Below are 144,179 nucleotides of genomic sequence, written 5' to 3'. Positions count from 1 at the left end.
TAGATGTGTCATTGGGGAGTCTTAGTGGGGATCTGGAGAAAGAGAGAGAAACCAGCCCTGGACTGGCTGTGATCTCTTTGTGCTCTTAAGGGAAATTGTACATTATTGTGTGTGTGTAGTTGTCATCCTCCCAGTGTGTATGTTCCCCACTGTTGCCAGTGGTGAGGATTAAGATTCCTTTATCAGAGGCCAGTGTTGGGGCGTCACTCTAGGTAAGGTAGAAAATGTTAATATTGTCATTAAGAGGTGGGGTATAAAGCAGAATCATAGATAACTATATATATATATATATATATATATATATATATATATATATATATATAAATATATATAAATATATATATATATGTATAGGTTTTGTATTGAAATATACGTCTATGAACTATTCGAACTGTAGATGTTCGAATAGTTCATATGTGTGCAAGCTACATAATAAAACGGTATATTTTAGAATGTACTGTGCATTCGCAAATGTAACATTTGATTATGTAGAGGGATCGCAGTACAGTGCAGTTAGGGAAATACATAACTTTCCTCACTGTAGTGCAATCTCGGAGTTGGAATATTTAGTTAGGAGGGTGTGGGGGGCATGGGGGTGTTAAGTGCAGGGTTTAGGGAGTTATGGCAAGGATGGCATTGTTAATGCCGTAAAATGCCGTTGTCAACATTTTCAGCATTAACAGCTGATTTTTGACACTAGGGCCGTTTGGTTATGTGCACTTTCGGAGAAACAATTCGCTGTTAAGTACCGTTTTTATTCTAAACTTTGACATTTTAATAGTAAACTATATATATATATATATATATATATATATATATATATATATATATATGTGTGTGTGTGTGTGTGTGTGTGTGTGTGTGTGTGTGTGTGTGTGTGCAGACAAGGGTGGTGTTATAGTAATTTGGGATACTGGAGACTATCACAAAGAATCAAAACAACTGAATGATTCTATGTCTTATTGTAAGTTGCCACATGACCAATGTTTGGAATTTAAGTAATTTTTGATTATCTCTGCGGTGGTGGTGCTGTGGTAGCGTTGTCGCCTCACAGTTACACGTTGCCCGTTCGATTCTCAGTTAGAGCGTCTTCTGTGTAGTGACATGCGTGAATGGACGTTCCTTCGTTGCAGGTTGTGTGTTAGGCCCGGCAAGCCAGTACGTAAAAATCTACTGCCAATCATTAGCGGACCGGAGTTCCACTGTGGCGACCCCTAACCGGGAAAAGCTGAAAGACACAAACAAAGAAATTGATAGATTTTTGATTGAGGCTAAAAATTAAGGGGATACCTGAGTTCAGCAGCTGACTGTGGAAGATCCCAAGCTGCAGTGGTTTTATATCCTACCCCAAATCCACAAGTTGATAACTAATCCACCGAGAAGACCTATAGTCTTGGGGAGATGCTCTTTAATTGAAGCTTTATCTATGTATCTTGAAACCAAGATTTAAACCACTTTTAAAGTTTGTGAGGGCATGGATCAATGATACTAATGATCTCCTTGTTTCAATGAAGGAAATCCAGGTCCCTCCAACCTCTTATTTGTGTACATTGGATGTACAATAATTGTACACTAGTATTCCTCATCAGAGTGGAATGCTTGCCATTAGGCATTGGTTATTTTATTTGCAGATGTACTCTGAGACTGAGTCTGGATTTTTGTTAAAATTACTTGGTATTGTATTGGAACACAACATGTCTGGTATAAGGCTGATTGTTTTTTTACAAATTAAGGGTATGGCAATGGGTGCTACTTTTGCCCCCATATAAACAGATTTATTTATGGGATATTTACAGTTAAATTTGATTCACAATGTTGAAAATCTTTATATGAAATATTTCAATATGTGGCGGTGTTTCCTTAATGACTGTTGGTGTATCTGGTGTGGTACCTTAGGGCTGTGGAGAATGTTTGTGGAATATCTTAATGCTAACCACTTTAGTATAGTTTTTGTTGGTAAGACAGATTTGTTTAACATAGACTTCTTGGATGCTAATGTGAAGAAACTTATAGATATAAGCATGGCCACAAGTCTTTATCGAAAACCTTTCAGCAAAAATTCCCTATTACATGCCAAAAGTTGCCATCCTGATCATGTTACTGAGAACATTCCCTCTGGACAATTTTTATGCTTAAAGCATATATGCAGTTCTGATGAGGTGTTTAAAATGGAGGCTTTTAAAATGGAGAAGAGGTGTGAAAAAAGGGGATATAGGAGAAGTTTAATATAAAGGCTTATGATGTAGCCATTAGTCAGTCAAGGGAAGTATTGCTGGAGGGTAAGGATGAAGTGGCTTTTGATGGCCAAAGCATAAGTACATCCAGGTTTATAACCACCTTTGGGACTAACATTTTCAAGGTGAAAGAGGTTATTAATAAACATTTACATCTTTTGAAAACTGATCCATTTTTGATCAATGTCTAGATTTTCACCACCATTATAGTTGCCAAAAGGGAAAAACTTTGGGTAAATATTTTTTAGGTTTTAAAAGGAGTATTGTTGGTTGTCATTTAAATAAACAATATGGACATGAAAAGCCACATGGAAGCACATTTTGTGGTAATTGTACTTGTTGCTAAATAGTTTCTAAAACAAAATCATTCACTTCAGTCAATACTCCAAAGGTTTACAACATCAGAAATTTGATAACTTGTAAGAGTGAGTGGGTAGTATATATGGCAGTTTTCCAATGTGGAGCATTCTATGTTGGCCAGACATCTAGACCTTTTAAGCAGGGAACTGCAGTTCATATTAGTGATATTAACTATAGACACTCAAGGAGCACTAAACAAAGCTTGAACATTCTACTACCCATTTTATTTTTGTTGGCATCAATATGGTAGTGGATGAGGATTTATCTAACATTTCTAGACATAAAGTTTTATCACAAAAAAGAAAGAATGTGGATCATCAATTTGGGTGCATTATATAAGCCTGGACTTAATCATTTTCTCTGATTCTGATGCTTGATGATCTTTCTATGATACATGATATTTGTATGTGAGTGTGAGTTTATGCATATGTATTCCATACTTATGTATGGTTTATTAAAAATATAATAAGAGTGTAATATTTTATGTTTGCTATAGATGGATAAGTATTATCATCAAGTGCTGATATATTTAATTGTCTTTTCCTACTGCTGTGTCTTTTTCAGATCTACTTCACATGACTGAAAACTCAAAATACTGAAATTCATTTTACTGAGACCACAATACCTAAATTTCAAAATACTGAAAACTCATTTGACTGAGTCTCATTATACTGAAAGCTTACAATACTGAATTTCAAAATACCGAATTTTAACCATATATATGACATGTGTTTCCCTTCAACTGTGACTTGCTTATGATAAAAAATATTACTGGAGCTTAAAGTGCAGACTGTAAGAATACCGACAATAGCATAGAAAGTTGTTGTTGTGTCTTTCGGCTTTTCCCTGTTAGGGGTCGCCACAGCGGAACTCTGGTCCGCTAATGATTGGCAGTAGATTTTTAAGTGCCAAGTTGCCGGCCCTGATGCACAACCTTCAACGAAGGTACGCCCATTCACGCATGTCTCCACACAGAAGACGCTCTAGCTGAGAATCGAACAGAACGTCTTACTGTGAGGCGACAACACTACCGCAGCACCACCACCGCAGTTCAACAATAGCATAGAAAGTAGTATTTCTAAATGTGGATATGTCTCTTTTTATTTTCATGGGAAGTATCTAAAGTAATATAGCAGACATTTTGTGCACTCCTGGCAGTAGTAGTAGTGTGTACAGTACTGTAAAGTAAGTAAAAGGTATCTGCCCTTTTCCCCTCATTAGTACAATCCTGGAGTTATTATATATAGTTAAGGGTGGTTGAGGGGGTGTGGGGGCATTGTCCCCAACCTAGTGTGGTGTTATATCATCTGGTTTCTGTTAAGAAGTTAAGTAAGTAGTTTTTAAGTTTGGAAAGAGTTAGTCATTGGTGTTGTAAGTGTGCATGTCTACGGCTTAAAATTCGGTATTTTGAAATTCAGCATTGTAAGCTTTCAGTATAATGAGACTCAGTCAAATGAGTTTTCAGTATTTTGAAATTTAGGTATTGAGGTCTCAGTAAAATGAATTTCAGTATTTTGATTTTTCAGTCATGTGAAGTAGATCTGTGTGTGTGTGTGTGTGTGTGTGTGTGTGTGTGTGTATATATATATATATATATATATATATATATATGCGTGTGTGTGTATATGTGTGTGTGTTTGTATAGATATCTATATATCTAGCTATACATATATTTATATATCTACATCTCTCTCTCTCTCTCTCTCTATATATATATATATATATATATATATATGTATCTATATCAATATATATGTATATGTATATATATATATATATATATGGATTCACTTTAGAAGCTTGAAATATCGAAATTCAGTATTTCGAGCCCATAAAGTGAAATCCTGAAAAGAATGAAAACTCAGAAGCGCGAAATTCAAAATCTCGCATACCGGAGATTTTGAATTAGCACTTCTGCTGTACACAAACACACACCTTCCTCCCCACACACAAACACAAGCTCTGTCCTACATAAAAGTAGGAGGGCAAGCCCCCCTGCACCCCCCATGTGGGGGGCTGCGCACCCCACACCCCCCTTACTTACATATTCTAATTCCGAGGTCGCACTGCATACAAAACCACACAAAACACCACCATACAAGCTACATTCTCCTCGCACATACACATCACAGCATCAAAACACAGTAACACACACCACAGCCCCTACCCAAAACCCTTAACACATAAACACTTACTTGAATCCATAACCACAGCAAAACACCAGAAGTGCTAATTCAAAATCTCCGGTTTGCGGGGTTTTGAATTTCACACTTCTGAGTTTTTGTTCTTTTCAGGATTCCACTTTATGGGCATGAAATACTGAATTTCGATATTTCAGTATTTTTGAGCTTCCAAAGTGAATCTATATCCATATATATATATATATATATATATATATATATATATATATATATATATATATATATATATATATATATATATCAGTAAAGGGGTATGGAAGGTAAAGCCTCTTTTGAGGACACTTGCTTAGTGGGTTTTTTTGGTCTTTAATCTTTTCACATTTGCTTACACTTTGTTCTGTTGTATTTGTGGTTTTGGTGTTTGGAATCCTGTACATGCTTTAAATGCCAAAGTTTTACTTTACAGTGCTCTTGCTGCTTATAGTCAAGCAACATTTGACAGAGTGTGTATCCATGTAACAGTGAATGTGGGTGCTGTACAGCTGCTAATGGATATAATTTGCTACTGTTTGTTTGGTGCTTTTAGTATTATTTTGATGTGGAGGTTATGAAGCAGGCTACATGCATTGAAAACAGAGAGAATATTATGTTTTAAATAAGGTCATCTAAGGATGTTCATATATTCAGAGCAAAGGAAACCAGGGGAAGGAAATGATTACTGATTTTTTATTTTGATGTCTGTAGCACAAGATGTTTTACTAATGTGGTATGAAGCAGGAGAATCACTCCCAGAGGGCAAGTATTGAATTGTCTTATAGGTTCATAGATTAGTACTAAGCTAACTGCCATTGCGAGCCATTTTAGGCCTAGACAATTATCCCTTGTTAGACTCAAACCCTGCACCTTGTGTTTGTAAGACAAACACCTTAACCATCAGGCCACCCTCCCAACCTAAGAATCAAACCTTGTTCCATGTGTCTATGAGGTAAACACTGTAACCATTTTGCTAACCCCCAACCCTTAAATGAAGATGGAAGAGATTCAAACCCTGTACCCTTGCCTCAGGAAGCAGCACATTATCAAATAGGAGTTTTAATCCTCAGAGCTAACTGCCAGGGTTATTGAATCTGTAGATTATGCTTCATCACCACTGTGAAAGTAAAACTCCAGCAGAGCTTGAAAGTTCTAGCATTTCCCTGCTGTATCATTCCCTTCCTCTTAATAGCTGAATATGCATTGCACATTAAAGAATAATTAAGCAAAAGTATGACTATGACCACAATGGAATTACAGAATGGATTTGTCCCAGGCATGACACTGTGGTGGGCGAAGAGGAAGGTTTTAAGTGCAATGGAAAAAGGTGATTGGCAATCTTTCTGGTTGTTTCCTCCATAGAATGGTATAGGCATTATTGGAATTCATCAGCAACCACATACATGACTTTCTTTTTGCTTCAGATCAAAACAATAAATTTGTCAAATACCACAAATACCTATATCACATAGTACTTCCAGCCATCAGGGAAGGTTATGAAAATGTATGTAGGTTTTTATGCACATCTGGAAGATGTAACCACTATAGGCAACAATAACCACATGAACAAATGATAGACAATCAATCACATAGTATAGATTTCTGAGGTAATTGTCTAGTGCTATCTCCAGATTTAGTATTTATGAATCAGATAACAGCATAATAAACTTAGTATGCATTTACAACAGCAGATAGAAATTTTAAGTCATAATTGTTATACATCAAATTTTCCATTAACTCAGTGGTGTTGCAGCTTAGCTTATTGATACTGCTGAGTCCTGAGCAGTACAGTGAATTCTGCTAATGTAACCCTTTTCAGGGGTACCTTACACTGCTGCCTACAGGCTAAAGGGAAATGTGGTGATTTAAGGGGTACAGTTGCACATAAAGAATGGCTATATACTTTCTGCATAACTTACATCTCTTGATTCTGTCAGATGTTTCCTAGCAGCAAGTCAAGAGGGTAAGCAGCAAGAAGCAGTTTTCTTTCCACAGCAACTGATGTGCACAGACTATGATCCTGCGGAAAGTCCACAACTGGAACAGTCATCAAACATGTTCTTGTATCTACATATACATCTAGGATATGTCAATATGACATTGCAAGTCATTTAAGTAGCAAGGTGATAGAGCAAGAAAAACTTATATTACTGATGGCTGAAACCGCACTCTCCAAAGCTAAGAATACAGCATCCATGGGACCAGATGACATCCCGGGCTGTGTACTACATGAACTACAAAATGAACTGGCACCTCACCTAAGTGTCATGTTTAATCATAGCCTCACCTCAGGCTTCGTGCCCACTGAGTAGCATACAGCTACAGTTATCCCGCTCCACAAGGGGGGATCCACCTTAAATCCCAGGAACAACTGTCTCATTAGTCTGATGAGCTTGATCTGCAAAGGCATGGAACACATTATCATGGAACTTATAAACAAAGACATTGGCAAGCTTATTTTCCAGTCATCTGTAATTTGCCTTTATCTCCATACTGCTGTGTACCCTCTGGAGCCATTTTCCCCCTATCTCCCTACCACCTTGATCATATCTGCTGTGACTTTATCTGAACCTGCTGCATTCCCTGAATTCATTTCCTTTGTGCTGTTCTTACTACTTTTATGGTGGGCAGCTTTTGACAGGTATACATCTATCTATATATCAATATCTATATATCTGTCTATATATTGGTCTACTATGACTCACTGAAATAACACTTCAATTCCTAGATGGCTGACTCCACTTCACTGAAATGGCTTTAAACCAAAAGCACGGACTGCCAAAATCCTTTCACAGGAAAAGGAACCACTTGGCCAACAGGGTGAACTTTGCTCTTTCTCCAGTGTAGTATGGTCTCAGAATTGGTATATTTAAGTAGGGTGTGTGTGGGTGCAAAACCCCCACTTGGGTGGGTTTATTTTTGGTCCATTGAGGTTTTTTCCATGGTGGCCAAGCCATTCCTTTCACAAGGAAAGGATTTTGGCAGTCCATGCTTTCAGTTTAAAGCCATTTCAGTGAAGTGGAGTTGGCCAGCTAGGAATCAGTGAAGCATCATTTTGGTGAGTCAAAGTAGACCCCTACATATATATATATATATATATATATATATACACAAATAAAAATATATGCACAAATACTAATTTACAGTCTTCACTTCTCTCTAAATTAGAAACTACCTGTAAAAAAATAGCCAGATTCACTGCTAATCTGCCTTATAAATCTCACCACTGCCATACCCTGAGGACACTCAGCTTGCTAGAGCTTTCCAACCAACTCTTATTTACCCAACATCTCATCATCCACTCTATCCTGAACAAGGCCACCTCCTGCCCTAGTATCTCTACACTAATCTCCCTCTACACCCCCCCCCCTCAATATCTCAGAAGCTCTGACCAATGCCTACTACCGATACACAAACCTAAAAAATCAATTGGACAGAATCTTTGTAGTTATTCTCCTGCTACCCAATAGAACAAATTTCCCTTGGCCCTTATAAATAATTCCAATGAACCTAAATTCAAGATAATTCTTAAACAACATCTAAATAGCACCTGGTCATGTCTCTGTGACCATTCCACCTGAACCCCACCCCTACTCCATAACTACATTCTCCCTATTCCACTCCTCTCCCCTCCTCAGCTCCCTGTATTTATTATCTTCATACAGCCCCAACACAACGTTTGCTGTCTCCTCCTCCCTTTTCCCTGCTGTTACCTTTTATCCTCACCTTGTGTGTCTTTCTTCTTATTTTACTATAAGTGATTTTTCCTAATAACAGTTATCTTTTTTTATATTTAATTTTGTAATGGTTTATTGCCACACTTTTGTAATGTACTTTTCTTTATCATGGTAATTTTCTTGTATTGTACTGTGGAGCCTTTCTTCCCGGGCTGCCCCTGAAAAAGAGCTTTTGCCCAGTCAGACTATTCCAGTCAACAAATGTGAAATAAATAAATAATTAAAAAAAAAATATATATATATATATATATATATATATATATATATATATGTGTGTGTGTGTGCCTTAATCTAATGGCTAATATTTTTGATAATACAGGGAGTTCTAAAATTTTATGTTTCAATGACTGATATAGGAATTCATATTTTTTATCTAATAATCCATTAAACTCCTCTTTAATCTTTCCTGTCTACACCTTACTTGTTTAATTCCCATAATAAAATGTAATGCGTCAGTTGACTAGCTGATCTGCAACTCCAACCTTTTTTGTAAAAAAAAATCTGTCTGGTGTATTTGCTTATCTTTATCTTTAAGTTGTACATAAAAGTGATCATATTCCATTACTGAATTCCTATTATCATTCCCTAGCATAGAAATGCTACTTTCCATTAATTCCTTACAGTAACTAAATTAAGTCTCTTGCCTTAGAAAACATATAGGGAAGTGTTAATGTCACTTCAAACAAGGTGGGAACAATGTATGCAAACAACTTTCTTTTTTTTTAAAAAGTTTTTATTAAATTTTAGCATATTTAATAATCAATGGCAAAAACCCCTGCAATATAGAATTTAAATAACAATAAAAAGAACAAGAAACAATCAACAACTAAAGAATTTACAAAGGCATCTACTAGATACAAATTACAAAGTTCTTTTATATACATCAACTATTCTTGAATATTTGGTAACTGTAGATAGTTCTTTTAGCTTAGACTACAGGTTATAAGATGAAGTAATTCTGATGGATCTTGTTTTAATTGTCATTAATTCCAAATGACATAGTTCAGTTATAACGTTCTTAAATTCTCTAAAAGAAGGTGAAGTCTCAGTCTTCCTAGTTGGTTATAACCTTCCTGGCAACAGTCAAAATGGACCATAAAAAAAGGATATTTTATTTTTTAACACAATCAGGAATCCATGTATTAAATAGAATCAAAAATGTAGATAAAACAAATTTATCAGAAAATAAAGCCTGTAAAAAATTAGTAATATTGTACCAGTAGGATTTAGGAGCTACACAGTCAAAAAACCTATATGACAATCCACCTTAGTCTACAAATTACATCTCCAACATGAAACTTTTTTCTTACTAATTAGCTCTATAGTGTGATGTAAAAAATACCTGCACATAAATTTCTAGAACAGCCTCCATTTAGGAGATGAGGTAGTCAGTTTAGATGATTCCAGAATTATTCTTTTATCATTGTTCATAGGTTCAAAGGTTCATAGGTAGGTACTAGGCTATCTGCCCGATTATAAGCCTAGCCGGAATATGTTGGCTTTTGCCATCTCCTTAGATTAGCTCCCTGTGCCTCTGTCCAGCAGAGCCATTGAAGTGATCCCTGGGGTAAACTTTCTGTTTCCCATCCACTCGTTAATGTTTCTCTTGAAGAGGGTTGGTGAAGAGCTCTGCCTAATGTACATTGGAATCTTGTTCCAGAGCATGGGAAGTCTCTGAGACAGGAATCTGTCCCTCCAGCACGTCCTATTTATTGTTGTGGTGAGGTTTAGATTCCTGGAGCGTATGGCTCGAGGGGATATGGTTTTCTTTAGGTGGAGCATGTCCATCAATTCTGGGTTGGACATGGCCTTGTATGTCAGGTAGAGATCACCTCTGAGTAGGCGGTACGCAACCGAGTACAGCTGGAGTTTCTTCAAGTTGAGCTGCATAGGGCATCTGCTTGAGGCCAGTGATCCTCTTGGTGAGGTACTTCTGTGGTCTTTCCAGGTGTTGCAGGTGTCTTGTAAGGTCCATCCCAAATGGGGCATTGTACTCTATGATGGGTCTGATGAGTGATGCGTAGAGGGGCCCAATGACCTCTTTCGATCTGAATGCAAACCCTTTTGTGATTAGGTGGGCCACATAGAAGGAGTTTCTAACCACTCTGGCAATGTGATCATCAAAGGAGAGGTTACTATCTACTTGGGACCCCAGATCCCTTATTACATCTTCCGTATTTAGGGGGCTACCACCTATGTGATAGTTTGTGGGTACTTTGTTTTTTCCAAAGGGGATGACTATGCACTTTTTGACATTTAGCTTGAGGCCTTGGTTTTGACACCAGGTATCTGTCTCAGTGAGACCCTTTTGGAGGATGTCTGTGTCAGCCAGAGAGTCAATTATAGCCCCTAGTTTGCAGTCGTCTGCAAACTTGGTCAGCCATAGTCCTCCTGTACTTGCCTGTACCTCTGAAAAGTATCTGCTGAACAGGAGGGGTCCTAGAATTGAGCCCTGGGGAATGCCAGTTTAGAGTCAGACCTAGCTCCAAAACTCTTACCATGTGGGTTCTGTCCATGAGCCAGATGGCAACCCATCTTGTGACATAGGGGTTTATGTTCAGGCTGGTGAGCTTGTCTATAATACCTGACTCGGGAATGGTGTTGAAGGCCTTTGTGGGGTCTAGGTAGGCTGTGTGGACCACCTTTCCCTCGTCTATAGCCTTGGTAACTGTCTCAAAGAAGTCCACCAGGTTTAGGAGGCATGATCTGCCCTTAACAAAACCGAACTGGGTAGGGTCCAGTGTTTGGAGGTTCCCAATGTCTCTGTTAATGAGATCCATGATGATGTGCTCCATAGCTTTGCAGACCAAGCTAGTCAGGCTTATAGGGCGATAGTTCCCGGGGTTCATTGTGGCTGCACCTTTGTGGAGCAGAATATCCATTGCTGTGTGCCACTCTGTGGGCACATAGCCTGTGGAGTGGCTGAGTTTAAACAGTGTGTTTAGGTGAGGGGTTTGTTCATCTTTGAGCTCGTGTAGGACGCAGCGTGGGACACTGTCTGGTCCCATTGATGCATTGTTTTTGGCTTCAGAAAGGGCTGTTTAACCTGAGTGTTTGTGATTTCAGGGGCACTACATTCTTCTAGTATAGTTATGGGCCGTTTTGGGGTTGAGAGGGGGGTAAAGTTTGCACTAAACCTGTCAGCCAGGATGTTGGCTATATCGGCCGGTTCACTGTATTTTGTGCCATTCTGCCCTAACTCTGAGCAGATCTGAGAATTGCCACTTAGATTCTTGACATAGCTAAAGAATGCCTTGTGGTTATCTTTGGGGTCCATGGCAATTTTTCTTTCAAAGCTAGCCTTGGATGATTTTATGAGGGAACATAGTTTATTGCTGATACTGATCAGGGATGTCTTCCCTTCTTGGGATTTTACTCTTTTCTGTACTAGTTTCCTCCTTCTATTGAATAGCTTGTTTTGCTGTGGTGGTGGTGCTGTGGTAGCGTTGTCGCCTCACAGTAAGACGTTCTATTCGATTCTCAGCTAGAGCATCTTCTGTGTGGAGACATGCATGAATGGGAGTACTTTCATTGAAGGTTGTGTGTCAGGGCTGGCAACTTGGCACATAAAAATCTACTGCCAATCTATAGCAGACCGGAGTTCCGCTGTGGCGACCCCTAACCGGGAAAAGCCAAAAGACATAAACAAACATTGTATAGCTTGTTTATGGCAGGGGTCCACTAGACTGGTTTCCTTTTCTTGGAGGAGTGAGTCTTGGTTTTGTTTGGGATAGCACGATCCATGCATTCTTGTAGGTGCCCATAGAGTGTATTAGTAAAGGATTTTGCAGCTTCGACAGCGCTATCCTTTAGCATGGGGGCTTTGAAACTTCCCACCTCGGTCTTAAGTAATATGAAGTTTGCTTTTGAAAAGTTTTTCACGGTGGTTTCTTTGACCGGGGGTGGTGGTGGAATGTGGATATCCAGGGTGATTAGTTTATGGTCAGATCTAACCAACGAGGGGTTGACGTCCGGTAAGGAACACCAGTCACCCATGTTGGTGATGACCAGGTCCAATATGTTGTCACCTCTGGTGGGGGTGTTGACCAGTGGATCCAGGGCGTTTCAGTTTATAAATTCTAGGAAATGTTGGGCAAGGGAGTTTGTACTTGAGTAGTTCTCCCAGTTAATGTTTGGGTAATTGAAATCACCCAATATCAGGGTGTTTGGTAGGACCTTTATGTTTCTCAGTGTTTCCAGGAATGATGAGTTGGGGTCCTGGGACATGGTGGGTGATCTGTAGCAAGCTATAATTTGAATAGCAGTTTTGCCCATTGTTAGTTGCACGTGGATGATCTCTGAAGCATCGTGCTGTGCCACTAACCTGGAGGTGTGGGTATCCTTGATGAATATGGATACTCCCCCGCCTTTTGCCTTTCGGTCTGGGTTTTGTGGCTAAAATGTATGGTATGAGTTGTAGCCTGGTAGTGCTGGGGTGCTCTCTGAAGCCTTAAACCAGGTTTCTGTTACTGCACATATATCGATTTTCTCCACACTGAGGAGTGCCTCGAGTGTGTGCATTTTGAGGTTTAGACTTCTGGCATTGAGTAGCATTACCTTCAGTTTTTGTTACTTGTGCTATTTACCGCAGTGGGATTGTCTTTTGAGCCTTGCCTAAAAAAGGCACTATGGGGGTAGCAAGAGCCTTGGCCAGTATTTGAAAACCTAAGGGTGACAGGTGCAAGCCGTCTCTAGCAAAGCAGCATGGCATGTTGAGCATGTCATCCCAGGCTGACAGACACTGAATCCCCTTTGAATGACACCATAAGCTTAGCCAATTGTTGAAATTGATAATTTTTTCTCTATACCGTGGTATCATTCTTGGTGAGGGCAGGATGCTACTTAGGGTCAGGGTCATACCGGCTTGGGCTACATGATCAAAGAGCTGCTCCATGTCTCTTTTCATGTAGTCCAGGGAGGTACGGCTCAGGTCATTCACACCAACATGGACAATGACAGAGTCATATTTGTACTTGTTCTGGAGTGACCTGTGTGCTTGTGTTATGTGGTGGATCTTGGCACCCGACAGACAGCTAACAGTAGCCTTCTCCTTGTTCAGCCTAGTGAGTGGGACGTCACTGTGCATGACTATAGAGATACCTATTGCTAGTGTGTTGGATATGCTATTTTGCCTTAAGGGCTGTGATTGCGTGGCACACTGGTTTTGTGAAGTATGTGTTTCATGGTTTGTGTTGGGGGGTGGAGGTCATTAGGTGGGTTGTTATTAATTAAAGAGAAGCAATACCATTAATTCCACAAATCATTTTTTTGTTTCATTTCTAATTATTGTATATATTTTTGAGAGCTTACCAATATTAGGTAAATTCTGCTGTATAAGAATCGTCATAAGGTTTAATAACTTAGGAACATAAATTCTTGTACTTCATGACATTAAGGCAATTTTTCTAACCGCAAACTGTCTAACAATTGTATTTCCAGCCACATATCATCACTTAGGTCATATTTAGCAATTAAATAATCTACTGAGTTCAGTTTATCATTAGTAAGCAATTGAAACCAATAAATGAGATTATTTTCTTTAAATAACATCATCTTTGAAAGATTTTAAGAAGGGATATTATTCTGTGTAAAAGCAAAAGAAAAAAGAGAAAATATCCAAGCTTTATAAGCTGGATTTCTATAGATAAAATTCCTAAATGTCTTTAATAGAAGTGACATGTAGTGGTAGGTATGTATATGAGACTTATTGGTTGTAAAATAATCTTTTAACACCCAAATAAATGAATTGTTTATATTAACATATTATTAGAATTAGATATGTTAGCAGTGTTAAAACAAATAATTTCTTGAAACATTTTCCGTATGGCTTAATAATACTTATTAGCAAATAGAGACATATTTTTTTTATTACAGAAGAGATAAAGTACAGTAAGATGCTGTCTGGTTCGATTCTCAGCTAGAGCATCTTCTGTGTGGAGACATGCGTGAATGGGCGTACCTTCGTTGAAGGTTGTGTGTCAGGGCTGGTAACTCAGCACGTAAAAATCAACTACCAATCATTAGCGGACCGGAGTTCCGCTGTTGCGACCCCTAACCGGGAAAAGCCGAAAGACACAACAACATTACAGAAGAGATAGAGTACAATTCTAAGTCTGGTAAACTAATTTCCCCATTAGACCATTCTCTTATATGATGTGGTAGTGCTACTCTAGATTTATTAGGAAATAAAAAAAACTTTTAAATCAGTGAATTGAATTCCTGTATGCATGATTTAGGGTGGTAAGGACAAAGACTATACAATGTACAATATCTTTGTTAAAATAATCATTTTAATGATAGAAATATTCTCTTCCATTGTGAAAAAGAGCTTATTTCATTTGTTTATGAGATTTTTAATTGTGATTAAACTATTATTATAATTATAGTCTATTATATAGTTAATATTATTAGCTAATATTATTCCTAAATATGTTAATTTTCTCAATTGAACAATATATTTGATAAACCTCTCATTCAAATTATTAATATTAGAATAGAAAGGAAATATTTTTGTTTTACCATCATTAAAGATTACATCAGATTTCTTTTGAAAATTTTCCATAGATTCAAAGATAGCAGAGAGGGAACCATTATTTCCTTTAATAGTAAGAAGGATGTCATCTGCAAACAGTTTGATTTTAGAAGTTACATCAGGACTTAATTTTATACCCTCAATTTCTGAATTCAGTCTTATAAAATTAGCTAATGGTTCCATAACAAGTGTGAAAAGCAAAGGAGATAGAGGGCAGCCTTCCTTAGTTCCTTTATGCATTTGAATGTTTTGAGAGGTGTAAGTACCTATCTTAATATAGGCCTGACATCTGTTATAAAGATGGTTGATAAGTTGTATACATTTAGTAAAAAAAAAATGAGATCTTCTAAAATAAAAAAAAGATAATCCCAATTAACAGAATCAAAAGCACAATTTATATCCAGGCTGACTAGAATCAAATTATCTTTTGATTTATTAACAAAATCAATTATGGTTAGTACTCTTTTATTATTATCATATGTATTCCTATTTAAAATAAATCCTGTTTGATCCTCATCAACCAAAGATGGAAGAAACTTCTTCAACCTATTAGCATGGATAGATATGGACATTTTATAGTCAACATTTAAAATATAAATTGGCCAATATGAAGAACATTTAGTAGGATCCTTACCAGCTTTCAGTATGGGAGAGATAAGAGAATTCTTTCATAAAGGAGGGAGATTGACCAAATCTTTACATAAAGAAAAAAAAAGCTATATGTAATAATGTCATATCTTCTTTAGGCAGTATTTTATAAATTTCAGGAATAATTCCATCATTACCTGGGTCCTTACTTCATTTTAAAGCATTAATTTGATGCAGAATTTCAAACATTGAGATTGGTTTGTCAAGTGTTTCAACGTGTGTATCAGATAACCTATTTTTTCTATATTTTTTAGTAAATGATCTAACTACTTCCTTAGAATCTAATAATATAGATTCCTGATTAACTTTTTAAAGTGGTCTCTGAATTCCATTAATATATCCCCTATTTTAGTATTTTTTTTATTTTTAGGTGAGCAAATCTCTTTAATATGACTAAGTTTACCAAACCTCTTAGTCTTGACTGCTAAGTTACTCAAGTACTTAAGATTAACAGAAAATTTTATAAATATAAACATCTCTAAATTAATCATAGTCTTGTGGTTTAAACTTTCTAAATATTTGCTATTTAAGGCATTAACATTTTCTATTGTATTGATTTACCATTTTGATTGAGTAGTTTTAATTTATCAAGTTTCACTTGTATGTCACTCAATTTAGTATCCCTTTGTTTTTTCTTATTGGCATGTCAACTAGTAACTCTTCCATACAAATAACCTTTTAATGCATTTCATACATATATATCAGAAGTCTCATTGACACTATTAGACTTAATAAAAAGTTGAATTTCTGATGTAAGAAAATCTTTAAAATCTTCTAAGTTGGTTATATATAGCTGCAATTCTTTTAAACTGGACACAATTATTTGGACTAATTAGTATTTCAAAAGAACTAGCACTATGATTTGAAAAGGGAGCTGAAATTACTTTAACCTTGCTCAAACTGTTAATCAATTCATTTGAAGCATATACTCTATCAAATCTGAAATATGTACCATGCCTGTGAGAAAAATGTGTGAAGAAAGAGAATCTGGGTCAGAAAAGTTATTAATGTCTCTGATATGAAATGCATCAGCAAAATCCTTCAGGATTTTGGCTAAAGGTAAAATTCTCCTTTTACCAGAAGTATTGGAATCTTTGTCTGTTAAAATGCAATTAAAATATCCTGCAAGAATAATATTTCCTTTAAATATTTGAACAATTTTATTTAGATGCTGTTTCACAGTGTTAACCCTAATTCCTGGAATCCAATAAATATTAATTAGAATGTATATTTTCCTGTTAAGCTGCAAAGTAACCAAACAAAATGTACCTTTATCATCCTTATACATATCAATAACTTTAGTAATAGGTAAAGAATTATTCCACAATATTACTCCTGTCTTGTTTTGAAAACTGTGAGAACCAGATAACACAGAATAACATCTAGCATTAAGTTTATCTATGTCTTCAGACAAAAGGTGTATTTCTTGTAAAAAAAAAACAAAAAAACTTGGAATTGAATAGTTTCTAATATTTATAGGTTCATAGGTAGGTACTAGGCTATTGGCCCTAAGGCCTATATAAGCCTAGCCAAACAGTACCCTGGCTTTCTCCACCCAAGAAAATTATTTTCCTGTGCCCCTGTCGAGCAGAGCCACAGAAGTGATCCCTGGGGAGAATTTCCTATCTCCCATCCAATCATCAAGATGTTTCTTGAAGAGTGCTAATGAGGAGCTTTGTTTGATATAGATTGGTAGTTTGTTCCGGGTTTATATCAGCATTCCGAAAGACAAAAATGCTGAATACCAGTTGGCCGACATGTAAATGTCAAACTACGACATTGCCGAACAGCCAAATCACCGATTTCTTCCTAATGGAAAGAAAGCAGTTGTCCGTTTCCTTACACCTGCCCTTTCCCTGACTTTAGTGCAGTGTTGAAGTTAGAATAATTAGTTAGGGGTGTGTGTGTTTGGCCAACCAATTTCTTTCCCTTGGAAAGAAATCGGTGATTTGGCTGTTCGGCAATGTCGTAGTTCGACATTTACGTGTCGACCAACTGGTATTCGGCATTTTCGTCTTTCAAAATGCTGATATAGACCTGTTTGTTCCATAGTATGGGAAGTCTCTGGAACAGGAATCTCTCCCTCCAGCATGTTCTGTTTATTGTGGTGACAAGGTTTAGGTCCCTAGAGCATGTAGCTCAGAGGGATTGGGATTTCTTTAAGTGGAGCATGTCCAACAGCTCTGGGTTTGACATAGCTTTGTATGTTAGGCAGAGATCATCTCTAAGTAGGCGATATCCGATGGAGTAAAGCTGGAGTTTTTTGAGATGGACCGCGTAGGGCATCTGTTTGAGGCAAGTAATCCACTTTGTGAGGTATTTCTGTGGCCTTTCCAGTTGTTGTAGATGTCTTGTGAGGTACATACCAAGCATCATATGATATCTGAAGAACCAGCAAGAGCTGCGAAAGCATTTATGTTGTTTTAAAATAAAAGATTATTCATTGTATGCAGAGAGCCTGGTGTCATCTTATCATTGTACTTTTTTGGACTGCTTTACTCTGGTTTCTTTGTTTGGTGAGACGTTTACACAGCACAGGTCAGGTGATCAGCAAATGACTATATAAAGCATTGGGTTTTCTTAACATGCATCTTGATAAAGCCTGGTATTAACCAGGCGAAAGCGCTCGATTTTATTTGGATTGCTGTTCGTTTTTTCATCTTTGTCATGTCTATTAAAGACAGTTTTCAGTATACTTTATGAGCCATATAAATAACACTATCAAAACTGTCAACAGAAAAATAGGCTCCTTATATAGGATCAAACCTTTCCTAACTCCTATAGCTAGAACCACAATTGCTCACTCCCACTTAATCTCAACGCTTCTGTACGCCTCACCCATATATACTAACCTAAAGAAAAATAATCTTACCAAACTAACAAATTCCTATAATAACATCACCAGATTTGCCACTGGCAATCCCTTTAGAACCCACCACTGTCTGAATCTAAGGCAACTAGGCTGGGTTGAACTTCAAAACCAATTGATAGTATCCCAACTCACCACTGCCCACAAGATCTTCTACCAACCCAACAGCACTCCTATACTTTACAATCTCATCCTCCCTTGCAAAAATCTGAATTGCCTGCACTCTTCTAAGAAACTGCTTGCTTGCATATGCAAGTCTAACAACCTGGCTGGAGACTCTCTTTTTTCTAACACAGTGGGAAAAAACTGGAACCTACTGCCCAATGAACTAACATTACTTTCTTCCTTGCCTCTCTTTAAACATAACCTCAAAACACACTGGTTATGCCCCTGCAGCAACCCTGACTAATCATTTGCTTTTTACTAATTATAGCTCCTTTTACTTCTTATTCCTCCTATTCTTACTTAAATTACTAACACTCGTAATGGATTGTTACATGCTAATTACTTAAATTACTAACACTCGTAATGGATTGTTACATGCTAATTACTTAAATTACTAACACTCGTAATGGATTGTTACATGCTAATTACTTAAATTACTAACACTCGTAATGGATTGTTACATGCTAATTCCTTAAATTACTAACACTCGTAATGGATTGTTACATGCTAATTCCTTAAATTACTAACACTCGTAATGGATTGTTACATGCTAATTCCTTAAATTACTAACACTCGTAATGGATTGTTACATGCTAATTCCTTGTAAGATAGACTAACTGATGCTCCTAAATTAATATGCTGATAAACTCTCTCTAGTATAAGTATTAAACTTATTAGAGTAATTTCCTACTCTATATTATTATTACTTGTTGTGCAGCATACTTTTTATTTCTAGGTAGTATTTTTTGTTGTACTTTTATTATAATCCTTTCTGCTAATTTTTAATTTTTAAGTTCTATAATTGCCGAAGCTTTTCTCCCCGGGCCTCTACTGAAAATGGAAATATATCCAGTTAGACTAGCCCTGTTAACAAATGTAAAATAAAATAAAAATAAATAAATAAAAACCTCGCAAATGCGGGTTTTATAGCAGGGAAATGAAAGAGATAGAAATTAGCCCAAAATGGCTAATAAGCTACTAATTTCTGAGCTAAAACTACTCCTCCAGGGACAGATAGGCTGCTCAAAGCTCCCTTTCTCACAGTGAACAGAGAAACTCCCTTCTATCCAAGTAAGGTATGGGCAAACACAGAAACTTGTAACATAGCCCTGAATTCAGCACTAACCTGAAAACTGGACTATACTAGCTTAGAAAGGCTGCAAAACAAATATATTTTTTTTGGTTTTTTTTCAGAAAATAGTAATAATAAGTAGTAATAAGTAAACATGAAGTTAGACAACCAATTAGAGCCAAGGAGGCAGCTAAATATGTCATTCAGCTGAAAAAGAAAAAAAGACCAAGTATTTTAACTTTCCGTGAGAAACCTAATACTCTTGAGCCACCAGAGAAAACTTCAAACTTGAGAAAGCTTGAGTGAGTTAGGAAACCATGGAGGATACAGACTTCTATACTAAAGACTAAAGAGGAGAGCAACCACAGACCTTTACATTCAGCTGCAAAGAGCTTTAATATGTGACACTACACCACAGCCCTTTCAGTGCAACCATGCCACTCCTATCAAAAAGCCACCTAAGAAACCTCCTGTACAATCTGAAAAAAAAAAGATAAAGAAAGATGCACCATTCAGTTAACATAAAGCACAGTGCAAAAAGCATACCAGTCAACTCACAGGAAGCACACCAGAGGATATAAACGAGCACAGTTTCAAACGTACTTGTATGCAATCAAGTCACTAAGTCATAGCACACTCAAAGCACACAAACAAACCCATACCTCTTAACTACAGACCCATCACAAACAAGACGTATATCATACTGGACAACCCAGACTGTGCTACAAACACCAAAGGCACATCATAAACAATTGAGAAAGAAATAAAACACACACACACACACACACACACACACACACACACACACGCACACGCACATGCACACACACACACACACACACACACACACACACACACACACACACACACACACACACACACACACACACACACACACTGATCTAGGAAATAGCCAGCCATACATAAATCTGATTAGACTGAGCTCTTAAACCACTAATTACATGAATATAACAGCAAAGCAACCAATATAAAATGAGCTATGAAAGCAATGTAATAAACAAATTGTAATCACTATTTGTAAATATAGGAAAGAGAAAAAGAGACATTAAAATATTAACATTGTTGACAAAGCTAAATATTTAAAGATGTGGTTATTACCTCTTAGAAAGAGCATCCGCAGTTCCCATTTCCTTTTCAGAAGTATATAAAGATCATGTATGTATTAACTTTTTCAGCTAGTAAATAACAAAATGACACTTTTACTGCTAGAAAAGAGAAAAAAAAATACACTTTTACTGTAAGAAAAGAAAAAAAAATATGTTAACTGAGAAGTCATTTATCTTTCAATTTCTTCTTGTCATTGACTTCCATTTGTTGTTTTCTGCAACCCTCTTCAAAGACATGCCAGCCCAATACATATTCTTCGTTTTGTCCAAGATTTTATTTGATCTTATGTATGTCACAGCTGAGTCCAGGTCCTCAAGTATTTTAAATTCATCAGCAAGAAATATTTCAGTCTGGCAGGAAATAACAGATGAACCTTTAGTTGTTTTTTTTTAAGTGCTTTAATTAAGGGCAAAAAGCATTTCCTTTAAGAAATAACAGTAGCTGAGTAATCATTGTCAAAACTATTGTCATTTACTTTAATTGGTGACTTACATCAAGCAATTTTAAGGACTAGTTCTTTATCTTGAAATGAAAAAAATCTTATTATTACTGACTTAGAGGAAGGGTTATTCTTAGATGGAGATGAAGCTAGAGATCTGTGCTCCCTTTCAGTTCCATATGATAAAGCCTCTAGAAGGTCTAAAACATTAGGTAACCAAGAAGTCAGGAAATTCAACATATTATTAACTTCTATATTGTCTGGAAGTCCAAAGATCCGTATAGTATTCTTACAAGACCTGTTTTCCAGATCTGCTAGATTATTCTGCAACAAAGTATTTTGTTTCAATAAAAATTCAACATTATTTAATCCTTCATGTAGCCTTTCGTCTATGTCATTAAGTGAGATCTAGGATTTCTGCAGTTGTAAGTCCTCGTGACTCTGGTCCATCTGTTTTGAACGCTTCTCCTTAAAAATTATCCAATTTAGTGTCCATTCTCTATAATTTCAATGACAACTCCTGCATATTTGGTAGAAGAGACTGAAATTCTTTTTTGAACAAGGAATCCTGAGAATTAGCCTTGTAAAAACTCATCTTTTAGTCAGGATGATGAGTAGAATTTGTCAAGTAGTTATTTGACAAAAAAATGTCTAGTAAACATATACAATTTTTTGATATAATCCAAAGTGGCACTTAGAAGTATCATGTTCTATATAAAAATTTGATTAGGATTGTTTAAAAACAAAATTTTCTGTCAGAAATCTTTTAAGTGGCAGAGCTAAAGAAAACAGCTGTTAACCAGACCTCATCCTGGCCACACCCCTCTGCAAACAATTTTCTAATACTGTAACTGAGTGGAAATAGAAACTTCCAAAAATATTTAATCAATGTCACATTACTGAAGTACCTCTTAACTGAAACTTTGGAAAGTTAGAGTAATTCATGTTAGAATAAGAAAAATTAAGGGATTTACCCATTTTATAAACTTGCTGAATTTCTTAATGTTTCCTAGCAGATCTCTGTCTAGATGAAAGCAATAAATAGAATACATAAAATAAGAAACCTTAAAGATCAAATTAGAAAAACCTGCAATCCACTAAAATTATTCTTTTTCATCATAACATCTGTTGGAGTTCTGGGCTCACATAGAGGCCACCCATACCTACCTAATCTTATTTGAAGATTACTAGAAATATATCTGATGGAACACACATAGAAGTGGTTAAAAGATATCTCAGTTTTGGTCTTTTGATCTTGATTAAATATTTATAATCATATTCTTGTATGTATATATAAAGTGTCCTGCTAAGATTTTTTTTCATATAAGATGATATTTGTGAAGGAGGCAATATATGGTAACAAATTTCTTAAACTTCAATTTTCCATTTATCATTAAGAACTTGTGTGTGTGTATCTTTCGGCTTTTCCCAGTTAGGGGCCGCTACAGCGGAACTCTGGTCCGCTCATGATTGGCAGTGGATTTTTACATTGCCGAGTTGCCAGCCCGATGCCCAACCTTCAAAGAAGGCATGCCCATTCACGCTCGCACCTACCTGCATGTCTTTAGTGTCACTCGACCGTGGGGAGGACATGCAGACTCCACACAGAAGGCATTTATCATTAAGAACTTATTTATATTAATTCTGAGAACAGATCTGCTCATAAATAAAAACATACTCGAAACATTTACTCAAGATAATAATTGATGATTTAGGAACGGAAAGTAAAATATCTTGTATGTGGCTAGAAATAATACATTAGACCCGCAATAACATTTTGTTAAATTTCCTCTCAACATTGAAATTATTTGTTCCATTGGAGATGTAAAAAGACATCTTTGTCTATTGCTACAGTTAAGCTCACATCCATGGCAAATATAAGGATACAATCTCATAGCACTTTACATGTTATAATAAATGGTTTTCAATATGGTAATAAAAGGGATCATGAAAATGAAGTTTATGTAGGACAGCCAGTAGGGACAAAATAGTTTATCGTAGTCTTTTTGTACATCTAAAACAACTAGAAAGTGCTGGAATTTTAATTCCATTAGCTATATTTTATACAGTTCTTATGAGATTTCAGGAATGATTGCTTTGAATAAAAGCATGCTGATTGAGACCATTTATTAATTCTGTTACACTAAAGTATAATTAACATTTTGTAATTTACATTAAGCAGCTAAATAAGCTGATAGTTATTAATATAGTGCTTATTATTGACAGGTTTAGGTAGCATGGACATTATGGCATTCTTTCAAAAGAAATAGGAATAAAGTAATTAGCAAACTCCATAAATGAGAAAAGCATTTTCAAGGATCTTCTAACCTTTGCTTGTTAAAAATGATAAATTTCAGTAGATAGCCTATCAATACCACCTAGCGTGTCTGGCTTTGGCAGATGGAAACTATTTATGGCCAGATATATCACAAGGGAACCTAGGCAGCTGCCTAGGGGCTAGGGTTAGCTGGGGGTGGGGGAGTTACCCAGCCATAAAACATAAAAAAAAATACAACCCCCCCCCCCGATTGCCATTCCACTTAGCTGTTCTGTGTGACAGCACCTGTCTCATCCCAATTACAGTTCTGCTAAGCTGCTCAATGTGCAACAGCTTCTGTCTATTTTGGCTCGATGCATTTGTGCCAGTGAGAATTCCTGGAGCTCAAATCAGTGTAGTCTTTTAACCCAGGTACTGAATAACATTCTAACATTGTAGTAAAGTGCTGTCTTTTTTTGTCACTGTCATTCTAGTAAAGTGCTGTCTTTTTGCTGTTACCACACTTGTAAATAGTAATGATGCCAAAGGAGTTTTATGTGTGTGGTGTGTATGAATGTGGTGTTTGCGTGTGTCCATGCACATGTTTTCCCTCACCCTTTGCATTTGAGAACAGACAACTTACTTTTACTTTTATCTGCTTACTTTTACCTACATGGATTCTTTACTGCTTTACCTTCAAGGATGTAAAGTAGGTCACCAGAGTTTCTTAGCTTCTCTTGTACAGAAAATACAGTAAATTTCTCCAATTGAACTGGACCCAGATTATATAGGGATACATCCCCCATACCAAACTTCTTAAATAATAATAGGCAGTATTGGTAACCATAGCATATTCTATTGAACTGGCACATTATACTGAAGTGGCATAATATATTGATGATAATATGTGTATGTTAATAGATGGGGGTATTAGATTTTGGACCACTTATAGGCTGTCATACTCTTAAATTAGGATGTTATACTAAAGACAGTTGCAGTAATCAAGCCAAGAGAATACCAAGTCATGCACAGCCATGGTGATATTGGAAGTGCTCATTCCAAGTTATGTTCTTAAATCATAGTATGATGACTTTATATCTAGCAGCTGGTCCTTAATTTTAGCCTGCCATCCACGATAACACCAAACTACTCACTTGACTAAGAAATTCAAGTGTGTGAAGCCTATCTCTCCATATATAATACATGCTTGTGGTTGGTTTGTGGCTCAATGTTGGGAGTTCCCTGTGAACAGACATGGCCACCATATTAGGTGTGTAAAGATTCAGGCAGTTAATAGGCAACTGTGACTAGGTGTATTCTGGGCCTTCAGCAAGGGAGATGACAGCAGGTATGTGGTCCTGAGGAAAAGAGAGTTAAAACTGTATGTCATGTAAGTGTAGGCTAAGTAGCAGTGATAGAAAGGGTTGCTGTCTTGAATGAGTTCTCCTGAAGGAATTCTGTGTATGGAGAGCATGATCCTGATGTTGATTTTGGAGATAAGAAGGTAGAGAGACAGGATTAAACCATAAACACTACTCTCCTTCTCTCCAGACAAGTAAGAGGTAAAATCTTTCATGTATGGTACCAGAGATTCCACAGGAAGTCTGAAGTTGGTCCAGTAGGATACCATGTTCAGCCACATCAGATACTGAGAAAAAGGCAGGTAAGGATGACTAAACAGAGAAGAGCTCTCCGCTGTCTCTGAGTTTTTACTCATATCTCTTGTTTGGTATTTGTATAATTTGTGGCTTTCTACTGAAGTATTTTGGACTGTAGTCAATAAATGAAAAAAAAAACTGAGTTTCAAACTTCATACCCTTCAGAAAATGCATGCTAATATAGAACCTGTTATACTCACAACTTTCTAAGTATCTAAGAGCAATCTTTAAAATATGTTCCAGATTTTGGGTGTTTGTCTCTGATTGTGGAGCTAAGAGGTTAAGAAACAGTATGGTGCACTGGGTTGCACCGTATGCTTCACATAGCAGTGAGCCAAGTATACTTCTAGTTAATCATTTGTGTATTTCTTCATTTAATCATATGCAAATGTCTGAGGTGTACTCAGTCATACAAGGGGCTGTAATTGATGGTCGTGTGTGTGTGGTGTGTGTGTGTGTGTGTGTGTGTGTGTGTGTGTGTGTGTGTGTGTGTGTGTGTGTGTGTGTTTGTGCATAAATACTTATTCCCTGCATCTCACATTAGTTATTGTGTGAAGGAAGTTTTTAGCAAACAGTAACATCACCATATGCACCGTGTACTTTTACTTTTGACAATATGTTTATTGTCTTTGAGTAACCTGGAGAGCATGAAGTCTACAAGTTTAATGTTAATATTTTAATTATGTATACATTTTTAATTTAGTTTGTGCTTTGCTAGCACATAAGTGGTAAATGCACTGTGTTGGGGATACAGCCGTCTGTCTGGTACTTAGTGCAGATGAGGAGGCTATGGGCTATAACTGAACTGCTGCTCTAATGTTGTGCTTGATTCACTCCATTTTTGTTTGTCTGCTGTCTGATTCTGACCAAGTCACTTCAAGACACAGTGCTCCTGGGTTAACCTAAAAAGGGTGCATACATTGGATGGTCCCACTGTGTTAGCAAATGCATTACACATTTGTCATTTCAACTCCTACACTCATCACACAGAAGCTAATTAGCACTTTAATGTATGATATTTTTCTATGAATCTCAGTGTGTCTCTTGTAGTTTAATGGGCTGTCAGATGCACTTTCAATAAACATGAGTTTCAAGGGAAGAGAAATTTACTGTTGTTCATGCTTAATCTGTTGACAATGCAAGACTGCTTTGCCTAGTAAATATCTAACGTGAAAGTTTTAAATTAAATCGAAATCTCTGTGATTATTGAAAAAGTGCAAAAAAGAAATATAGTATGAACCATGGCAGATCCGAACAGTGCTTTTTAGTAACTAGGGAGAGACAACCAAGTAATCCTTTTGACTGTGGGGGAGGGGGGTGTCCCATTACCCTGCCTAGGGCTCCAAGGTTCTATATTACAAGACCGAAGCTTTACTTAATCAAATAAGTAAAGCTCAAACTTATAATATTGAAACCGTAAATTGTCAAACAGCAGATTTAACCCAGGGAAACACTTCCCTTGGCCCATTTCTCCAATTTGGAGCGATCTCGGTGTTGGTATATTTAGGTAGGGGGGTGTGGGGGGCAAAGACCTCCCTTGATTTCGGATGTAAAGTTTTTTTTTTTTTTTTTGATTCGGCCAAGGGAAGTGTTTCCCTTGGTTGAATTGGCCGTTTGACAATTTTAGCTTCCGATGTTAACAAGATCATGCTTTAGTTATTTGATTAACTAAAGCTTCGATCTTGTAATATAGACGCGGGCTCCAATTGACCATAATCGGGCTCTGATACTATTATATGTATCTTCAATTGTAAAGAGCTGCATTGCCCTAACCTTAATTTCTGAGTTCAACAGAGAGCTTAATATTCTTCAAGAAGAATCCCAATAAACTCATTAAATGACAGATTATTCCCTATTTGATTTAACTGTCTCTAAATAAGTCTAAATTATTTTCTGAATAGAGGACTTTCATGAGAAATGTCATCATATAATTAATTTGTAGAGCCCTTCGGAGTTTTAATTTTGCTCTGTTAACTAAAATGTAATATCTTTGAAGAGATGAAACAGTAATGCAGCTACATTTATCACTGTATTGATTACATTTAATTTATATGATTTCATTTAATCTAAGTTTTGAAATTTCTGTGATTCATAAATTTTCAGGGTCTTCACAATTTTCAAAATGCAGTGTGAGATGCAAGCAAGCAAGCCAAAATTGCAAATTATTCTTCATTCAATTCCTTTTTTTTTTTTTACCAGAGACCCATATAAGTAAACATGCCCTGGCATTCAATGAACTCCATGAGGCTGCATGGCGTTTACATGTTTGAGTGATGGTGAGAGGCAAGCAGCAGCAGCGTGTAACGCATATTAATCCCATGTGGCATGTCTCAACTAAGTTTTTTGGCTAACAACAGTGTTGCCAGTCAGGAAACTGTGTAAGCAAAAGTGGACATCAATTCTGTTTAAAGCAGAGCACCTACAGTCTGTGGATTTCAGCGGAATGCCACAGTGATCACCAGGGCTTCACAGATAGCTCTCAATCTGTTAGTGCAACACATTTGCACAAAGGTCAACATAATGTGGGATATTTAACTAGAAATAGGGACATATTTGCCATAGATGTCACATAGAAATGTGGTAGAATGAAACCCAAACATACTTCTCAACCTCTTAGAGCAGGAAATCTGGACAAAAGCCATAAATAATGGGGGGGGGGGGCAAAGGCCTAGAAATAGGGACAGATGTTTAATATTGCTCTTCCAATCTTGGAAAGTTGATAGAATAATAGGTTGTACAATAGCATGAACTTTCTGAAGAGCATGAAGTTGGAAACTCAAATGTCTGTCATTAGTTTCTGACTTCAACTCCCCAATGACATGCTAATTATTTGCCAGAAAACCAAAATGTTTTGAGGAAAAGATCAAAAATATGACACTTCACAAATCAAGACAGTTGAGAGGTATGAACTCAAATGTATATAATATTGACTCATATCAGTCCAGAGATCATCCCAGTGATATGGTAGAAAGCCACAAATTTGATAGGAAAACATATGGACATCCTGAAAATATCTGGACGTTTGAGATATCTGAATGTGAAGTGTATGGTCCAAACACAGTACAGGACAGTGTACCTACAGTGCAGAGTATTGTGATATCCCATTCCTGCCATTCTGTACTGAAGCTGTGTTAATGATCTTTAATGGGACATGGATTGCCATGTAAAATGTTCACTCAGGGGAAGTGTGTGTGTTGAATAGGGACACACAGATGAATTGTAGGAATGGACACAAGGAAAGAGGACAGGTGACACTCCCTAATCTACAACAGAGGAGGGCATGTTAATGGAAGGTGGTTGTAACAACTACACCAATCACATATATGTATGGTACAGTAGGGACTGTACAGTGAAAATGTGTTTTATGTGACTGTCACACAAGGTAACATAACAGTGGGGTAGATGTTTGTGCAAGATAAACATCCTTACATCAATAATGCAGAGGAAATCTATCAGGGATCTGACATCCAATTGGGTAGGGTGCATATTGTGAAGCTGTGCAAACTGATCTGCCTGAATATGAGTGTACTCTCAGCAGAGGTCTTCAGCAAGGTGGACACAGGTAAAAGCTCATGGAAAACATTAGAAGAACAAACCACAATCATGGACAATATCAGCGTAATGCCACCAGTAATCCCATACCTCTGACATAACATATGTGATGTAGAGTGATAAGAGGTGAGTCTGCACACACACACTTGAACAACTATTATGATGCATCCACATTCTATGATGGTAACCATGCACTCTGTCCTGGCACTGTCACATCTGCTTGGGATGTTAGGAGGGACACTGCTATACCTCTATGTGACAGTATGGGCAATACAGGCTAGTTGCCTTGTGTGCATGGCATATATATATGGCACAATCCACACTGTCACAAATGATATACATGCCATTAATGTTGTCAAACACCTATGTATGTAGTGTGTGCATAAGCAGAACAGGTATAGCACACATGCATCTGGTGTAACAACGTGATTGGTGTTCCGCACCATTAGACAGTCATGTATATTGCACAGAAAGAATACTTAGGTATGGCCAATAAGCTGTGTGACAGCTCAGTGTGACAAAGGTGTTACACTTTAGTTACACATCACTAGAAGATGGGTAGGGAGGTACATGAAGAAGGGTGTACTGTACACAGTGATTGGTGTGATGAAGGCTGGGAACCATGAAGGTATTATGGCCTCTGATGTGCATGTCCTTCACATACCCAGTAGTTGTGTTACATTCAAGGAAGTAGTCAGCACCATGACCATATGCTGGTGGATGTACTGCTTACCATCTACCCCAGGACATGGGTCACATACCTACTGGTCTGATTATAAGATGTGATGTCCACATTATAATTGGGTGGTGTGTTTGTTTCTTGAATTAACAAGTCCATCCGTGTTTCTTGTCAATGCAAGGGTTGCTATGGCTGTGGCAGCAGTTTTTGGTATTTGTTGATACTGTCTGTATTATACTAATATCACATTTGGAGTCAATGATTCCCACAATCTGTAGTCCTTCAGGTAGCTGTTTGGACACAGCATGTGTATGTCATCTGTGATGTCCATCACTTAACTAATTGGCAGGAAAAGGCCTAGCAGACAACACTGATGTATGGACCTGATCACTGGACCTGAGATATAGGTCACATCACACATTTCAACATAGTGAGATGTCACATATGTGATACACTGGTCTACCCATTTGGTGATATAGCTGTTTATGGCCACACATGACATTGTTCATTGAATACTTCACTGTGAATTTGTGTCAAATGCCTTGACCTGGTCAAGTTCCACAAGATGATGCTGTTGTCATCATGCATGTCCTTAATGACCTATTTGAGGACATTTATCAGATGTAACAGACTTAATGTAGCATTAACAACTCACACAAGTCTGAGCACACAGCCGGAATATGTAGAAGAGGTCCATGATGACATGTTGGTCTACCTCACAGTTGAGGAGAGTCAGGATGTCTATATACATGCATACATCAGGTGCTGTCCCCCCAACTCAGGTGGATGCAAGTTGATGTACACCCTTGTATGGGATCATAGCCCATGTGGAGGGTGTATTAAAATGCGTATTCAACCATTTCAGGAAGGTGCATGTGCTGAGTCATGCCATAGGTGATCTGTGATGTTGTCACAGCCCACATAATCCATGTGATAGACCTGGATGAAGGTAAGGCAGTGCATACTGCCTATTGTTATCAAGCTTAGGGTTTTGATACAATCCCCCATGCAGGTATCATTGAGAAACTCTCCCAGCTGGGGGTTAACCTTATGTCAGTTGATGGGTAAACACCTGGAGCACCAACAGAACACATACTTACTATGAAAGTTGGTGAATCAATCTGTACCAGTAGAGCTGTCACCACTGGCATACCCCAAGGATATGTGTTTTGGCCCTTCACTGTTTGGACTCTATTTTGTGATAGTTCAGACTAAAGTATATGGCCTTTGGCTTAACAGTTTTACTGATTCTTGCATATTGTGTGCAATCAATGAGTTCACCAATGATTATATCATAGTACAGGAGAAGGTAACACAGACAACTGAATAGTGACAACGGCACATGATCTACAAATAATTGCAGGAATGTGTATTTATTATGTTGCCCATCTGAAAAGTGGAATTCCATGTAAATCACAGCATTGAAAACAGTCCTGCTAAGCAGAAATCCTGTGATGCAAGCACAGTGGAAACACATGTAGATAGCAATCTGAACTTTGACCACCAAGTGTTCACACAGGTATTGGAAGCCTTTGTTGTACAGATTGTAACTCATGCCATCATATTGAGATCTTAGGATTGTATGACAACACTGTAGTCAACTCTCATCAGAAAACTAACAAAGTATAATGTTGTCTTTTGTATATACCTCACCAGACACATGCGGCAGTTGGAGAGACCACAGGGCTTTCTCAGCAAGATAACACAGGGCCTACAAACCATGTCATGATGTATGTGGATAGATTAAAAGCCATGTCACTGTAATCTTTCTTAGATAGGATGAGGTGACTTCTGCCTAGCCTATAGACCTGTCTCTGACCCAGCACTAGTGGGAGTACTGCATATCCAAAAATCAGATATAGCTGACATCAGCAGTGTCTGTTGAGTAAAATATGGTAATAACAGTGTCCCACATGCTGATGTAAAATGATATCTGTAATGTCAAGCAAGAGCTCTCACCCACACACCACACACACACACACACACACACACACACACACACACACACACACACACACACACACACACACACACACACACACACTCTTGGAGTGTCTCAGAGAGTCTGTTGAGGAGAATATAACAGTGTCTCTCACATGCTGGTATAAAATGCTCTCTGTAACATCAAGCTAGAGTTCACACACACACACACACACACACACACACACACACACACACACACACACACACACACACACACACACACTAGTTGACTGCAGTGAAAATAAAACCCCTATCTAACTACATAGACTGCAAAACACAGTACTTTACACAAGCATCGTGGTGACATCAGCAGTGTCTGTTTTATTTTATTTTTATTTTTATTTATTTTTTTTATCATTTGTTGAATGGGAAAGTCCGACTAGGTTCCACAGAGCCTGTTTTCAGCGGAGGCCCGGGGAGAAATGCTCAGTCTGTTGAGGAGTATATAACAGTGACCTACAGGCTGGTGTAAAACACACACACACAGTTGATTACAGTGAGAACAGCACCCCTACCTAAGTGCACAGACTGCAGAACACAGTTCTTTAAGAAAGCACCACAGCACAAGTCTGACTTTAACAAGAGTGCAGGTGAACTTATAGTAGATGACATTAGCAGGTCATGTGGGAGACATGATGTTGGGAGACCTGCATAGCTTCATAGGTATATAGGAGGCTACTAGCCTCATGGTCCTAGGGTGTTTAGAAGCCTAGCTGTGTAAAAACACATTCACCCTTATTGAGCATAGTTATATGGTTGTTGTCAGCAGAGCGATTTTGAGAGCAGCACCAACTGACCCTTTCCATGAGGGACAGAGGTGCCACTCCAAAGGTGACTTTACAATCACTCAACCAGTAGTGAAGGCTGTGCTTGAGCATGGTCATTGAGGAGCACTGATTCACATGCAGTGGGAGCCTATTACATAAGAGTGTGAATAGCTGGTGGATATATCTGTCTCCCCAGCATGTTCTGTTTATGTCACACATTAGGTTGAGAACCCTGGGGCAAGTTATTCTTGTCCAATCTGATTTGCAGATGTCCAACATTTCCAGTAGGGTAGGGTCTGAGATTGTCCTGTGGGCCAAGCATAGGTCACCTCTCAGCAGCCTGCATGATACTGAGTACAGTGACAGGTCTTTCAGTCTTTCCTTGTATGTCATGTTTGGTGGCCATAAATTTACCCAGGCACAAACCTGTGTTTTCTCAAATTGTTACAGGTGTCTTGTGAGGTACAGACAGAAGGGAGTATTATACTTAATTAGTGGTCTGATAAGTATAGTGTACAGCAGAGGTATGACCACCCTGGTCTTGGATGTGATGTCCATATGCATGATGTGTGCAATGCAGAATGTGCATGTCACCACTATGGACACATAGTGATGAAAGTGTAGCTTGCTATCAACATGTGTCCCTAAGTCTCTATATGAGTGTGTCCAGTTACCAGTCATCTGCAATCTTGGTAAACCACCATCTACCATTGCCTGCACTCCAGGGAAGTAGTTTGCAAACAGTTGAGAGTCCAGCACAGATCCTTGTGGTATTCTAATGGTAAGTGGCTAGACGTGGATTCAGTCACCAACTTTGAGAGTGTGTGTTATGTTGGTGAGGCAGTTGGCTATCCATCTACTACTGTATGCCTTAATTCCCACATGGGAGATATTCGTCTATGACAGATGAATGGGGAATAGTGTCAAAGGCCTTGGATAACTCCACATAGGTGATATGTCCTGTTATCCCTCATCTAGGTCTTTGGGGTCAATATCAAAGAAGTCCACAAAATTCAATAAGCAAGATCTACCCTTGACAAAAACAAAATGTATCAGAGCAAGTGTGTTGAAGTCCACATATGTCCCTGAGGATATGGTCCATGCTGAGTCCTTTCCTAGCCTTGCAGATAAGGGATTTGAGGTGTATGGGTCAATAGTTGTAGTTCTGCATGTTACCTGATTGATGTGCATTGCATATCACACAACATTTGATATTCCATTTTGTAGAATGATTGATATATGTGTGAAAAAATACTGAGACACCAGGGCTGCAGTGCTTGGGGTGGGATGGGGTGGCAACACCTGGCTGTATTGTAAATATGTGACATACTGTGAGAAAGGGCCTTTAATTTATAATGGTTTATATGTAATGCCATGTCATAGACAAGAAATGGACAGTAAACAACAATAATACATAATATTTAGTGTTCCATAGCACTGGGAGCAGTGAGTTTGTGTGACAGTTAGCCAAGTATATAAGCATGCAAGATACACGTCTGAGTGTAGCTAAGCAATGCGCAAATAAAAGCTGCATTAATAAAGTCTGACAGTTAGTATTGAATTTATGAAACACACCTGCTGCTTAACTGACTCAGTGGCAACACGTGTTACTGCATTGATGTATTCCTTTGGGGGGACAGATTGTACTGGGATCAAATCCAGGTATATATAATTCTTTTAAATAATTTTAATTACAGATTGATATTGCAATGACATGATTTGTTTATAGCAGATGTGTTGCTATGTGTTGGCATAATGCAGCAGGGTTAAGTGGCATTGTGCAGAGGTAACTGCAGCTGTTTGTCACTGCTCTTTGTTGCTGCACTTTGGTGCTCAATGTACACCTCTATGCAAACATGGAGCCCAAAAATTGAAGGGAGCCGTTGTTTTTCCAATAACTTATATGTGTTGTGTGTGATTCTATTTTTGTCCAGCTTAAAGTGGTGAAATGGAGAGCAAGCAGGGAGAAGAACAAAGGGAAAGCAGGACAAGAATGTGCAGGAGGGATGTAGGAAAGAATCATAGATATCCATTTCTTTAACACTGTAAACTGAACATGTATGTAAAATATCAATTGAATTTGGACTGTCACCTCCAGAGACAGGGATGACCAAAACACAATCATGTTATATAGCCAGTTGGACTGAATCATGTGTGTCACGAAGACACTTGTGCAAAATGGAGAGCTGTGTATTGGACATTTTTTTGTGGGACAGGTGCCCATTTATTTTTTATTTCAGAGAGAGAGGAATGTTGGGGAAGGGATTTAGGTATGTCTAGGTCAGGTAAGTTGGGTAGGTGAGGAAACAATTGCAGTCAGACAAGGCAAACAGGACAACAGACAGAGGCAGTGATGGACACAAACGTTTGGCGGATACCATGATTGGGGTGAGGGTGGGGACACCCCGAGCCAACAGTCATCAAGCTGGGAGACAGTGAGAATTGAGTCCTCACCCACTGAACTGTCATCACTGTCACCAATCTTCGCTGGTGGCTGGAGTGCCTAACATCTCCTCCTCATCCTAGTACTATGTAAAATGACAGAGAGAGCAGTCTGTCCAGCTGGCATAGGCATGCACCAATGGTGTGGTGCATGACCCTACACAACATATCTCCCAACTCCCTGCAGGTGATGAAATCACCACCTCCACCACTACTTCTGGAGGGTACCACTGGATCAGCCTCCAGGGCAGGACTACCTGTGGGTGCATGTAGTACAAGGATAGCAGAGGCAGTGCTGTCAGGTTGGCTCCCAGACATGTTGGGCATTGGTGCTGGAGCCAGTGGAGCAGGGGCAGGTGGGTCCAGTGGGGCTGGCCTACCCCTTTGTGTCATGGAGCATCATGGATACATTTTGAAAACACATAAAAAAATAAAATAAAATAAAATAAAAATTAGTTTTACAATAAACTAAAAGAAAATAAAAAAATCCATAAAAGAAAATAAAATAAAATACAAATAATGAAACAAAACTTATTTGTATAAATAATATAAAATAAAATTAAATTAAAATAAAAAGAGAGATAAGGGTTGGGGTGAGAGAAAAAAAGAGATAAGATTAGTACCTTTGTATGTGACATACAATGCATTAATGCAATTATTTAACTCTATTATCCTGTTACATTTAAGAGTATACCTCCTAACAGATGCACACTATACTACAGATTGCAGCAAGTAATCCTTGAAATGTGCATATATTGCACATATGCATGGTAGAGGTTTCAATTTAATGACAATATTATTGAAGGATTAAGAAACAAACAAATTATTGAAGGATTAACAGTATTGTACAATTGTGAAGTGTGGTATTTGAATCCACAACCTATATCCAGGGTCTAATATTGCCCTCTTAGAATTGGTTTATGCTACAGACTAATGTATACATACTTTCTTTTATAGTTGGGTTATGCATGCTCAGTTTGATACAACTCTATAAAAATGCCAGATAAACTTTATTTAACTTTGAATGCTACAATAACATTATTCTTCTACTGCATACGTACCACATACTTCCCTCATCCTTGCCAATCTAGCCACATAGGGTCAGAAATTACAGCTAGGGAAAAAACAGCAGAACACCATTATGCATACCAGTCTTGCCTATATTCAGCTTTCTAAGTCTTACAACTACTCTCTGTAGTTGATACATATACATGTGTGGAATGTCCTCAGTCCTAGATTCCTCAATCCAGCTTTGTAAGTCTTACAAGTACTCCCTGTAGTTGATATTTATACAGGTGCAGGATGTCCTCATTCCTAAATTCCTCAATTCAATGATCAAGAGTATCCCTCTTCCTCCTACATAGGTCATTGAAATAATGCCTATGTTGCTCTCTAGAACACAGGGTACCTGTGGCACTAGATACAGCCTGGGCTAAACTATCCCAGGCCTCAGACTTGTACTGGGAGCCAAAATAGTCCTTCTGCAGAAGCCTTTGGCAGTGGTTCTTAACTAGGAGTCCAGTGAATATCCTGTACTGCTGGACACCCCACCTCTGTGCCCTAAACCTGGCACCTTCCCCACAAATGCCTGTGATGTCTATCAGTGGATATAGATCATTAGAAACTGATACTTTCCCACCAATTCCAGTTATCACATTTACTGGAGTGCACAGACTGCTTGGTACTGCTGCTTCCTGCTCACGATTATGCAAATGCTTTGCTCGGGAGTGCGCACCCTCAAGCAACTTATTTGCATGATGGTAAGCTGAGAACAGCAATTTCAAGCAATGAGGAATTAAATTATTCCAATTGCAATTGCAAGGTTATTGGATGTAGAGGCAGTTGTGTATGTGTCTTAGGCAAGTATGAAGGCCATACAAGTCCAGATAGCAACATTATACTTACAGGAATATTGTACACATTATACCCACAGTCATACATCTGATAATAAATGTGAAAATACATAGATAAAAAAATAAATAACTGACACAATATTAGTGTTTCATCCTTCATACATATAATTAATATCAGGTCCACTGTCTAAAATGTTATAAGTCAAAGTAACTATAATGGAAAGAGAAACAACAGTAAAAGTCTATGGAATATCCTGTATTAAAACTCAGGATCATATATATGTCAGTCCTACACTTACACCTGTTGCCACAAGAAAGTTGCAATAACACTTGTCTATGTTTAAGTTCATTTCTACAAACTGCAATGTCACAAGAGAAAAAAAGTTTGAGTACCCTGTACTAAACTCAGGACATCTCTCCTGCAGCCCTACACTTACTGCTGCCACAGGAGGAGTTCCATGATATTCCCTATTTTAATGATTATTCCTAAAATCTTACTGTTAACTGCTGCTCAATGACGCTTAGTGGGTTTGTGCGATGCCCAATAGCATTAATGGAATGTATCCAGTTTCTATTTTTGGCTGTCTGTGTCCTGTCTGCATCCTGGAGGGTCCTGTTGTCCAGTTTGCACAATGCAGCACTTCACATAAACAAAGATAAGCACAGCCAAACCTGCCATTCTTTTCCTCCATTACCACGATTACACTATGTGCCACATCACACAAACACTGCCTTTCCAAAAAAAAAAAATAAATTACACAAATACAGAAAAGGAGAAAAAGAAAAGTGGGCAAGTATTTGAAGTGGGAAAATCAATATGTGACATACACACAAGTAAAGGATGGCTCACATGAGATGTCTTCATAGCTATGGGTTTAAACTCTCACTCCAATGCACCTTCAGAACACAAGATGGGTGCCTTATCCCTCTTTGGCACACAGACAGCTTTGCAGCAAAGAACTGAACTCATTCTGCATACAACCAACTGCAACACAATCTACAGTAATATCAAACCATACAACTGTTATTTGATTTGCACATTTATTTTTGGATGTAGTGCACTTAGTGATCACCCAACCTTTATGATTATTGCTTGCAAATATATAGCTCTGTCTTACCTTTCTGTGTTTGTTGGTCATTCTTTAGTTGTCTGACCAGTACTCTGAGACGTGCAGTGTGCAAGCCATTCTATATCATTGATCCTAAAATGTGTGAAGATATAAGCTAGGAATAATATCAGTTGCCAACAGGGCAGGTTGAATGTTAAGGAACACAACCTGTGAATTGTGTGCTGCTTACTTACATTTCCAGCCATAAATCTAACACTTTGCCAATCTAACCTGACATACCTAATGGAAGTAAAGCAGCCTGCAGTGCTGTTGTGTTTTCCTTCTCACAACCAGTAACCATTCACAGTTGCAATCCATTAAAAACAAACATTAAGGGAATCTCTGCACTATGTTTACATCTTCTAATCAGATCCAAATATTTGGGATTCGGCAATTCTAATGAGTTCACGCCTGATTTGCATCTTCACTGTGCTAACAGCCCTGAATCTGCACTATATAAAAAGGCAACCATGTAGCTAGGCAAACTGATGGTGAAGAGACTTGTTTATTTTTGGAAGACTACATATAAACTATTTATTTGGGATATATCCGCACAGAGGATTACTGAACTTCAGACGGTATGCTTGCATTTTGTCAGCTACACACTGCATATGCTAGAATGTAGTTAAAAAAATCTGAAGCAAAGTCTTTTACACTTTTATCTGTATGCATTAGTTAGAAGTGCACTGATGGCATGGACATGTTTGTCAAGACATTTTACAGGTACACGATTGTCAATACTTGAAAATGGAATGGTCTTTGATAATATGTACAAAAGTTTCAGAGACTGCTCCTTTCACAGCACTTTTAGCATTTCAAAGATGGTTTGTTAGCAAAATGTGCAATTTGCCTGTTCTTTTTTGAGGAGGACAAATCTGAATTACAGTTTTGGCATAAACAAGGTGTGACAAAGGGAGATACTGCCAGCACAGCTATCTGGAATTTTGTAAATAATTATATGTCATTTGTGAATATCAACATGATTCAGATAAGATACTTGTGTTACAAATGCATTAGAACTGTATGTCAGGTGTATATCAAACTGCTGGTACAGAAGTGTGTGTTGAAAAGGTTTTTGCAAAGTGCTTAAAATGTAACCACAGCATGCCCTACTGAAACAGAACAGAAGTGTACCTGCACTATTGTAACTGTTTAGATGTATGTATTGTAACAGTAGAAACTGGAATACGGGAGGTAAACTTCAGAAAAATAGCTGAAATTAAATTACTTTATGGCCATGCAATAAAAAGATGTTACATTTCAGTTTCAGTGCAGAAGGAGACATAATGTCTATACTAGAGACATTTTCTGTATTGTCTTGGAAGTGTTTTATTGTTTTATGACTTCCAGGATCTGCAATGATCTGAAGAAAATCCCTTTTGTATGTATCTTCACAGGTAGATGCTACATACTGCTAGCTTTCAGCAGTAGGGGGGTTACCTGGGATAGAGTGAGATGACAAGAAAAGATGTCATTCTGCAAGCTATCCCAGAAGTAACATTTGAGATATTAATTTAAGAACTCTCTGAGGGAGACTGAGAGTTCTGTATTCTGCCTTTGACTTGACAACATCAGCTAGAGTATCTGTTCACCACATTTGCCTTGCTGCTCTAATTAAGTAAATATACTAGGGTATAGTAATTCTCTTAGATATAGTCATGACTATAGTAAAGCTTAATTTAGATATTTTCTTTATTTATTTGAGACTGTCCTTCAATTTTTTTTTATTTCCTATGATTTTGAACTCTGATATCACTGTAAATATATACTGAGTATTTTCTTGTTCTTTTATTATTTATTATTAAATATATTTAAAACTTTCATTGTGGCAGATCTGTCTAGAAATATTTAAGTTCTGAGAGTACTTACATATTTATTTGGTGATACTGTGGGCCACTCCTAATAGCCTTGCTCTTGGTCAAACTACCATTTGTATTGATAGTAACATTACACAGTAAGATTGGACACCCTTTGTTAAGGGCCTTAAAATAGCTGATAAGGAGCTGGCTGGTGGCAGTAATAACTACTTTATAGTCTGAGCAGAAGGGGGCATAGCTAGTAAATCTGTGCCAGCCTTTCCCAGGTGTGTGTGCATATAAATCAAATCTGCAAGAGTGTGTCAGCTACTTGAGCAGGGACATGAAGCACTGGTTGGGCAAAGAGAGTGTTGGATGTCTTGGCTTGGCCACTTAGCTGTGATCTCAATTCTATAGCTGTGCCAGTGGGGAGTCTTTTTGGCAATCTGGAGAAAGAGGGAGAAACCAGTCCCAGTCTGACTGTGGCCTCAGTGTCCTGAAATTGCACTTGATGCAGGGAGCTGCATCTGTAAATACTGTTTGTACCTGTCATCCTCCCAGTGTACATCCCACACTGATGCTAGTCATGAGGATTGAGGCTCCTTGATTACTCGTCCAGTGGTGGTGGTGGGGTATCACATTTATTATCTGGCAGTTGTGGGATCACCACATCACATATTAAGATTCAATGGTGTTGATATCGAATCCCTGTATCCTGTAAACAGTGGTCACTGAAGACAGTGTTTGCACTCTCAATCAGCCATACAGTGAACATTCAGAGTTTCACATCACTTTACTTTTATTTATTTGTTTTGTTAGCTTAGTTAGTCAGGGAGTGCTGGCAAGAATGTGAGCAGAGGAGTATGGCAAGCTGACAAGGAGCCAGTTGTGCCAGGCCAAAGGACTGGTGAATGCCAACCTGACGAAAGCACAAATGATTGCAGCCTTAGTCACAGCTGCATCATACACCAGCAACCAGGAGGACAACCAGACTAGCCTTGGGGATGTACAGCTCTCAGAAAATGGATAGTTCAACTTTCCACAAGATGACTTAAAAATCTGTCTGGAGTTAAAGAGACTTGAACTGGAGCCCAAACATTTCCAAATAGAATCAGTAGGGAGACTGCAGTGTTTGGAGGTTGAAGCAGAATCAACAGAGAGACTGCAATATCTGGAAGCTGAGGAAAATGAGAGGCAGAGGAAATATGAAAAGGAGATGTTTATTCTTCTCTAGGGTAATGGAAGTAATGAAGGAGGGAGTAACCGAACCCCAGAAGCAGCAAATGTCAGTAAATTTCTTCCACAATTTACAGAGGGTGATGGTTTTGATAGTTTCATTCATATGTTTGAAAGGGTATTTAAACAGTATAATTTTGATCAATGGTTCTGGGTACAGTTTCTGACCCCCTTACTCCATGTTAAAGCTGTAACTGCTATTTCTAAATTGTCTGATACTGATTGCTTAAACTATAATGCTGTTAAAAATTATTAGAGTGTTTTAAGTTAACACCTGAAGCTTATAGAAAAAGGCTTCATGAGCATAGACACAAGGCAGATGAAAGTGTGTGTGAATATATTTCTGAGCTAAGCACTTATTTTCATAGATGACTGAGTGGGTATCAGGTCACCACTTTTTAAGGGCTAGCAGACCTTTTGGTGAGGGAACAAGCCCTTAGCACTTTGCCTCAGGACATGAGAATTTGGTTGGCAGGTAGGGAATGCAAGATTGCAGATGAGTTGGGGAAAAGGGGAGACCTATATCTAGCAAGCAGGGCATCACTGCAGAGGAAAGGGATACCCAGTGCTGCTCATGGGTCTAATGGAACTCATGGTGGGCAAGCCTAGACTGCCCCAACAGAGTCTGCCAGTAGCAGGGGAAGCCACTAGTTCAGGTACATGGTCAGGATCAAGGGTTAAATGTTTTAAATGCAACCAGTGGGGCCATGTAGCATATTGCTGTCCAAGGATGGAAGGTGAGGAAAAAAAGATTGGAGAGCCTGTAAGTGGGAATGCCAGAATGCCAGTAGTAAGTTGTCTGAGGACAATAAGGCTACCAAACTACCACAATACGTTAAAGCCTATCTTAACAGATAGGAAACAGGCCATTGCTAAGAGAGACACAGCCTCTGACATAACCATTGTGAAGCCAGAAATGGTTACAGAGGAGCACTACTTGCTTGGGCAATTATTTACTCCAGTCAGACCTTTAAGAGTGACCTCATTCCAAATACCTTTGGCTACGATTCACCTTGACTGGGAGGGTGAAAAAGGAAGCAAGCAGGTAGGTGTGTTTCAGGATATCCCTGCAGATGTCCTGAGAGGGAATGATTTTGATAATGCAGTACCTTGTGTGCATGCAGTTACAGGCAGTCAGGCTTGGAGACAAGCATGTGGGTCTGGTAGCCTGGGGGGGGGGGGCACGGACAGACCACAAACTTTAAGTCAGGAATGATGAGGTGGCTACTTCAGGGAGGGAGCTGCCCTGTAGTAGAGAGACTGAAGGTCAACCACAGCTGCTTGTGGGCACGGATTCTCCTTTGAACAGAGTGACTGCAAAAGCAAAGGTGAGTAGTAGTACCCAGGCTGACAGCGAGGCACCGCAGTCAGAGAATACCTGGCTTCCTGTGGAAGTGGAGCTGGGAAGGGTTACAAAGAGAGAGTGGAGACAGGCTCAGCTCTCAGACCCTACATTACAGGGTCTGAGGGAGGTCACTAGTGAGGCACCTGACTGTCAAGGAAAGGGGGAATATGTATACTAGGACAAATGGTTACTGTATATAGAATGGACACCTGAAGGTGGGCTAGAGGGTAAGAGAATACAGCAGTTGGTAGTGCCCAGAGCCTACCATCTAGCACTTTTAGTCATAGCCATGATATTCCCTTTGCTGAACATATGGGTATAAAGTGTACCAAGAGACGTATTATGAAGAACTTTTATTGGCCTGGGATTTCCAGGGATATAACAGGGTACTGGAGGACCTGTGAACAGTGCCAAAAGCTAGGCAAGACAGGAGACAAGGTGAAGGGTCCTTTAATGCCTTTGTCTGTGATTGAAGAGCCATTTCAGAGGGTAGCTATGATTATTGTGGGGCATCTGAGTACCCCAAGTTCTACAGGGAAGAAATATATCCTAGTGGTAGTAGAGGCAGAAAAGGTGACAAATGCTTTTGTTAGAGATTTTCAACAGGCTAGATTTCCCAAAAGAAATACTGACTGAAGTTTTAATTTAATGTCAGACCTGCTGGCTTGTCTTTGGAAGCAATGTGGGGTGAAGCACCTAAAGACTACCCCCTACCATCCCCAGACTAATGGTCTGGTTGAGAGGTTAAACTCTACACTAAAGACCATGTTATGGACATTTGCAGACCAGTTTAAGAAGGAGTGGGACAAATATTTGCCCATCTGCTGTTTGCTTACAGAGAGGTGCACCAGGAATCCACAGGTTTTTCACCCTCCAAGTTGCTGTATGGGCATGGGGTGAGGGGGCCTCTAGATTTGATTCATGATGAGTAAGAGGGTGAGTGTGAATCCCACAAGGAGTCTGTTATGGCATATGTCCTAAATCTCAGGACAAGGCTCAGGGAACTCATGGGCTTGGCCGGGGAGAACCTGACAGAAGCCCAACAGCAGAAAAAGGTCTGTTATGACAGGAATTCTTGAGCTAGAGAGTATTCTGTAGGGCAGCAGTTTATGTCTCTTATTCCTGTCAGACACAACAAGCTGCAGGCAGCTTGGAAGGAACTCTTCACGGTGGTAAGGAAAGTCAGTGATGTTAACTAAATGGTAAAACCGCTAGGCAGGAGGCAGGGGCACAAATTGTACCATATTAACATCATGAAACCTTACCATGACAGGGAGGCCCTGGTTCTAAGTATTTGCAGTAAGAGGGAGGAGGAGTCTGAGGGAGAGCTATGGCTACAGGGAGCCAGCCAGCAAAATACCAAATCACTATGTTGGAGCCTAGGGTTGCGGTTGCAGGCATATGATAAGACAGTGCAACACTGTACTAGGGTCAGCAATGCCAAGGCAGCTGGAATCTCAAGACAAGGAGTGGGGTAAGGTATTCCCAGATAAGTTCATACATTCATAGGTGTGTACTAGGCTAATGGCCCTGGAGCCTTTACAAGCCTAGCCCACGGAATTACCCTGGCATCGTGCCACATGACCTTAGTTTCCAGTGCCTCTGTCGAGTAGAACCACTGGAGTTATCCCCGGGGTGAAGTTTCTATTTCCCATCCGCTCATCAAGATTTCTCTTGAAGAGGGCCAGCGAGGTGCTCTGTTTGACATGTATGGGAAGTCTATTCTATAGCATGGGCAGTCTCTGGGGTATGAACCTGTCCCCCCAGCACATTCTGTTGACTGTGGTAATGAGGTTGAGGTCTCTGGAGCGTGTCGTGTGGAGGGATTGGGATTTATTTAGATGTAGCTTTTCTAACAGAGCTGGGTCAGACATGGCTTTATAAGTTAAGCAGAGATCGCCTCTAAGTAGGCGATATGAGACAGAGAATAGTTGGAGTTTTTTGAGTCTATCCATATAGGACAAGTGTTTAAGGCCTAGGATCCTCTTTGTGAGGTACTTTTGCAGCCTCTCCAGTTGTTGCAGGTGCCTAGTGAGGTACATGCCAAATGGGTCATTGTATTCGATGATTGGCCTAATGAGGGAAGAGTAGAGGGAGACATTGACCTCTTTCTTCCTGGATGCAAAATGCTTAGTAAAGAGATGTGCCACATAGAAGGACTTTCTGACCACAGTGGTAGTGTGGTGGTCAAGGGAGATGTTGATGTCAACCTGTGTTCTCAGATCTCTTATAATGCCTTCTGTGTTCAGTGGACTACCATCAATGTGGTAGTTCATGGGAACTGGGTTTTTCTCAAAGGGGATGATGACACATTTTTTGGTATTGAGCTTAAGGCCATGGTTCTGACACCAGTCATTGGTCTCAGTGAGGCCTTTCTGTAGGATATCAATATCACTTGGGGAGCTAATAATGGCTCCCAACTTACAATCGTCTGCAAACTTTGTCAGCCAGAGTCCCTTCATGTTGGACTGGACTTCTGAGAAGTAGATACTAAGCAGGAGAGGACCCAGGACCAATTCCTGTGGGACTCCACTCATGACTGGTTGGCAGTCTGACTTGGAGTCAGCTACTTTCACACTGTGGGTTCTATCTGTGAGCCAGTTTGCAACCCACCTAGTGATATAGGGGTTGATGCCTAGCTTAGTGAATTTTTCTATGATTCCTGAGTGGGCAATGGTATCAAAGGCCTTAGCCAGATCAAGGCAGGCTGTATGAACCACCTTGCCTTCATCACCAGCTCTGGTGACTGACTCAAAGAAGTCGACCAAGTTGAGCAGGCATGACCTACCCTTCACAAAACCAAACTGTGTGGGATACAGAGTTTGGAGAGTCCCTATATCCTTGTTTATTAGGTCCATGATGATGCATTCCATAGCTTTGCATATAGGACTTGTCAGGCTAATGGGGCAATAGTTCCCATGGTCTGTAGTCACTCCTCCTTTGTGGAGAGGGATGACTATAGCAGTGTGCCATTCGGTAGGGACAAAGCATGAGGTGAGGCTGTGATTGAACAGGACACACAGGTGAGGTGCCAGTTCACTCTGTAGTTCATGTAGAACACAGCCAGGGATACTGTCATGTGCCACAGAAGCTGTATTCTTCGTCTTGGACAGTGCTGTTTTAACCTGTGCAACAGTAATACTGGGTGCCTGGCAATCTACAAGTATTGTGATTGGTCCTTTGATGGGAGAGGTAAAGCTGGCACTGAATCTGTCAGCCAGTATATTGGCAATATCTGTTGGCTTGGTATAGGAGGTACCATTGTGCAGTAGCTCAGAGCAAATCTGGATTTTGCCATGGAGGTTCTTTACATACATATAGAAGGCCTTGTGGTTGTCTTTACTATCTGCTGCAATTCTGTTTTCATAGCTAGTTTACTATCTGCTGCAATTCTGTTTTCATAGCTAGCTTTAGAGTATTTGATGAGGGAACTCAACTTTTTGTTGAGGCTGATAAGGGAGTTTTTCCAGTCTTGGGAATTCACCTTATTCCACATCAGTTTCCTCCTGTTGTAGAGTTTGTTTATGGTAGGGGACCACCAGATTGGCTTCCTTTTTTTTTTGGAGAAGGGCATCTTGGTTCTATTGGGTATGGTAAGATCCATGCATTTATGTACGTGTTCGTACAGTGCATTGGTGTATGATTCGGCTTTCATGCAACTATTCTCCATTTGCATGGGTGCTGTGAAGTTAGCCACCTCTGTTCTTAGGAGCCCAAAGTTAGCGTTGCAGAAGATTTTCATGGTGGTTACCTTTGTGGGGGGTGGGGTGGGGGGTGTATTTCCAAGGTGATTTGTTTGTGGTGGGATCTAACCAGGGAGGAGTTTACTATTGGTGTAGAGCAATGGTTGCCCATGTTAGTAATGACCAGGTCAAGGATGTTGCTACCTCTAGTGGAGGTAAGAATGAGCTGGTCCAGGGCATTGGAATTAATGAATTCCAGGAAACGTTGGGCAAGTGTATTGGTACATGAGTAGTTTTCTCAGTTAATGGAGGGGTAGTTGAACTCACCCAGTATGAATGTGTTAGGCTGGACCCTAATAATCTCCAGGGTGCTTACGAATGTGGAGTAAGTGTCTTGGGACATGGTTGGGGACCTATAATGGGCTATGACCTGAATCACTGTCTTACCCAGTGTTAGCTGCAGCTGTAGTGTCTCTGATGCATTATGTTGGGCAACATTTCTCAAGAGTTACTTGAAAAACTAGCTTGAGTCTTTGAGGTGGGGACGAAGTTTGATAAATGGGGATACTGCCAGGACAGCCATCTGGAATTTTGTAAATAATGATATATTATTTGTGAATATTAACATGATTCATATACGATACTCGTGTTACAAATGTATTAGAAATGTATGTCAGGTGTATACCAAAATGTTGGTACAGAAGTGTGTTTTGAAAAGGTTTTTGCAAAGTGCTGAAAATGTAACCACAGCATACCCTACTGGAATAGAACAGAAATGCACCTGCACTATTGTAACTGTTTAGATGCATATATTTTAATAGTGGAAACTGGAATACAGAAGGTTAACTTCAGAAAAATAGCTGAAATTAAATTACTTTATGGCCATGCAATAAAAAGATGTTATCTTTCAGTTTCATTGCAGCAAGAGGCATATTGTCTGTACTAGAGAGGTTTTCTGTGTTGTCTTGGAAGTTTTTTATTGTTTTATGATTTCCAGGACCTGCAAAGATCTGAAGAAAAGCTCTATTGTATGTATTTTCACAGGTAGATGCTAAATACTGCTAGCTTTCAGCAGTAGGGGGCTTACCTGGTATAGAGTCAGATGACAAGAGATGATGTAATTCTGCAAGCTATCCTAGCAGTAATATTTGAGATATTAATTTAAGAACTCTCTGAGAGAAACTGAGCATTTTGTATTCTGTCTTTGACCTGACAACATCAGCTAGAGGATCTGTTCACCACATCTGCCTTGCTGCTCTGATTAAGCAAGTGTACTAGGGTATAGGAATTCTCTTAGATATAGTCATCAATACAGCAAAGCTTAATTTAGATATTTTTCTTTATTTATTTGAAACTGTCCTGAAATGTTGTTTTAACTATTTCCTGTGATTTTAAACTCTGATAGCACTGCAAACATATACTGAGTATTTTCTTGTTCTTTTATTATTTATTATTAAATATATTTAAACCTTTCACTGTGGCGGATCTGTCTAGAAATATTTAAGTTTTTGCATATTTATTTGGTGTTACTGTGGGCCACTCCTAAAAGCCTTGCTCTTGGTCAAACTACCATTTGCATTGATAGCAACATTACTTAGTAAGATTGGACACCCTTTGTTAAAGCATTAACGTAGGTGATAAGGAGGTGGCTGGTGGCAGTAATAACTACCTTAGAGTTTGGGCAGAAGAGCGCATAGCTAGTAAACCTGTGCCAGCCCTTCTCAGGTGTGTGTGTGTGTGTGTGTGTGTGTGTGTGTGTGTGTGTGTGTGTGTGTGTGTGTGTGTGTGTGTGAGTGTGTGCGTGTGTGCGTATAAATCAAATCTCCAAGAGCATGTGTGTCAGCTACTTTGGTAGTGACACAAAGCACTGGTTGGACAGAGGGAGTGTTGGAGGTCTTGGCTTGGCCATTCAGCTGAGATCTCAACTCTATAGCTGTGTCAGTAGAAAGTCTTATTGGGGATCTGGAGAAAGAGCAAGAAACCAACCCCAGACTGACTGTGGTCTTTATGTGCTCTTAAGGGAAATTGCAGTTGATGTAGAGAGATGCATTTGGAAATATGTATTTGTACCTGTCATCCTACTAATGTACATCCTCCACTGCTGCTAGTGGTGTGGATTGAGGCTCCTTGATTACTGGTCCAGTGGTGGGGCGTCACACAAGGATAGACTGTTCTTTTGGGGGGAGCAAAGGTGAATTACTGCTATGGCACAAACAAGGACAAACCATTTTTATGTCAGCAAGCCTGAACAGGCATTCAGAAGGTGGGTATATGAACACTATTATGGTATGGGTAATTACTATGCCAACACTGCTCTTTTTAGACATAGGTTATCTTGTACAGAAAACAAGAAGTTTTACTTTTTTTGTCTTGGATCAAGTACTACTTAATCCAGGAGGAGCAGCATCAAACCATAGGCTCCGGTACTGTAAACTGTTGTGGCAAATAAGACTAGATGCTAGCTCATACTCAGGGTTGAATGATATGCTGTCTATAAGCAGTGCATTAAAACTGCAGGCAGCTAAGCTTTGACAGCATTGTTTTACACAAATTTCACTACTTAATTGTTTTTGTTAAAGTTTTTATTAATTTATTCTTTTAACAATAAGGATAGACAAGTGTATTTGCAATTATTAACTATGTAACTAGTGAATTAACTTGATTTGCTGAGATATGACATGGTTTTACTTAATTGTTTTTTAAATTCACTCATTGTGAATAGAGCTAAAGAAGTCTCAGTTTGTTGTAGGGACGAAAGTGCTTAACTATTTTAATAAATATTTGAAATGTTATTTTGTGGGTATTGTTCCCTGATTCAGATTCTACAAGTGTTTTTCTTGCCTGTGGCTGATTTGGGGACCTTGGTTATACTTGGTTCTTTGTTTTTGGGTTTCCGACCATTCTTTCTCTCATGCATAGTTGGTATTGACTAAAACAGAAGTCAGGTTTAACACTTACTGTAATTACTGTCTCTGATATATATATATATATATATATATATATATATATATATATATATAGGTCTACTTTGAAACATCTAAAACCCATAACATCGAATTTCATAACACTGAGACCAGAACATCTAAAACCCATAACATCGAATTTCATAACATTTAACACTACAAATCACAAGAAAATAATCTCCCCTTGGATACCTTTGGTTGTTCTCGAGCCGATTAGGCAATTCTACTTTCCAATGAAAATTATTGGCTTGCTCATGAAGGGTTAGATCATTAATATGATAATCACCATATACTGGATATTTTCTGCCCCATTGTTGAGATGCCAGTGGGAGTGAATAAGCACTTCCATTCTCGTATTCATCTTTATCTCTTTGTAATTTTTTGATCTTTCCACTTTTCAACTGTTACAGATGTAGTCATATATGGTCATATTCATATGTAGATCCTGTTTAATGCTCGAATCTAGCAAACTCAGTTCATTATTCAATTTATTAATAAGTACCCCATTGTGTTTCATCAACAATTTAAGAAATTCACACCCCTGTTTATCAAAGAGCTTTAATAAATCCAAATGTAGGGGTGAATTAATTTCAACGCCTGTAAGGGATTGCCATTGCTTCAAGCCCTTCTGTATTTGTTGTGTCCTAATGCATTCAAAAAATATGTGTTCTCCAATTGTAGTTTCTTATACTTAAGAACGTCTAGTCAAATTCATCAGTTTCTCCTGAATACCTGAACTTGTTCTAGGTGCTTCCATTTGAAAATCAAATCCCTGCACTGCATTTGGTACTAATTATAAATGGGTGAGGGAAATCTGATACAAGAACTGAACCATTATTAATGAGGATAATTGTGTTAGAAATAAAGTGGGGGACTGACCACTAATTGTTTACAGAAAAGCTTCCGATTTTAAGAACCTATTAGAGAACGGACAGATTCAAGGCATTGGAAATATGCCTTGTATGAAGAAGTGTGGACTTTGTTCTTACTCTAAACACATAAGGTGAGAGAATCCTTCATTGTTCATGGTGTAACTTATAAAATTCAAGGTAAATACTAATGTGATTCTAGAAGTATTGTTTATGTAGCATTGTGTGATAAGTGCCAGGTTTTTACATAGGTAAAACTGAATGTAGGTTGCGAGAAAGGATTTATGAGCACGATTACTGCATTAGGAAGAGCAATCTTAATAATACATTATTGAGGCACATTAAGCAATATAAGGACAATTGGTTCAAAATTTATAGCAATAGATAATGTGGCCATTAATGATAGGGATGGACCATGGATGCTACATCTGGAAAAAAAAAAGAACTAAGTTGACAGATCTTGTTGGATGCCAACCATTGGCCAGGGATCAACAAATATTGCTACATTAGTAGCCTGTTTAAACTGAAAGCATTGTCCCGATAGGCTATATGACAGGGCTGGTGTTCTGTATTTTATATTAATTTAGTAACATACCTTTTATATAAGTATCTTAACTATTTGGGGCGCATATGGAAGATAGTTTTTATCTGTTATCTCTAGTATTCTATAAGCCCAACTCTAAGTATTAAATAGTATTTATTATGCTTTATTTTATTTAATTTATCTAGCATCTATTTATACCTAAGGGGATCATGACTCGAAAAGAATATTACATTTTTTTAACAATTTTTTGTTAGCGCTTTTATCACTATACTATTTTATCATTTTTTATTGCAGTTTTTGTATAATGCACTAACTAGAATTATTGATAGCATTTAGCAAAAAACTTTCCCAGGGATTTATGAAGCATGGTGCAAGGACGGTGTTAGCCTTACGCTGAGCGTGTGGCGTAGAGATGGCGCAGCAGCACCATATGCATATTAATGAAGGCAAGCTGCCGCACTGTCCACGTGCACAGGAAATGTGCGCAAGTGCAGGTGGGAAATTTAAGCACTGCATGAAGGCATGAACATGTCCGCTACAGCTGCGCAACCTAAAATGCTGACTAATACAGCCTGCCTCAAATAGTAATCAATCCTGTTAGTTTGCATGGATACTGAAATGTATGCAAAGCATACAACAGAGTTCCGTGAACACCAAAATAAAATCACAGGAGTAAACACACAAGCATGTAGCTGAAGGTTGAGCCCCCGTCCCTAGAACTATTACATTTAAAACCCCGTGTCTGTATTTCATTGTTGTGTTGATTTTTATACCAAGTGGAAGTGAAACGCAGCATGTTTGCGCACCGCTGCCCTTTGCTAAGCCTAGCCCAATGGTTAGAGCATTCACTTAATATCTGCCCATTCGCGGTCTGAGTCATCCTTGTCTGGACAGCCCAAAAATGAATGGATATAACCTGGGTCAACCTACCATGGCATGAAAGATACATATTTGCTTGTACCTATGTGAGTGAAGTACAGCATGTGGAAAACCAAATATGCTAGAGTTGGCCTCACAACCATAACGGTATCAGAGATATGTAGAGTAGGCAATGTGTACTGCTGTCTGTGCCATGGGCTAACAACCAGAGAAGGGATGGATGGTGTGTATGTGGATTTTGGGGGGGGTGATGGGTAATGTAATAATCTGCCAAGGGGAGACTGGGTCGGATGTACAATAGGTGAAATGGAGGTGTACGAGGGAGCAGTGGGAGAATCCAGAAGGAAACTAAAGAACATACATTCACATCCCCAATACACCCTGTCAGGTCATATTGCAGAACACAAGCCCACAAACATATGAACATTAAAATGTATGATACACATGTACAGAAATGGTACTGGCTCACACCACATAATGGTTTGGCCTGAACTGAGCCATCCAACCCCTACACACCTGGATATATAATTGAATACCCATCATCACCCCCATAGCACACCCCCCCCCTTGCTGAACGTCCACCAAAACCACCCATACTCGGGCTGCTAGCTTGGGTCAGACATATCTGCACATAGTGCCCCCTACCCACATCTAGTAGTCAGTCTCACCCTAAGCAGTCTCAGGCCTGCAAACTAGGTATTCCATGCATGTATAACCCTCCCTCATTTTCATATAACCAAAAGAATGGGGGTCATCGGCATCCAAAATATATGGACATCCCTCATGGGATAAGTGTCTGTTCTAATGATTAGACTTGGTGGCACAACACGATTTCCATATGCATTGACATCCGGACACAAGTTGGATTAGCAGTACTTGTCCACAACCCTGCTCAGCTCCACCCAGTCCTGCAGAACTTATGACCTGGGATTAAACATCTGACCATGATCCACATCTCCCCATGTGCATTATCGGGAATATATACCTTTCACATGTTCCCAGGAAGCTTCCCCATAGCCATCTTCCAAATAGTACATGTCCAAAAATTGTATACCCTGTCCAGGTTCCACATTGTAATGATGCACACAACCCCTGTATACAAACAGTACAGGTCCCTCCCGGATGTGGGTGTTCATATACATGGCCATGTATAACCCCAGATATGTAGTCATAGATCTATAAATGTACATACTTATAGTTGCATAGCTACACATCACACATACATGCATATAAGTAGTTGTCAAGTACGTGTCCTATTCATAAATATGTATACTTGCAAATGTATACAAATGTCTCTCAGAAACATATGAACATTAACATGTACTATACATATGTACACCAACCGACAGTCACATTTGTTTCCAGTAGTGTGGAATGCCTGTAGTAAAGTCATATATTCTAACTACCATCCATGCAGAAAGTATCATGGATGGTTTAGTGGTCAAATCAGTGACTATGGTGTTTCTGTTCCTGGGTCCAAACCATGCAAGGGTTGCTAATTGTATATGATGCCCAGGATAATGGCTGTCAGATATAGGGTGATTAAGGCAATTTCAAGCAGACGTAAGCGGGTATACGTGGCGGTCATTCAACAGTATGGGAAATGTAAATAAGTATGTAGGTGTATACGCATGTGTATGTACAGACAGCTATATCTATATATGTATATATATATATATATATATATATATATATATATATATATATATATATATATATATATATATACATGAAGAATGAACATGGTCACAATAAAGCATTCATAAGGAATGTGAAGGAAAACAGCAGCAGAACCCCTGTATTATTTAGTGCTGTCATATCAAGCTGGCCAGATGTGAGCAAACCTCCTGCATCTCCAACCACAAGTAAGATGCTAACAGTGGTGCTATCTTTGTCCACGTGCTAAGTCTGACTTTCAAACAGGTACAGGGCAGTCCCAGTTTCCAGTCAGATGAGCCAAAAACCGGAAGACTATTTGAACACCCTGACCATTATATGAATGTATGTTCCAGGACTATAAGCTTGGGACATCTGAATATACTTGGAGTGAGCCAATATGGGACGTGTCTAGAGCAGTAGGGTGTGGCGCATGTGTAGTGGTGTGGTTATTTTCCAACTGGAGAATGGATGACTGCTGTGTTAGTGAAGTGTTGAGGCGTATGTTCAGGTAACTATGAACAATGAGTATACATCAAAATGAAGCAGCACACCAATAGTGTAGTGGTTAGAGCATCCGCCTAATGAACAGGCATTCATGGTTCAAGTTCAGCTATAGCACATATCATTTTCCATGTGGAATGAATGTCGTTCTGCTGTAAAACCGACATAATAACATGTAAAGGTGAACTTGAGTATCGCAAGGGACTTTTAACCAAATCCATTCAATCAAAGTGGTACTGTCATAATGAATAAGGCACAAGTAAGTACAAATAAGCAATAGTAAACATATATAACAAACAGTAAGCAAATCTGAGTGTGCTTGCACGGGTGTAAGCAGTGCCCTGCATAGGAAATGTATATAAGTATGTACGGATGTAATATATATATATATATATATATATATATATATATATATATATATATATATATATATACACATATAGATATATATACACACACACACACACACACACACACACATATATGCATATACACACACACACACACACACACACACACACACACACACACACACACACACACAAACGCACACACATATATATATATATAAATATGTATATATATATATATATATATATATATATATATATATATATATATGAAGAATGAACGTTGTAGCAATAAAGCATAGAAAAGGAATGAGAAGGGAATCAACAGCAACTATAGTATTATATAGTGCTGTCAGCGTATGTCATATCAAGCTGGCCAGGAGTGAGCAAAGCACTGCTACTCACACCACAGGCAGGGTTTTACCAGTGGGAGTAACATTGTTGATCTGCTAAGTCTACTTTACAAACAATCAGAGGGTAGTCCCCAGTGGGACTACCAAAAATTGACAGCATATTTGGATCTCTGTCCATTACACAAGCAAGGACAGGTATGTTCAAGGACTAAATGGTGGGAGAGCATGATAATACATGTGTTGGGACAACATACGTGTAGGGCCCCTAACGCTGGGGGGAGGACAATGTGTGGAGGTGTGTCATGGCCGTGAAAGCAACTGGATAATGGATGGATTGCATGTATGTTGAACTCGAGTGGGGTCAAGGAACCATGGGTATGTGATTATGGATCCAGGCATGTCATGGTTGGATGTTCTGGTTTTAATTGGACCGCCTCATGGAGGCCAGTGAGTTAGTTATATGTATGTATGCATACACACATGCATACATCTGTATGTAGAAGTACATTCCCTGTAAAATATCCATTCCATTTGCAGACATAAACACATGAATGTGCCCTTACAAACCTCGACAGTAGATAGAATAATAGGTAGTGAATAAGAGGGAAGGGATGAAATTGCTAAAATGCAGAAGTGTGTGCAATGTCCGAAGTCAGTGCTATGCTGAATAAATCAAATGTGAGGACTGTCTCACAAAGGGAATTATCCCTGTGATCTACCTGCAATGGTAATGCCAAATACTAAACCGGTCTATTTGTAAAAGAATCATGCCGAACACGTACATAATTAGTTCTCATGTCTAACGTGTACGTTACCATATATTCCGACTAATTAATTCATTGTAGTGTCATGTTAACGGGAGTAAGTATGTAAGGAAGTAAGAGTCTAATCTTGACATAAAGACAAGTGTGTCCCATGTGTGATAACGCAAAAATTGCGAATAGCGTCCTATTGGTTACTCATGTCACCAATGTTTGTGGACTAAACGTTAGGGATGCCTAAGGATACGTGCAGTGAGTCAGCTGATGGGATGGGTCTACAGGGGTAGGGAGCAGCCAATGTGTACTGGTGTGGATACAATGTGAATCCATCTGGAGAATGGATGACTGCAGTGTTAGTGAAGTGTTGGGGAGGGTGTTTGGGGAACTAGGAGACATGGGTATATGGGTATATATGCAACTGAAGCAGCACAGCAATAGTGTATTGGTCAGAGCATTCACCTAATGAACAGGCATTCACAGTCCGAGTCCCACACTAGCACATATCATTTTCCATGTGGAATGTGTATATAAACATATCTATACATTGTATTGCTGTGCAACCTACATAAGAACATGTACATGTGAACTGGAGTACTGCATGAAATGTTTAATTAATGTCATTCAATCTCAGTGTTAGTGACATAATGAATAAGTTACTATTCAGCAGGTGTAAGCACAAATATGCAGTAGTAAACATATATAAGCACCAGTAAGCATGTTTAAGTGCGTTTGCACCAGGGTACTTTTCCGTTAATGGGGCAACACTGTTAATGTGGTTGCTGACTTCCAAATCCAGTGTCAAACCATGTATTTGTGTTAGTCTTAACATGTGCATGTAAAATGTAGAAGTTACAGTTGTTTTAATTTTGTTTTTACATTTTATCCATTTAACTGATTTACACACAACTGTTAACATTAACATCCAAACAACATTGCTTCATTCTCAAATACCCATCCTCAACATCTCTAATTATACTTATTTGGCTTCTTGAAGCCGCGAGGATGTGATTACAATCAGTAAACAGAGTGTCAGACATGGATATAGTAATGCATCGCTAAGCCCGGAAATAACTATGTTTACAATGTATTCATCTGTTGCTATTGTACAAGTCTTTTACATAATTAATCCAAGTTGAAGCCTAATCTTAACAACTTGTGTCTTGTAAGCCCTTCACGGCAAACATATACATAGCAATTTCACTGTCTTTTAATCATCATTTCACAGGCCTCACAGAGGACTGAAAACTATCTGATTACAAATGGTCAGCATGACTATGTCTGTGTAAACTGTAAGCACAGGCAGTTACTTCATGTTAGGCATTTCATGCAGTGTACATATCACCATGTCATGCCTAATTAACAGAATAAAGGAATGTCATGTTATTTGCAAGTATTTCCGTATTACTGATTTCCTGTCTGTGTGACTTACACTTTAAAGTAATTGCTCCGCTGTAGTGCAGTACCTTAACACGTCTGTCAGGCAGACGTGTAAAATTAGACTAGTTACTTGGTTAAACATTTAATTATTAACACAAGCATTTTATACCGACATTTGCTCAACAGGCATGGTAATGAGCTGCATTTCACCTGAATGATTGCATTAATAGTGTTGCCCCAATAACATAAATGTACCCATTCAACAGTATAGCACATGTATTCAATTACGTAGCTGTATGTGTGGTAATGTCCATAGATATATATATATATATATATATATATATATATATATATATATATATATATATATATATATATACACACACATACATAGATATAGATTATATATCCCAAGAACAAACCCCGTGACACCAAAGCATTAGAAAAGAATGAAAAGGAAAACACCTGCAACTCCTGTATTATGTACTGGTGTTAATCCCAAGGCAAGTGGGTTTCTGTCCAACACATGTGTTCAAACTGTAGTCTGGGTAATAATAGGGTGGCTGACGTTACTCACCAGACCTATTGCCAAATGGATGTGTATGTCTCGCCAACCTAGTCACTTGGCTGATTGTGACATATATGGCCACTATATAGGAAAACCACAAAACACACTCCCCAACACATTCAGTGGCTAGACACTCACAGCCATCAACACACAGGATATGACTGACAAACACACACACCTGCTATGCCTCGGAATAGAACACCTACCTAACTACTTTAACACACTACAGCATTACACAGCTACAGAACGCGCTATCGAGATTACTGAGTTACAGCTGTCCGAGAGGTGTATTTCTAGGTGGGTGACATCAGCAGGACTGCCAAAGTTGAGTATATGAATTGTACAGAGTGTAAGTACTCTAAAAGTATCGGTCTGTCCTCAGGCAGACAGACACACACACACACACACACGCGCACACACACACACACACACACACACACACACACACACACACACACACACACACACACACACACACAGTTGGCAAGTCTAGGATTAGAACACTGACCTAACTACTTTATCACACTACAGCAATACGCAGTTACAGAACGCACTACAGAGACTACTGGGCTATGACTTTCCCAGAGGTGTATTTCTAGGTGAGTGACATCAGCAGCCTTGCCAAAGTTGAGTATATGAATTGTACGGACTGTGAGTAGCCTAAAAAGCATTTCTCTCTACACAGTCTGAGACAGACAAACACGCACACAATCACACACACAATTGGCCAGTCTGGGGTTAGAACTACTACGTAACTAGTTTATCACTACAGCAGTACACAGTTATGGGACACACCATGGAGATTACTGAGCTACAGCTCTCCCAAAGGTGTATTTCACATTGGATGACTTCAGCAGGCTTGACATAATACTGCTATGGGGAGGGCAGTACGTGCATGGGCCATAACCCATTTATGTAGGGGTTGACATGCCACATGCAGGCACACACGGGGGGGTTATATGTCACAGGTACGTGTATACAGCTACTAGATGACTACTTCCTTGTACAGTCATGTTGCACAGCTGGCACGTGTACCACATAGTCCGTCATGCTGACAGATTCTGGTGGCTAGGATCTGCAGTGAATGACATCTGCACCTCATGTGCTTGGGGCCCTTTGGCTGTGTGCTGGGTGGGACAGGCCCAGATGGCTCCTTGTCATGGTCACCCTTTACCACACATCTATGTCCGTCTACCTTTGACTTATTATAGTGTGCTGTCCTTATGTATATATATATATCTATATATATATATATATATATATATATATATATATATATATATGCCTGTATTCCTATCTACTGTGTGTGCAAGGCAGGAGTGGTGCATACTGACGTGTCTACACTAAGAACTGCGACTGCCAGATATGTCTGGACCACTAGTGTTTGCAGACATGGCCTTCATGTGTTTAAGTGTGTGAGCATGCCCAGTATGACCTTTCAGTATGTTGTTGACTGACACTGCCTTCATACCTTCAAGTGTGTGAGCATGCCCAGTATGGCCATCTGTATCGCATGTGTGGATCAAGTCCAGGTAGTTTGTACTGCGGTGCTGACCTTTGTGTTGTACACCGACAGGTAGCATGCTGTGTCTGCAGGGTATCCATCGGTCAATTGGCATTGACTGTTGCTACATGTCTGCATAGCGGGGGGGGCACCTGACTGTATCTACATTCCTACACAGGGGCAGGGGGGCACACCTGACTGTTGCTATAAGTGTACGTTGGATGGGGGGCACACCTGACACTTGTACACATTTGCTAGTGCTGTACTGGTATGTCAGGTACTCCATTTCAGTGTGTAGTCTTACCTATTGTCCTGGCTACAACCATACCAGTGTACTACAGATCTTAGCTTTAATTACCAACGTATTAGTTTCTGACTTCCTAGCCTTCACAACTTACATCCAACTGCCTGGCCTGCTGTAGTCTGTCTGTGTGGGTCTGGGGGAGGGGTTACCCAGAGGGCACAGTCAGAGGCCATACAGCATTTGTTTGTGTCTGTCTACACCTGTCCTGCTGGCTGAGACTTGTGCAGGTCTTATGGACACACATGTTGCTCAGCTCATTACCTGTAGTGGGTTTTGTCACCCTGTGTAGTACTGGCTACTATGGTGACTCCAGTATGTGTTACAGATGTCATGGTGCCACTATGGGTGTCTACTGTCTGCTGCCTTAACATTCGGCCACCCAATTCCCTTGCATGCTCACATCCATACCATAGCTACAGGTAACAACACATTCTACTCCATTTGGCAATTGGTAGGTTGATTGACTTACCTTGAGGGTGTGCCAGACTTGAGGATAGTGCTGGAGGACTGCCTATGTCGGATGCACATAGTACAATCCCTATACATGGTTGAGCACAGGTAGTGTCACATTTGGCAATCCCTTTTACTGCCTGTGCGAGTCAGAGAGGGTGTCATTCCCTGGGTCCCTACTGTGTCAGTGCATATGCTATGCGTTGCCTCTTTGCCTAGGCCAGGTCATACTGGGCATGCCTCCTTCTGCCTACTGGGTCAGGCTCAGGTTGTTCCCCCTCTGAGTCACTCTATGCCTGTACAGGCCTTGTCATTGGTGGGGGGCTGTGTGGCCCTGCCCCATGCTGTTCCTGCTGCAGCTGTTCCTGCAGGATCATATTGTGTAGCATAGCACATACCATAACAATTTGAGTGCATGTAGCTGTTGAATACTCCAAGGCTCCACCGGATGTGTCCAGACACTGGAACCGTGTCCTGAGCATCCCAAACACATGCTGCATTATATGTCTGGCCTGTGCGTGTGCCTCATTATGGCATTGTTGTTCAGGTGTGTGTGCATTTCTGATGGGTGTGATCAGCCATGGCTCCAGTGGGTACCCAGCATCCCCCACTAGGTGACCGTAGGGGATGTCCATATCAGAAAATCTGTAGTACAGCTGTGTCAGATGCCATATTTCTGAATCATCATAGCTTCCAGGGCAGCCAGCACACACATTCATTATAATGCCCTGGGCATCACATACGACCTGGCAGTTGATGGAAGGGATGCCCCTGTGGTTGATGTAGGTCCTACCCTGCTCACCGGGTGGTGCTTTGATGCGTAAGTGCTTAAAAGTCTATAGCACCCACTACCCCAGGATATTCTGCTATTTGGTGGAAGAGACGCATATTGCTGGTCAACACCCCACATGTGTTGAGGAAATAAACGTGCTCAATAGCATGTGCTGACATAGCATCCAGGAACTGGTAGAATACTCTGGATGCTGATGCCTGTGAGATCCCCATGATATCCCCAGTTGTGCTTTGGAAGGTACCTGTGGCTAGTATACCTAGGACTACACATATCTTAGTATCCACTGGGATGGGTTCCCCTCGGCCAGTTTGATGTGTCAGGTGTGGCCGACACAGCTCAGCAATTTGATGTAGGAGGTCTCTGTCCACCCTATAGTACTCCACTATCTCCAGCTCAAGTAACCCCTGGTAGGTTACCCTGAGTCTGTACACTCTTCTCTGTCTCCTCACTGTGGGTTTTTTGGCAGCATTCACATCCTCACCACCCTCAGCCTCTTGCACATGTTGTTCTATGTTGTCTGCTGCAGCCCTTCTCATTTTGTAGGTTTGTTTGTTAAAAGTTCCCCACTTGTATACACCGGTGGTGTAGAGTGTGGAAAAATCAGAGGGGAAGGTGTTTGCTTAGTTTATAGTAGTGTTCTGGGCTGGGCTGGTCTGCTGCCTCTGTAATTGGCTGATCCTGATACATTTCACCTGTCAACTCAGCTAGTTCTCCTTGATTACTTTCCTACTGCTGTTTTCCCTTCTGATTGCTCTAGGCAGGTTTAGACACACCCCTAGCTTAGCCGTGCTAAGCTAGGAGCAATCCTGAGCCACAGTGCTCCAATCCACTTACAGTATGCCTGACACCCCCCCCCCATGAAGTCACCTACATCCAAGTCTTGCACCCGGCTATCTATACTCTTACACTCTTGGGACCTTCCTCACTCCCTGGGGAAAACTGAGATTCACTATCCTTCACCTCATTTGCATAGGATTGCCTGCTAATGCATAGTTAGATGTCCCATACTGAGCCTCCCCTAAACTAACCACTGCTTACCGTCACGCAAACCCACACACACCCTCTCACAACTGCTTAAAAGTGCATTACTCACTCCGTATCTAATGTCCCTTGTTCTGCCCAGCAACAAAATAACTGTCCTCTGCAAGGCTCAAAATCAGGACCCTGCACACCACAGTCGATGTGCTTTACCACTAAGCCATGGCAGATATACAGACATTGGATGTTATCACGAACATATCATCCAGCACAGTCATCAACAGTATAGGACATGTATTCCATTACATAGATGTATGTGTGTTAATGTCCATGTATATATAAATATATATATATATATATATATATATATATATATATATATATATACGCACACATACATAGATATAGATTATATATCCCAAGAACAAACCTCGTGACACCAAAGCATTAGAAAAGAATGAAAAGGTAAACACCAGCAGCTCCTGTATTATGTACTGGTGTTAATCCCAAGACAAGTGTGTTTCTGTCCGACACATGGGTTAAGACTGTATTCTTGGTAATATTAGGGTTGCTGACTTTACTCACCAGGCCTATTGCCAAATGTATGGGTATGTCTTGCCAACCTAGTCTCTTGGCTGATTGTGACATATATGGCCACTATATAGGGGAAACTACAAAACACGCTCCTCAACACATCCAGTGGTTAGACACTCACAACCACCAACACATAATGACTGACAGACACACACACCTGCTATGTCTTGGAATAGAACACCTACCTAACTACTTTAACACACTACAGCATTACGCAGTTACAGAACGTGCTACCGAGATTACTGGGTCACAGTAATCCCAGAGGTGTATTCCTAGGTGGGTGACATCATCAGCCTTGTCAAAGTTGAGTATAGGAATTGAACGGAGTGTGAGTACTCTAAAAAGCATTGTTCTGTCCTCAGACAGATGGACACACACACACACTTGGCATGTCTGGGATTAGATCACCGACCTAACTACTTTACCACACTACAGCATTACGCAGTTTCAGAATGCGCTACTGAGATTACTGGGTCACAGTAATCCCAGACGTGTATTCCTAGGTGGGTGACATCATCAGCCTTGCCAAAGTTGAGTATAGGAATTGTACGGGGTGTGAGTACTCTAAAAAGCATTGTTCTGTCCTCAGGCAGATGGACACACACATGCTTGGCATGTCTGGGATTAGAACACCAACCTAACTACTTTATCACACTACAGCATTATGCAGTTACAGAACGTGCTACCAGAGGTGTATTCCTAGGTGGGTGGCATCATCAGCCTTGCCAAAGTTTAGTATAGGAATTGTATGAGGTGTGAGTACTCTAAAAAGCATTGCTCTGTCCTCAGGCAGATGGATACACACACACACTTGGCATGTCTGGGATTAGAACACCGACCTAACTACTTTATCACACTACAGCATTACACAGTTACAGAACATGCTACTGAGATTATCGGGTCACAGCAATCCAAGAGGTGTATTCCTAGGTGGGTGACATCATTAGCCTTGCCAAAGTTGGGTATAGGAATTGTACGGAGTGTGAGTACTCTAAAAAGCATTGCTCGATCCTCAGGCAGATGGACACACACACACACACACACACACACACACACACACACACACACACACACACACACACACACACACACACACACATCAGTGGTGGGATCAGAACACCGGCCTATCTACAGATAACTATTACAGTAGTGCGCAATTACAAGCCGCGCCACAGAGATTACGCATTCCAAGGCAGTCATCATGACCTTCTAGGACTGCGGACATCAACAGGGATGCTGACAGTTAAGATGTACATAGCTGTGAATCTGTGAGTTTAAAGTAGGAGTCCATCCTGAACAGGAGTATGCCCATCTGTGGAATTGACGACTACTGTCACTATACAGGGTTACAACGGCCATGCTCATACACATAGAAGCACATAACTTACACAAGGTGTCAGTGGGAATGCTCACACACTTAGCAGCACAGGGCTGTTTGGAATGCACTATGAGTCCGACTACACAAGGTTATACTGGGCATGCTCATACACTTAGTAGCACAAGGCTGTTTGGGATGCACTCTGTTTATAAACACGGAAGGCCACAGTGGCCATGCTCTTACACTTAGACATACAGAACATGTTGTAATGGACTCCGGTGTTAGTAGTTGTCATTGTTAGCAGGAACGCTGCAATACATATATCTGACACTGGTCATCTACACAATGTCTGCTGCTGTCCGTCACCTTAGATGTATCTGTCTATACCAAGCACAATACTACCACTGGCAGTGATGTCATGCTAGGAATGGCAACTGCTTGACCAACACAATGAGCCAATGTCCTGCTGTAATTACGAGGTTGCCCAGTGTCTGTCATTCTGGGATGACATGACTGACAGAAGACAAGCCTTTGTCACAGATCACATGCATCCATGATTCAAGGGAGTGGTGATAATACCTAGGTCCCATTTGCCCATATACTGCCATTCCAGGGCAAATGTCCTAAACACAGGATAACACCCTGACACCTAGAAGACAATTGCATTGTATGCTTATGCTAACCAGTGCTAGATGTGCTGCTGTCGTAATCACAGCTGCTCACTGTAGAACCTACAGTGGGGAATACTGACATCTGTGCAGTGAGGAACACCTGGCTGAAGGTTCTGTAGTGCACAATAGCACTACCACTTATATAATGCAGAACCAGACATGTGGGCCATAACACTGGTATGGACCACTCCAGGTGGTGGTGTCCCCACATTCATAATGGCTACTCACATGTACAGACCAGTACTCCAACTTAAGTCATCACAGATGAGCCAGGTGCAGGTCACAGTGTCAAAAGCTGCATTCTAGGATGTAATCCTCAGACACCACCATGTCCTCAGACCACCAACACACATCCATACATGTGGTATGACATATAATGGTACAACACCAAGTAACCTTTGACTGGTGGACTGTACCTAGCCCTACAACAACTGTGCAGAGTACCCATGTACTGACACAGATGCATCATGTGTTATGGAATGCAATGATACCACTGTTTGTAACCAGGTCAGCTGTACACATACCGGGGTCCCTCAGATATTGACAGCATTAACAGATGACTGTTGCTGTGCACCATTCAGTGTGTTCACAGCCTGACATGAAGCTATGATTATACATGATGTTTATGTGGAGAGCAAATTGTTTTGACATTTTTTGTAGGATACAACCTGGGATGTGGACAGGTCCCATGCAGTCTGTATGTATGGTATTAGCTTGTACCTGCATAGTTGTTATTACTGAGGTTCTGTAATGTACATGGATATATGAACGTGTACCTGTTGGGAGGACAGTGTGTTTATGTTATTCAAGACCCTATCTGGATGAACAGGTGCTATTTTCGTAGGTGCAATACTTCTCATGCCATAGTGCTGTGAAGCACAGCAGGTCTTGTTGTTGCCATTATGTTTCATGACACAGCTATGGAATCCTCTGTGTTTGGCATCATAATATGTGGATGATTAGTTTCACAGTAGCTTTGTGTGGCATTATATGGTGTATCTGCATCTTACTGAGGCTGACCATGGATCATCTTTCACTCATGTGTGTTGTCTCTTGCAACAGTTACTACCTTCTGTGGTACAGTTTAAGGCAGGGTACCCCCGGTTTGCCTTCATGTTTGTGTTTGGTTCAATCCTGTTTCTGTTTCAATGGCACGATCACTGCACATATGTGAGTGCTTAAAGTGCATTTGTGTAGGACCCAGCATTTGCACATGCATTGTACATCTGCATGGGTGTCATGACAGTCACCACTTCACTCTTAAGGAGGATAACATAGGCTTTGAAGACTGACCATGTGTGGCATACTGTTAGTCCTGTTGGAGTGACTATGGTGATTGAGGTCATTGGTGTTGATGAAATCCGACATGCATTGAGCACATGTGTTGGTACATGATGAGTCTTCCCAGTTCATAATGGGATAGCTGAGTGGCCATGATTATGGTTTCCTCTCTCAAAACTGGTATTCCCCATTACAGCACAATGACAGTTGGGAGTTCTGAGGCATGGTGGATGATCTGTCACAAGGTGCAATTTGGATTACACTTTGGCACAAAGGTACTTTCTCAGCATAATGCATCTTACACTGTGCAAGTGCAACTAGTGTGGGGGTGTACATATCCCTCAGGAAGTTGGACACACCTGTGGCCCATGTATTCCAATAAAGGATGATGGTCAAGAGGTGAGGTATGTGTTTTAACATGGTCATGCAGGGGTGCTTTCCAAAGTGTTGAACCATATCTCAATCACTGCATAGATATGTTCTCCATGTTTCAGATTGCCGTAAGTGAGTCCATATTGAGTACCTGATTTGTATCATTGAGTAGCAAGACCCACAGTTTATTTCTTGGCTGTCCCTGTTGCACCAGTGGACTTTCACTTGAACCTTGCATGATGAGGGCACTATAGGGGAAGCATGGGCCATTGCTAGTATCCAGATTCTCAGGGGAGACAGGTGCAGGCCCTGTCTGGCAAAGCATCATGGTCTGTCAACCATGTTATCCCAGGCAGAGAGATGCTGGATACTCTTTGAATTACACCAGTACATTACATGATTGTGGAATACAATACTTGTCCCCGTACTGCTGCATCATTCTAGCCAATGGCAGAATGCTACCCAGGACTTGGGACATACCTGCATGGGCTACAAGACCTGACAGTTCCTATATGTGTTTCCATGCAATCCAGGCTACTGCATCACATGTCCTGCACAACAACATAGAATATGCCAGAGACATGTGTATAGTTCTAAAGGTGGTCTGAGTGTATGGGTATGTGGCTAATCATGGCAGACAGGCAATTGACAGTATGTTTGTCCTCATATAGCTTGGTGTATAACATAGTGCTAGGGTTTGCATTCACAGATGAGTACTGTTGGCCATGTTTCTGGCCACGTGTTCTGAGATGTGACACAATTATGCAAACTATGTTGTACAGTCTTTGTATTCTGTTGTCTGTCTATTCAACTTGGGAGGCCTCTTGCTTGGCCAGATACTTAGAGGCCTCTGTGGGTGTGTGTGATATCTGGTGGCATGTGTGTGTGCCCTTACTGTGTTCTGGTAAGGGTATGTGTTGGTTGTAGTGATGAGATGCCTGTGTTAACCTACACCTCTTGACTGTCTATCTAGTCCAGTCATGGGTGTAGAATGAACTGCCTCCAAGCTCACCCCTGTAGCTGCATCCCAGACAATGTGTGGGGTGTGGTGTTAGGCAGGTTTGGCAGTGTACATGGCATAGAGATTGCATCCCCCCAGGATGGCCACATACACAAAGTTGCATTAGTAAACACCAGTAGCTGACTAGTGGACATGCCTGTATGAGCATTCAGTACTACAAGTACCACATACTGTATTTAGTATACTTACTGCTTATGAAGATGTTTTAGACAGTGATGTTCACATGTAAATATTTGTGTTATGGACATGGCAACACTAGCTATTACAGGAACATGGTAGCTACCTTTAGTAGCAATCCCCCTCTGAGGGCCACATCACATCCTGATAGTTGGCTACAGATGATGCAAGTGTGAACAGGGCTGTATCCTTGTCTGGGTATATACTCACATACCCAGCAGAACCATGAGCTCTGTTGGGCACAGACACCCACTCCCCACACAGAGTCAAATATCAATAGACTCTGCCACCACTATCAACATGATCAGGATATAATCAGATAGTGTACACCATCACCTATGAATCAGCTATTACACATGGGCAGCAGTTTCCTACATCTTACACTCCTACTGCAGATGTCACACTAGAGTTAAAGATGATATGCACCCTGTTTCATTACCAGTACTGTGAACATATTTCAAAGCAGCTGTTAGTCTGGCAATGAGAGGTTAGGCTACACAAATCTAAACGTTCAACCAGTGTGTCTCTACTGTCAATATCCACTCTATGTAGGTGTGCACATAGCTATTTTGCACAGCCCTGTAACAAGGGTCAGCACACATTTGCAGGACATGTACACATGCACAGCTGTCATTGCTTGCAAACAATACTAGAGAGGTGGATATTAGGCAAGGTGGACTTTTAGGCAAGGCTCAAAAGACCAATGCACCACCGTAAATAGTACAAGTAACCATAAAGCGAGGGTATTGCTACTCAATGCAAGAAGTTTATACCTCATAATGCACACACACTGGAGGCACTCCTCAGTATGGATAACATCGATATCTGTGCAGTAACAGAAACCTGGTTTAAGGCTCCAGAGAGTGCCCCAGCACTACCAGGCTATAACTCATACCACACCTTTCAGCCACAGAACCCAGACCGGAACACAAAAGGCGGGGGTGCATCCATATTCATCAAGGACACTCACACCTCCAGGTTAGTGGCGCAGCGTGATGCATCAGAGATCATCCAAGTGCAGCTGCCAATGGGGAAAACTGCAATCCAAATTGCAGCTTGCTACAGATCACCCACCATGACCCAGGACCCACATTCTGCATTTCTGGAGACACTAGGAAATATGCAGGTCCTACCAAACACCCTAATATTGGGTGATTTCAACAACCCAAACATTAACTGGGAGAACTACTCAAGTACTAACTCCCTTGCCCAGCACTTCCTAGAATTTCTAAACTCAAATGCCCTGGATCAACTGGTCAATACCCCACCAGAGGGAACAACATATTGGACCAGATCATCACCAACATGGGCGACTGGTGTTCCACACTCGACGTCAATCCCTTGCTGATTAGATCAGACCATAGACTAATCACTCTGGATATTCACATTCCACCCACAACTCCAACCAAGGAAACCACCATGAAAATCTTTTCCAAAGCAGACTTCACATTGCTTAAGCCCGAGGTGGAAAGGTTCACAGCCCCCATGCCAATGAACAATACTGTCCAAGATGCTGAAACCTATACAAAGGCATTCTATGATCATCTGCAGGAATGAATGGATCATGCTATCCCAAGTCAAACCTAGACTCACTCCTCCAAGAAAAGGAAACCAGTCTGGTGGACCCCTGCCATATACAGGCTCTACAATAGAAGGACGAAACTAGTACAGATAAGAGTGAAGTCCCTAGAAGGACAGACATCTCTGATCAGTATCAGCAAGAAACTATGATCCCTCATGAAATCATCCAAGGCTAGCTTCAAAAGACAACTTTCCAAGGACCCTACAGATAACCACAAAGTGTTCTTTAGCTATGTCAAGAACCTAAGTGGGAACTCTCAGATCTGCTCTGAGTTGGTGCAGATTGGCACAAAATACACTGAACTGACTGATATTGCCAACATTTTGGCAGACAGGTTCAGTGCAAACTACACACCCCTCTCACCCCCTATACAGCCCATAACCATAATAGAAGAATGTACGGCCCTGGCAATCACTGACACACAGGTTAAAACAGCCCTATCCAAAGCCAAAAACACAGCCTCAGTGGGACAGGACAGTGTCCCTGGCTGTGTCTTACAAGAGCTCCAAATGAAATAACCCCTCACCTAAACACACTGTTTAAACTCAGCCTCTCTACAGGCTACATACCCACAAAGTGGCACACAGCAACAGTTATCCCACTCCAGAAAGGTGGCACCACAATGGACCCAGGGAACTATTGCCCTATAAGCCTGACTAGACTGGTCTGCAAGGCTATGGAGCGCATCATCATGGAACTCATTAACAGAGACATTGGGAACCTCCAGACACTCGACCAAACCCAGGTCAGCTTGACTGAGTGCAGATCATGCCTACTTAACCTGTTTGACATCTTACAGTCACCTAGAGTTTAGTTGCGGGGTGTGGTAGTTCACACATACTACCTGGACCTCACCAAGGATTTTGACACCATTCCCCACTCAGGTATTATTTATAAACTCATCAGCTAATACATACACCTATACATCACAGGTTGGGTTGCCAAAAGGCTTACACACAGAACCCATATGGTAAGCCTAGCAGCCTCCAGGTCTAGCTCTTAACCAGTCACAACTGGTGTCCCACAGGCCTCAGTCCTGGGACCCCTACTGTTTGCCATATAATTCTCAGAGGTACAGGCAAACACAGGTGGACTACAGCAGACCGTGTTTGGGGATTACTAGAAACTGGGAGCCATAATTGACAGTCCAGCTGTCACAGACATCCTTCAAGGGGCCTCACATAGACCAACACAGGGTGTCAAAGTCATAGCCTCCAGCTAAAGGCCACAAACTGCATGGTCGTTCCATTTTGGGAAAACTAAACACCCACATATTAACACATGAGTGGCAGCCACTTTAATACAAATGAGATAATGGGTATGTGGGGACTACATTAGATAGTGATCTCTCCTTTGGCAATCATATCTCCAAAGTAGTTAGGACATCCTTCTATGTAGGCCATCTGATTACTTAAGGGTTTGCATCTAGACATACTGAGGTTATTGTGCCCCTTTACTCATCACTTATCAATCCCATCATCGAGTATGATAACCCATTTGGGATGTACCTCAGAAGACACCTCCAACAGCTGGAGGGTCCACGAACATACATCGCCAAGAGGATTACTGGCCTCAGACATGTCTCGTATGCTGCCAGACTGAATGAACTCTTGCATTACTCAGTGGCATCTTGTTTACTCAGAGATGATCTTTGCTGGCCAACAAAACCATGCCCAAGTCAGGCTTAATGGATTTGCTCCACCTATGGGAATCCATGTCACAGTGAGTCACACACTGTAATGAGCTACACCTTGCCACAACCATAACTGGGCAATGCTGGAGTGACAGATTCTTGTCACAGGTACTCCCCGTGCTTTGGAACTACATCCCTGATTACATTATACGGAGTCCCTCACTAACACTCCAGGGAAACCTTGCAAAGTGGATGCGGAACAGTGGATACACCCCAGGGATCCTGCAATTGGCTCTGCTCCACAGAGGGACAGTTAGTTAATCAATGGGGTGGCGACAGCTGACACATTTTGGCTAAGCTTATGAATGGCCTTGGGCAGTTAGCCAAGTACCTACCTATGTACCTATGAACCTATACATACAGTATCAGCACATGCTGATAGCTTAATTTACTGTTCAGGTGTTGACTTACCTTGTGCTAATAGCAGTTGTGTGTGCAATAGATAAGGGCTGCCTATGTAGAATGCACACAGTAGACCACCTATACATGACAATTTACAGGTGGTCTTGTGTGTGTGCCATCCATGTTTACTGTGTGTGCAGGTGGAGAAAGGTGTCAGTCCGTAGGTGCCTACACTGTCAGTGTGTGTGCTATACGTTCCCTCTTTGCCAAGGCATGGGCATACTGGGCACACCTCTGTCTGCCTACTTGGGCTGGCTCAGGGTGTTCATGGTCTGAGTCCCTCTGTGCCTGTGGGGCCCTCGGCAATGGTATTGGGCTGTGAGGGCCTTCACCATTCTGTCCCTGCTGCAGCTGTTTCCGCAGGATCATATTATGTAGCATGGCACATACTATGAAGATGTGGGCACACGTGTCTGGAGAGTACTGCAAGGCTCCACCAGATATGTCCAAGCAATGGAACCGTGATTTCAGCATCCCAAACACATGCTCTATGATGATTCTGGTTTGTGCATGTGCCTCATTATGGCATTCTTGCATGGGTGTGTGTGCATTTCTGATGGGGGTCATCATCCACGGTTCCAGTGCATAGCCAGCATCCCCCACCAGGTGGCCATATGGGATGTCCCCCCCTGGAAAATACCTGATACAGCTGTGAGGCATGCCAGATGTGGGAGTCGTGATAGCTTCCAGGGATGCCTGCACACACATCCATGATAATGCCCTGGGCATTGCACACAACCTGGCATTTGATGGATGGGTATCTCTTGTGGTTTATGTATAGCCTACCCTGCTCACCGGATGGTGACGATGTGTATGTGCTTGCAGTCTATTGCACCCAGTACCTCTGGGTATTCTGCCACATGGTGGAAGAGACGCATATTGCTGGCCAACTCCTCCTGCGTTCAGGGGAATTATATGTGCTCATTGGCATGTGGTAACATGGCATCCAGGAACTGGTGGAGTACCCTGGATGCTGATGCCTGTGAGATCCCCAGGATATCCCCAGTTAGCCTTTGAAAGGTACCTATAGCTAGTATTCTCAAGCTTACACATACCTTTGTGTCCACTGAGATGGGTTTCCCTCTGTTATTTCTGGCTCTGAGGCATAGCTGGCACAGCTCAACAAGTTGCTGTATGGTGTCCCTGTCCATCCTGTAGCACTCTACTATCTCCAGATCATTTAGCCCCTGGTAGGTTACCCTGGGTCTGAACACTCTTCTCCTCCTCCGGTGCCTGAGGTGTTTGTCAGCATCATCCTCCACACCACCTTCAGTCTCCAACACATGCTGGTGAATCAAAGCTATGGCAGCCCCTAACATGTACATATTATAAGTTCCCTGTCTGTATATACTGATGGTGCAGAGTGTATGGGAATACACAAGTGTGTGTGAAGTGCTTTCATACTTTATACTATTGTGCTATGGATGCTGCTGATGTCATTGGATGTGCATGTGCAATTTCAGCTTATCTTAATTATGGGTTTTACAGTGAGTACTGCAATTGTGGGGCCTTTGGTGTTAAATTATGCTTGCCTGCCATGATTCATATGTTGCCCTTTAATTCACTTTTCAACCCGAATCCCCTCCCATTGTCAGGCATGCATCCTGCTGCCGGCTTTCTTGTTTTGTACTTTCCCTACCTAGGAATGTGTTGCGAAATGTGTTATGTAGCTGATCTACTGGAATTTTGCTTTGTTCTCCTGTGACAGTACAGTTTTCTTTGCAGACCGGCACCTCCCCTTTCCTGTTCTGCAGGTAGCTGATAGCAGCCTTGTTAGCTGTTGTCAATACCCACTGTGGGTTCCTAGGTGTTAATTACTCATTTGTACTCCAATTTCCATGCTGCAGCATTTCCTTATCTTTTTCCCATATTCTTTCTGTTTCTGCTCTGGTGCGTGCCATGCACAGCTGTTTACTGGGTTTACAGCGCGTTTTCATCCATGTTCACATGCACATTCAGTTACCTTGTGTGCTCTCAGCTATGCAAAGCTATGGCTACTTCAACACACCCCTATCCTGCAGCTTTGCTTAGCAACAGGGAAACCGGATTAGCAAAGCTCCAATGTGCTTACAGCAAAGGTAGCACACCCCTTTCTTGATGTCATCTTTATCTCCAGGGCACACCTCGGTGTTGTAACGCTACGCTGTGAGGTACATCCTTACACTGGCGGAGAATTTGTGATTCACTATTACTCCTCTCATTTGCATGGCATTACCTACTAATTCCTAGTTACCACACAGAACACTGTCACAGCCCCTTAGCAACCTTTGTGCCATGGTGTGGTGTAGCATGGGTGCCATTGACTATTATGGGGAAATCATGAAAAGTGTTACATTGCAGTTTTATTCCATATAATTCTATTTTCATTGTGATCCCATTTGTGCACCCATGCCCTGCACTTTAACTTCGTGTTAGTGTGGGCATAACATTAAATGTTCTTTTTTTATATTTTGTGCATGTTTTTTTTTTTTTATGCCAATGGCTATATATTTAGCCATTGGCATATATTAACAGTATAATACATGTGTTTGGTCCGCTGTCATGGCTCCGATTTTATGTTTGCAAAAATGTAAACTGTTTTTTTGGTTTACATTTCTGCATGCTTACACTATGCCTGCACCACTTCCTGAATCACTATATACCTTCATTTGAATGCTACACTGCTGCACATGGGGTGATTAGCATACAGGTGCCAGGAGCTGTGCAGGCGTAGTGTACGCAGGTAGTGCACGTGGAAGCAGCTCATACCTGAATTGCTTGGCGGCCATATTTGGTGTTAGATCGCAGACACTACGTCTGCACCTGGCGCAAGCTTCATGAATCCCAGGGTTTGTGTTTTATATAATATGAAATTGGATGTTATATAATTTAATAGGAAGAGGAAGTGACATAATTTCTAACATTAATGTTAATTGAATAGGGAGCAATTCAAAGGGCTATTTAATTGTTGTAAATGACTTTTTTATCTGAGGAAGTTCATGAACTAGTGTGGACGAAAGTGCTTATGTTTAATTTGGTCATTAAAACTTTTTGTATTTTAACTATGGCTTTTCTTTTCAGCCTTTATAGATTTAAATGTTTGTTTTGAAGTTTGTAAGGAGTTCTTTTTCACCCTGCACTCTACAGTGAAATAAAGGACATGCTGCGATAGGGCATTGTCTGAGACATTCCTTTCAATAGTGGAATGAGTGTGATAGTTATCACTAAATGGTGTTGCATATCTAGGAAGCATGAAGGATAGAATGGTGCAATGTATATTACTTCTGTGCAACAATATGCATGGAAGCAGGAGATGTGGAATAGTGCAATATATATTTTTGCTGTGCACTAGTACAGACTGTGTTCTGACTTACTGAATAGACAGGAAGATGTTCACCAGGGCAGGCCATGTGCCTCATTGTAACCTCTGTGATTACCAGTAGGACAAGTTATTTGGAAATAGATGGATGGATGTTTTTTCTATGTTGGACAACACCCTCCCCCCAGACACAAATACATACATTCCAACTACTTCATATGAATTAACTCAAAGATTGTGCAGTCTTGGGATACAGACTTCCATGATGTCAAAATCTGCTCAACCACAAGTCAGAGGTGCACTGGATTTGACAAAACCTAGACATATGACCTAGTCCTGATGTTACATTACTCAACATGACTCCAGCCTCCTGGTGGGACCTGATTTCTTAGGTCATACTTAATATCATTTGGTCACATTGATTAAAGCTGATGTGACACACAACCCCCTATGTAGAAATGGGAAACAAGAGATTGATGACAATGATAACGACTTAAAAGAATGCATGAGAAAATATTCTGTGTGTATCTGCAGCTGTGTATCTGCAGGTGTGTGTGTGTGTCTAAAAAATAATCATGACAGAAGTATTTTATCACAAAGAAGTTATTGAGAGGTGCTAGAATATAATGGAAAGGTCTCTGGATGCTTCCATCTTTCTGGTAGCAGTTTGTTTATTAATGTAATATGGCAGGAATGCTGGTTGGCATAGTTTGTTACATTGTGACCGTTTTCTAAGCCGCAAGGATAAGGGAGCAGTTTACTGTTTAAAAGGTTGGAAGTATTTCTAAACGGCACTATGTGCTACTTTCACTGTCTTTGTTAAATCCCATGAGCAAACTGTTTAACTCCTCTTTGAAATGTTTCTGAACATTATGTCAGGAGTTAATGTCTGACTTGATCATAGATGGATCATTTACTGTTCAGCGAATTATTGTTTTTCATGCATTATTTACTCTCAGTTTTACATAGCACACACTATTATAGATTCATCTTGTGATATGAATATGCTTGCAGAGCTGTAATCCATGGTACTAAGCAGCACTGAGAGAGATGTCTTGCTATTATTTGTGTGGGAAGATCCCAGAAATATGTTGCGTTCCCAGATATAATGTAATGGCTTTATCTAGTATTTGTGGTACAGATGAAAGAGATATTCCAAATGTGTTGCCTACAGACCATTGAAATGTCTATGTGGCTATGATGTGGTCTGCAGCTTCAACATTGAAAACCAGTAGGATGGTATAAGATCCACTCTGCACACTTCATAAATGATGTCTAGTTTAGCCCTCAGCAAGATCTTTGCTGTCTGTACAAAATTGCAAATGCATTTTTGGCTGAAAAAAGCAACTTTGAAATGGTATTCAAACTTGGTACATTTGTCACAATGGTATCTGTTGTACCTCTATCCAGTTCCTGCCCTAACAAGCTTTTCCCTGTCTGCACATGTCAGCATAGTGGGGTTCTGTCTTATACAGAATTGTTCGCATCACTGTGGCATGGCTAGAGGTGCATATGTCAGCATATGTCCTCATCCCCCTGTTGCCAGTTCACATTGCATCTGGGTTGCTTTATCTATTGGTTTGATAAAAGACTGTGCCCTTGATAAATGAGTCAGTAATAATTCCTAAATAAAATCAATAGGGTGAGCATTCATTTTATAACACACAATACTTTTGTATAAATATTTTCAAATATATTACATTATCATTATTGGAATACTATTATTATATAGACTAACAGCTTGTGAACTCATTTGAAAAATGTGGGAAGGCCAAAGCTTGAGATCTTTCTTGTTTATTTATTTATTTTTTTTTATTGTTTGCAGATTCAGTTTTGAATAGAACTTGCTAAAATGTCATTATTAAGGCAGCTCATGTTTTGTTAGTCTTCCAAAAGCAGGCCTTCCATTAAGTTGCGGCATTAAAAAGCAAACAAGTTAAACTAGTAGACTGCTCTGGGCAGTGTTATAAAAACATGCACAGCATCTTCTGGACAGTTATAAAAGTGCATTTAAAACTGTGCAGCTGAGTAACAGCAGATTAATTCATTAACTGAGTCCTTGACTATGTGCATAATCACAGGGGAGCCATATCCTATCCTGGTAGTCAGTGGGTGCAAGGCATAAAAGCATCTCCTAAACAGGGCTCCAGCCCATAATGAGATACATGCAAACACATTCACTCTCACATGGCATGCACATCTGGGTGCAGTTAAAGGATGCCATTTCATCTATGGCATCTCTTTGTGGTACGGAAAAAAAAAACAGACTTTAATAAAAAAACACATGGACAAAGGAAGGATATGCATCCTCTGGACAACAGGTACTATAGCTAACAACCAAAATGTTGAACCAAGGTGGCTAACTGCTGTGCCACTTTCTATCTTAAAAACAGCATAATTTTGCAGAGATCCAGACTTAATACAGATTGGTAGGCTTGAACCTAAATTAGTGTCTTAAAAAGCTACTGTTTGTACTTTAGCAATTTACATGCTAGAGATGTTTATGTGCATTTTAAATTTATGCTATATTTACAAGAAGATAATTTGGAAGAGACAGGAAGCAGACAACAGGAAATGAGGATGTCTAGTGAAGAGCTGGCTGGATTGTGTGAGAGAAGATCTGCAACAGTCAGGCAAGACTGGAAGAAAAGGGAGAATGACACTTAACTGATCTAGATGGCATCAGTTAACAGGAAACCCTAACAACCACAAACAATCTTTTATCATGCAGGTGTGTCTTTGTGTCCTTTCCCTTTACAAAATGCTTACATGTTCAAAACTTTTCACATTCAGCAGTTTAACCAAAAAAATCAATACTTATATTATTTGACATGATGGAAGTGTACAAAAAATAAATTTCAACACATCTATTATTTGAATATTTTATCTTGTAGTCTGTGGCCTCTCAAAATGCTGGGACACATGAGAGTGGGTTTTATCATGGTACAGACTAAAGGTGACGACTGGCACCACAGATGGTTTTCATATGCTCACTGTGACTGATTCAGAGATAGTTAAATATGAAAGGGAATGGTGTGTTATAATCGTGGGATGGGGTGGGAAGGCATTTATGAACAGTGATCCATGAGTATACCACATTAAAAGTAACAGAGCATTTTAGCAAACACTAATGAAGAATCAGAGGCACAGTGTATAATTTTTGTGAATTATTCAGACCTGAAAGTATATAAACAGCTATTTAAAGTCCAATACACTAGTCAATATGTATTACTGCAATGAAAAAAAATACAGCTGGCTTACTCCTGAGTAAAAAAAAATAAAGAAAGGACATAGGATAGCTGAAGATATGAAATAAATCATGCATCAGAGTTAAAAAACGAACTGAAATACCTACACCTTGTCCTTCTAAATGTTAATGTTAATGTGGTACTTTGAGCTGTAATATTAAGGATTAGAAGTAATATCTGTATCATCAAGGAAGCAGCAAAGTTACATATTTATTCAGATCTGAGAAAGAATATTACAGAACTTAAAAATGCACAGCACAGAGCATTTTAGGTGGATACATGCATTTCAGTACTACACACAAATTGCACACAGTTGTTTTAATGTGTGTGTATACGTGTGTGTGTGTGTGTGTGCGTGTGTGTGTGTGTGTGTGTGTGTGTGTGTGTGTGTGTGTATGTATGTGTATATACATCTTTCTCTCATATATATATATATATATATATATATATATATATATATATATATATAGTCGGAGACAGAGAGAGAGAGAGAGAGAATATAATAGATTATGTTCTGATGAAAATATCCAGGATCAAAATTTCAAAATTATGCCTCTGTTACTCCAGAAATAATTGATATGCAGAGCTCCCACAGACTTACTTGGACACACTATAAATTATCTCCTCCCTTTTGTGACCTACACTTCAGTAGTTATAGCAGTACTCCCACACAAATGCTGTCAGACTGAAAAATCACATTATTTCAACACCAGTGTCAACAGCCAATCTTAACCTTTTTGATGCTGTGGAAAATAATTCACTCCCTTTTTGACCCCCTCCTCTTTTAATGACAGATGGTTTGGCTGTTTTTGCTGTGTTGCCTTCTGCTTTTGTATGTCAGAAATTCTTCATTACCTGCAGTTTGTCTTGCTTAGTGAACACATCCCATAATTCCTTAATGACATACTTCTCTATCCTCCTGAGTTTCTGATGACATCCTTGAAACATTGAAGAGACAGATTCTGCCATTAACTCCCAAGTTTCATGCTATTAAACCATGCAGGATTTGTTTCTCTTTTAAGTTTACAGATGTGTCTTGCATGTTTGCCTCAGTTTTCCCTCTGTTCTTTTAATGCCTCAGGTCCTCTTCATTATAAAGAATTATAATACAGTGATACAATAATAAGTGCCAGTGGACTGAAGTTAACAAGTGTAGTTAATTAAACTCAATTAAAAATACCCAATTTGTAGTGCTTTTGCTGCAGAGCAAAAACACAAACACGTACTGCCCACTTTACAGTATATGGAATTCCTTTTGGATGAGTGCTGAGATGTATCAATAACTAAGTGTTATACCACTTCCAAATTGTATGGAAAATTAAATGTACTGCACAGACTTTAACAATGTTTCACAAAGTATCCAGTATCATCTGCTACCCGTGTTAGTCTTTGGGTCTGTAATTCTGACCACGCTGATGACACATGGCCTTGGAAAAAAAGAAGATTATGCAACACAGAATTTTTAGGTTGGCTGCTGGTGTTTGAAGCTTGATCCACCACTATAGGGCATTCTCAAACCTGAACCCTCTATACTCTAGCTTAAAACATTCCAGCAGGGATATAATTGGTTTATTAACCAGATATGACACTGTGAGAAATTTCAGATAATGCAGATGTCCTCTTCTTACAGTAGACAGATATCTGACGTCTCCTACATGCTTTAAATGTTTCATTAATTGGCTAATAAGATGTCATCTTGTCACCATTGCATCTTTTCATGGATAATCTAGGAGCTTTATCTGTTTAACTGATTTGCTCATAATCATACCGACTATAAGTTTATATTGAGAGATTCAAATCTAGGACTACAGGTTGAGGCTTAAGGTCTTAATCCTTTAAGGTAAATAGCCACTCCTTTCTGTAATAAGCTGCCCTGAGATGGCCATTACTTCTGAAGAGTAGGAACACAAACATATACCCAAATGTCTTTTCATCAGATCAGTAAACACGCTTTGTGTCAGAGAATAGTATTAAATCAGTCATAAGTTCACAGGTTATAAAATCATACTTATGACCTATTGGCTTTCTCTTGACAGCCACCAACCCATGTTGATATTTTATTCCCCTGTATATACTATCAAGTTCTTTTTTAAAATGTATGAGAGAGGAACTCTGACACAGTACAAAAGTAAGCTTGTGCTAGAACCTAGGCAGTCTCAGTGTTTCATAGTTATCTCTTCATAGGTATTATTTATATTAATTATAAGAGTCAACATTTCAGAATGAGTATACTCCCCCACCTTAATTGTATGTTAAAGATCACATGTAATTCTGAAACCAGGGCAAATGTGTAAGTCAACTAAAAAGACAGAAATGAAGCAAGAATGTGTTGAGATCATAATGAGACTGAGATAGTTGTGCCCTGTGGCTCAGAAAGATTTTGGCATTGCAGTAGCTGAATTTGCATGAAGAGCAGCTACATGTCAGGGTTATTCAGAAACACACTATGAATGATTGTAGTAGATAGCGAAACACCACATGCAAATGATGATTTAATGACACAGAAATGAAAAACGTTATCGACATGAGAGTAATGATGAATGAAAACAAGGGTAAACAATATGGCAGTGTGATTCAGAAATGAAATTTTGTTCAACAAGACACTATCTCCAAATTGCAGAATATAGGAAAATCCTTGTTATAGGACAGAGATGTAAAAACTTGTGGGGTTGCCATTGCATTAGCATATATGTGTACATGCCAAAGTCTGGTCTCACTGCTTGTTGTCACAGAGGTACATTTTGTCAGTAGGCATAATAGCTAAGTTATGCTTTCATTTTATATTTCAGTCTTTTGGTATCATTTCTCATTCAAAACTGCTACAACAACTGTCCTTCATAGGCTTAGATATACCCACACTCTCTTTTTTTTTATGTCTAGCAGACACCCAACAGTAAAATGGCAAAATGACATCACCACTCTCCTTCCCATATCTATGGATGTCCCTCTACATTCCATTCTAGGGTATCTCCTATTTAGTATACGTAGCAAGCAAGCATACAGTGATTATAAAATATGCTGATGACTCAGCATTCCTCTGTGCTGCCAAAACCATGGGCACACTACAGCAAATAACCCAGGAATATCTTACTTCTTTTGAGAAATGAATATCTTATTCACAACTACTCATAATCTCCCAAAAAGCTAAGTTCATCCTGTTTATCCCTAAACAACTCACAACTCAGAAACCTTCTTTTCTCTAACTTTAAGAAACAACAGCAAACTCAATCTAGAATTTACACAAAACTACTAGGTGTCAGAACTGATAAATGCTTGAAATTTGACTATCATGTAAATGATGCAGTGAAACAAAATCACCCCAAACTTATACTCCCTATGAAATAACACCTTTTCTGACATATAATGCAATAAATACTTTCCTTCTACCTATCCTTCTCTATGCGGCATCCATTTTCATCAAACTAAAACAAACACAAACCTATCTATTGGAACAATGCCTCAACAAAGCAACAAAATGTACCACTAATTAGCTATTCTGACCAGTATGTGGTTCTAACACAACTATAGTGGTCCAGACTGACACACTGCCTAAGCTTCTCTCTCCTAGTTTCCACTCATAGCCTCATCTACAGATCAGAAAACTGCCCAAGCCGAAGTCAGATCCTGCAACAATAATCACGAAGTAGGACATTTCACTCAGTGAACATGATGGCACTTTTAGTCAAAAAGTAATTCTGTGCTGCTGTGCTGGGGACTCTCCTGAAAATTATACATTGCAAAAATCTGAAATTCTATCCACTTTGCCATCAGCCAAGAACAAAATGTCAAATCCTTTAAGACTCAGTTAAAACAACACCTAATAGACTTATGAGGTTTACTATAATAATATTGAAGCAGACTCGATCAAATGATCGTATCATTGACCCACGTCCACAAAAAGTCACAATGCTAAATTCTGATACTGTCGAATTACATCCCGAATCCAGCCTAGGAACAAGCATTAACATGGGTTGAAATGGGGCGAGATTAGTACTTCAATAATATCAGAGTTCGACATTGATACTGTTCGACCTCCGGACTTCATGCAAAGTGGATTCAACCGAATCCACTTCAATACTATGATATTAAACCAATTTATGGCTATGCTCTTAACACCAGGCTAAACAAAATCTCACTGCCCCTGCTCATCATCATTCCAAAGTTATTCTGCCAGTTATCCCCTCCTGCATCACTAATGCTAACATACTACTCATTGACCTGATTTTTATCTCCCCTTTCTCCTAATAATCGTTTTCTCCCTGTGTTCCCCATTATTGCTTCCTACTCATCTTTCCTCATCTCCCCTTTACCTCTTTCACTGCTAATCTACCTTCTTTTCCCCCAGGCTCTCCCCATCACATCTAATATCTCCACATCTTCTTCCATGCTCTGGTATTTACCCTCCCATAAACCACCCCCAGCACACCATCAAACACAGCACCATATCAGCACTTACCACTTGTCTGACATTATACTATAAACTGTTATGCATATAATGATTTACAGTTTGTGATGTCACATATAGTTTGCTTAAATCAAATAATATGGGCATACCCTGCAAAATATTTTTCTTATGCTTTGTAATTTTGTTATAGTCTCCTAACATATGGCTGGGAGCTTTTCTCCCCAGGCTTGTGCTGAAAAGAGGTGATTTATGTTCAGATAGATTATCACAATACATACGTACATGCATACATACATACATACATGAATAACTAACTAACTAACTAAATAAATAAATAAAACCTTCTTCAGGGAAAAACATCATTTGTGTAGATATTTTCATTAACAAACTGATGTTTTGTTATGGGTATGTGACAGCTCAGCTGTATCTTCACACTACTGAGTTATTTGTAGAACTCTTATCTGAGAGCTCTATGTATTTAGTATGTTTTCTTCACAATTACTTTTATGTGAAAACTATCGATATGGTAGCCAGTATTATGAGAATAGACAGGCTTAATAATATAAATTAAATTATGATACACATGATTTGATGTAGTTATGAAATGCATTATTTTCTTTTCTATTTTTGGACTCAACAGGGGAAATGCACTGGTCCTTATTTCTTCACTGTTAAAGTGCAGGCAAGTATATTAAACAAATCTAATAGCATGACATACATCCTGGTATGCTTGTTAGAAGTGGTTTTGGAATACAAATCTACATCTTCCTGGTTGTATGACATGTCTCCAAATGAGATTCATTGATACTTACTTTGGCAAAATTAATATGATGTAATTTCCAAATAATTATTTTTATCTCACCTTCTTTTATGATTTCAGTAATTTAAATTTTATATTGACGTTTGGTATTTAAAACAAATCTAAATAACACATTAGCCTTTTTCCCAGTTTTATATCTCATACATATTTTAACTTGCAGACAGGCTTAAGTATTTTTTTGCCTTACTTCCAAATACAAAAAAAATTAATCATACCATACTTCTCAACCTCTAAGTGTAAGAAATCTTGACAGAGTTAATGGGGGGGGATTAAACATTGCTCTTATAAACTTAGAACATTGCTAGAATAAAATGATTTGTGTTAGTATGCATTTTTGAAGGATATGAAGTCTAAAATTCAAATGTATGTCATTATTAATGACTTCAATCCTCTGTGATTTGCTAGAAAACCACAAATTTTATGAGAGACAGAGCAAAAATATGAGGCAAAAATCTGGACATTCTGTGAAAGTCTGAGCAGTTAAGATGCATGAGTCGTGCTTCATCTATTTGTAATGAAACATCATTGTTTAAAAAATTAAAAGAAAAGATTTTAAAACAGATTTTCAGTGTTACATGTAGGCTAATTTTAAAAAGTGCATATTTGTTCAGTGGATGTTCATTGAAACATTTTTATTTTATTAGCAAATAAAGTACAGCTTTCACATAGATTTTCAATGTTACATGAAAGCTAATTTTAAAAAGTGTACATTTGTTCAGTGGATGTTCATTGAAACATTTTCATTTTATTAGCAAATAAATTACAGTTGTATAAGTTGCACTTACCCATAACAGTAAATATTTGAATGGCTTTATATAATTTACTTTTCAGAAACTTGAAATGCATATGTTTGATACCATATGACTGAGTTTTTAAAAACTTGAAATTAAAACAAAAATCCATGTTTTGAAGGGGAGCAAGCCCCCTGCATCCCCACAGCCCCCCACACACATGCAAATTATATATACCAACTCCAAAATTGCAATACAGTGAGGAAAACAGTAAATTCTCCATTGAAGCATTTTTATGTAGCTTGCGGTACAGGCGGATCTGTGAATTTAATCTTTTCCCCACTGCAATAAAATTTCAGAGTTGGTTTATATAATTTACAGGGGGGACTAGGGGGCACAGTTCCCCATATGGGGTGTGGAGGGGGGTTTATCTCCCTATAAAAATGTAGATCTGTTTTTTTGTTTTAATTTCGAGTTTTTGGAAACTCGATCATATGGTCTCGACCACATGAATTGTGAGTTTCTGAAAACTCGATGATATGATATAAATCCATCTGAATTCTCACTGCTACAGTGTCCTCTAGGCTAGGTTGCTTTCTGCCTAGGAAACAACAACCAGCCAGTTTCCAAACATACCTCTCAACCGGGAAACATCAAAAATCTGGACAAAGGCCCATGAAAAGTAGGTATAACTGACCAAAACTAGGGATGTGGATTAACATAACATTTGTATACATACTCATGTAACCCTCCACTCTCCAATGGAATTGCTGGATAAGGACATGAAGATTGAAGTCACAAAATAATAATAAATAATGGTAGGCATTTGAATTTTAGATATCATATCCCTCAGAAAATACATAATAATGCAACATCTGTTATTCTAGCAACTATCTGAGTTTACAGGATCAATATTTAAAGTCTGTACTTCCTACCCTTTTCAGAGCGAAAAGCATGCAGCTCAAATGCAGTAGGGCTGTCTATGCCATCCTCATCCTAGGACCCATTCAAGTACTAAGACTGCTGTTTTAATGTACTAGTATTTACAGAATGCTATACTTTTTACCATTATTTCCTGTGCCCATGCATTTGACAATTTGAAGAGTGAGGAACCCTCCACCGACTCACACACCGGAGACAACCTGACATATGCCTTGAAGTCTGTACATGTATAATGACAATGGACCTTCTTCTTGTGCAACTTCTTGCTGTCATATTCTCTGTGCACAACATGCTTTGAAAGCATTACTAGTTTTAGATGGCACAGTTGGATAACAATGTGTGCAGGCACTATCAGATATGTTTGTGTTTGTACCAGTTGGATATTTTTCTTTTTACCATTTTTATTCAAAAAAGCAAAACCTCCAGCCTTATAGTAATGGTTTAAAACATACATAAAGCAGGCCTATCCCTTTCCCAGTTGACAATATCACCTAGACTCTTCCAGAACAGTTTCAGACAATGCAGAATTTCTTGTTTCATAAAGGTGCTCTTCTTTTTAGGAATGGTCCTTATACAGTCCTCACTGGCAGAATTCCACCTTTTTGTTCACTGCAGCCAGCTGTAATTTTAAGTTTCCATTTTACCTTTTAAGTTTTGTTTCCCCATAGATTCCGTCTGGGATTTCCAATTCAGTGAGGTGTTGCAGTACATCAATCACTTTGCCTAAGCAATAATTTATTAAGGATAGCCATTCATTCTCCATCCATAATAAACAAGACTTGTAACAGTTTGCTAGAAATTGGCTGGCGAAATATACTCTTCTGGTCACTCAGAAATTCAGAGTGTTGTTGCATTAATATACTGACTTAACCAGCATGCATTTTCCAAACAGTAATACCTACAGTATAAAACTCTTATGTTTGATATTAGCATCTGTACAAAAAAATTTAGGAGGGACAGGAAAAAAAAAACAATATGAGCAAAATCAGGGACATTCGGTAATATCATAAGCAGTTAGTTGGAGGCATGCCTGTACAGTGTGATACATGTCCATCAGAAAAATGTTGCCAGTACAGTTAATTCATAGATAGGTACACATCAACCAACAGAAAAAAAATAACAAGTTGATATAGTAAATAATGAACACAGTCACAAACTGCTAATCAAACGCACAGAGATGTGGCCAAATTTCAAAACCGCTAAAACCACCACATTTTTTGCTATTAAAAACGGATACATTTTATTTCAACTTTAAAAACAAATACAAGTAAGTGCTATAGTCTTGTACAGTTACTCAGACTTCATCAGATTAATACAGTATAGCAACATTCCACAATTTAAAATGTATTTCAATCACATGATCACTCCCCACTCACAAATTTAAAGGCACAACATCCCGAACTGATGATTTCTAACTTTCATTACTTAAAACTTTGTTTCCAAATGGTTTGGTTCCCCACTTTTTCACTCTGACTTCTGAATGGGTAATCCCAAGTAGGGGGGTCAGCAGCCAGAATGAAGCTTTCTTCAGGACTTTCTTGCCCATACAATGAAAGCAGATCCTAACAGTCTTGAAATAACTAATCAATAATAATAATAATAATAATACTAATAAAACAGATGAAGCAGAAACAAAGATAACCCTATTTTATATCCCAACCTCAATTATTTCCCAGAGTGGGGAGGATGGGTGTTGTTACTACAGCAGTGAGGAATTTGAACATCTACTACTATGGGTAAATACAATTTACACAAGTGTATATGTTTGTCATCCCCACTCCTGCAGTAGCCTTTAGGCCTTAGGGATTGAATATCAAAGTCTGTCAATCCTGGGAAGAGGAAGGGTTATAGGTCCGATATTTGCTGGATAATGGTTTTAGCAAACAAACTGATCTGGACCTAGAAAAGGAATCCAGTTTGTAATACTTTGTAAAAGTATGTACAGATGACCATGTAGCTAGCTATAGAATGCTTCTACAGTCCACCCATTTCTAGTATCCCATCAAAGAATATAAGCACCTAATATAATATGCCTTGATACTACCTGAAATGGCTTTGCTGTAGTGGGAATAACTGAAAAAAATAGCTAAGGGCAACCACCTGGAAATTGCCTGATTAGACACATGGGACAGTGTCCCATTGTAAGAAATAAATAGTTGATTAACTTTTCTAAATTGCTTAGTGCTGTCAAGATAGCACCTGGGCTACCTATGCACAACCAGAGTATGCATTATCTGCTCTCCCTGTTTTTTAGGTTCTGGGTAGAAAACTGGCAGATTTATGGCTTGATTCAAAGTAAACTCTTAAGCCACTTTGGGCATGAATGATGGATTTGTTCTTAAAGAGACCCTATCGATATAGAAAATCAGATAGGGCTCACCCACCAAGAGAGCCTGCAACTCAGATACTTTTTTTGTAGATGTCAGAGCAATGATGAAAACAGTTTCCCAAATCAAGAACTTTAAATCAGCTTTATGAGGAGGTTCAAAAGGTGATTTGGTTAATTTCTACAGCACATAGTTGAGATCCGGAGTAACCTGTTTACAAAGAGATCTCAGGTGTAAAACTCCTTCCAGAAGCTGTTTCACAACAAACAAAGAAGAAAGAGGAAGATTCATGGGCAGATATGCTGAAATGGATGAAGATGAACCTTTATAGAGGAATAAGGAAAGGCAGTGGAAAGTAGCTCACTCAAATATTTGAGTACCAGTGGTACAAAATCCATGATGGGTCCCCGGTTATTGGCTAGGCACCAACTAGAAAATTGCTTCCACTTTCCAACATAGCATTGTTTAGTAGTAGAAAAATAAAGTCAGCATTCCTGGAACCACACACTTCAGCATCTCAAGTAAATCCTTGTAGTAAATGCCCACAAAACACTTTGGGAGTGGTAAAAACACTTTTTATTAAACCAAAATGACAAAGAGATAAGTACTTTCGTCAAGAACACTCTCAACTTCATCAGATAAGAGCAAATGCAGAAAAACACTCTTAAGCACATTCTGCAAAAGCATTAATTAAGTAATAAACCAATCCCATCACACTGACTAAAAAGAACCTCCCTGAACTCATAAATATTCATGAAATGCAATCATAAAAGTATTCTTAAAAAGACACTCTTTAAAATCAGCATTTAAATGTCATTAACAAGTGCAAAAATGCTGAAAATAAATGTAAATGCAAATACACACATAATGTATAAAATTTATAAAATGGTGTTTATATAAAAATGAAAGTATATATAAAAATGTACATAAATATTTTTTATACATTTTACCTTTCCATTGCTTTTAGTTTTAACAGGCAAGCAATGGAGAGTGAATCATTTAATCCTGGCCATTGCCCTGCATTTAGGCAGACCTGCCAAATTAATTCTTTCTTTTCCAAAAGCAGCCCCCATGAGCCACCTCTTTTATCCAAGTCAACAGTGTCCACAATGAAAAATTTGAAAGAGTGGTCTGATTTTTCTGTGCAGTGTTTACTCACAGCATTTGTGGATTTCCCAAGTCTGATATCCCTTAAATGCTCATAAATTCTGTTTTTAAATTTTCTCTCAGTCTTTCTGACATAGAAACATTCACATGAGTTACACACTGCAAAACAGACAACTCCTTCAGTATGACAGTGCACCTTCTTATTCACCTGTATTTTAAAACCATTTGCCAAGAATTCATTGCCTTTCATCACAAAACTACACTGAGAACAGGAAACACATTTTTTCATAGACCCTGCATGTACAATGTTTCTGTTAGACTCTAAAATGCATTTCAGGTTAATCCCTCTCTTAAAAACAATATTTGGTTTAGTTCCAACACATTCTCTGATATCTCTATCATTAAGCAATATAGCCCAATTTTTGAATAAAATATTCAACACATCCTTACTGTTACTGTGAAAAGTAGTAATAAAAGCACATTTAAAATTTGAATTCTGTTCAACACTGGATTGGGTCAAGTCAGCTCCTACTCCATTAACCAAACAACCATCAATAGGGGGCATGCCCTGGGCAGGTATCACCTTGTGGTGACCTAACAAGGGTTTAAAGAAACCTCTTTCTCTTTTGTTGACCACCTCAATCATGACTTCATTAGGGACCATAATGGGTAACCCCTCTTGCAAAACATAGCTTTCAGATGGTCACACTCATCTAAGAAGATATCAAACAAACTAACCATCCAGGCTGCCCTTACAAATTGGCCCTTTACTACCCCTCTTTTTTGTTTAAATGGGTGTGCACTATCAAAATGCAGAAAGCTGTTTGAATAGGTTGCTTTTCTATGAATTTGTGCTACAAAAGCTTTCAACTGACACTCTTTCTTCAGTATGACGTCCAAATACACTATTTGTTCACTGTTAACCTCATGTATGAACTTTAAAAATCTGGTTGTGCCATTGATATATTCTAAAAATAGGGGAATCTCTTGTCTCGGACCATTCCAACAAATAAAGACATCATCCAAGAACCGTATATACAATGTACAGAACTTAAACCATGGGGTATTTACAAACCACCACACGCTGACCCCATTGCCACACCTTCAATTTGTAAAAACAGTTCATTATTGAATAGAATGAAATTATTTATGAGTACTAGTTCTAATAAAGTCTCATAGGTGTTAACCAGTGGCTGGGGGAGACCCTTACCCACCAAAAATTCACAAAACCATTCCATGCTTATGGTATGCGGTATTACCGTATATAAATCTCTGACATCGATTGTGATGAAAAAGACTGTTTCATCAAATTCTAACACATTCATCTTTTTCAAAACGTCCCATGAGTCCTTACATAGTAAAGTTTCATGTTGCACAAAGTCCTTCAGTCTGATGTCCAAGAGTTTGGCTATATGGTGAGTAATGGAGGCCCTTGCATCAACTATGGGCTGCATAGGTGGTTGGTCTAAGTCTTTATGTATCCTGGGTAACCCAAAAATGACAGGGATCCTAGGCTATGCTATTCTTAAAAAGTTAAATTCATCCAGAGAGAGACTATCTTCAATGAATAAATCCTGTAAAACACTTCTCAATTTCGTATATGCACCATGTAGTTCATTAAACCAAGATTGCCTGTAAACTTTACCTGCTAGCAAACACCCCATTTTATTGCTGTAGTCCACTATGTTCATCATGACAATCCCACCCCCCCTTGTCCGGTTTCATTATCTGGAGGTCCTTGTTATCAGACAGTTGTCTTAACTTATTCATTTCATCCTGTTTCAAATTCCATTTTTGCTTTTTTTGCCATTTTAACATTTCTCATATCTATTTCACAGATGTTTTCAAAAAGCTTTAGTGAGGGATGAATGGGGGGGGGGTTAAAGGTACTGGATAACCTAATGGGATCCCTGATTGACCTACAATCCTTAAATAAAACATTCAGATTCAATTTTCTAGTATACAACTTCAAATCCAATAATGCTTTTTCAATATTGGTACTTTTATCAGGAACAAAAGTCAATCCTCTAGCAAAAATATCACAGTCTTTACTGTCAATAGGTACATTAGAATAATTGAAAACTTTAAAGTCACCATCCTGATTTAAAGAAATGGACAAACCAGGGGGAGCCGATCAACATCAGCAGACACAGCTAGAACCTCGTGTAGGCACCCCTTTTGTTGCCCCTCTGGTTGAAAGATATTTTAGTAGTAGACTTTCTTGCCTCCTTTAGTACTTGTTGCACTTCCATATGAAAAAAGTGCCTAAAAGGTTTTCATATTGAATCATCCAGGCAGGCAGTTGAAGTTGCTTGATACTGTGTTTAGTCAGAATCTCCCTGTATTGTATGAATAGATCCGTTCTGTGAGGAAGCCTCTGGTAATTGCCCTTGGCCAGTATAAAATAACTATAATAAAAGAAAAACAATGTTGCCTTTACAAAAGGGGGACACCAGAATTATTTTTGTGGCATCCTTTTGAATCTTCAGAATTACCCTGGATATCAGTGGAAAGGGTGGGAACACATAAAAGAGCATTCCCTTTCAAGGGAAAGAAAATAAAGGAAAGAAAATACATCTATCTTCCAGGTTCACTTGTAGGGAGCCCTGGTACAAAACTTGCTTAGTTGTCTGTTTTGAGAGGAACAGAACAGATCTACTTGGGGTGTTCCCCATAACTGGATTCCCTTATTCAGTTTCCATTCATGTAGGCCTGTATTGGTCCTGCTCAGCTTGTCTGTTGCTAAGTTTTGCTGTGATAGAATATAAGATATTTGTAGGGTTAAAGCATGCTAAAAAATGAACTCCTAAGTTGTCATTGCCAGCTTGCATAGGGATTATGGTCTTGTACTTTCCTGCTTGTTTATATACCACATGGCTGTGGTGCTGTCTTTAATCATTTGAAGAAGTCCTGGGAACAAAGTTGATGGAGAGACTTCAAGGCATGGATCACAGTGAACATCTTTTTAAGCTGATGTGCTTTGGTCTGTTTGAAGGATTCCACAGGCCTTGCATTTTTACCCCTCTGGAAACTGCTCCGCAAGCAAAATCTGATGTATCTGTGCTGATAGATTGGTTTGGGGTCTAAACAGAGAAGGGGAGACTTGGGTTGAGCTGAATTTGTTATCTCCACCAGTGCACTTCCCTTTTTTATAAAGTCCCAAACTGGAGTTTCATAGTCCAGAGAATGAAAATGCTGAGTTTATGTGATTTTTAGAAAACAATTGTATCTTTCTCATATGTAATCTGGCAAGAGGTGTCATGAAAATCGTAGAAACCATGAATCCTAGGATCCTGAGAAATTCTCTTGCAGAATCCTAAGACTAAATGGAGGAGTTCAGGAAAAACTGAAGATAAAGGTCTACCTTGTCTTTTGTTAAAAAGACCTTTTGAAGAGAAGATTCTATAAAAAAGTTGTTTTGAGGATGGCATAATGGTTAAGTTGCTTACCTCATAAACACAGACGTACAGAGTTTGATTCTCACCTTTGAGGGAAATTGGCTAAATTTAGAATAAACCAAAGACAGCTAGCCTAACACTTTCCTAAGACTCTATAAAGATCATAGAAATACAATCCACTGAAACAGAGTTAAGAAGAATTTTGCAATACTTTATCTGGAAGCCCAGATTGCTCAAAGGAGACATTACTCATGTTAATGACTCTTGACATATGGATAAATACTCTGCAAAAATAAGCACATTATCTAAATAAGAAAACATGTGAATGCTATTTAGTCTGCAGTAAGCTATAACTGGGGCTAGACATTTTGTGAATACCCTTGCAGCTGTAGATAAAGCAAGGGGTAATACAGAGAACTGATAATACCCCCAGAAACAGAGAACCTTAGACATTTGCAACTAAATGGAGGCAAGTGACGAAACCAAAACCTTAACAAAACAAGTAACACTTGTGGATGAAATAAGGCTCTTGGAAACTTATTCACCAATGTTTAATCCAAAAAATCAGAAGCACAGCAACACCAAGAACAACCACAGATCAAGAGCACATTAACGCTGAATGTCCACACTGCGTTTTCATTTACACTACTTCCTCAGATATGTCTGAATAAACTCAATGCATTCCTTACAGCTTTAAATACTCTAACTAACAACAATAATTGAATAGTAAATTAAATAATCAATTCATACTTAATTAATTAAATGCACTCCATAGAAAATTGTACTAAAACCTAAATCAGTTCATACCACACAATTTCAACATTTGAAACATGATAAAAACATACAATCCATTACACATTGCTTATAAAAAAATATTTATAAATAATTCTTCTAAAAATCTTTATTATAAATAACATATTTAATTCATTCATTAAGTTAAAAACACACCTAAATCCATTGTGTATGTATTACTTAGACAAAGCATCATCTGCTGGTTAAAAGGAGGAAATTTTCTTTCACTCCAAAACACTTTTTTTAAAAATTCTTCTATATTGTATGGAGCTGAGATTTGAAAATTCATTTAAAGGCTGAAAAATAGTTAACTAAAATACAAAACAAAGATACTATCATAAATAATGAGACATCATTGACTATTCATCAAAGCTTAGCTGCTCTCATTTTCAATACAGGGGCAATAGATATGGTGTCATTCAATCCAGGTGGTTTATTGGCCTCTAAATACAATTGCCATAAGAGTTCCTTATACTCAATAGAGGTTTCCCATGGTCCACCTCTTATGTCTTTATTTACAACTTCTAATACAAAAAAAGTGAAAGAGGCTTGCTCGCAGTTCACTTTATGTCTATAGAGGGCATTATTAATACACATAGTCTTGATGTCATAGTAATGCTCATATATTCTATTCCTTAATTTTCTCTCTGATTTCCCTATATAAAACGCATCACATATTTTACAAGAAGCTAAGTAAATAATCCCACTTGTCTGGCAATTTGCATATTGCTTACTTTGAATCAAAATGTCCCTGCTTTTAATATATAAGGAATCTTTGGGAAGTACAAAGCCACATTGATTACATCTTCCGCATTTGTGTGTCCCTACTCTCCACTCTTTAGAGTTAATCTTCTGGTCTTTCTTTTCAAAATAGTTTTTAAGGCTCTTGCCTTTTCTAAAGGTACACTTCAGCGGTGAAGAGAATAGAAGCTCCAAATCAGATATTTCCCCAAATTTTATCCATTCACTTTCTATCATTTTTCTGATTTTTAAAGCTTCACCACTAAAGTCTAATACCAAATTGCTTTTACCATCATATTTCTCCTTTCTCACATCCTGTCATAAGATGAGGTAAGAGTGGGAAGGTATAGTAAATTTAAGCCTATTCTAGGTGTAATGAATTGGAATGAGCAGGATGTGAGAAAGGAGAAATATGATGGTAAAAGCAATTTGGTATTAGACTTTAGTGGTGAAGCTTTAAAAATCAGAAAAATGATAGAAAGTGAATGGATAAAATTTGGGGAAATATCTGATTTGGAGCTTCTATTCTCTTCACCGCTGAAGTGTACCTTTAGAAAAGGCAAGAGCCTTAAAAACTATTTTGAAAAGAAAGACCAGAAGATTAACTCTAAAGAGTGGAGAGTAGGGACACACAAATGCGGAAGATGTAATCAATGTGGCTTTGTACTTCCCAAAAGATTCCTTATATATTAAAAGCAGGGACATTTTGATTCAAAGTAAGCAATATGCAAATTGCCAGACAAGTGGGATTATTTACTTAGCTTCTTGTAAAATATGTGATGCGTTTTATATAGGGAAATCAGAGAGAAAATTAAGGAATAGAACATATGAGCATTACTATGACATCAAGACTATGTGTATTAATAATGCCCTCTATAGACATAAAGTGAACTGCGAGCAAGCCTCTTTCACTTTTTTTGTATTAGAAGTTGTAAATAAAGACATAAGAGGTGGACCATGGGAAACCTCTATTGAGTATAAGGAACTCTTATGGCAATTGTATTTAGAGGCCAATAAACCACCTGGATTGAATGACACCATATCTATTGCCCCGGTATTGAAAATGAGAGCAGCTAAGCTTTGATGAATAGTCAATGATGTCTCATTATTTATGATAGTATCTTTGTTTTGTATTTTAGTTAACTATTTTTCAGCCTTTAAATGAATTTTCAAATCTCAGCTCCATACAATATAGAAGAATTTTTAAAAAAAGTGTTTTGGAGTGAAAGAGAATTTCCTCCTTTTTACCAGCAGATGGCGCTTTGTCTAAGTAATACATACACAATGGATTTAGGTGCATTTTTAACTTAATGAATGAATTAAATATGTTATTTATAATAAAGATTTTTAGAAGAATTATTTATAAATATTTTTTTATAAGCAATGTGTAATGCATTGTATGTTTTTATCATGTTTCAAATGTTGAAATTGTGTGGTATGAACTGATTTAGGTTTTAGTACAATTTTCTATGGAGTGCATTTAATTAATTAAGTATGAATTGATTATTTAATTTATTATTCAATTATTGTTTTTAGTTAGAGTATTTAAAGCTGTAAAGAATGCATTGAGTTTATTCAGACATATCTGAGGAAGTAGTGTAAACGAAAATGCAGTGTGGACATTCAGCGTTAATGTGCTCTTGATCTGTGGTTGTTCCTGGTGTTGCTGTGCTTCTGATTTTTTGGATTAAACATTGGTGAATAAGTTTCCAAGAGCCTTATTTCCTCCACAAGTGTTACTTGTTTTGCTAAGGTTTTGGTTTCGTCACTTGCCTCCATTTAGTTGCTTTTTTTGGTTTCGTTATGGAGTTGGAGGAGGGCTCGGCGCCCCAGAATGAAGGGTCGGAACAAGTGAGTAGTGTGGAAAAAATGGACAGATTAACTGACCAATTAACGCAGCTCATCTAGCTGCTATCCGGAAGAAGCCCAGTAGTTTCAACGAATAGGTCGGGTCTACCAGGGAACCAGGAAGTGTTTCTTAGAGGGGAGAGAGACATGGATACGCATGGTCGGTTGCGAGAGGCTCTAGGAGCTTGTGCCCTTAATCAACGGAATGTGTGTGGTCAAAATGACAGCGAGTTGGATTTACCTTCTATTTTTCGCCCAGATGATGACCATGAGTCGATTCCGCAGTCGAGCGGAAGGGAGGATGAACGCCAGGGTGCGAGATCAAGGAATACTAAGACTGGTTCAAAAAGCTATAAAGAAGCAGTGCATTCTGATTGTTCTGGAGGTAATTTTACCAATGAAAGACTGCCTAATAGTAATAAGCAACAAGCGGACTTTTTAACTCTATTAAATTACAAGTATAGTTTTAATGGTAATAAAGCACCTAAACTGAAACCAAATGAAGTTAATTTAACGTATGGACATAATATTAAATTACTTGACGAGTTATTATTTAAATTTAAGAATTTGGAGCTAGAGAATGTTTATTTAAATGAATGTTTGAATTTGAAAATAGTCCCAAAGGGGCTAAGGGTGTGCAAATACCCCAATAAGGTGAAAATGGGAAGTGAGTTTCATCTCGAATTGTTGGATATTTTCGACAATTGTGGATTTAATATCCTAAAGGCCATTATTAAGGAAAATGATAGGGAAATGGAAGGCTTAAATAGGAAGATAGATGAAGTAAATGTTTTAATTACAAATGATCTGCTGTTCACTATTGAAGAGAATAAAAGGAAATATTATGATAATTTGCAAAATATTGAGAGAAGTATTCATAATATATTTGAAAGGAAATGTAGGAAACTAGATAGGGACACTAAGGAGTACAAGCACACCCAAACCCTAGAAATACTAATTTTCAGAGTTATGAAAGAAGCCCCCAGGATGAGGATGGTAGACTTATAAGTATGGGAACATCTGAGAATGGAGGTAACGAGGATTACTACATGGAAGACCCTCCCTTAAGAAGATCAGAAAGGATAAGGAATAATTACCAAAAAAAATTTCAAAATAATGCCCAAAAAAACTACCAATATGGGGGGGGGTGCCATATTACAGGAACAGGAACAGGAATCAACAAGAATGGTAACCTCCTGTGATTTTGAAACTATTAGCAAAGATGGTTATGTATGGAAATACAATGGCTATAGTATATATAACTATAGTGGTTTAGAAATCACAGAAACTTTTTTTAGTTTGTTTACTAAGGGGTTGAAATTTGTTCCAAACAGGAAAGCAGACCTTAGGAAGGTCATTATAGACCTGAAACTGTTTTTAAGGAAGAAAAATTTAGATCTTATTTTTCAAGGACAAAAAGTAGGTGGGCCCAGTAATGAAGCCCTCAAACGAAAAAGTACATTTAATCCCCCATTGAACCCCCAATTGAAAAATTTTGAGGCAATGATGGAAAAGAAAATTAGGAAGGAACTTTCCAAGAACTGGACAGTCCCTAACTTATCTAAGGATGAAGTTGATTTATTATATACCCTAACAAATGATTCAGATATTAGGGTCATAAAACCAGATAAGGGAGGAGGGACTGTCCTAATGGACCAGGTGTTTTATGAATCTAAAATGTTGGAGGTCTTGGAAAATGATGAAAGATATGAAAGAGTATCAATAAATGAAATCAATATAGGAAATAAAAAGGTTTTGTTGGCCTTGAATGATTTAGTTCTGGAAGGGTCAATTGATTTAAATATTTTTAAATACTTAAAGGTGGATAAGCCCAGAGTCCCTACAATCTTTGGGGTGCCAAAGGTTCATAAAAATGTTGATAATCCACCAATGAGACCAATTGTGGCATCAGAAGGCTCGGTCACTGCACCACTAGCAAAATGGCTTGATGAAAAACTTAAAGATGTATTAAAGGAAGGGCCAGGTATTGTTAAAGACTCTTGGGACTTACTGAAGAATCTTAAGAAAGAAATTTTTGATAGAAATATTACTTTCATAACCATTGATATTGTGGACCTCTTTTCCTCTATACCACACGAGGAAGGAATGCAGTGGTTTGAGGAGGCTTTGATTAGTTATGGGAAATTTAGTAATAATGATTTTTACTTGATTTTGACCTTGATGGAGTTAGTTTTATGTAATAGTTATTTGCACTATGAAGGGGAATTCTTTAAGTAACCAAAGGGAGTAGCAATGGGGGCAAGATGCACCCCTATTTACATGAATATCATCCTTTCAGCATGGGAGAAGAAATTTATTTTGAATTCCCCATTTACAAAGTGTTGGAAGCTATATAAACGCTTCCTGGAAGATATGAGTTTCCTGTGGATAGGGACTGATGATGACTTTTCAGTTTTTCTTGAGCATATATCTCATTAAACTAATTTCCTGAAATTTACCTATGTGAAAGACAAAGAGAATTTAAAATACTTGGATACTTTTACAGGTAAAGGAGATGATAATTTTTTCTCCAAAGTATATAGAAAAGAGAGTTATTCGAATTCATTTCTTGCCTATAAGAGCGCACACCCTCATCACCAAAAGAAGGGCATTATTAAAGGACAATTTGTAACGGGTAGCCGAATGACGTCAAGGGACATCGACTTTTGGGAAGAATGTGAGAATTTAAGGGGAATGTTTTTGGCAAGAGGCTACCCCGAAAAATTAATCGATGAAGTAGAAGATAAGGTAAGAGTGGGAAGGTATAGTAAATTTAAGCCTATTCTAGGTGTAATGAATTGGAATGAGCAGGATGTGAGAAAGGAGAAATATGATGGTAAAAGCAATTTGGTATTAGACTTTAGTGGTGAAGCTTTAAAAATCAGAAAAATGATAGAAAGTGAATGGATAAAATTTGGGGAAATATCTGATTTGGAGCTTCTATTCTCTTCACCGCTGAAGTGTACCTTTAGAAAAGGCAAGAGCCTTAAAAACTATTTTGAAAAGAAAGACCAGAAGATTAACTCTAAAGAGTGGAGAGTAGGGACACACAAATGCGGAAGATGTAATCAATGTGTCTTTGTACTTCCCAAAAGATTCCTTATATATTAAAAGCAGGGACATTTTGATTCAAAGTAAGCAATATGCAAATTGCCAGACAAGTGGGATTATTTACTTAGCTTCTTGTAAAATATGTGATGCGTTTTATATAGGGAAATCAGAGAGAAAATTAAGGAATAGAATATATGAGCATTATTATGACATCATCGAGACTATGTGTATTAATAATGTCCCTTTTATAGACATAAAGTGAACTGCGAGCAAGCCTCTTTCACTTTTTTTGTATTAGAAGTTGCAAATAAAGACATAAGAGGTGGACCATGGGAAACCTCTATTGAGTATAAGGAACTCTTATGGCAATTGTATTTAGAGGCCAATAAACCACCTGGATTGAATGACATCATATCTATTGCCCCTGTATTGAAAATGAGAGCAGCTAAGCTTTGATGAATAGTCAATGATGTCTCATTATTTATGATAGTATCTTTGTTTTGTATTTTAGTTAACTATTTTTCAGCCTTTAAATTAATTTTCAAATCTCAGCTCCATACAATATAGAAGAATTTTTAAAAAAAGTGTTTTGGAGTGAAAGAGAATTTCCTCCTTTTTACCAGCAGATGGCGCTTTGTCTAAGTAATACATACACAATGGATTTAGGTGCGTTTTTAACTTAATGAATGAATTAAATATGTTATTTATAATAAAGATTTTTAGAAGAATTATTTATAAATATTTTTTTATAAGCAATGTGTAATGCATTGTATGTTTTTATCATTTTTCAAATGTTGAAATTGTGTGGTATGAACTAACTTAGGTTTTAGTACAATTTTCTATGGAGTGCATTTAATTAATTAAGTATGAATTGATTATTTAATTTACTATTCAATTATTGTTGTTAGTTAGAGTATTTAAAGCTGTAAGGAATGCATTGAGTTATTCAGACATATCTGAGGAAGTAGTGTAAACGAAAACGCAGTGTGGACATTCAGCGTTAATGTGCTCTTGATCTGTGGTTGTTCCTGGTGTTGCTGTGCTTCTGATTTTTTGGATTAAACGTTGGTGAATAAGTTTCCAAGAGCCTTATTTCCTCCACAAGTGTTACTTGTTTTGCTAGCCTTAGACATTTCTTGAAGCCCATGACTATGGGAATATGGTAATAAGCATCTTTTATGTCTAGAGTTACCAAGGAACTTATTTGGAATGAGAGGTAACAGATTATGTAGGGTCAACCTTCTGAACTTTGGAACTTTTCATGCACAAAATTAGAAATAAAAGATCAAGTACTAGTCTTCATGACACCTTTTTTTTGGTACTAGAAACATTCTGGAATGGAAGCCTTAGTCTGTTTGACTTAAAGGCACTGGTTACATGATTCCCTCAGTGTGTAAAGACTGAAGGACCTGAGGAAAAAGATTCCCTGGGTGTGTAAAGACTGGAGTACCGGAAGAAAATTTTTGTTTAGTTTAGATGGTGGGGAATTTATTCCCCTGAAAGGAGATTTTTGCCATCTGTAGCACTCATCCACCATTTCTAAAAATCACGAGTATGAATCAATCTATTGTCAAAGGGCAGTGCTGATGGCCAGTTTTTGGGATAGATTTGAAGATATTGGCCAGGGGTGAGTGAAGAGGGTAAGAAATGCTGGCATAGTCATTCTGTACCATTGGTCTTTCCCTTTTTTTGAAGAGACCACTTTTTTTTATTGCTATTACTCTCTAGCCATCTCTTGTTTCCCATTTTGTTTGCCAGAAAAATACTTTTTTTTTGTTTATTTGGCATTTTTGTGTAAGAAGAAGTCCTATAAGATTTGTATTGGTGTACATGAAATATCTGAATTAATTTCCCTCTTTCATCATATTGTTTGAGAACCAGGATAGTAGAAGAGCCAAACAATGCCTCTTTATCTAAAGCCAAATCCAAGATTTCAGACTTTACCTCATCAGCAAACTTTTGGTTACATACCTGAGCATAACTTCTCAACACTGTAACAGTAAAAGTGGCCCTAGACACAGGATCGTCATAATTATACACACTCTTCGAAGCATGTTGGGTACCTGAGAAAGGATAAAAACTGGTTATAAAATAAAGCTTTCTTCTGTAGGAAGAGTGGAAGTCGATTCCTTCAAGCTGTTCATAGGACATAGCATACATTTACACATATATGTCTGGTAATTCAGAATTCTGAAGTCTAAAGTGAAAGAAGAAAACAGTCTCATACCTATATAATCCAACATTTTACTCTCCTTGTCACTAGGTGAAGGGTTGGTACTGCATATCAGCTTATTGACATCATGAGACACAGTTGAAATGGCAAATGGGTCTGACCTAAGGTGACACAAAATAATTTTTTAAGCCAGAGGTAACTTATACAGTTTATCTACATTTTTAGGGACTGACAGCTGGGTGTCAGGATGAGTTCAGGCAGCATTCCGCACATTCTCCAAAGCTATCAGTATAGGAGGGATGGGAGAAGAATAAGGTATATCCATTTGTAAAATATTATAATATCTATAAGGTCTCTCCAAACACTATTATATTGGGTGACTTCAACTACCCAAACATCGATTGGGAAAACTACTCAAGCCCAAACACCCTCGCCCAATGGTTCCTAGAATTTATAAACTCAAATGCTATGGAACAACTGTTCACCACTCCCACAAGAGGGGAAAACATACTGAATCTGGTTATCACCAACATGGGGTCTCTATGTTCCACACCAGAGGTATACCCCTCATTGGTAAGATCAGACCATAAACAAATCTCACTGGACATCCATATTCCGTCCCCACCCCTAGCCAAGGAAACCACAGTGAAGAACTTCTCAAAAGCAACCTTCACACTTCTCAAAACTGAGGTGGAATCCTTCAAAGCCCCCGGGCCAGTGGACAATATGGCCCAAAATGCAGAATCCTTTACAAAAGCATTCTATGGACACCTACAGGAATGCATGGAGCATGCTATCCCAAATAAAACCAAGACTCACTCCTCCAAAGGCAGGAGACCTGGCTGGTGGACCCCGGCCATAAATAAGCTATACAACAGAAGGAGAAAGCTACTACATGAAAGAGCTAAATCCCAAAAAGGGAAGGCGTCACTGATCAGTACTAGCAAGAAACTATGATGCCTCATAAAATCTTCTAAGGCCAGCTTTGAAAGAAAAATTGCACAAGACACTAAAGATAATCATAAGGCCTTCTTTAGTTATGTCAGAAACCTGGGAGACAACTCCCAGATATGCTCTGAGTTAGTGCAAAATGACAAAAAATTCACTGAACCCACAGACATTGCCAGCATCCTGGCAGAAAGGTTCAGTGCAAACTTCTACCCCCTTCCCCCCCAAAAGAGCAAATGTCTATCCCAACAGAGTGTAGCCTTCCTGAGATCACAGATGCACAGGTGAGAGCTGCCCTTTCCAAAGCTAAAAACACAGCATCAATGGGACCAGATGGTGTCCCGGGTTGCATCTTACATGAGCTCCAAGATGAACTAAACCCTCATATAAAGTTACTGTTCAATCTCAGCCTTATTACAAGATATGTTCCCAAGGAATGGTGTACAGCAACAGTGGTCCCACTCCACAAAGGTGGTGCCACAACAAACCCTGGAAACTATCACCCTATAAGCCTGACTAGCCTGGTCTGCAAAGCTATGTAACGTATCATCATGGAAATCATAAACAAAGACATTGGGAACCTCCAGACACTGGATCCTACCCAATTCGGCTTCGTTAAGGGCAGATCTTGCCTCTTGAACCTGGCCAACTTCTTTGAAACAGTTACCAAAGCCATAGATGAAGGGAAGGTAGTCCACACAGCCTACCTGGACCTCGCAAAAGCCTTTGGCACAATACCCCACTCGGGCATCATAAATAAGCTCACCAGCTTAAATATCAACCCCTGTGTCACAAGATGGGTTGCAAACTGGCTCAGGGATAGAACCCACATGGTCAGAATAGCAGGTGCCATGTCAGACTCTAAACCAGTTACAAGTGGTGTCCCACAAGGCTCAGTCCTGGGACCTCTCTTGTTCGGTATATATTTCTCCGAGGTACAGGCTAACACGGGTGGACTATGGCTGACCAAGTTTGCAGATGACTGCAAACTGGGTGCTATAATCGACTCTCTGACTGACACAAGCATCCTCCAAAAGGGTCTCAGAGAGACGGATAACTGGTGCCAGAGCCATGGCCTAAAGCTAAATGCCAAAAAGTACATAGTCATCCCCTTTGGATAAAACAAAATGCCCACAAATTAACACATAGGTGGTAATCCATTAAGTACGGAAGAAGTAATTAGGGACTTGGGGACCCAAGTAGATAGCAATCTCTCCTTTGACAATCACGTTGTCAAAGTGGTTAGAAAGACCTTCTATATAGCCCACCTTATCCTGAAAGGGTTCACGTCTAGATCAAGAGAGGTCATTGTGCCCCTCTTCTCATCACTTATCAGGCCCATAATTGAGTACAATGCCCCATTTGGGATGTACCTTACCTGACACCTTCAGCAACTGGAAAGACCCCAAAAGTATCTCACCAAGAGGATCAAGGGGCTCAAACAGATGCCCTATGCAGTTTGGCTAAAGAAACTCCAGCTCTACTCAGTTGTGTACCACCTGCTCAGAGGCGATCTGTGTCTGACGTATAAAGCCATGTCCAACCCAGAATTAATGGACATGCTTCACCTCAGGAAATCTAAACCCCTTAGAGCTACACGCTCCAGGGACCTGAACCTCAGCACAGAAATAAATAGGACATGCTGGAGGGACAGATTCATATCCCAGAGGCTCCCCTTACTCTGGAACAAAATCCCAATCCATGTCAGGCAGAGCACCTCACTGACCCTCTTCAAGAGAAATCTTGACGAATGGATGGGAGATCGTAAGTTTACCCCTGGGATCTCTTCTGTGTCGCTGCTTGACAGAGGTACAGTAAACAAACCTTAAAAGGGCTACCCTCTGTGACCTACTATACAGAGGCACAGTCAACTAATCTAAAAGGGTGGCGAAAGCCAAACATACTCTGGCTAGGCTTATAAATGCCCTAGGGCAGATAGCCTAGTATCAACCTATAAACCTATGAACCTATGAATATCTCCTCAGTTCAGGGGAACTTTTATTTATTCCCATAAAATACTTCATTTATCCTGACAATGGTCTGATTAAAAGAAAAATTCTTCCACAGAGGATAAGAGTTAAAGTTTTCCTTATAATGGACTTGGAAATCTGCAGAAGAAGCCCTATTTCTGTCAAAATCAGAATGATCTGACCAACTTTCCTCAGGAATGACTTTGTATGTAATACCCACCTACAAAGATTTCTGTGTACCAGGATGTACTGCCTGTAATTATTCACTCAAAGCTGTAGTGAGTTAGGCCTTCTGCCCTTGCTCTGCTATTTTCCAAAAACCTGCTGTGAGACTACAAAAGATAAGTGCTTATTTTCAACTGTTTTATGCACTTCTGATTAAAACAATATTTGCTGCATATCTGTTTAAACTGTACAACTGTATTTTAGGCTTATTGAATTGAATCCTTAACTCTGTTCTGATCTTGTAACCCCACCCACCTGCCCAACTGTTGTTGTGGCCTTAAAGCTTGATGGCTTTTGAGTTGCTCTCATCTACTATGAATTTAGTCTGTTGCATTTGTTATTGCTTGTCGGTAGCCTGATTAAACTGATGACAATATTCTACTAAATTGCTGCTTAATTTGAATTGTTTATTACTGTTGTGATTGTGAGCTAATTTGTCACATTTGCACTGTTTTAAAGCAATTTACAGATTAACTGGATTTCATTACTATTTAAATGTATTTCATTGCTATTTACTGCGATTCATTACTGTTTAACTGAATTTTACTGCATTTCATTACTGTTTAACTATATTTTTTCATACCATGAGTTCTGTTTTTGTCTGCAAGTAGTTAATATGTGCTTTTTTGTGAGTTTTACTGTGTTCTTAATGCTTAAATTGAATAGCATAATCTGGATACAGGTTTGCTGCATCCAGAGCTGTTTGTTTTTGCCTTCTGTGTTTTTGGCAGCCATCTTGTGTTTGCCTTCTGTGTTTCTGGCAGCTATCTTGTGTTGGTAGGGGCCTATCTTCTCTGCTAGTGAGAGTAGCAGGGCTGCCTGGACCTTGTCTGGCACAGACTGATTGGTAAAGTAAGCAAGGGCTAGCAGGATTGGCAAGATTTCTGTGTTCATAGGTTCATAGGTTTATAGGTTCATACTAGGCTATCTGCCCTAGGGCATTTATAAGCCTAGCCAGAGTGTGTTTGGCTTTCGCCACCCATTTTAAATTAATTTGCTATGCCCTTTTTCGAGGTTAGTATAATGTGCCTCTGTCTAACAGTGACACAGAAGTGATATCCGGGGTAAACCTACGATCTCCTATCCACTCATCAACATTCCTCTTGAAGAGAGTCAATGAGGGAATCTGCCTAACCTGGACTGGGATTTTATTCCAGAGTGAAGGGAGCCTCTGGGTTATGAATCTGTCCCTCCAGCATGTCCTATTTATTTCAGTGCTGAGGTTCAAGTCTCTCAAGCACGTAGCTCGATGGGATTTGGATCTTCTGAGGTGCAGCATGTCCATTAATTCCGGGTTGGACATGGCTTTATACGTCAGGCACAGATTGCCTCTGAGCAGGTGGTATGCCACTGAGTAGAGCTGGAGTTTCTTTAACTGGGCAGCATATGGCATCTGTTTGAGCCCTTTGATCCTCTTGGTGAGGTACTTTTGGGGTCTTTCCAGTTGCTGCAGGTGTCTGGTAAGGTACATCCCAAAAGGGGCATTGTACTCAATTATGGGCCTGATGAGGGATGAGTAAAGAGGCACGATGACCTCCCCTGATCTAGATGTGAATCCCTTCATGATAAGGTGGGCTTTACAAAATGTTTTTCTAACCACTTTGGACATGCGATTGTCAAATGAGAGATTGCTATCAACTTGGGTCCCCAGGTCCCTAATTACTTCTTCTGTACTTAATGGATTACCACCTATGTGGTAATTTGTGGGCATTTTGTTTTTGCCAAAGTGGATGACTATACACCTTTTGGCGTTTAGCTTGAGGCCATGGCTCTGGCACCAGTTGTTTGTTTCTATGAGGCCCTTTTGGAGGATGCTTGTGTCAGCTGTAGAGTCGATTATGGTGCCCAGTTTGCAGTCATCTGCGAACTTGGTCAGCCACAGTCCTCCCATGTTGGCCTGTACCTCCGAGAAATATATACCGAACAAGAGAGGTCCCAGGACTGAGCCTTGTGGGATGCCACTTGTAACTGGTTTGGAGTCTGACATGGCTCCAGCAATTCTAACCATGTGGGTTCTGTCCTTGAGCCAGTTTGCAACCCATCTAGTGACATTGGGCTTTATATTTAAGCTGCTGAGCTTATCTATAATGCCCGAGTGGGGTATCGTATCGAAGGCTTTTGCGAGGTCCAGGTAGGCTGTGTGGACCACCTTCCCCTCGTCAATGGCCTTGGTGACTGTTTCAAAGAAATCGACCAGGTTTAAGAGGCAGGATCTGCCCTTAACAAAGCCGAACTGGGCAGGATCCAGTGTCTGTAGGTCCCCAATATCTTTATTTATGAGGTCCATGATGATCCTTTCCATAGCTTTGCAGACCAAGCTAGTCAGGCTTATGGGGTGATAGTTTCCAGGATCCATTGAGGCACCACCTTTGTGGAGAGGGACCACTGTTGCTGTACACCACTCTTTGGGTACATATCCTGTAGTAAGGCTGAGATTGAACAGTAGTTTTAGGTTTGGGTTTAGCTCTTCTTGGAGTTCATGTAGGACGCAGCCCGGGACACCGTCTGGTCCCATTGATGCTGTGTTTTTTGCTTTGGAGAGGGTGGCTCTTACCTGAGCATCTGAGATGTCAGGGGGGCAACACTCTGCTGGGATAGATATTTGCCCTTTGGTGGGGGTTGCTGAACCTGTCAGCTAGGATGTTGGCAATGTCTGTGGGTTTGGTGTATTTTTTGTCATTTTGGACTAATTCTGAGCATATCTGGGAATTCCCACCCAAGTTCCTAACATAACTAAAGAAAGCCTTGTGATTATCCTTAGTGTCCTGTGCAATTTTTCTGTCGAAGCTGGCCTTAGACGATTTTATGAGTGCCCATAGTTTTTTGCTAATACTGATTAGAGATGCCTTCCCTTTTAGGGATTTTGCTCTATCATGTAGTAGCTTCCTCCTTCTATTGTATAGTTTGTTTATGGTTGGGGTCCACCAGATAGGACATCTGCCTTTGGAGGATTGGGGCTTGATTTTATTTGGGATTCCATGATCCATGCATTCCTGAAGGTGTTCATAGAATGCATTTATAAAGGATTCTGTGGTCTGGGCCATATTTTCCACAGGCCCGGGGGCTTTGAAGGATTCCACCTTGGTTTTGAGGAGTGTGAAATTTGCTTTAGAGAAGTTTTTCACTGTGGTTTTCTGGGCAGGGGGTGGGGTCGGGATGTGAATATCCAGTGAGATTAGTTTATGGTCTGATCTTACCAGTGAGGGATACACTTCTGGTCTGGAGCATAGAGTCCCCATGTTGGTGATGATCAGGTCCAGTATGTTTTCCCCTCTTGTGGGAGTGGTAACAAGTTGTTCCATAGCATTTGAGTTTATAAATTCTAGGAACCTTTGGGCTAGGGTGTTGGAGCTAGAGTAATGCTCCCAGTCTATGTTTGGGTAGTTGAAGTCGCCCAATATAATGGTGTTTGGAGAGACCTTCATATTTTCCAGTATTCTCAGGAAGGCCTAGTGGGGTTCCTGGGTTTGGGAGGGTGGTCTGTAGCAGGCTATAAACTGGAAGGCAGTTTTACCCACTGTTAGTTGCACATGGATAGTCTCTGATGCTTCGTGCTGTGCCACCAACCTGGAGGTGTGGGTATCTTTGACGAATATTGATACTCCCCCTCCTTTTGTGGTTCGGTCCAAGTTTTGAGGCCGAAAAGCATGGTATGAGGTATAACCTGGTAGTGCTGGGGTGCTCTCGGGAGCCTTGAACCAGGTTTCTGTTACTGCACAGATATCGATGTTCTCCATGCTAAGGAGAGTTTTGAGTGCATGCATCTTGAGGTTTAAACTTCTGGCGTTGAGTAGCATTACTCTTAGTTTCTTATCCCTTGTGATACCTATGGGGGTGGGTTTGTCTATTGAGCCTTGCGTAAAAAAGGCACTATGGGGGTAGCAAGAGCCTTTGCCAATATCCGAAAGCCCAGGGGTGACAGGTGCAAGCCGTCCCTAGTGAAGCATTGTGGCTTGTCGAGCATGTCATCCCAGGCTGACAGGCATTGGATCCCCTTTGAATGACACCAATACTTAAGCCAATTGTTGAAACTGATCATCTTGTCTTCATATTGTGGCAGATGCTACTCAAGGTCAGGGTCATACCGGCCTGGGCTGCATGCTCAGAGAGCTCCTCTATGTCTCTTTTAATGTAGTCCAGGGAGGTACGTCTCAGGTCATTCACACCAGCATGGACAATGACTGAGTCATATTTGTACTTGCTTTGGAGTGACCTGAGTGCTTGTGTTATGTGGCAGATCCTAGCGCCCGACAGGCAGCTCACCATGACCTTCTCCTTGTTCAGCATGGTGAGCGGGACGTCAGTGTGCCTGACGATAGAGTCACCTATTACAAGTGTATCAGGTGTGTTGTTTAGCCTTAAGGGCTGTGACTGTTCAGCACACTGACTTTGTGAGCTATGTGTTGCACGTGTTTTGTTTTGGGGTAGCGGTTGCTTGGGTGTCTGCTTTGGAGGTCTCTGCTGCTTAGGCAGATTTTTATTTAGAGCCTCCGAGTATGCTTTTGTGTGTTTGTTTGGTTAGCTGTTGTGGTAGGTCTGTGTGAGACTGGAGTTGTAGTGAGTGTGGTTTCCTTCTCCTCCTAACTGGTTACGCCAGTACTGAGTTGAGAGAGCTTAGCCTCCAGTTTGGCTATATGGTTGCATCTCTCACATGTGTTGGAATTTGTTGGGAGGAGGAGAGGGTTGTCTGTGTACATGAGGCAGTTGTAACATTGCCTCAAGATTCCCAGATTCACCAGCTGGACCGGAGAGGAAATTGACAACTGACTTTTGGACATGCTAGAATAGTATAGGCAATTCCTTTATAATTGAAAAAAAGGGCCAATGGGGAACAAGTTACTCAAGAGGAGTTTGTGAGGGAGTAGTGCTTTTAATTTTTTAGCGCTGACTAATATAATTGCTTTAGTGAGCAAGTGCCAGGTAACTTAAATGCAATGTGTTATAGGTAACTTAAATGCAAAAACAATAAAGAGTAACTTTCTTTCAAGTTAAACAAGGAAATAAGTACAGTAAGCAATGCAGATATCACTAGGGATCCACAGAAGCGCTGAAAAGCCACGTTTTAGGTGGAATTAGCATTTCAGGAAAATAACAAGCAAACAAACAACAAACATACAAACAAAGCAAGATTCAGCAGGCCTAGATCTAGTCTATGCTACAGCAAACAAGGTGTACCAATTTCAGTAGGAAACAGTTCAGATATGCAGGCACTATAAGCCTTTAACCAGAAATTCCCAGCTCAGAAGGGCAGAGTCCAGCCTCTCCTCCCACAAGAGTGCAGACCACAAACCTTCTTAAAGTAAAATAACTGGCCTGAAGCCCAAGTGCTTAAACCAGAACTAATACACTTTTAGAATAACAGACACTGAGCCCTCAATCAGGAGTTCCCAACTTAGAAGGATGTAAGCTACCTGTCCTGCCACCACAGTGCAGGCCACAAACCTTCCTAATGTAAAACTACTGGTCTGAAGCCCAAGTGCTTAATCCAAAAGACTTAGAATGATAGCTACACTTTAATCAAGTTACTACCAAGCAGTAATAAATACAATTGAATACTTTAAAGAATGCCTGGATTAGTGCTCAAGTTATACAAACAAAGCTAGATTCAGCAGGCCTGGATCTAGTCTATGCTACAGCAAACAAGGTGTACCAATTTCAGTAAGAAGCAGTTCAAATATGCAGGCACTATAAGCCTTTAACCAGAAATTCACAGTTCAGAAGGGCAGAGTCCAGCCTCTCCTCCCACAAGAGTGCAGACCATGCACCCTCTTAATGTAAAATAACTGGCCTGAAGCCCAAGTGCTTAAACCAGAATGAATATACTTTTAGAATAACAGACACTGAGCCCTCAATCAGCAGTTCCCAACTTCGAAGGATGTAAGCTACCTGTTCTGCCACTACAGTGCAGACCACAAACCTTCTTAATGTAAAACAACTGGTCTGAAGCCCAAGTGCTTAAACTAAAAGGCTTAGAATGAGTTACACCAAGCAGTAATAAATACAATTGAGTACTTTAAGATGACGCAAAAGCAAAATAAAGTAGAAAAAAACACAAATACAGTAAAAGCAGATATTTTTTTTTTAAGTGGAAAGAGAGAAAGGAGTAGCAGAAACTAAGCTGATTGGCCTTCTCAAACATTCTCCCTGTACTGGGTAGAATGAGGTAATGACACTAGAATGGGAGGAGGGTCCCAGATCAAATTTACACTAGGGGTGGGCAACTGCAAAGCCACCAACTATAAAAACACTATACCAACAGTGAGGGAGGGTGGGAAACAAACTGCAGAAATGTTTCTCACAGCTGAAAAGCAGCAGTGAGCCTTTAAATGAAAGTTTTAAACAGCTAAAGGAGCCTCTAGAAAAAAGAGTTTAACTGCAACAAGTTATCAGAAACAAACAACCCAACAGATGCTTAATAAAAGTGGACAATTTCCAGTTAATACCTCACACACAGTGAAACTAGCTAGAAAAATACACAGTACACAAAGTGCTATAAATAACAAAGAAATAAAGAACAAAATAAACAAAAAACAGGATACTTAATGTTATATATTATAGCTCCGAGTTTCCTCAGTGTCCTTCCTTCGATCAGTTCAGTGTGAAATGGCAGAACACTCACAACTGAACTTTTTAGGTAACAGAAAGTTAAAACCTGAGACAGCTTTTAAGAAAGAAATCTCAAAAGAACCTTCTTTTTTTGTGGTGTTTAAACCCCACTTTTTAGCTTGTTTGGGCTTGTTTGCACATCATGCACCACAGCTCGACTGTTCTTATCCCATTGCAAGGTGTTCCAGCTACAAATTTTCCCTTAGAAGCACTTGTGTGATCACCTAGTAGTACTCCTCTTAGACCTTCCACCCTTTACCCCCTTAGATCTCTCTGGCCTCTCTCCCTTAGATTCTGACAAATATTCTTTCTCCTGCCAGTCTGGTTGATATGGGCATTCTGAGATAGTGTAGCAACTGCCTCATGTACCTGGACAACCCTCTACTACTACCACCTAGGAACACAATTTGTGAGAGATGCAATTACATTAAGAACCTTGAGTCTATGTTCTCTCCCTCACAAGCCAGTATATCTGGCAATGAGAAGGTTGCCAACACAAACACCAAACCTTAAACACCATCCACACCTACACAACACATACCCACATCTGCAGAGGTCCTCAACAAAAACATACCTAAACAAAAGAAACCTCTGAGACAAAAACACACATGAGCTCCACTGCCCACTACACCACACACTACCCATAGTCCAGACACTTGCCTCTCATGGCCACTAAGGCCTAAACATAAACCCAAAGTATTAGCCATAGGAGACTCCATTGTGAGACACACAGATATACTGCTCACCAGGATGGATAAGCAGAAAGTCATGGTTAATTTATTGTCAGGCATCAGAATCCACCATAACACCCATGCTCTCAGGTCTCTCAACAACAGGTACTGTTATGATTCTGTCATAGTCCATTTTGGCATGAATGACTTGAGATGTACCTCCCTGGACTACATGAAGAGAGACATCATCAAACTCACTGAATATGTGTCACATGCAGGTATGTTCCTAGCCTTAAGCAGCATTCTATCATCACCCAGAATGATGCCTCAATACAAACAGAAAATGACCGACTTTAACAATTGGCTTAGTTTCTGGTGTCATTCCAAGGGGATCCAGTACCTGACAGCCTGGGAACACTTGATAGATAGAACACAGTCCTTTGCCAGAGATGGCTTGCATCTGTCTCCCTTGGACTTCAGGCTTCCGGCAAAGGCTCTTGCCTCCCCCATAGTGCCTTTTTTAGGCAATGCCATGAGATCAAAACTACCAACATGAAAATTTCATCAAAACACAAATTAAAGGCCATGCTGCTAAATGCTAGGAGTCTAAACATGAAACTGTACTAATTACAAGCATTCTTAACCGTGGAAGATGCTGACATTTGTGCAGTCACAGAAACCTGTGCTGTAGAGAGCACCCCGTCTATACCAGGTTACTCATCCTATCATACATTCAGACCCCAAAATGTGGGCAGCAAAGCAAAAGGAGGTGGAGTTGCAATATATATTAAAGACATACACACCTCCAGGTTGGTCAACAGTATGATGCACAGGAGACACTTCAGGTGTAGCTAATCATTGACAACACCCCTAGTCAAATCATAGCTAGCTACAGGCCCCCAACTTTGACTCAAGATGCCCACTCCACCTATCTGGACCTCTTCAAATCTATCAGGATTCAACCCTTTACCTTGATCCTGGGTGACTTTAACTATCCATCCATAGATTGGAAGAACTACTCACACCAAAACACAAATGCCCAGCAATGCAAAATACCTTGGACCAGATGGTCAACACCCCCACAAGAGGTGATAATATCTTGGACTTGGTATTAACCAACATGTGTAACTACTGCAGCATTCCTACAGTGTCATCCTCCCTGGTAAGCTCAAACCACAAAATGGTCACTGTCGAAGTCACCATCTCCCCAACCTCCCCCCCCCCACACACACCCACAGCTTGGGTCAAACAAAAAAAAACTTCTCCAAAGCTGATTACAACCTCCTGAGGTAAGGTATAAACAGTTTCATAGCACCCACCTGCCCTGCATAAGAACTGGCACATATGTCCAAGCCTACACCTAAGTACTATACGAGTATTTATATAGCTGCATGGAATCAGGAATACCCGACAGGACAACATCATCTTCCTCAAGGAAGAGTAAACCAGTCTGATGGACATCTGGAATAAATAAACTCTATAATAAAAGGAAAAATTTGTTGTCCAGGACCAAGAAGGAGCAGATACCTAATTGGAAGCAATCTCTCCTTAGCCTGAACAAGCAAATAAGAGCACTAGTGAAATACTCCAAAGCAAACTTCGAGTACAAACTGGCCATACCTACTAAAGGCAATCATAAGGCTTTCTTCACATATGTATGCAATCTCAAGGGAAGCACTCAGATCTGCTCAGAACTGATGGTCAAGGGCACCACATACACAAATGCTGTAGATATAGCCAACCTGCTGGCAGACAGTTTCAGTGAAAACTTCACCCCTCTATCACCCCCATCAGTAAACAAGGACATTCCCAACACCTGCCTCCTCCCCTTATCTCTAGGGAGCAAGTCATCACTGCCCTAGCAAAGGCAAACAATTCAGCCTCTGTGGGACCCGATAACATCCAAGGCTGCATCCTACATGAACTCAGGCAGGAACTTGCAGCACTATTAAGCACCCTATTCAACCAAATCCTGAGTGCCGGCTTTGTTCCAGCTGAGTGGAGGACAGCCACTGTCATCCCTTTGCACAAAGGTGGAGCATCCACTGATCGAGGAAATTATAGACCCATCAGCCTAACTAGCCTGATCTGCAAGGCCATGGAACAGATTATCATGGACTTCGTTAACAAGGACATTGGCTGCCTTCAAACACTTGATCCCACACAGTTTGGTTTCGTCAAGGGGAGGTCATGCCTGTTTTATTCAGTCGATTTCTTTGAGACAGTCAGCAAAGCCATGGACGAGAGGAAGACAGTGCACACCACCTACCTTGACCTGGCCAAGGCCTCTGATAGTATTCCTCACTCAGGTATAATAGATAAACTCACTCAACTAGGCATCAATCAAGAAAGGTACTGGATTACACACCTTGGTGCCCTTTTTCCACCTGGTCTGAATGACCATTTATAAATTATGATGTTAACTATTAAGTCACAATTTGAACATACAGTTCTAACATTGTATTTATACTGATACCTAATATATTATTATCAATATATATTTTTGAATATTGACACAGGCAAACACTATACTTTTCAGAGAGGTTTGCCCTGGTCACTTTGTAATATATGTTATTATTAGGTTTATATATGTATTTACATTTATGTATTTTGATATACATTTTTTGTTCACTGTATGACTTTAACTCTGTGTTGGGAGCCTAATTAGAATGTCTCAGTTTCTATTGGACAACAGCAGTATTTATACTGATGTTGGTTTTAGTTTTAAAAAATTTTGTTTGTTACTACTCACTGAAGAAGGCGGGTGCCGAAACTAGTATGAGTATTACTATTTGAAAAGGGATCATTTGGTCCGTTTTTTACACCTCATAATAAACGGTGAAACTATCTTGCTGGCCTTTTTGTGTTTGTATCAATCCATATGTTACCAGATGGGTAGTAAATTGGCTCACTGATAAGAACTTACCTAGTCAAAATAAGGAAAACCACCTCAGGCAGTAGACCTGGAATGAGCTCTGTTCACCAGGGATTGGTCTTGGGGCCTATGTTGTTTGGGATATACTTTTCTGAGGTGCAGGCCAAACCAGTGAGCTATGGCTGACCGAGTTTGCAGATGACTGCAAGCTGGGCACTCTCATCAATTCCCCTAGTGATGTAGGTATCCTCCAAGAGGGTCTCAACCAAACAAATGACTGGTGCCAGAAATATGGCCTCAAACTTGATTGCCAAAAAAATGCATCATCATCCCCTTTGAGGAGAGTGATGTCACCACAAATTATCACATTAATAAGAAGGTCTTAAGCACACACTCAGTCGTGAGGGACTTGGTCACTCAGGTTGATAGCAAACTGAGTTTTGACCAACATGTTGCCTCTGATGTATGCCCACCTCATTAGTGAGGGTATTTCATCCAGGGACAAGGAGGTCATAATGTCCCTGTTTTCTTCCCTTATAAGACCCATTATTAAGTACAACACCCCTTTTGGCATGTACCTCACAAAGCACATGCAGTGGCTGGAGGGACCACAGAGGTTCCTCTCCAGAATAATCCAGAGCCTTAAATATCTATCCTGCACAGATAAGCTAAAAGCTTTTCCCTCTACTCAACCTCATACAGACTTCTCAGAGGTGACCTCTGTCTGGCATACAAAGCAATCTCAGACCCCACCTTGATGGGATTGCTGCATATCTGCAAGTCAAGCTCCACTCGAGTAACCCTCATGCACAACCTCAACCTGGTCTATGACAGCAATAGGACTTGTTGGTGGGACAGATTTGTGTCCTAGAGACTCCCCCTTCTGTGGAATAGACTCCCTCTCCATGTCAAGCAGAGTACCTCATTAACCCTTTTTAAGTACAACCTGGATAACTGGATGTGCAACAGAAAATACACCCATAGGATTCCTCCTGTGTCCCTGCTGGACAGGGTCATTGGGTGCTGACTTGTCAGAACATGGGCTAAATTCTTGGCTAGGCTTGTAAGGGCCTCAGGGCCAATGGCCTAGTAACTTCCTATGATCCTATAAAGCCTGTCGAGCTAAGGACATGAACTCATCTTTTTTTAACAAAAATAACTTCATCAGAAAAGCAAGGTTTAACTTTTTGTTTTTTCTTAGTAGGAGTTTCAGCAAAAGAGTACCAGCATGAAGTTGGGACATCTGCCCAGTCTAATGGTCTCTTGCCCCATTTACTCAGAGAAGAATCTCCTGAAGTGTCTCACAGAGCCAGAGAAGATGGAAGAAGGCAACAGAAAATGTGGGCATTCAGCAAAGAGGTGGATGGATTGTGTGAGAAAAGAGCTGAGACAGTCAGATGACTGTTGAAGAAGGTGGGAGAGTGCACTGAATCAACAGAAATGGAGGCAGTTGGCATGACACCCCAATCTCTTGTAGAAAATGGGAAAAGGGGATCAATTAATAATAATAATAATAATAATAATAATAATAATAATAATAATAATAATAATAATAATAATAATGTATTATAATGAGAATGTTAATATGTGGCAGCAATAATGAAGTTCTAGATAATAATATATTATTATAATATGTGCATTAACATGTAGCAGCAATAATGAAGTTCTAGATAACAGCAATAATAATAATAATAAGAATAATAATAATAGTAATAATATACCCATGCATATGTTTTATAATTCTGAGCTATAATACCTCCATATGGCTGTATTAGAATACTGTACAGATTGAATTCCTTTGTCAATACCATGGTTGTTCAAAGAATCCCCATAATTTATTTATTTATTTATGTGTCTGTCTGTACACTTGCTTGTTTGTTAGCTGAGTAGGTTGGCTGGTCCTTTTCAGCCATGACCTTACTGCAGGTCCACTAATGGACAAATAAACTGATATAGCTGGACATATGAAAACAGATTGTCATAATATAAACATTTCTGTTTGTTACATAACTTACAGTTCTGTTAATTTATCTGTGAATTAGCATGTGCAAGCTATTAGTTACTAAGCATTCTATGAATTAAAAACTATTTACATCATGCTGTAATATATACATCTTTACAATACAAGGAGAAAACACAAAGTTCCTTCCTCTTGAGTTTTAAGACTGGAAGCTATTTATGTGTGTAAGAGTAAGCTGTTATTTTAGGGAAAATAATTTAATCATAATCAATGCAGCAGATGTAGCAGTAGGTTTGCATGAGATGATCTGCGTTTTTTTCTTAAGTCAATGTATGTTGTACGCTTTCTTGGGTCTGGGAGAAGAGAAAGTGGGCCCAGTTTGTGGGTACTATTTTGGAAATGCTTTTCTCTCCCTTATTTTTAGGTAGAATGATGTTCTGTGAAAGATGGGTCTGTTATCTTTCTGAATTTAAATATAGTAAGGAGGCAGTTTGACTTTTAGTTTATTTTTAGACAGTAGCTGCCATATAATAGTTTAATGGTGAGGATGGTGAGTAAAAGGCTACAATGACTGTTTTGACTGATTTCCATCAGAAGTTTCAGAGTATTTTTCAGTACTATTTCCCATGAACTTCCCTAGGTACTGTGAAATGTACCATAGGTCTGTGGTGGGTACTCTGGAATTGTAATGGCAAATGACTGTGGACATGGACAGGACTTCATTGGTTTAACTTTGTAATGGTTGTATACATCTTCGTGTGGCATTATTATTCTATGCAGAAATCAACTATTTTAAGTAACCCTATAGTACTCGGGAACAAGTGTACAATATCAGCATAGATAAGTTTTGTATATTTACTCTTAGTCCCTGCAGGAAGTAACAACTCACCCCTTTCAAGTACACTGAAACAACTACCTGTTTCTGTTCTACGACCTCACTTTTAATTATATGGGGATTACCATTTAAGGCATAGGCCTCCTTCTCTTACATTTTACATAATTCTGTTTAATGTCACTTCTTCACCTCTGCCTTACCATCTTTCTCACAACAAGGCTTATTTTACTAGATTCAGTCTTCATCCATTCTTTCTTTCCTGTATCACTCAACCACTGGTGTAACTTAATATTAAAATATTCATACTTAATGCTATTAACTTGTTCTTCATATTTAAATGGAGTTTGATGACTCTGAGTGGACTCTCAGGAGGGCATGACTGGGTTAAACAACTGAACACTGACAGAAATCTCATTTACCAGTAAGACCAATGATCTGCTGTGGCAGTGAATTTCACATCTACTATCTTCATTTGTAAACTGAGCTACAAGTGGACAGTCTTTTTTGTGCTCATTCTAGGCAACAGGACCAGTGTCCACAAAATGATCTGCATCTGACCCATGGTTGTTGGAGGGGGAGCTAGTGATAGAAGAGCTACCAAACATCTAACTAGCTAGCAATTGGTTCAATGAAAGGAACTAGATATTAATATCAAGCATCTTAAGAAAAAAGAGTTATTTAGTAGTTTGCTTTCTTTAATCCACTAAAACAAAACCAGTTGTTTTCATAGCTGATTACAGTGCACATATAACCTTTTACATCTATTTCTCTGTAGTTTGCTACTACTGTGGGACACAGCATTTAAGATAAGCAGTATAAGAGGGGCTTTGCAGATTATTACCATTACCTTGCACACTACATGGTGTAATTCTATGTTAAAATGTTAACTGACTTAGGTGATATTCAGATGTAATTAGATATAAATATAGTTACTAGATTTTAAGGTTGAAAAGAACACCAATCCAGGAGAACAGCCAAAAACCAGGAACAGATATCAGGGGAGAACACGAAATTACTAAGTACATCAGATTTGATTAGTCCCTCACCCCATGAGAATTTTAAGGATTTATATTTTGAAGAAGTACATTCAGGACTTGGAAACAACAGCACTGATCCTAGAATTTGTAAAAAGGACAATTTTACTATTTATAATTTCACTGAATTAAGTATTGATGACAGGTATTTTAAAGTCTTCACTAAGGGGTTTCATTTTGTTCCTGTTAAGGGTGGTTCTATGGTTAATACTCTTATTGATCTTAAATTATTTATTAGAAAACTTAATTTACAAATTTATTTTAAGGGTGCACAGTTGGACAGTGGTGAATTAACTAGAAGTTTATTCAATCCACCTACCAACTCTTTTTTAAAGCTTTTTGAGGAAATGGTGGAACAAGATTTAAGACATATTAATTTTTTCAATGACCCCTCAAACAATAACTTGTCCGAAGATGAAGAAATGTTGTTAACATTCTTGAGAAACGAACAAATCAGAATTATGAAACCGGACAAACGGGGAGGGGTGGTTTTGATGTACATTGATGAATACAATATGTATATCCACAATATTTTACAGGATTCTGAGTGCTACACCATAGTGTCAGGTAATTAAATAAATATTGCCTATTCCAAAATTAAATATTTGTTGACTGACCACTTGCTTCAGGGTTGTATTAATGAGAAATTGTTTAATTTTTTACATGTGGACTGCCCTAGAATCCCAGTTATATTCAAAATTCCCAAGGTTCATAAAGGTATCGAGGCTCTTAAGTTCGGATCCATAGTGGCTGGGGCAGGGAGCATTACTGAACCTTTGGGCATTTTTGTGGATTCTCAGTTAAAGAAATTTATTAACAACATAATGCATATTATAAAAGATTCCTGGGACTTTTTGAAAAAAATCACCACTGATAAATTTGATGCTAGCATCTGGCTTGCCACTATTGATGTGGTGGAGTTATTTTCTAGTATTCCCCATAATACAGGGATGGAATGGTCTGGTGAAATTTTAAGTTCCGAAGCAGGACTAGGAGGTAACGTGACAAATTTAATTCTTGACCTCACTGACACAATTCTTAGAAACAATTTTGTATATTTTAACGGTGATTTATATCAACAAAGGAAAGGGGTTGCCATGGGGGCCCCTTGTGCCCCCATTTACGCCAATTGTGTGTTGTATTACTGGGAGCAAAAATTTGTGTTTAACACCCCCTGGTATCAATACATCACTTTTTATACCAGTTATTTGGATGATATTTGCGTACTGTGGAGGGGTACTAAAGAATTGTTTGAGGAATTTATGATTCATTTAAATAACAGTACTGATTTTTTGAAATTTACTTATACTATTAATTAATCTATTATTAACTATTTGGATGTTTCTTTATATAAGGATCCTACTAATCACTGTTTTCATTCAAAGCTATATAGGAAATCCACCTTTTCTAACACCTATTTGCATTTCCATAGTGCACATCCTTACCATCAGAAAAAAGGGATTGTGAAAGGTCAATTGATAAGAGCATCTTGAATGACCAGTGACTATTCGATACTTCTTCAAAAATTTGACTACATTTGTTCCCTTTTTTTAGAAAGGGACTACCCTGAATCTCTTTTGGTGGGTCTAGTAAAGGAAGTACTGGACAACAGGGAAAGCAAGTTCTTTCCATTATTAGGGTTGCGTCAATTAGACGTAGTTCCAGGTAATAAAGAGGAGGTTCTTTATAATCATTCATTTATCCACACTTTTTCCTCTACTTCCCATCTAGTAGAAGAAACTATTAAAATATTGGCCACTATTGAGAGTGAATGAAGAAACAGGGAAATATATTCCTGTGCAACCCTCTTTTATTAGAAAGAGAGGTATGAATTTAAAGGACCTTTTTGAGGTGAAAAAAGTCAATCATAGAGTGGCAAACAAAGCTAAAAGGGGTACATTCAAGTGTGGTGCTTGCAGTCAGTGTAAATTTATCTTACAACAGAAGGAAATTAATATTCCTTCGAGAGGTATTTGATTCATGGCTTCCAGCTACTACAACTGTGGTACTAAGGGCATAGTGTACATTGGTATTTGCGTCAGTTGTAACAGTTTTTATATAGGTAAGACCACACGTACACTTAGAAAAAGAATTTATGAACACTTATATGAAATTTCCAAGGAAAAGGAAACTAATGCCGTTTTTAAGCACTCTTTAACATGTAGTAACATGAATATTAGATTTGCAGTATTGGAACAGATTGCTGTGGACCCCAGAGGTGGGAATTGGGAGGCTAGAATTGAGTTCTGAGAACTGTTTTGGCAGTTAAAAACTGATGCAGGTAGACCACCAGGTTTAAATGACCATTTAAGCATCACTAGTGTGTTGAAATTAAGACGAGCTAAGCTGTGATTTTTTATACTGAAGACGTTTTTTAACAAATTCTTTTAGGTTTGTCAAACATTGAATTTTGGGTATCAGTAATTACAGTAGTAGTAACATTTTTTTTAGATTTTTTAGGTTTGTTTACAATCTTTTTATTTTTATTTTTCTATGATATTTTTGGATGTGAGTGTGTTGCAATTCCAGCATGGAGTATTTATTTATTGTTCAAAAAAATTTTGTATGGTGCATTAAGCTTTGGGGAGAATGCATTTATGTTTGTATATTTTCTAACATTTTTCATACATTTTCATATGTCTTTAAGGCATATTTAGTGTTTTTAATAGCAATACGGCTTTAAGAAAGGCAATCAATTAATCTGTTAATATACGTATTTAAATGGGTTGGAATGGCTGTTTAATTAGTTCTGAGGAAGCTTTGCATTGAGCAAGGTGAAAGCGCGCTTAACTCTATTCATCCGGATATTTGTATTTTTGGATTGTGTGGATTTATTGTACCTTTGACTGTACTATAGTTGGATTAAAGTTTTATATTTCCCTGGTTTCTGGCTGTTCTCCTGGATTGGTGTTCTTTTTGGCTTTGGTCTCTTTTCCATATTTTAAGGTTGGAATAAATGTTCCTAGAATATATGCAAGTGAAAATGTATATGGAAAAATATGTAGAATGCAAAGCTGAAACAGATTTCGATTACAGGTTGTGGGACTGTAAAAGTTTGATTAGTTTTAATGTTATATGTTAATTACCTAGAACGTTAAGTTGCTATGTTAGCCAGGATGTGGACAGCAACTTATTGGAAAGTTGGAAAGTATAGCAGGAAGAGTAGACTGAAGGATGGATATAAGGATAGTTGACAGGATATAAGATAGATATATTGAAATATATTACAGAAAAGTATGCTCTCGTGGCACAGAGGGATAGAGCCCTAATCCTGCCTCAGGCAGCACAAATTTGTTTTCTGGTTTGGGTCCTGGATTGGTCAAGTGGGAATGGAAATACAGGAATGAGCAGCTGATTCTTGGTCCCACATCATGGGACAATAGAAGAAGGCAGACCTGCTGTACTGTCGAGTCGAGCCAGCAAACAATGACATAGCAGAGCACATCTGATCATGATGTAGCGGCTTTGTGTTGTATATCAATCAGTCAGGTTCACATGTGAGAGCATGCTTCCTCAAAGGTAGCAATATACCCATAGACACTGACTGCCATGGGGAGGGGTTAGACTTAGATAGAATCGGGGCTGCTCCAATCAAGCAATAGCCTGCCTCTGATTGGGTCTCATCCAGCAGGAAATGTCAGTTTCCACTTAACCTATTGAATAAATAGGCTGCAGGGCTTTCAATGTGGGCCTGGGAATGAATGAGCCAGATGTCATCAGATGGAAATGAATAGTCGCTTAGACTTCGAGGAGTGGACTTAATATTTACAAGCCAGTTTGGGGCCACCCAAAAGAAAGATACTGGAGAGTGGTGTATGTTTACCTTCTAAGGAAAGAAACTATGATTCTATAAAAAAAGAGACTTTAAAAATGTATGGAGGAATATGTATTAAGTCCAAGGTTACAGAATCTTGGAATGCTTTACCTACTCCAAGGTAAAGCAATCTTGTAGACAGTATAAGCAGAGTTGTTTAAGCACAGCTTTGAACCCCTTCCCCCCACTAAAATGTGAATGTGGTTCAAAGGTGTTACTGCAAGTTTCACCGTTAACTGTATTTCCTCTGAAGTTGTACTTTATTTTTCAGTTTCAGCACTTACACCTATGAATCTGGCACCTCTGATAGAAAACAATTGTACAGTGTAGAAGTGAAATGGACATATGGATAAGGATGCTTCTGCTGGGTAGATGTTTAGGTTTGGGGGTCAGAATACTAGTAATAATGGAACTGTTCTTGACAGAATCAAGGGGAACTTCGATGTGGTGTTAAGGTGATTGTATTATAGTAATAGTTCATAGGTTGGGAATTGGAGGTGGGTACAGTAGGGATTTAAAAATAAGGATGAAATGAGGTATAGAGGAAGAGTGAAAGAGTCTGTGCAAAATCAGTCTTGTTTAGTAATCAACATTTCACTCTTGTTATAAATAACATCAACATGCTTCTCCATTTTCATTTATGTTCTGTTAATATTAAAGAAGTACAATAGATAAGTCTAGGAAATGTTTTGTAATAATGTTTCAATTCATAAATATGATGCATTTTTTTCCATATTAGCTTATATAGTGTATGCTAAGTATGAAAACATACATTTTATTGACTCCAACTTCGCATCTATTCCCTTTCCAGAAGCTTTCAGTCATTAACAGTTATTATCAATTCAATTTCGGTAGCGTTGTTGCCTCACAGCAAGAGGTTCTCCCGTTTGATTCTCAGCTGGAGTGCGGGGAGTGCCTTCTGTGTGGAGTCTGCATGTCCTTCTCACGGTTGGGTGGGCCTTCGAAAGACATGCGTAAATGGGCATGCCTTCGTTGAAGGTTGAACGTCGAGCTGGCACCTCGGCATTCGTGAAAATCTACTGCCAATCATTAACGGACCAGAGTTCTGCTGTGGCGAAAGACAAACAACAACATCAATTCAGTTTTACACTTTTTTCCATCGCCCCTTTCCTTCTTTTAGATACTGATTCCCAATCCTTTTAGATACTGATTCCCAATCCTTTTAGATACTGATTCCCAATCCTTTTAGATACTGATTCCCAATCCTTTTAGATACTGATTCCCAATCCTTTTAGATACTGATTCCCAATCCTTTTATTTCTCAAATGAACTATCAGACTAAAAAGATGTAAACACACATTTTTTTCTTTCTTTCTTCTTTCATATTAATTTTCAGCCTTTTTCTTTGAAATTCTGAGGCAGGTGACATGAGATTACAAGGACAACTCAGCACTTAATATACCTCTGAACTGTACAGATTTTCACAGAATGTCCAGATTTTTGCCTCATATTTTTCGTCCATTCTTCATAAAATTCTGGCTTTCTGACAAATTAGTGGCAAATTATTAAAGACTGAAGTTAAAAGATAATGACAGGCATTTGAGTTTCAGACTTCGTACCCTTCAGAAAATTCATGCTAATGCAAAATCTGTTATTCCATCAACTTTCGTAGTTTGTAAGAGCAATATTTAAAACATTGTCCCTATTTTGGGTCTTTGCCCCACTTTTATTGATGGCTTTGTGCAGATTTGTTGCTATAACAGGTTGAGAAGTATGCTTTTAGAACTGTTGATGTGGATGACAGAGCTTTCACGTAAATTCTTTGCAACACTTTCAAAACATGGGGAACTCCATGCTGACATGGAGAGATAAACCATCTCAAGGAAGTAAATGAAAAATGACCTGGCAATGTCAAAGTCTGGGAAGTAGAAAACACAAGTCATGAACGGATTTAAGAAGCAGTAACAACACTTCAGAAGTACATGCTCTAGTTCTCCTCACTGTCATCATTTTAACAACATGCTTTCTCTTTATGTTTTGGTTATTTTTTTTATTTATTAGATAACTGGCTATAATAGAAAATGATTTTCTATGTATAAAATGACTGAAGCATTTGATACAGATTAAGTAACACATAACAGTGAATCACATAAAGCAAGTCATACAGAATATGTTTGCATAGAATTATTAAACAATTGCTTGTAAAAATTCATAAATACAGAGAGAGCTACCAATTAATGTTAGAAAGGAAATTAAATATCAACCACAGTCAACACACTAGTTGCATGGGGATGACTAAGACAGATACTCAGGCAGACTAGTCTTAAATAACTTTAATTAATTTTTAGATCTTTGCAAGAACATAGCCTTAAATTACAGGCCCTGTTTCTGAGAAGGAATAGCTGTGTACTATTAAAGTAAAGGGGTCTTTGAAAGGGTAAGGCTTCATGATCTTAGGATCTAAAAACTTGGAAAGAGCAAGTAGCAGGGAAGGAGCATGTAGCTTCAAGTTTATGATGTCTATGTGTGGGGTTGGTATACAGAGAGCGAACCTGAGAAGCTTGAGGATGAAAGTATTAATAAGGAATAGGGAATATATACCTGTACTGATGAAGGGACAGTTTGCCTTCTGCTATGAAATATAATACTTGTCTGCATGAGTGTGCATGTTTGTGTGTATACACTTACGTGTTTGTGTGTGTGTGTGTGTGTGTGTGTGTGTGTGTGTGTGTGTGTGTGTGTGTGTGTGTGTGTGTGTGTATACCTGCAGGATACAAGTCTTTTTGCAAACCTAAGATACAGTGAGTATCAGAAAATGAATAAATAAACCTGAATTGATATCTGGGTGTCTGACACAGCTAGTTGTGTAATTGTGGAATCATTTATTTTATGCTAACTGAGGTAAAGTGGTACTTACTTATCTAATATTTTCTTTAATTATCTTTATTAAACTTTCACCAAACAGAAAATACAACATTGAAAAGACATAATGGATCAAGATAATGACACTTAGACATACAAAAATAAAGTATCCTTATCACTTCATGAAGAATTATCTATAGTACCTAAACCAAACACTAATGAGTTATCAGAAACAAGAACCCCTATCTATCTCCCACCTCAAATCTTACCTAAATGTACAATACTAACAAGAAAGTACAAAAATTAAGATATCACGTCTCCCCACTCAACCAGAATCCAAATGATAATAATTTCTGAATTTGCTCCAAGCAATACTGACTCATTTTCCAATCAATAGTGTCCTGAGCATACAGTACTCTATTATGCATCCTTAAGTATTAGTTGTTGTTGTCTTTCAGCTTTTCCCGGTTAGGGGTCGCCACAGTGGAACTCCGGTCCGCTAATAATTGGCAGTAGATTTTCACAGTGCCGAGTTGCCAGCTCGACGCCCAACCTTCAACGAAGGCATGCCATTCACGCATGTCTTTCGGAACGCCACTCGACCTGCGTGGAGGACATGCAGACTCCACACAGAAGGCACTCCCCACACACTAGCTGAGAATCGAACAGGAGAACCTCTTGCTGTGAGGCAACAATGCTACTGCTGCACCATCGCGGATGTACATCCTTAAGTATTAGTACTAATGTTTAATCTAATTTGCTTATTCTCCCTTCCTTAGACACTCATATGTGTATACTTCCTTATGTGCATTTATTCTAGTCTACAAATAAATAAAATAAAATAAAATAAACATTCATTATCTACATGTATAGACTGCATGGCATAATATCAAAATCATTACAGTGTCCAAAATTACCACAGCATCCTGAAAATGTCATACCCATTTTCACCATACTGTCTTGTCATTCTGTTCTAGTTTTGTTTACACAATTAGTGATAGTTAGGTTAATATAAAAATAGAAAAAGCCTCTTCACCAGAATATCTACTTGTTTATAAACTTTCTAATATGTGCTCACTGATTAAGTGGGCTGGCCTAGTGACTCTTTTCAGCCCCAACCCTTCAGAAAATACACTAGGATTTGTTTAACCAGTGTCATGTACAGAATGTGTAAATGGCAAAAATTCAGTGCATAATGACAACATTCAATGTAAACAGTGTAAGATTAAAAAAGTCTGGTCCAACAGCATTGACAAAAGAACAAAGAAAATAAAGAAAATAAAATATACAAGCCATGATATGCATAAAATACAATACTATCATACAATCATACATATATTACATAAATATATACTCCTTTATACATATAGAAAATGCCAGATTAAGAGGCTGTGAAAAGCTTCTTATGTATCCTTTCATCTGTGATATGGAGTGGCAATTTATCTACCCATCTACCAATGATGTCACAATTGTTTTCAGTTCTTTCGGTCTGTAGAGTACTAAATCTTTATCTCTCTCTCTCTCTCTCTCTATATATATATATGGGTCTACCTGACATGGTCGACATTTCATATGACTGACAGTCATTTGGTCGACAGTTCATTTGACTGACAAAAATGTATAGGTGGGGGGCTCCGCTTCCCACACCCCCCGATGTGGGGGGCTGTGCCCCCCACACCCCCCCAACTATATATAACAACTCCACGGTCGCACAACAGTGGGGAGGGGGGCAAATCCCAGGTTTTTGCCTTGAATACTTTTTGTCAGTCAAATGAACTGTCGACCAAATGAATGTCAGTCAAATGAACTGTCGACCATGTCAGATAGACCCATATATATATATATATATATATATATATATATATATATATATATATATATATATATATATATATATATATATATATATATATACACACACACACACACACACACACACAGACACACACACATATATATTTATATACATGCAGTACATACATAGACACACACTTTTATATATATATATATATATATATATATATATATATATATATATATATAAACCCATAAATGTCTGACGTATCAAAACTTTGACTGTCTGTCATACACTCATAGCAGTTTGAATCACAAAGATCAAAAAAAAAAAAAAAACTGTACTTGTCCCCCTGCACCTGCACAACACCTGCAAATTTTATATACCCACTCTGAGATGACAGTTACCTACTGCACTGCAATCTCATACCAAAAAAAAGCTGATGTTCTATCTGTTGTACTGGGCTTTTTAAAGAACCCATATATCTATATGTATCCATATATGTATTTGGTTCTTCTAGAGTTGTTTGCTGGATGGGTCGCTTGTTTCTTTTGCTTTATTAAAGTGCTATTTTTAGCACAAGTAAGCATGTCATTGCTGTCCCTTTTGGCTGGGCTACTCTGAAATTGCACCTCAGTGCACTGGTTTGGAGACATTTTCAACCTAAACTGATACTTTTTCTGAGTACTCATATACCAGGAAATAAAAACTGTATTACACTTAATCTCATTTTGTTATTTCTATTGCTGGCAGGATTTTAGAAGACTTTAGCAGGGTAACATTTAGCTTTCTTGTGCATTTTGTCACATAATCCTTAAAGCACTGCATAATATGGAGTACCAGCAAACATGTTTTTCTTCCATCAGTAGCATCCTAGCACCTAAGATCTTAAAATAGTGTATTAACAGCTTCATACTTACTAATAATTAACTCCTACTTAACATGCAAAGCTCTCTCTATGAGAGGTATAAATAGTTACTATGGTGGCACTAAGCTTGCAAACATTACTACACAGAGGGCATCATGCATGCACACCCTCTTCTCAACCACTACAACATTTTCAAATAGAACCACTAAAATGTCACACACTGATGCAGTGTAAAAGATCCTTGTCAGAGTCTCCTATAACTTGTAAAAACAGGCCTTAATGGAAGTCTGTCATCTTTCTGTATTCCATACACACCTACAACAAGTCATAGGCCCAGATTTAATACATTTTGTGTAGGAGTAGCATTATTCCTACACTGAGTGAATGGAATCTGTGTCAGCATCTCCCTCTCAACAGTGCACCTTGCATATTAACGAAGATGCGCTACTGAGATGGAGCTGTGTACACGGATACTGAATCAGTGCAGGGGGTGTGTTACAGTAGTGCTTGCAGCTCTGTAACATGCCCCCTGCACTGTCAAAGTGCCGTATGGCATTTTACAATAGAAAACAGTTTCCGCAGACACTGAAATAATGAATGGGAAGTGAATGTAATGCAGGGGATTTGTGACAGGTACTGTAACATACCCCCCCCGCATTGTGAAAGTGCCGTACGGCACTGTACAATAAAAAAGTGTCCTCGGACACATACCTCCCAACCACTTATAGCAAGATGTCTGGAAAGAGTAGTAAAACTGGGAGAAAAGGCCAAAAATAGTGACAGTTTTAAATATCACTCTAACAAACTTAGAAAGTTGATAGAATGACAGGTTTTGTATTAGCATGGATTTCCTAAAGAGTATGTCACCCAAAAATCCAGTGCCTGTCATTATTTTCTTACTGCAGTCTGACAATGAAGCAATGTCGTAAGGGGTGTGTTACAGTATCCATAATACAACCTCTGAATTGTGAAAGTGCCGTATGGCAATAAAACAATAAAGAAAGTGCCCTCAGACACTTATTTCATAATTGAAGTGTGATGTTTCAGTTAAAATTAATGGGTTATTTTTTTTTATTTCTTTTTATATAAAGTTTAAGTGTAACTGAGCGGATTTGCGTGGGGCAGCACTTTGCTCAGCAGTGCTTAAACGTAATGAAGAGCAATATAGAAATGTATAGTTGAAATTTTCACAGCCCAGTTTGCTGAGTAGTTTGAGTTACAGCTTTGCGTGCAGTAGGTACACAGTTCAAATACCAAGCCAGGCCAGTCAGTGTTTACATGGGAAAGCATTTTTATATTATTTTTTATTTTATTTAATGATGTAGTAACTACTATTTTTGACCAGGGCAGTGCAGCTGGTCTAAAATCCCAGTGTCAGTGGAAATATTGGGTGAAACCCCCATTTAAACACAAGTGTACCATACAGTACAGTCACACCCCAAGGTAATGTATTGAAAACATGTAGGAGGAGGTCATGTAAAGTAAAATATAAACGGTTAATAAGGAGGTATCAGTAATGAGTAATTAATAGCCAATTTTTATTTTTTCCAGAATGAAGAACCTTGTCGGCCATTAGTTCAGTTTTGGTAAGCACTGCTAAGCCAAGCTAAGCAGTGCTTAAATGGGACCTGTCTGTGCAATACTTAGCAATGCTTAGCTGGTTTGAGCATTGCTAAGAAGTCCCATTCTAAGCAGTATTCAGCTCAGCAAAACCGATTTGCACACTGCTAAGCACTGCTCAGCATTTGCCACTTTAAGCACTGCTCAACTCAGCTAGCTGACCAAGTTAGCGGACAACTGTAAGTTGGGTGTTGTCACTGACTCCCCAAATTATGTTAACATACTGCAAGATGGTCTCACAGCAACTAATGACTGTTACCAAAGTCATGGCCTCAAGCTAAATGCCAAAAAATGTATCATCATACCATTCGGCAAAAACATGAACCCTACTGATTACCACATCAATGGCAACCCCCTAAGCACACAACCTGTGGTGAGAAATCTGGCCACTCAGGTTGATAACAACCTCACATTCGACCATTATGTAGCTGCAGTGGTCAGAAAAGCCTTTTACTTGGTTCAGCTCATCAGTAAAGCGATTGCATCCAGAAAAAAAATGAGGTTATTACCTCTCTGTACTCCTCCCTCATTAGACCAATAATTGCCCAGTTTGGGATGTACCTCTCCAAACATCTGCACCAACTGGAAAAGGCACTGAAATCCCTCACAAAGAGAACACATGACCTCCAACACCTGTCCTATGTGGACAGGCTCATATCACTATATTTGTTATCGTACAGATTGCTCAGGGGTGATCTGTGTCTCGCCTACAAGGTAATCTCGGACCTTGACCTACTAGAGATGCTCTATATCTGTAACCCTAACTCCTCATGCACTAACAACTCAAAAGGCCGGAGCCTAATATGTGACATTAACATAACCTGCTGGAGACACTGGTTTGTCTCCCAGAGGCTGCCCCATCTGTGGAATAGACTTCCCATACATATCAAACAGAGCATCTCACTGACCCTTTTCAAGCACAACCTTGATGAGTGAATGGGAAACCACAAATTTATCCCAGGGGTTCCACCTGTGTCCCTCATTGACAGGGATGTCACTAGCTGACTGAGATTTCTTTTGGAGGATAAACTCTTGGCTAGGCATGTAAGGGCTCCAGGGCCATTAGCCTAGTAAGCTCCTATGATCTTATGAAGCAATTCCTGACCACTGCTACTACTTGTTGCCTGCATGCATCATTGTTGCCATCCTGAGTACCTAGGTCTGTCATCACAGTCTGTGTATTTATGGGGTTGGTGCTGATGTGGGAAATACTGGGGACATGTCCTTGCCATATGGCATGCTGACTCTGTCTGCATTCAACTTGAGGCCAGGACCTTGACACCATTCCATACCCACTGTATGACCCATTGCAGTGTGTTACCAGCAGTTTGTGGCTCAATGACAGACTGCACAATACATACAGTTGGCACAGCCTTAGGATATACCTATGTATGTGGATGGTGGCAGTTAGCATTCATGCCTATATACATGTGGATTATTAGGGGCAGCAGATAGTCACAGGGCCTTCACATATCTACATATTGCACACACACAGGTGACACAGATTGTGGTTCAACCCAAAAACAACCATCAGAAGAGAGAACACACTCTTTAATGTCATTAAAGCGTCAGAGCATTTCTCTTTTCTGCTGGTTGTTTTTCGGTTGTGTTACAGTTTTGGAACCTTGCAGATGCCGTCCGTGCGGGGAGTTTGTGTTCATTCACAGATTGTGGTTGCCACCTTATCAAATGTGGACTGTGGGACACATTTTGTAGTAACATGACAGCTGGCAGAACAAACCATACTCATGGCAAGTGCAACACACAGGGCTTCCTTTGGTTTGCTACAATGACATCTTAGTTGCATGACATTACCTTAGCTTATGCAATTTGTCATAACATTAAGGTGCTTCTGATATGCAGTAACTGCTCTATGCAGTCAGTAGACAACTGTATGAAATATTTGTTGTCCTACACTCTCGGGACCTTTTTATTGTTTCACTTGTCACAGGTCACACCTTGCCAAACATGGACTGCAACCTGCAGGGTGGTACTGATGGTGGCCATACCTAGGACCACTGCATATACCTGCAAATTGTCTTGATGTTTGACTCATATTTTCTTTCCTTCTGTCATAACACTGTGGTTTTCTGGCAAACTGTTGGGAAATCATGACAGACTAACATTACAGATTAATGACGGATATTGTCATGTAACAGCACATACCCTTTGGAAAGTGCATTTAAATGCACAGCCTGTTCTGGTATCTACTTTCCATGTGTGTCACAGTGATATGTGATGGTTGTGCTCAATGGAAGGTCTTTGCCCCACTTTTCCATATGTCTTGCTGTGAGGGGTTCAGAGGTATGCTGGTGGCCGTAACAGTTAGATGCAAGGGGATACACACACACACACACACACACACACACACACACACGCACACACACGCACACACACACACACACACACACACACACACACACACACACACACACACACACACACACACACACACACACACACACACATACACACACACACACACAAAATCATGACCTGCCCATGCTGATAGTAGAACTTCTACCTGCCTAGTTGTACAAACAATACTGATATATACATAACACAAGCACACAGAGGTACTGTAGTGTTGCAGTGTCTGCCACTACTGTTCAAGTTGGTGAGAATTGCAGGGGCTGTTAGGATTGTCAATGGGGGTGGGTTCACAGGCCCTTAACATGGTAGACTCATCTGAAGCACACACACACACATGCACACACACACACACACACACACACACACACACACACACACACACACACACACACACACACACACACACACACACACACTGCTGCATGGGGACATGCATTGAGACACACATGCACACAGAGTTGACATTTTTACAATTAGAAGACCTACCTATATAGTTATGTATAATACAGACTGACATGACTATTGCATCTGTCACAGTGCCTTTGTGTTAGAAAATATAGAACTGTGCTTGTAGGGTGGATGGCATCTGTAAGGGCCATGACTAGGTTGGCAATGGGTGAGTTAACAGGGTGGAACAGGCACACAAAATGGTGTAACCATCACCTACACACAGACAAGAGAGCCACAGGGGATATGAATACAGTAAAACATGCACTCACACAGTTGGCAATTGTCAGATTAGAACCCCTACCTATCTACTTGTATGTACTATAGTGTTACACATATATTGCATGTGCCACAGACTTTATATGTCAGGAACATAACTCACAACTTCTTACACCAATTAATCTTGGGAATACCTTCATGGATGGTGGGATAAACCAACCAAAATAGTGACTGTTCTCACATATTGTTCTTACAAACCTGGACAAGTGATAGGTTAACAGACTTTGCATCTGTATGCATTTCAGATGGGTATGATGTCTGAAGTTAAAATGTCTGCAACTATAGCAACTGTCACATATTTGCCAATGGTTTCTCATAAAACCCCATTGTTAGGAGACGCGGGCTACATATATGTTGCAAACATCTGGATATTCTACATACATCTGTACAGATGACTGGTATGGTCTGTAGAGTTAACATGGTGCATGTAAGGTGGATGACATCAACAGGCTCTTTAAAGTAATACTATGGGGTGGGGTCAACATGCCTTAAAATGGTATAACCAACACCCACAGGGGATATACTTCAATCACAAACACAGTAGGATAGTTGACTGTATTGAGATTCAAACCCCTCCCTACTTGTATGTGCTATAGTGTTGCTCACTTATCGCATGTGCCATGGAGCTTACAAGCCTAGAAAGTGTCCAACAGTGGATCTAAGGTTGATGACATGAACAGGTCCTGTAAATTAATGCCATGGAGGGGGGGGCACCAGGGTGGAACAGGCCTCAAAATGGCATAACCAAAACACACACACACACACACACACACACACACACACACACACACACACACACACACACACACACACACACACACACATACACACACACACAAAACCACACACACACACACACCTGTTTCTCTCTCACATGCACACACAGTTACCTATGCTGAGATAAAACCTCTACCCATCTAGTTACATGTACTACACTGCTACATTGTTATCACAAGTGCCATGGAGCTTACAGGACTGAAGATTGTTGAAAAGTACTTCTAAGATGAATGACATTGGCAGGCCTTGTAAAGTATGGCAATGGGAAGTGTACTGGGCCTCAAAATGGTATAACCAACACACCAAGGATATGTTTTTACACACACACAATTACCAGTGCTGAGATTAGAACCCCTACCTATATAGTTATTTGTGCTATAGTGCTATGTAGTTATTGCATGCGTCATGGAGCTTATAGGGCTGATTAGTGTTCAAAGGTACTTTTAAGGTGAATGACATCAGCAGGCCTTGTAAAGTGGACAATGGGAAGTTTACTGGGTTGGAATAGCTTCAAAATACTACAACCTACAAACACACACACAATTGCCAGTGCTGAGATTGGAACTCCTACCTATCTAGTTACATGTATTATAGTATTACATAGTTATCTCACACGCCACAGAACTTATAGGGTTGACAAGTGTCCAAAGGTTCTTGTAAGGTGAATGACATCAGCAGCCTTGTAAAGTAGGGCAATGGGAAGTGTACTGGGTGGGAAAGGCCTCAAATTACTTTAACCTACACACACACACACACACACACACACACACACACACACACACACACACACACACACACGTGGGTGATGTCATATTACAACCCCTACCTCACTACTGTTACACAATGGAGCTCACCTTCATACTAGCACATGCCATTGGTTACAACTGGTGTGCAATTGTATGCAGCAGAACATCACTTTATGGCTTTCAGGGTGTCTCTCTTTATCTCTCTATGACTATTTGCCTGTCTCTCTCTCTCTCTGTCACTGTCTGTCTCTCTGTCTTCCCCTGTCTTTGCCTGTGTATGATTGATATACTTGTTTAGGTTGCCCATATATATGTATGTGTATCACACTAAACAGATACAGATATATACACATATGGGCCACCTACAGATAACTGAGGGTAATCCTGTGTGATGGGGGTGGAGAGAGACAGTTAAGCTGTACATAGCTGTCTGTATGCAAAGACATATATGCACAATACATTTGTATAGTCTGATGTGGGTTTAGACATGGGCTTAAGTGTAGGGGCATGCCCAGTATGACCTTCTATAGAAAGAGTGGGAGTCCATTCCAGAGATAGCTATACTCCAATCCAGGGTTTTGTGTGCTACAGCCATACCTCTCAACCTCTTAGTGCAAGAAATCTGGACAAAGCCTGTCAAAATGAGGGGACAACTGGCCAAACATAGGGACATATTTTAAATATTGCTCTTATAAACTTAGAAAGTTGCTGGAGTAACAGTGTTTGTTTTAGCATACATTTTCTGAAACTGAAATGTATCATCATTATTTACTGACATAAACCCTCAGATAATCCTAGTGATTTACCTGAAAAATACAAATGTTATGAGGAACAGACCAAACATATGAGCCAAAAATTTGGACATTCTGCAAAAATCTGGGCAGTTGAGAGGTATGGCTACAGCCAATTGGCTGATAAAGCTGTGTAAACAGTCCAGCACCTCAGTGATATACTGGCTGGAGATCTCCTTGTTGTGTGGTATCCTTATTAACTGAAAAGCCATATCCTGGTGTGAGTACAAAGTACATTGGACTGAGCAGAGGTTTCCATAATATGTGTGGCATATTCTACATAGCACTGTGATTTCCTGGTATGTCAGTGGCAGAGCAGTATAAAGTAATGTTGTGAACTGCTGACAGACATTTGTTTATAGGTTCATGTGAGGTTACCAGGCTATTGGCCCTGAGGCCCTTATAACCCTAGCAGACAAGAGAGTAGCCCATGTTTAGACAAGTTAGCACCCAAAGCCCCTGTCCAGCAGGGACACAGGTGGAATCCCAGGAGTGCATTTTCTGTTTCCCATCCAGTTATCCAGGGTGCACTTCAAAAGGGGTATTGAGGTACTCTGCTTGATGTGGACAGGGAGTATATTCCACAGATGGGGGAGTCTGTGGGACACATATCTGTCACACATGCCAACAAGTCCTATTGATATCACAGACCAGGTTGATGCTGTGCCTACAGGCTGCTCAAGTGGAGCTTGACTTCCAGATATGCAGCGATCTCATCGAGGCAGGGTCTGGATGGCTTTCTATGCCAGACAGAGGTCAACTCTGAGGAGTTTGTATGAAACTGAGTAGAGGGACAGTGCTTTTAGCCTATCTGTGTAGGGTAGGTGTTTGAAGCCCTGGATTCTCCAGGTGAGGAACCTCTGTGGTCTCTCCAGCTGCTGCATGTGCTTTGTGAGGTACATTCCGAAGGGGGTGTTGTACTCAATGATTGCCCTTATAAGGGTAGAATACATGGATCTTATGAACTCTTTGTCCCTGGATGAGATACCCTTACTTATGAGGTGGGACACGTAGAAAGCTTTCCATACAAAGGAGACAACATGGTGGGCAGAAGTCAGGTTGCTGTCAACCTGGGTGGCCAAATCCCTCATTACTGATTGTGTACATAGGACATTGTTGTTAATGTGATAATATGTGGGGACACCACTCTTCTCAAAGGGGATGATGATGCATTTTCTGGCATTCAGCTTGAGGCCATGTTTCTGGCACCAGTCATTTGTTTGTGTGAGACCCTCTTGGCGGACGTTCACATCACTAGTGGAATTGATGACTATGCCCAGCTTGTAGTCATCTGTAAATCTGGTCAGCCATAGGCCACTGGTTTTGGCCTGCACCTCAGATAAGTATATCCCACATAACTGAGGCCCCAAGACAGATCCCTGGGGTATGCCGCTCATTACAGGTCTACACCTTGAGTTGGCTACCACTATTATGATTAGGTGGGTTCCATCATTAAGCCAGTTTGATACCCATCTGGTAACATATGAATTGATGCCTAGTTGACAGAGTTTATCTACTATAGCCAAGTGGGAAATAGTGTGGAAGGCTTTGGCCAAGTCAAGGTGGGTGGTGTGCATGGTCTTTCCCTCTTCCATGGCTTTGGTGGCTGTCTCAAAGAAATGTAACAGATTTAACAGACATACCTCCCCTTGACAAGGCCAAAGTGTGAGTGGTTGAGTAGTTCGAGTTTGCCAATGTCCCTGTTACTGAGATACATGATAATCTGTTGCGTGGCCTTGCAGATCAGGCTAGTTAGGCTGCTGTGTCTTTAATTTCCTGGATTGGTGGACACTCCATCTTTGTGTAAAGGGATGACAGTGGCTGTCCTCCACTCAGCTGGGACAAAGCCCGTACTTAGGCTTTGGTTGACTAGGGGTGGCTAATGGTGCTGCAAGTTCATGTCTGGGTTCATGTAGGATGCAGCCTGGGATGTTGTCGGGTCCCATGGAGACTGTCTTTTTTGCCTTTGAGAGGGCAGTAATGACCTTTTCCCTAGAGATAAGGGGTGGGGGCAGGTATTGGGGATGTCCTGATTTACTGATTGGGGACAGGGGGGAGAAGTTTCTGCTGAATCTGTCAGCCAGTAGATTGGCTATATCTACAGCATTTGTGTATGTGGTGTTCTTGACCACCAATTCTGAACAGATCTGATAGCTTCCTTTGAGACTGTGGACATATGTGAAGAAGGTCTTATGATTGTCTCTAGCAGATGTGAGTACTTTGGACTTGAAGTTGCCTTTAGAGGATTTCACTGGTGCTCCTATTTGCTTGTTCAGGCTAAGGAGAGATTTCTTACAACTGGGGACCTGCTCCTTCTTGGTCTTGGACAGCAATTTTTTCCTTTTGTTATATACTTTATTTATTGCAGATGTCAAACAGACAGGTTTACTCTTCCTTGTGGAGGATGATTTTGTCCTGTCAGGTATTCCTGATTCCATGTATCTATATATATGCTTGTTTAGTACTTTGTTGTACATTTGGACATTGGTGCCTGTTCTTACAGTTGAGGAGGGAGCTGTGCAACTCTTTATACCATTCCTCAGCTGGTTGTAATCGGCATTGGAGAATTTTTCTTTTTACCATAGCTAGAGGGGCATCAGGGGAAACGGTGATATCGAAAGTGACCACTTTTTTGCCTGATCTTGCCAGGGAGGATGATACCTTATGGGTGCTGCAGTGGTTAATCATGTTGGTTGCTACCAAGTCCAAGATATGTATTGCATCTTGTGGGGGTATCAAGTAGCTGTCCCAAGGCATTTGCATTGATACAATGGGGGAAACTATGTGCATTTCTGTTCTGGCATGAGTAGTTTTTTCTATCTGTGGTTGGGTAATTCAAGTCAGCCAGGATTAGGGTAAAGGGTTGAATCTTGATAGATTTTGTAGAGATCCAGATAGGTGGAGTGGGCATCCTGAGTCAAATATGTGGGCCTGGAGCTATGTATAATTTGAATAGGGGTTTTGTCAATGGTTAAGTGCACCTGTAGTGTCTTATATGTGTCAGACTGTTTGACCAGCCTGGACGTGTGTGTCTGTTTAATACATATTTACTCCACCTCCTTTGGCTTTGCTGACCACATTTTGGGGTCTGGCTGTGTGATAGGATGAGTGACCAGGTAAGGAAGGGTTGCTCTCCACAACTTTGACTCAGGTTTCTGTGACTGCAGACATATTAGCATCTTCCAGGGTTAAGAATGCTTGCAATGAGTGCAGTTTCATGTTTAGGCTCCTAGCGTTTATTGGTATGACCTTTAATTTGCATTTTGTTGAGAGTTTTATGTTGGTGGTATTGTCCTCATGAATTTCCCTAAAAAAGGCACTATGGGGAAGGCAAGGGCCTTTGCCAGAAGCCTGAAGGCCAAGTGAGACAGATACAGGCCATCTCTAGCAAAGCAGTGTGGTCTGTTGATCATATGTTTCCAGGCTGTCAGGCATTGGATCCCCCTAGGATGACACCATAAAGTAAGCCAATTGTTAATGTTTATCATTTTCTGTTTGTATTGAGGCATCATTCTAGGGGACAGTAGAATGATGCTTAAGTCTAGGGACATACTTGCATGGGACACTTATTCAGCAAATTCAATCATGTATGTCTTCCTATAGTCCAGGGTGTATGTCTGAAGTCTTTCACACCGACATGGACTAGGACAGTCATAACAGTACCTGTTGTGGAGATACTTGAGTCCATGTGTGATATGGCGGATTCTGGTACCTGACAAACAACTAACCATGACCTTCTCCTTATTCAGCCTGGTGAGAAGTACATCTATGAGTCTCACAATGGTGTCTACTATGAGTAATATGTTGGGTTTATGGTGAGGCTTTAATAGTTGCGAGACACTAGTGTGTGGAGTATGCATGGTCTGTGGTGTGGAGGTTTGTGGAGTTCTCATGTGTTTTTGTCTCTGAGGTGTCCTTTGTTTGGGTTTGTTTTTGTTGAGAACCTCTACATATGTGGGTAGGTGTTGTGTAGTTGTGGGTGATGTTTACTGACTCCATACACTGCAGAGAACCTATGTTACTGCACAATTTCTTCTGGTGTGCACATTCTCCATTTGTCTGGCCAGTGATTCCTCTTCCCCTTATATGTGTCTGTTTGTCCTGTAGTCCAGTCACAGGCTTTGTCAACAGTTGCTGCTGTTATGTATTTGTATTTCTGGTGTGAGTGGGGTAGAAGTCATAACATCACACACAGAGTTATGGACTTCACACCTCTGAGGGTACCTGTTTAGCAGGCTGTCCATCATTGCACCCTACATCTGCTGTGGTCCTCAGACAGTTTGCGTTGCACTGTTATTATAAGGCTACATGTTGGCCCTAGCTGACAAATCATCACAGACTGACATCTGGACAGGCCCATATATGACAGTCAGACACAGGCCTACACATGGGGACAGGGTGTTAATATTGCTCTGCCAAACGTAGACAGTTTGGAGATAGGTTTTTGTATTAGCTTGCTTTCTCTTATGGGTATGATGTCTGCTTCTCCACTGTCTGCCATTGATGTTTTCACATCAACCTTTATTGTTTTACAAATAGTTTGACAGGCAAATGCAATGTTATGACAAGCAGAACAGATATACAAGGCATACTTGAGGTCCTTCTGTGACAACCTGTCATTCCAGGGGTATGGATGGTGCCCAGTGACTTGTTGTCAATACTGACACAGTAAGGTGGCAGCCATTTATAACCTGGCAGTGCACTGACTTTCAAGACCCTGCTGTCCTACTAGGCACTCTGTAGGCTACTCCGAGCTGTGTACTATCCATATGTGTGGCCCCCTGTTCCTGAATTGTCCAGCTTTCCTGCAGTAATGGATATTGACTTCTAGACAGTGTGTACAACTCCTACAGTAAGTGTAGCTGACATGCAAAATACTTGGCACAAGAAGTCTTGAAACGTGGACCCTGTCAACCACAGTACTGTTCTTAGACCAGTAAGCCACAACAGCCAAGCATAAGTGTTGCCTACTTCCTGACAGTATTAACCATGCATATACATAGCACATTGACCCCTGTATATTGTGGACATGCAACAAGTTATCAAGTTTATTGGGACAGCCCTGGGAATGTGTGCTCTGCTGCTATTACCCTACAAACATAAATGTTACTGCATTTCTATGGGAACACAGATGTGTTGGGAGGAGGGGGGCATACCTCTCAAATGTACACATTTGCACAGACTGTCCGGATGTTTGCTTTACTTTTTGGTTCCATTTAGCATACTGGCATATCACTAAAGACTGAAGGTTAGAAAGTAATGACAGACATTTGAGTTTCAGACTTCCTACCATTCAGAGACTTAATGCAACTGCAAGACCTGCTGTGATATCACTGTGTAAGTTTGTAAGAGGAATATTTTATCATTATCCCTATTTCTGGACCTTTGCCACACATTTCTTTATGGCTTTGTACAGCTGACGTGCTGGGAGAGGCAGAGAGGTATATATGGGACTCCAACATTGACATCCATGCATGTGACCTATGATCCCGCAGTTTGTTAGTCCCCCACATATACTGCAGTGAGTTTTTTCACCTAGGGGACTATGGCATATTCTGGGGAAGTCAGTATTTGGCAGACATTTCCTGTTGTCTGACATAGCTGTCAGTTGTCTGCTGCTATCCTGGTGGGCCATCCTATTCCCTTGCATACATGCAACAATACCATAGATATGCTACCACAATATACTACTCTATCCATTTGTTGTTAAGAAGAGTGACTTACCTTGTGCCTGCAGCAGTTGTGAGGACAGTGCTTCAGGGCTGACTCTGTTGGATGCATGCAGTACACAGCCTATACATGGTAAGGTACAGGTAGTGTGATGTGTGTGGCATCCTTTTTACTGTGTGTGCAAGTCGCAAGTCAGAGAGAGGTGTCAGTCCCTGAGTCCCAAGGGTATCGGTATATGTGCTATGCGTTGCATCTTTGCCAAGGCCAGGACATACTGGGCATGCCTACATCTGCCTACAGGGACAGGCTCAGGGGGATTCATCCTCTGAGTCCCCCTGTGCCTGTGGGGACCTAGGCAAAGGTGGGGGGCTGTGTCCCCCTTCCCTGTGATGTCCCTGCTGCAGCTGTTTCCACGGGATCATATTGTGTAGCATGGCAGATACTATGAACATGTGTGCAAATGTGGCTGGAGAGTGCTGCAGGGCTCCACCAGATATGTCAAGGCAGTGGAATTGTGACTTGAGCAGCCCAAACACATGCTCCATGATGTTTCTAGTTTGTGCGTGTGCTTCATTATGGCATTCTTCAGTGGGTGTGTGTGCATTTCTGATGGGTGTCATCCACGGTTCTCAAGTGTAGCCAGCATCCCCCACTAAATGGCCATATGGGATGTCCCCCTTGACAAATGCCTGGTACAGCTGTGATGCATGCCAGATGTTGGAGTCATGATAACTGCCAGGGCTGCCAGCACACAAATTGATGATAATGCTTGTGGCATTGCACATGACCTGGCAGTAGATGGAGTGATACCCCTTGTGGTTGACATAGAGTCTACTCTCTTCACCAGGTGGTGCTTTGGTATGGATATGAGTTCAGCCTTTGGCATCCAGTACCTCTAGGTAGTGTGCTACATGGTGGAAGAGTTGCATATTGCTGGTCCTCTCCTCAGGGATGCTGGGGAAATAAATGTGCTCATTGGCAAGTCTTAGCTTGACATCCAGGAACTGGTGGAGTACCCTGGATACGGATGCCTATGAGACCTCCATGATGTCACCAGTAGGTCTTTCTTTGGAAAGTACCTGTAGCTAGTATTCTTAAGGGTACACATACCTTTGTTTCCACTGGGATGGGTTCCCCTCTGTTGGCTCTGGGTCTGAGGTGAGGGTGGCAGAGCTCGGTGAGTTGCTGTAGTATGTCCCTGTCCACCCTGTAGGGCTCTACTATCTCCTGGTCATGTAGCCCCTGAAAGGTTACCCTTGCTCTGAACAGTCTTCTCCTCCTCAGTCTGGGCCAGTTTTCAGCATCTTCCTCATCACCACCCTCAGTCTGTAGCACATAGAGATGCAGCAAAGCAACGGCAGCCCCTATCATTTTGTCAACTAAAATTCCCAAGTGTGTACTCCAATGGTGCAGAGTATGTGGGAAAAATCAGACTGAAGGGTGTTTACATACTTTATACTGGTGTGCTGCAGATGCAGACAATGTGATTGGCTGACTATGATACATTCAAATGAAAGAAATAAGCCAGCAACTGGTGGACAATTCCATATGGTAGTTTATTAATAAGCTACCAGAAGTGCATAAAACTCACAAACATACCGGTTTCGGCCCAAATTCAATATGGCCTTCTTCAGTGTATAGATTTAGAGTCCACTATGCAGTTCTTTAAATACACATCAGAAAAAGCTGATTGGTTGAATATAAATATAAAATACCAAGCTCATTAATATTAATCAGTTGCAAACATACATACAAAATCAGATACACAAATATTATGTATATGTCAATCAAATATTGCATATCAAGATATCATATCAAAACTGAATATGTTAGATATGTAATGTATGTAATATAATATAATGTGTTAGACCAAATGTATTTATAAATATTCATTCAAACCTGGACTAAAAAGTGCACCAAGTTTGGTAATCCATTTCTTTTCTTTCATGTCAAGTTTTCTATGCCAACCACATTTATTGGTTCTGTCACCAATAATTTTATCAATAACTCTAAAATGAAATTTGGCCTTATTATGTACAAGTGTGTGTTTGTATAATGCGTTGGATGATTTTTTACATCTAATGTCACTCAAATGTTCGGACACCCTTAGTTTAACTGATCGAGAGGTTTGCCCAACATAAAATGAGTGACAGGTACAGCTTGCCATATAGATGGCCCAATCAGTGTTACAATTGGCAAAGAATTGAATATCAAAGACTTTGCTACTGTTTCTGCTTGTGAATTCTTTGGTTGTTATCATATGTTTACAGTTCACACAGTGACCACAAGGAAAAGAGCCAATAAGTTTATCCCCCAAGATAGTTGTTTGATAAGCCTGTGTTAAGGAAGATTCAAAATGATGCTTGTAATGATTAAAATACCCTGCCAAGTTCTTTCCTTTACGATAGGAAAATGAACATTTGTTGGGAATGATTGTCTTAATTTTAGCATCTGCATCTAGTATATTCCAATTGTCCCTTATAATTTGGGTAAAGTTCTTAGTGTTTCTTCCATATGTGGTTGTAAATCGCACTGTGTTAGTCTTGACTGGTTTCTTTTTATATTTCAAAAGATCTGATCTATGTAAGCCTGATGCATGCCTATGTGCCATTGTAACATATCCTGATTTATAACCCCTATCCTGAAATCTATTACACAAATCCTGAGCATGGTGACCAAAACTGATATTATCAGAACAATTGCGTCTGATTCTAATAAAGTGAGACTTTGGAATATTTCTGGCGATATGTTTTGGATGAAAGCTGGAGGCATGGAGTATAGTGTTGTATTGGGGGAATTTTCTAAATACTTCCGTTTTTAAAGTGTTATCCATGTTTCTTGTGATCAAAACATCCAAAAATGTTATAGATTTTTGATCATGTGTAATGGTAAATTGTATTCCCCACTTATTATCATTCAAATAATCCATAAATTCTTGAAGAGATGAAACATCTGATCTCCATACCATCCAGCAATCATCCAAATATCTTCGCCAGATGTCAATGTCAGGTAGAAACCAATTATGAGTGTCATCATATATCATAATTTCTTCCATATAAGCCATGAATAGATCAGCATAAATGGGGGCAAAGGAAGCCCCCATTGCTGTTCCTCTGATCTGCAGAAAGCATTCATCATTATAGAAAAAGACATTTTTGGTCAACACATGCTCAGTTAGGTTCAATAACAGAGTATTGAATCCTGGTTGGTACATGTTTGATCGATAAAGCCAGAATTCAATAGCATCTAGTCCAGCCCAATGTGGAATATTGGTATATAAGGAGCATACATCTAATGTACAAAGTATCCAATCTGAATCTAACTGCATATCATTGACAATGCCCAGGAATTCGGTGGTGTCCTGTATTCTTGACCTCACTAATTTTAGTAAAGGTTTCAAATGCATGGTTAGAAAATCAGATAATGGCTCAGTCAATGAACCCATACCCGATACAATGGGCCTCCCAGGTGGATGCAAAAGATCTTTGTGTATTTTAGGTAGAAAATAGATATATGGTTTAATGGGGTCAGAGATTGTTAAATGGTTTAATATTTTCATTGATATAATATCATTATCATAAGCAAAATGTAAGAAATCATCTATTTCTTTTTTAAATACAGGAGTAGGGTCCAGTGGCATTTTTGTATAATATCGCACATCATCTAATTGTTTATGTGCTTCCATATCATACTGAATCCAATCTAACACCACCACTGCCCCTCCCTTATCTGCATTGATAATGACCAGATCCTTATTCTTTACTAGTTGTTCCAAACAAGACCTTTCAGCATCAGTAATATTATTAGCCATTGGTAAACAGTGATTGTACTGGAAATGTAATTCATGAAGTACACTGTGTAAAAATAAGTTCACAGTTGGATGCATGGGTGGTGTGAACCGTGAGGTATGATATTTAAATGACTCTGTCTGTGACTGTTCAACATCTTTAGTATCCTGAAAAAACAATTTCAGATTAATTAGTCTACAAAATGAAAATAGATCCTGTGTGAAATTGTCCTCTGACACAAAGAAGCCGGGAATGAAAGATAATCCTTTATTTAACAATGAAATTTGGCCATCTGTGAGTACAGTGTTTGAAATATTGTATACATTATTTATTTGTTGGTCAGTATTTCCATCAGATTTTGTGGACTTGTAATTTTTCTTGTGCTTCCTCCCTCCCCTCCTCCCTCCATGTGCCCTAAAGGGGATATATAGTTTTTCCTTTTGGGAGTGGGGGAATCTATGGTGGACTGTGTCTCCATATCTGTGCCTGATGAGTTGTCATAGTCGGTTAATTCATTATTACTGCCTCGTCCCTTAAGTATGGAACGCGGGCGTTTCCTTTTTGGATTAGGTGTATATTTATTTTTATTTTTATTATGTTCCTCCTGAAATCTGACATGTCTTACATTTTTGAAAGGTTGACCCTTCTCATAGTCAGAAATGTCACGTAAAAATTTTTTAACCTTTCTTTCCTTCAAAATGTTGTCAAAATTTAATAGTTCAATGCTAAGTTTTGATAGTAAATCTGGAAAGAAGGGTTCATGTTGGTAACTATTGCATTCCTCAATAGATTTTAACACTTGACTGGTTTCTTTATCAATAATTCTAGTGTAATAGTGATACATTCAACCTTCCAGCTGCATTACTGAGGAGTTTAAATGGGCCAGTGTGAGTGCCAGAGGGATTATTAGTCATTTATAGTTGACTGTCTTTTGTAAAGGTATTTACGTTTATTTATTTATTTTTTTCTATTTCCTGTACCTTTAAGCCCCACGGTGCACTGTGCAAACCTACTGCTTCAGTGTAAATACTTCTAAGCAGATCTGACCTTCCCCTGTACACGAGCATGCTTAGCTTTTCTTCAACCAGCTAAGTAGCCTCAGGCACACCCCTCTTGCTTAGCTCTGCTTAACTGAGTGCAGACAGAGGCCACTGAGCTCCAATGTGTTTACACAAAGCATGACACACACCCTTTTTATGTCAGCTACCTCTTCTGTCTGCACTACCACGTTATAACCCTTACACGGTTAGGTACCTGCAGACACAGTGGTCCATTTTGCTATTCAATAAATTTAGCTCATTTACATACACCTAATTGCGTATACCTTAGATACTCCACTACACCAGAGCCTATTTCCTTAGCAACAACTGTTACCTGGCATTGTTATGAGTCTGCATGCTGGCCAGTATAATGGTAAATTTCATTTTACCTTTCATATTGACATTTTACTATTTTCATTTTATTTTTTGCAAGATTGCATGTTTGAGTGCTGCTGGGCTCTGCTTAAACATCTCATATGTGCTTAAAAAAACTTTTTATTTTGCACATTTTGCATCAGTTTTACATGCCAATGGCCATAGTTTTTAGCCAATGGCATGCCTAATGCACCTAATACATGCTTTACTTTTAGTTGTCAAGGCCCTGTTTTTTTTTTTTTTTTTTGCAGTCTGGTACACGGTTACTAACCACATACATTTCTCCTGCAGACATGGCTCCTACACGGATGCCTGTCTGCTTTCTGGATCAGTAAATCACTTCATTTGCATGGTTTTCATCAGCAAATGAGGTGATTTACATCGCGTCCGGCCTTGACTCCTGGATCACTCCGCCGTCAATCTCCGTGTTCAAGTCACGCCACTATGCTTACACAGAGATTAGCTTAGTGTAAACATTATTGAATTACCCCCATAGTTGCTCCTTGTCAAGGACTCACTAACTTCTCACCACCTTACAAATGAGAGCTAACCTTAATCCTAACCATCCATCTAACCATGTCCCTGTCTCTAACCCTAACTAGGCAATGTAACTTACAAAAACCTTTCTGCAAGTCTACCACTGTTAAAGATAAATTTGGTCTGAATGTAGTGGCAGTGTTTCAGTTTCAGCAACTGTAGAAGAAAATGTTTTGTATCCTTTTGCAGTCTTTTTGGTTTTCATTTTATTTGTTTTTCTGTGATTTGGATTTTTGAAATGAAAGCATTGAACAAGATGCATTCAATATTTTTGCATTCTGAATATCTATCTATCTCTCTGTCTATATATATATATATATATATATATATATATATATATATATATATATATATATAGATATATATATATATATATATATATATATATATATATGTATATATATATATATGTATATATATATATGTATATATATATATATATATATATATATATATATATATATATATATATATCTAGATCCACACGTAGATAGACACTTGGACACTCACACACACATTTTCAAAGACATTTATTTATTTATTTTGGTATGTATGTCAGGGATGTACACTAATCACAACTGACCAGTTTCAGGCACAGTCCAGGTAAGTTCATCACAATAGTACAAATGAAGGAATAACCAGTAAGCACTGCAGAAGCCAATAAAATTACAGTCCCAAGATTTAATAAAACAGAAAAAATGTTAAAAACAAACAGGAAAAAGGTAAGTTTTTTCACATCTATCCAGATG

The sequence above is a fragment of the Protopterus annectens genome, chromosome 11.part0 (genome assembly GCF_019279795.1).
Source record: "Protopterus annectens isolate FY-2018-M chromosome 11.part0, PAN1.0, whole genome shotgun sequence".
Taxonomy (NCBI): domain Eukaryota; kingdom Metazoa; phylum Chordata; order Ceratodontiformes; family Protopteridae; genus Protopterus; species Protopterus annectens.
Note: the sequence above shows the minus strand (reverse complement) of the source record.